Genomic DNA, 144,179 nt, shown 5'->3' with positions numbered 1-144,179 from the left:
TTAGCAGGTAAGGAATCCACCAGCAACGCAGAAGACACAGGAGACATAAGTTCAATCCCTGGGTCGAGATGATCCCCTGGAGCAGAAAATGGCAACTCACTCCAGTATTCTTGCCTGGAAAATCCCATTGACAAAGCAGCCTGGTGGGCTACAGTCCATAGGGTTGCAAAGAGCTGGACATGACTGAGAACACATATAACTCCGTCCTAACAGGGCCCTGGAGCACTGAGTGGGTTCTTATGCCACCACTGCCACCATCTCCCCTGCAGCGGTTTTTTTTTTTTTTTCCTTTCACTGATACCTTCATATCTGTATCTGGACTCAAAATCCTTAGGTCTTATCTCACTAGCCTAAAGGATCAGGAAAATATGTTTAGAGAAAATCTCTCAGGTCTGCCTCTCTACATGCTACTCTGGGAGTGATTCTTTTATAGCAGTATCAGAAGTGATTTAATATAGAAAGATACTTTCATGAACTGAGTTCCTGAATTGTTCGATTCTTTTCAGCAAAGTTATAAATGTATTGAAACAGTTGCTTTCATTGGAACAACGCAAGTATTTTAAAACAGCCATAATTTCACATTTATGTATATACTTATTCATTCATAAAAATGCATCTAGTGCCTGCTACAAGCATTAACCTAAGTACCGAGAATTCAGGGAAAACAAGATAGACTAGTTCTTTGCCTCCCAGTAGAATAAGAGAAAGGTGTGCCTATGATCAATATGAGTCGTGTGAGATTTGATTGGCCAAAGTGTGAATAAAGGATGAAATGAATAAAGAGGAGGATGAAATAGAATAAAATTGACTAAAACAGGAAAGAGCGAGCAGCTGAGGTTTTTCACTTTCGAATGCAGCAAACAGCTCAGAAAGTAAGCACCATTTATATAATTTTAAATATTTAAATATATTATAATTGAAATGAATTAATGACAGATGACTTCTTTGTACTTTCAGGGCTGAAACTTCCTGGAATCATTTTAAGAGGAGAAGAAACATTGACTTACCTTCCAAAAAAGGAGTTCAAAGAGATAAAGCACCATGGATCTAACGTATATTCCTGAAGATTTATCCAGTTGTCCAAAATTTGGAAATAAATCCTGTCCTCCCACCAACCGCCATTTTCATATTCGAGTAGTAATGTACTCAATTATGATCGGAGCCATGTTCATCACTATCTTTGGAAACTTGGTTATAATCATTTCCATATCGCATTTCAAGCAGCTTCACTCTCCCACAAATTTTCTGATCCTCTCCATGGCAACCACAGACTTTCTGCTGGGTTTGGTCATTATGCCATATAGCATGGTGCGATCAGTAGAGAGCTGCTGGTATTTTGGGGATGGCTTTTGTAAATTCCACACAAGCTTTGACATGATGCTAAGTCTGGCCTCCATTTTCCACCTCTGCTCCATTGCTATTGATAGATTTTATGCTGTGTGTTACCCTCTACACTACACAACCACAATGACCATCTCCATGATAAAGTGGCTGCTGGCATTTTGCTGGTCAGCCCCTGCTCTTTTTTCTTTTGGTTTAGTTCTATCCAAGGCCAATGTTTCCGGTATGCAGAACTATAAGATTCTTGTTGCTTGCTTCAATTTCTGTGCACTTGCTTTCAACAAATTTTGGGGGACAATATTGTTCACTACATGTTTTTTTACTCCTGGCTCCGTGATGGTTGGTATTTATGGAAAAATCTTTATTGTTTCCAAACGACATGCTCAAGTTATAGACAACATGCCTGAAAACACAAAGGGGGAAGCGAGAAAAAACTTATCCAAGAAAAAGGATCGCAAAGCAGCCAAGACCCTGGGCATAGTAATGGGAGTGTTTCTAGCTTGCTGGTTGCCTTGTTTCCTTGCTGTTTTGATTGACCCGTATCTAGGCTACTCCACTCCCATGACAGTACTTGATCTTTTAGTGTGGCTTGGGTACTTCAACTCCACTTGCAATCCTCTCATTCATGGCTTCTTTTATCCATGGTTTCGGAAAGCTCTTAAATATATAGTGTCAGGAAAAATATTTAGCTCCCATTCAGAAAGTGCAAATCTATTTCCTGAAGCACATTAATAAAAAGGCCATTACAAGTGAATGGAGTATTGAAAGTGAGATTATTATTATTTTGACCTGAAGCATGTATGTTACATCCCCAAGTCACGGCAAATATTATTTTATTAAATTTCAATAATTCTAGATCCAAGAATAGTTTAATAATATAATTCAAATATATAGGTTCAAATTGTGTCTTGAAGCATAATATGCAGTAAGGACTACTTCTTTCATTACAGTTTTTATTCCCTGTACTTATATGCACCATGAAATTAAGACAATTGCTCTTTGAAAGAAAGCTATGAGAAACCTAGGTAGCGTATTAAAAAGCAGAGACATCACTTTGCTGACAAAAATCCGTATAGTCAAATCTATGGTTTTTCCAGTAATCATGTATGGATGTGAGAGTTGGATCATAAAGAAAGCTGAATGCCGAAGAATTGATGCCTTTGAACTGTGGTGTTGGAGAAGACTCTTGAAAGTCTCTTAGATTGCAAGCAGATCAAACCAGTCAATCCTAAAAGAAATCAATCCTGAATATTCATCAGAAGGACTGGTGCTGAAACTGAAGCTCCAATACTTTGGCTACCTGATGGGAGGAGCTGACTCATTGCACTCATTAGAAAAGACCCTGATACTGGGAAAGATGGAGGGGGCAGGAGAAGGGTTGGCAGAGGATGAGATGGTTAGATAGCATCACTGACGCAATGGACATGAATTTGAGCAAACTCTGGGAGATAGTGGAGGACAGAGGAGCCTGGTGTGCTGCAGTCCATGGGGTCACAAGGAGGTGGACACAACTTAGTAACTGAACAACAACAATTTGTTGGTAGAAAAGAAAATGTGCATAATAAATATATAATTGGTAGCCAATGAATATTCTTATGTTTACCAAAGAGTATTTATTAACTCAATCTGACTGCTGGTCTTGAAGTGAATATTTTAGGCTCTGTCCAGGAAGAAACATATTAGGTTGTGAGAGCAAGGCCAGGATCCTTCTTCCTGAGAGTCTCAGAAGACCATGGACATGATCCTATTATGCCACTCCCTTCACAGATGAGGGCATTAAAATAGACTCAAACCCCTTCAGTAGCAGATACACTTCACATCCAGTGATTGGGCTGCTCTGTTTGGCTTCCTTCAACTTTTAAAATTCTCATCTGTTTCTCTATTTCTGAACAATTTCTTTACTCTTAAAAACTTCATGCTCTGTGTGTTAGAGATAAGAAATTATTCATGACATTTGTTAAAGACTGTAAGGCAGACTTTATTCAAGGAAAACTTCTACAATAGGGTTTTTGTAGTAAAGTAGAGAGATCGAATTCAACTCTAACGAGGTGCAGTGCAGTGGGGATTTGTTACCAGGAGACTGGGTTGTGAGTAGTGGATGGAAAATTATTAAGAGGAAACATCAAGGAGCATTCTTGCTAGACTGATTCATCAGAATTCTTGCTGAACGCAGGGCAGAGTGATAAGATAGTGAGGCTAGTCAGATACCAAGAGTAGGGGAGTTTTTGCTAAACTGACTTAGCAGGATTCTTGCTCAATCTAGAATCTGCCACGGCAAAGAGGAAGCCCAAGTTTGGCTTAGGCAAGCAAAGGAGTCATAGGAGCTTGATTAAAATTTGATCAAAAGAGAGAGTCTTTCTCCTCGGTTTGTGTGTGTGTGTGTGTCTGTATGTTTATGCCCATGTGCTTCTCATGGAAGCAGGATCAGGCGTTTTCAAAGTGGGAAGGGAGCAGTGTAGGGATGGCCAGCTTTAGTATGTGGAACATTAGCCTGCAACTATTAGACTGGACATATAAATCTATCTAAATATAAATGGGACAATCTATTAGAATGGACTTAGCTAGCTTCATGAAATAAATAGCCAAGAGGCTACAGGAAAATTGTCTACATTCACAGAGATAGATATTGGATACTCAGTAAAGGATAAGAATATTTACTTAGAATTGATTCTTAGCATACGTCTCTTCTCTCACCAGGTTAGCTAGTGTTCTTGCCTCCCATTTTACAGCTTTGCAATCTACTCTGCACAATTATCCCAAGTTGACACTTTCCTCTGAAATATCTCACGTGGCTTCCAAGCTAAATCCCTTCTGCCCGTCCAAGCCTTCTCCACGAACTCCGTGTAGAGAGCACAGGTTCGGATTAGGATGTACGAGGTCTCTTGCCTTGGAGTGTCTGATGGATGGCATTTTACCAACAGGAAACACCTGCAGGGGATGTGAGGATGGAAGGAGGGACAATCAGGGTGCTTAACCCAGGCCACCTCCCTGCCAAGTTACCCTGGGGCTGGCTGAATCCTTCAGGAAAGGCCATTCAGACTATTTTTCCATACAGCCATCCTCTAGTGTTCCTGGAACCATCCTCATCTTCTGTCAATTCCAGCCAAGGTAGTGCTCCTGCGCTCAGTCGTGTCTGCCTCTTTGTGACCTGATGGCCTATAGCCCACGAGGCTCCTCTGTCCACAGGATTTTCCTGCTATTGCTGTCCCTGGGTGCTAGAATTTTCTGGCTGGTTTCCTTAAAAGCTGCCCGCATCTTTGTAAACAGTTTCTTTCTTTCTTTTCTTTTCTTTTTTTTTTAATTAAACTCTCCTCAATCATACAGGCTGGTTGCACCATCTGTTTCCTACTGGACTAAGAACGAATGTAGCTTTTCATTGTTTTGAGATAAAATTTTGAAACTCCCCTCAAAGACATCAGGTCTGTTTAAGCCTGACTTGGCCTTTCTTTGTGTTTCTACACAAAGTCACTCTTTGTGTAGAAACTAAGTTTCTACACTTAGTTGCTCTTCTGAAGTCTACCCTCCTCTAAAGGAATCACTGGCCCCCTAAGAAGTCATTCCCCCTTTGTTGGCCCCACAAGAGGGTGATTCACCCTCCTCCACTTGACAAACTTTTTTCTCTTTTGAAGATCAGTTCAGTTGTCATCCTGAGATTTCTGGTGTCCTTTTGTGTATAAAAAAGAGTATTTAAGATAATTTTGGCTTTAAGAATTAATATTTTATTTATAAAACAATATTAAAGAAATTAGCTCTTCTTTTAAAATTTATTTAACATACTTTCTATTGAACTTTATTTAACTTAGAATATAAGTTATTCTATACTTAGTAAATTTTCACAACATCTTTTAAGAAGCAGTTAGAGACATAGGTAATTGAATTCCCTCAATATTTTTGTTTACATTTATCAAATTAAAATTTCAAGGTCACTTTTTGAAAATTTAATTGTCAAATATACATAAAACATTCCCCAGTACCTAGCTCTTGCAAATTTAATGACTTACAAATATGGTAAATTTAACAATCTTAACAATCATAATTACTTTAGTAAACTTAGCAAACTTTACTTCTTCCTCTCAACTTAAAAATCACGGCTAAATCAATGATTTAATGACGTATTTTTAAGTGGAAATCATAAAGCTTTTGTAGTAAGTGCTAAATTCCCTTAAACATTACAAATACTGAAAATGACAAATGTACAAAGATTACTTTTAAACTGAGCACAAACTATATTAATACTATGTGGTTGATTTGCTTCATCTACCTGGGAAGAAATTCCTAAAGAGAAGTTTCCTAAACCCAGATGAATGTGTAAAGAAAACAGCATTTTCCTATCATTCCTATTCATTTTATGATGAAAATCCTTAGAGGCTGTAAAAGTTAATTTTGACCAGTTAATTTAAAAGTAGATAATTTGATTCTATTTTTTATAAGTAAGCTTTGATACCCTCTAAGCATTGGGTATTTAAAATATAACAGTTCTGTGGTTTGATGGATAATAAAATATCATCATAAACTCCCTGAAGGTTAGTGCACCATTGGACCTATGGTGCACTAGAGGTTATACCTTCTCCCAGTGACTATGAAAATACCCACATGATGATGGAAGCTTCCCCTTTATACTTCGTTGGTTTGAAGCATGGTTCTTACTGCCTTTTGTTTGGGCTCAGGAAATTATAGACAAAGCACTGCAGTGTGAATGAGTATCACTGATTTGTACATGGCAGCAAAAGGAAAAGATGTATAAATTAGTCAAACTTTTACAAGAATTGAAAAACTCACTATTTGAAAACATCTAGCATTTGGTACACGACTGAGCGACTTCACTTTGACTTTTCACTTTCATGCATTGGAGAAGGAAATGGCAGCCCACTCCAGTGTTCTTGCCTGGAGAATCCCAGGGACGGGGGAGCCTGGTGGGCTGCCGTCTATGGGGTCGCACAGAGTCGGACACGACTGAAGCGACTTAGCAGCAGCAGCAGCAGCAGCATTTGGTAATAAGTATACTGAGCATTTGTTGGATTTTAACTCCTTCCTTCCTTCCTACTTCCCACCTTTCCTCTCGCCTTTTCAATCTTCTCCACTTTTGCCTTGTGTGAGGCTAGTTCTTTGAAATCATGGAGATGATAACACAAAACTTTTATTCTCCCAGAGCCAATTCTCTGGTGACTCGATATAGCATTTCTGCTGACAACATGCTGAAGTTGTTAAAGAACACTCCTGTTAATAGCAGAACCCAGGTAATGCAGCCACAGGAGGCATATTTTGTGAATAAATACTGATGACAACACAGATTGCCAGGAGCCTACCAATAAGATCTCAGGCCTAAGTGTCTTTTCTGGGGGAAAATCAGCAGGGAAGAGAATGGTGAAGCATATGGCTCATTTGCATGGTAAGACACCTTAGCACAGCAAATAAATCACTTTTCAACCATGTTAGCTCCAAACTACCAGCTTAGCCAAACAAATTCTGATAAGTGAAAGAAGAGTATCATTAAGAGAGAGAAAAAATCAGATATATGTATTTAGGTAGGTATGTATGTGTTTATTTATTTCAAGTTCAAAGAAAATATTAATCTATAAATTCTATAAAGCCTAAGATCTATAAAAATAAATTTGGATCATTTTTTAAAAATCACTGGAATTCTAAAGAGGTAATTCTAAAGATCCGCAACAGTCATTTCTCACATCTAATTCACAAGTAATCTCTCTTACCTAGGAAATTATTGTTACAGTGAGATAGAGCAAAGCAAGATAAAATCATTGTTTTCAGAAAAACAGTCTCAGAGGTGGGCTGTTTAGGTCTCACAACCAGTAAGAGGAGAAAAATCATTCTTGATAAAGCAAATATAAGTTCTCTCCTTATTTTTTCCATTTCATTTGCAATATATTATTGGATTTGTTGGATATTTTCCTTATTTGAGGAAAATACATATATATTAATAGAATTTTAAATATTTAATACTTGAGGAAAATTATTATATAATTTCTTTTTCATATTTTCCTTGAAATTCTGAGGAACTTTTACCTTTTTCAAAATTATCATTTCAGTGTCCTTGAGTCTGTTTATCCATTCTGTATTTTTTTCCCTGAAAGAATGAAATTTGAACTAAAAAGTAATACAGTTTTTACTTCTCTCCAGAACTGCTAGTAAATATTTCTTTTTACCTCCTGGTAAAATTAACAATTTTCTGTACTTTGCTTAGGCCATTCTTTGCAGTGTTGTCATTAATTTGATCCTTTTTTGAAATGTCAGTAATTTAAAAAAAATAGGTGTAACAACAATGTCCCATGATAAAAGTCAGATGCTATAGAGGATTTAACTTTAAATTGTTAAAAATTACTGTTATTAAAAAATTCTTTTCGGGAAGTGAATCTTCAACAAAAAGGAATTTTACTTTGTTAAGTTTTTAAATAAAATTCCATGCACTTAATAATTTCCTTTTTTTTTTTTTTTGGACTATTTTCTTTTTTAACAAAGCAGTAGACTAGTAGTTATGCTTGCATTTGCTTCCTTATTTTGCAACTTTTAACTAATAACTTAAGATAAAGGCTTAATTATCTTTGATAATATCTTAACAAATCTTTCATGTATTAACTTTTAAAATAAATGTGTATTATTCTATCCTTTTGTCTTAATATGATACTTAAATGTTGAAATACTTCTCTAGTATACACAACCATTCATCAAAAACATGAAATAATACTATTAATTTCTAGCAGCTGTTTCATAACTTGTCTTCCAAAATAAAACAAACAAAATTCACTTTACAAACCTAGGAGGTTAAATTATATCAATCCTTTGTTCCAGGCAAGAATACTGGAATAGGTTGCCATTCTTTACCAGAAGTCTACAAGTGACAAATGTATAGGTTATTTGTGGTAATTGTTAGATATCTTTCAAGATAATTTTTAAAATAATTAAAGAAAAAATTTTAATTCATGAGACTAAAAAGGATAAAAATAATTTTTAAAAGTTCATTTATTAAAGAAGTTGATTAGGTATTTAAGATTTTATTATGAATATCAGAGTTTAGGAACCAAAATGATAAGTAATCAAATAATTAGTGCTGGATACTCTTCAGCTTAAAAAAACAGTTGAATAAATCTTTGTCTCTCTTATTTTACTCTCTACATTTTGGTTTCTCAAGTTCAACTCTGTTGCATAATATTGGAATGGTTTAGTTAAAATATATCTTAAGAAAAATACTAGTCTGAGAAATTAATTCACTATACCCAGAGCAAATAAAATGTGCCATAATGTTAAGGTTTCAAATAATGCACATTGGAAAAAGTTGTTAAGCTATGGTTGCAAGTACTGTAAATATAAATATTATTTTCAAGGTTACAGGTATTCTCACTAGTATCTTTTCCAAGTAAATCTGGCAAGGACTTGCTGGGGGGTTCATTTTCCCAGTGGACCAGTGAGTCTTAATCTATTCTCAGGCTAAACTCCATTCTCCAACCTGACCTTAGATCTCATGAATGCTTGTCATTAAACCCTTGTCATACTCCAGATGAGTCAGTCCCATTATTTTCACATTTTAAGTACAACAGTGTAAATTACATAAAGTAAAATCAATGAGCACCCTATCTGTCAAATTCATTACCAATGTGAGACTTAAAGTCTGTGGACAAAATGACATCAACTTGAATGTGAGTTTATAAATGAATGTGGCTGCCAAATGGAAGGAGACAACCCAGAGAATTTCACAAGCTATCATTTGAGATATTTCCCACCCCTCTTTTGAGGCAATTTCTGTATAATCATGTAGGCTTTAGAGTATTTTTAATTACATATATTGTTCTAAACCCTGAAATCTATATTGACCCCATTGAAGAGAAAAATATTTTCTTAATTGAAGAGTATGTATTAAATGGCAGGATCCAAAACATTTGCAAATATTCACAAGAGAAATTAAAGAAAAAAGACGCATAATATTTAGATCACAATTATTGTTTAAACTCAGCATTAAAGAATAGTTCCCGAGGTCCTGGTAATTCTTGAGGGGAATTATCCACTAAATTAAATTGATTAATAAAAGTGGGGCAGGGAACATTCTTGATCTGCCCATGTTTTCAGAATCCTGAATAAGGACAACATATTGGTACAATCAGAACATGCATTTACCTGGATTACTTAGGTGGTTTTAATTGGGTTATTTAGGTGTTGGGTGACAATATTCATTTAGTTGTATTTAATCCCTTTCTAATCAAGGGATGGTCCTTAGACTAATAGCACTGGCATTTCCCAAGAGCTGGCGAGTAAAATAGATTATTAGTCCCCATCCCAGAACTAGAATCTGTGTTTTGAAAAGATCTCTAACTGATTCATATGCATATTAAAGTTGGGAAGCAGCACTCACAGTCAGTAGGGAGCTATCCCAGGATTGAAGTGCAGTTAGTTGGGCCTCTCTGAAAATCTGCACTATTTTTATTGTTTTTCCTCTTTCTTTCACAGGAAAGAGAGAAACACAGTATTTCTGCAAAAGACTCATAGTACCCACAAGACAGAGACAATGAATTCACTGGACCATTGGAACCCTTCAGAAGTCCAATTCTGCTTTGCTCTGGTGAACAATTCATGCCCAAGAAACCTGAGGTCTGGGCTGAGCGCCTGCGCCTTGTATGTTGTCATGATCGCTGCCATAGTAATGACCATGCTGGGCAACCTGGTTGTGATCATTTCCATTGCCCACTTCAAGCAGCTCCACTCCCCCACCAACTTCCTGATCCTCTCCCTGGCCACCACTGACTTCTTGCTGAGCTGTGTGGTCATGCCCTTCAGTATGATCCGGTCCATTGAGTCCTGCTGGTACTTTGGAGATCTCTTTTGCAAAGTCCACAGCTGCTGTGACATCATGCTCTGTACCACCTCCATTTTTCACCTCTGCTTCATCTCAGTGGACCGCTACTATGCTGTTTGTGACCCTTTACATTATGTCACCAAAATTACCATCTCCCTTGTAGGAGTCTTTCTATTCATCAGTTGGTCTATTCCCATCTTTTTTGCTTTTGGCCTGGTATTCTCAGAATTAAACATAATTGGTGCAGAAGACTTTGTTGCAGCCATTGACTGTACAGGTTTATGTGTGCTGATATTTAACAAGCTCTGGGGGGTGCTGGCCTCCTTTATAGCCTTCTTTCTCCCTGGGATGGTAATGGTGGGAATTTACATACATATTTTCACAGTAGCCAGGAAGCACGCTAAGCAAATGGGCACAGGTTCTATGATGAAACACGTTGGGTCAGAAAGCAAAATGAAGGCATCAACCAAAACAGAAAGCAAAGCCACCAAGACTTTGAGCATCGTCATGGGAGTATTTGTGTTGTGTTGGCTGCCCTTTTTTGTCTTGACAATCACAGACCCTTTCATTAATTTTACAACGCCTGAAGATTTGTACAATGTTTTTCTCTGGTTGGGCTATTTTAATTCCGCTTTCAATCCCATTATATATGGTATGTTTTATCCTTGGTTTCGCAAGGCATTGAGGACAATCGTCTCAGGAATGATCTTCCACCCTGACTCTTCCAACCTAAGCATATTTCCTGCATGTGCTTAGGCAATGCTCTCCATTTTCTACAATTCTTTCCTACTAGGGAAACTGGGTGTTCTTTCTCCCTAGAGGTAAGGGAGTGGATTGACTAGACAAGGATATTCTTCCAGTTGGTATAATAGACATCTGTGTATTAGTCACTCAGTTGTGTCAGACTCTTTGTGACACCATAGATTATAGCCTGCCAGGCTCCTCTGTCCATGGAATTCTCCAGGCAAGGATACTGGAGTGGGTTGCCATTCCCTTCTCCAGGAGATCTTCTTGACCCAGGAATCAAACCCTGCATTGCAAGTGGATTCTTTATCATCTGAGCCACCAGCTAGTGTAATAGACGCCTAGGTAGAAGCAATAGATCTAGCCTTCTGGTTATACCAGAGTTCCCAAGGTGGTCAGTTTCTGGAGTTCTGGGGGAGACACCTCCAGTAAAAAGACACTCTCTCCCAAGACTTGTTGATTCCTGAATTTCCAAAATTAGAGATTTAGATTTTCACTCCTTTGGCATGTCAGATGGGGATCTTCTTTTTATCCTCTAAACATCAAAAGAGGAGACAGTTGGATTTCACACTTTTAATAGCCATGTAGAGTTTATCTAAGTCTTTCCTGAGCTTATTACATTTTGGGAGAGTGGGGAGGGCTTGAGAACGCTGTGAGGCTGAAGTACAGAGCATGTGAGGACATGGAAAGGGAGAAGGAAGCAGCTGCAGTTGCTTCCAGTTTTACTGATTCTGATTTAATCTCTTAAAAAAGATTTCAAGTGACTTTTCCAATAGTTTGATAAAATTGGACTGTCTCATTAAATGAGCAGAATGGATAAAGAAGGATTTTAGGAATGTATTCTTTCTCTAACATATGTTTTTGATCTATATAGTCACATGGCCTACGTGTATACATACAAGTGCTGTGAACATCTCTTTGGCTATGTGTGTACATTTTATTCACCAAGATTAAACTTCATTCACAAAACTGAAGTTCTTTCCTTCCCACAGTGTTTTAGTTAATATTTACTGCCAATAATATTTACTGTAAATATTTAATATATTTTGTTATATATTTTTGGTTAATCATTTAGCTCAATGATTGTCTTTTCTCCATGTTGTTTTGCTTTTCTCCTCCTTCTCCTACCCTAGAAACCTATTTCATCAAATTGTGTCCTTTGTGATCTTTTCACCCTTCACACTATTACTCTGTGTCTCTCACCCAGTGGTCCTTAGCCTGGGACAGGTTTGCCACTTAAGTGCATTTGGCAAAGTCTAGAGACATTTTGGGTTGTTATAACCAGTGAGGGAGTTCTACTGACATTTCAAGGGTAGAGGTAAAGGATACTGACAAAAATCATACAATGCATGGAACAGCCTCCCTGACAACAAAGGATTATCTGGCCCCAAACTTCAATAGTGCCATGGTTGAGAAATTCTGCTCTAACGTTATTTAGCCTCACAGCTTCAATTACTACCTCTTCATGTGTTTCTCTCAAATATATTTATTTTCAATCTTATTATTTCCTTCAAATTTGAGTTTCTTATTTCTTGCTACCAGAGGAGGATCTTTTTGGGTGCCCCAATAAGATCTTTTTTTTTTTTTTTTTTCTCCAATAGGATCTTAAATTCAATGTAGCTGACATCTTCCTTCTATGTTCCCTGCCCCAGTCGTGTCTCTTCTGCCTCCTGCTTTGTATTGGAGTTGCATGCTTAGTCATTCAATTCAGTCCAGTTCAGTTAAGTCACTCAGTCGTGTCTAACTCTGCAACTCCATGGACTGCAGCATGCCAGGCCTCTCTGTCCATCACCAACTCTTGGAGTTTACCCAAACTCATTTCCATTGAGTCGGTGATGCCATCCAACCATCTCATCCTCTGTCATCCCCTTCTCCTCTTGCCTTTAATCTTTCCCAGCATCAGGGTCTTTTCAAATGAGTTAGCTTTTTGTGTCAGATGGCCAAAATATTGGAGTTTCAGCTTCAACATCAGTCTTATCAATGAACACTCAGGACTGATCTCCTTTAGGATGGACTGGTTGGATCTCCTTACAGTCCAAGGGACTCTCAAGAGTCTTCTCCAACACCGCAGTTCAAAAGCATCTATTCTTTGGCACTCAGCTTTCTTCACAGTCCAACTCTCACATCCATACGTGACTACTGGAAAAACCATAGCCTTGACAAGATGGATCTTTGTTGGCAAAATAATGTCTCTACTTTTTAATTCATTCAGTCGTGTCTAACTCTTTGTGACCCCAGGGACTGTAGCTTGCCATGCATCTCTGTCCACAGGGTTTTCCAGACAAGAGCACTGGACAGGGTAGCCTTTTCCTTCTCTTGGGGATCTTCTTGACTCAGGGATCAAACCTGGGTCCCTTGCACCAGAGGTGGATTTTTTACCATCTGAGCCACCAGTGCTGGAGTTAAATATGCACAAATGTGTTGGTTGTTCATGTAGATTATGAGCTTCTTGTGTGTAAGACTCTTTATATTATTCATCTTTGTATCCCACAGTGATTGGTATAGTTCCTTTCCAATAAATATCTCTGGATGCATTCATTAGATAACCAAAATGTAGAAACTTTGAGGAAAATGGGAGGGAGTTCCTCAAATGCATAGAAAGAAACAATGATAAATGATATTGGACAGTGGGGACTCCTTCTCCTGGCAAGGAAGATGGGGGAAAAGTCCACTTGTAAAGAAGGAATTGAACTGAATTTAAAACGTGTTCTAATGGGCTTTGGTCATATGTGTACAATGTTGTGCTGGGAAACTTGAGGACAAGGCCAGAAAAGGCACACATTGGAAAATGACTGAGCAGCTCAGAAACACTTGCAACATTCAGACCACAGTTTTCATGCTCATATAATGAACTTCCTGAGGATAGAAATTAAGTCTCTCCTTTCCTAATGCCTCAGTAGTACAAGTGCTATATAGAAAGGTGTGGTTGTACAGAAATATTGTTCACTATTCTATGTATTAACAGATTGAGGTTTCCAAATTTATTAATTTTTAATTGAAGAATAATTGCTCTGTTGGTTTCTACCATACATCAACTTGAATCAGCCACAGCAGACTGAGATTTGTTTTTAAAATGTAAATCATTAATAGGCTCATTCTTCCAGCCCAAATGGAATATAGTCACAAACTTAGAATTTGTTCACATGTAGCTAGAGCAACATATTCATCAACCTTAGGTTTTTGTTTTTTTTTTTTTTTTTTTGCAGAAAGTAAGGTTGTTTTTCATAACAATAACCAAAAGTCATTGGCAAATTGCAAAGAGAAAACTTGTTACCTTTAGCATGTATGTATTTGTTACAAACAAGTGTGTATTTGATTATAGTAATTCTTACAGTGATATCAGAATATTTGGTTAACCAATTCTCTCCCCCCAACCCCCCCGCCCATTCTCTGACCTGGTAAAATGACATCACACATCTATGTAGTACAGTTAATCTTAAGGTTTCTAATATTCATATAGGTAAATCCTAAGGCTTTCATGAAACTTTTAACTTTTTTTTAAATCTACCCTTGCTTCAGTGTATCTGTTGAGGAAACTACTCATTATTTTAAAACACCTTTAACAATATCTCTACTCCCCTATACCCTCTTGATCTATCTGTTCTATTGAACATTCATAGCTTCCCAAAGTTAGTACTTGTAATTCAGTAATTTGAATATAACATATTTAAGTACTGAGATGTTTCAGCAAATTACTGTTATCACAGTACAATATATGAAATCAAAACTGGACATTGCTTAATAGAGAATTAGTTTATTCTCTTCTTAGAACAGTTATGTAGTCCTTTAGGAGGAGATTTTCTCCACCCATAATCCTGAAGGCGGTATTTGGAGGGTAAGGCACTTCTTTTGGAAAATCAAAAGAACAGGAATAGTTCTTCAGACTTCAGGCCAAGTTAGACCTCCTTCCAGGGCCTGATGGGCAATAGACCACTTTATGATAACAGGAGCACTTTATAATCCACTTCCCATGATGAGCCTCTTTTCCTCTTTGGGAATTTAGCACAAATGTTTGGGTTGCTGATTCTGACGGGCTGAATAGGAAGGGCAGCCATTCATTCAGCACATACTTCTTTTCTCCTTAAGATCGCATAAAATGCGTTACTTAACATCAAGAAACTGGGGTCTGAGGCCATGGGGTGGTCCTTTTTGTAGACCACCTAGCCTTTTTTTTTTTTTTCCCACTAGGAGCCGAGTTACATAGAGAAGAAATGAAGGAGCAGGTAGAAGCGTCTACCACAGTCACAATCACGTCTTACCTCAATGGAGGACTTTTGTAATTTTGAAAGGGTGTCCCATGAATGTTAGTTCAGTTGCTTCACAAAACAGCTTCACATGCTCTTCTCAGGCCAGTCCATATAAAAAGTGAATCATCCCACCCTTATTCCTAATCCAAAATAGATCTTCTATCTAGGTATTATCTGGGATGAACAGAGTAGCTATTTTCTCAAGAGCATGGTGACTGCATGGACACTTTGTTCTCTTTATTAAAAACCACCAAGTTCATTAAACATTTATTAGCCATCTACTATGTGCCAAGTGCTGCTCTGAGTGCTTGTGGTTCCAAGATGAATAAAACAAATCCTGGCCTTATGAAGCTTATGATCCGTCACCACTCATTTATACTGCAGGAAGCTAGAGAAGTATGGAGAAGGAAATTTTAGCCAGGTTTGGGATTTAGAGAAGACTGCCTGCATTTTGGGAAAGGAAATGGCAACCCACTCCAGCATTCTTGCCTGGAGAATCTCATGGATAGAGGAGCCTTCTGGGCTACAGTCCATAGGTTCACAAAGAGTTGGACACGACTTAAGTGACTTCACAGCAGGAGCAGCAGCCTGCATTTTAGGCCAAAGGATTGTATCATCAGGCTCATTAAAGAACTCACTTCCAATCACTGACTGCTGCTGCTGCTGCTAAGTTGCTTCAGTCATGTCCTATTCTGTGCAACCCCATAGACGGCAGCCCACCAGGCTCCTCTGTCCCTGGGATTCTCCAGGCAAGAATACTGGAGTGGGCTACCATTTCCTTCTCCAATGCATGAATGCATGCTAAGTTGCTTCAGTGTCTAACTCTGTGCAACCCCATGGACTGCAGCCCACCAGGCTCCTCTGTCCATGAGATTCTCCAGGCAAGAATACTGGAGTGGACTGCCATTTCTTCTCCACCAATCACTGACACAGGACTGCAAAGTCAGCGCTTATAGAGAAGTCAATGGTTAGCTGTTGTCTCTGGCTGACTGCTGCCTCGGTGCATCCTTTCAGGAATTTGGTAGGAGACCTGAGGCTACCATTGGTCAGCAGTGCCAGCAGACAGGAGTGAGGCCAGGCTGGAACCTGTTACCTCTGTCTGTCCACCATTGTTGTTGTTTAGTCACTAAGTCATGTCTGACTTTTTGTGATACCATGAACTGCAGCACGCAAGGCTTCCCTGTCCTTCACCAGCTCCCGGAGTTTGCTCAGACTCATATCCATTGAGCCAGTGATGCCATCCAAACATCTCATCCTCTGTGTCTTCCAGGAAAAACCAGCAGAATAATGACTGCAGCTTCATTTCTGCTTTCCAAATCTCCCCAAAGTTCCTCTAACTTGGAATCATACACATAAAGAGATTCTGGGAAACATATTTCTCAGGCTGGCAGAGCATAATTCATCACAAGGAATAAAGCAAGCGAAAGGAAAAAGCAGCCAGATATTTGTGTGAGAATAGAACCAGTTTGGCCACGTGACAGGGAGATGAAACTGCAGAGATGTTGGGAGTGAATTGGGAGCATCTTCTGTGCCTGTTAAAGGCTGAATTTCACCCATTAGGTGAGGGGGAGGCATTGAAATAGATTGAAATTTCCAATACTAGATTTAAACTGTTTCCTCCCCATCATATTACACTATGGTTTTAATATACATAGAAATGAAAGGATGCAAATTAGAGACAATTCAGTATAAATATTATATATAATACCACCTTTCCAGGATTATTGCTGAGCTAGGAAGTGGTTACATATAAGCTGTGTTAGCTGCTCCTGTCTCTCTTTACACACTAGTCAAAATGATCCATGTGGACTCTTGAATGGCCTTTGGGATACCAGATGTGGCTTGTTTAGAAGGAGATGGAAGAAAAGATGTAAACTAGGAGCTGGTATTCCTGAACAGTCTGTTTTGTAGTCTTGGTTCAGGAGAAACTGTAGGATATACTTCATGGAAATACTTGTCCCTAAATTTGTATTGACTAGGAAAAGCTTATTTTTTTTTAATGTGCATTGTTTTAGAGGTGAGTTTATTCATATGATATTAATAGTTGAACCTCCAGTTCGCAAGACAAATGGATTGTGTATCTTCTCATGCTTGTCTTTTACGCTTTAGTCCGTCACCTTAAAATCATGCACAAGGCAAGTTTCTGACAGTCAACACTGGGTGTGTCCCTGACTTTGCAGAGAAGGAGGAGGTACATGCCAAATTCCTTTCTTTCTTTTTGGACTTCCCACCTTGTCCTGCAGGCCCTGCTGCTAGATATAATCTATTGTTTCTTTTAGAATTCTGTCATTTTTGTGACATCAGTTTAATTTGCACTGTGGAATGATTTCTCCAAGGCTGCAAAGAGACATTACATCCTCTGGAGGTTTGATACCAAAAAACAGAAATAGCAGAATATGATTGAACATGTTATTTTCCTTGATATTATCTCTGTGATATACAGACATATGAGTCGGGAGGGAGAGGATCAGTGGTGACCTAGAAAGTGGAAGATGGAGAAGGCGATGGCACCCCGCTCCAGTACTCTTGCCTGGAAAATCCCATGGACAGAGGAGTCTGGTGGGCTGCAGTCCATGGGGTCGCTGAGTCGGACACGACTGAGCGACTTCTCTTTCACTTTTCACTTTCATGCATTGGAGAGAGAAATGGCAACCCACTCCAGTGTTCTTGCCTGGAGAATCCCAGGGATGGGGAAGCCTGGTGGGCTTCCATCTATGGGGTCGCACAGAGTCAGACACGACTGAAGTGACTTAGCAGCAGAAAGTGGCAGAACAAGAATCTAACTTTGCTATGTCCAGGTAAACTGTATTACTGTCTTTGATTTCTTTAACCAGCACAAAATGGAGAGCTTACAAAGAATCCATGATGAATCCAATGTAAGAGTCACAAACCAAAGGGCTTATGATCAATTATTGTCAATTATTTCCCATGCTGGGAGAAAAATACATAATCTTAAAGCAGAAGGGATATATGAAACATACTTAAAGTAAAATTAAGCAAAATAAAATGTAAATCCAGTTTCTTTAAATTTCATCTCTAATTAATTAGCAGGATAAATGATCCTATATTGAGAAGGAGCCTTAAACTACTGAGACTTGCGAACCATGCCAACTAGGTCCCTGGATACTCCTTCAGTACTAATTTGTTTCACATGCCAAAATAAAGAGGCAGTTTCTATTTGGAGTATAAAATCATTACCTGCTTGTACATCTGCCATCTTTGCTAAAGGAAGTGAATGCTATGCACCTTATGTCACCTGCTAAAAGAACTCCTTTCCATGAAGTGATTCTGACTCTTCTGTAAGTCGCTTAAAAGCTCAGAATACAATTTTATTAGACTTTGTTTAAAATTTCACAGACTAGTGACTAGACTGGTTAGATAAAAATGCTTTTTTTATTTGTGACAGTTCCTCCAGGGTGTGTATCTTCAGAAATTGTATAGCACGCAAAACTAAAATAGGGCAATTCTATTCATTTAATTATTTGTATGCGAAATTCTTTTCCTGAGGAGAGTTGACATGTAATTCAAAAAGCTTACTCTTTGCAGGGAAGGAATGGAGACACAGATGTCAAGAACAGACTTGCATATGTAGCAGGGGATGGTGAGGATGGAATAAATTGAGAAAGTATCATTGACATGTATCCACTATCATAACCAGTGGGAAGTTGCTGTATACCACAGGGAGCCCAGCCTGGTGCTCTGTGATGACCTAGAGGGGCAGGAAGGTGGGAGGTATAAGGGAGGTTCAAGAGGGAAGGAGTTATAATTATGACTGATTTGTGGTGTTGTACAGTAGAAACCAATGCAAAATTGTAAAGTAATTACCCTCTAATTAAAAAATAGATAATAAATTAAATGGAATATATTTTAGTCATGAAAAATTCAATCTTGCAATCTGAGACAACATTGATGGACCTTGAGGGCATTATGCTAAGTGAAATAAATCAGAGAAAAAATAAATACTGTGTGATCTTATATGTAGAATTAAAAAAAACAAGCTCATAGATACAGAGAACAGATTGGAAGTTGCCAGACACTGGGATTGAGTGAATGGGTGAAGAGTGTCCAAACATTCAAACATCCATTTATAAAATAATTAAGTCATGGGGATGATGACTGAAATTAATATTACTGTACTGCATATTTGAAAGTTGCTAAGAGAGTAAATCTTGAAAGTTTTCATCATAAGAAAAATTCCGTAACTATGTGCAGTGTTGAATACTAACTAAACTTAGTGTGCAGATCATTTCATAATATAAATATATATAAATATCAAAACATTATGTTGTTCTCGAAACTAAGTCAAGGTTACAGGTCATTATATGTGTGTCAGCCGTTCAATCGTGCCCAACTCTTTGCAACTCCATGGACTGCAGCCCGCCAGGCTCCCCTGTCCATGGGATTTTCAGGCAAAGACACTAGAGTGGTTTGTCATTTCCTTTTCCAAGGGATCTTCCTGACCCACGGGGCTCGAACCTGGGTTCCCTGCAGCGCAGGCAGATTCTTTATTGACTGAGCAGGCAGGGAATTTGCATATGTCATTATACCTCAATATAAGTAAATAAATTAAAAACAGCTTACTCAGTTGATTTTACTGTCAGTTTCTTTCATTCTTAGAAGGAGACAGAAGTTACATCTTTCCAAATAATGATTTATTAATAAGAATTAATTCTTCCCTGGTTCAGACTCAAAAATAATTTTATTTTTTCCCCAGTTTTATTTAGATATAATTGACCTACAGTGCTGTATAAGTTGAAGTACTGTATAATTTTAAAATTTCTCCTTGTGAGGAGAACTCTTAGGATTTGCTCTCCTAAGAATTTCTATGTATAACATACAGCAGTGTTAATTACATTTACCATGTTGTATTTTATATCCCAGGTACTTATTCATCTTATAACTGAAAGTTTGTATCTTTTTGACTATTTTCATCCAACTCCCCCTCATCACTTTAATCTCACTTTACATTTGACAGCAGGTACGTTTTCAAAATGGAAGAGACACCTCTCAATAATTTTATACTCCCTACTGTGATATAAATAACTTTTTATTTGAGGAAATATGTACTTACATCCTTCTTTTCTTTCCTTAAGGATATTGTCTCTGGTAGTTTTAAAAGTGCTTAGTCAGACAAACCAGGGCTAACAGAAGGAACTCTTCTGGGACCTTGAGTCCCATGCTGTATTTGATTTTCAAGGCACAGTTGATTCAAATGTTCCTCTAGTTCTTCCTGTAGATCTCACTTTCTAGTTGTTTATCAGATAAATTTTGTTGTTGTTGCTGTTGTTGTTGGGGACAGGCAACTCTTCCCAGAAAGAGAAGAGGAGGAGAAACCATAAATGAGCGTGGTCCTCAACCAAGATGCTGAAGAACGCCCCGAGACTTTCTGCTACCAGGTGAATGGGTCTTGCCCCAGGACAGTCCATCCGCTGGGCATCCAGCTAGCCATCTACCTGTCCTGTGCAGCAGGCGTGCTGATTACAGTCCTAGGAAATTTGTTTGTGGTGTTCGCTGTGTCCTACTTCAAAGCGCTTCACACTCCCACCAACTTCTTGCTGCTTTCCCTGGCCCTGGCTGACATGTTTCTGGGTCTGCTGGTCCTGCCCCTCAGTACCATCCGCTCCGTGGAGAGCTGCTGGTTCTTTGGAGACTCTCTCTGCCGCCTGCATACCTATCTGGACACCCTCTTCTGCCTCACCTCCATCTTGCATCTCTGTTTCATTTCCATTGACCGCCACTGTGCTATCTGTGAGCCCCTGCTCTACCCCTCTAAGTTCACGGTCACGGTGGCCCTCAGATACATCCTGGCAGGCTGGGGGGTGCCAGCAGCTTACACTGCCTTCTTGCTCTACACAGACATGGCAGAGAGAGGGCTCCACCTGTGGCTGGAAGAGATGCCTTGTGTGGGTAGTTGCCAGCTGCTGTTCAATAAGTTTTGGGGCTGGCTAAACTTCCCTGTGTTCTTTTTCCCCTGCCTCATCATGATCAGCTTATATGTGAAGATCTTTGTGGTTGCAACCAAGCAGGCTAAGCAGATCAACAACTTAAGCAAAAGCCTGGCTGGACCTGCCAAACGTGAAAGAAAAGCTGCCAAGACCCTGGGCATCGCCGTGGGTGTGTACCTCTTGTGCTGGCTTCCCTTCACCATCGACACGATGGTCGACAGCCTCCTTAACTTCATCACGCCACCGCTAGTCTTCGACATGTTTATCTGGCTTGCTTACTTCAACTCGGCCTGCAACCCCATCATCTATGTCTTTTCCTACCGGTGGTTCAGGAAGGCACTGAGACTTCTCCTGAGTCGGGAGATCTTCTCACCACGGACTCCCACAATTGATTTATACCAAGATTGACTGAATGTAGGCTTGTGGTTTTTCAGCCACTAAGTCACTTCTGACTCTTTGTGACCCCATGAACTGCAGCACCCCAGCCTTCCCTGTCCTCTACTATCTCCCAGAGTTTGCTCAAACTCATGTCCATTGAGTTGGTGATGTTATCTAACCACTTAGGGATAGGGTTTTGCAAAAAGCACGAGTGGAATGGTGCAGGTGGGCTGTGTGGTGTTGGAAGTTTGTGGGCAGGCTTCCAGGGCAGCATAGTTTGAGCAGTGGGGAAAAAGACAAACTTCTTATTCTGAGAAGAGATACAGCGTTCTTCCCCTTCAATGTTTCTACAGAATGTAGGGAAAGGAGAGAGTGCCATCCTCTAAATGTTTATTGGATATTTCAAAACTTTGTGCAAATATTAATCTCCTTATTTATAACTTCCTTGGAGACAACCAAGATGCAGAAGTGAAGGGAAAGAAACACAGAGGGCAGTTTTCTGAGCTCCTGTCCTGGTCCTGTAACTTGGCAGCACCAGGTCAGTCTATTTTGACATCTTGCCCCTTCCCTCTTCAAAAAAAAAAAAAAAAAAAATCAAGGGTTTGTACTCTTTGCTGTCTAAAATGCCCTTAAGTTCAAATAATTGAGCTTTGTATAACTGAACTTTGGGAAAGATTGTTTGCATCCTAATTTTGCATCACTTTTCATCATCATGGTCAAGTGTTCAGACTGTCTCTTTTAAAAAACGGTCTCTTTAAAAATGCTGTCTCCTTGGAACCGAGTTGTTAAACAGGTTGATGATAAGCCAGGTTTGTTTCAATGGCTGTTTCAATGCTCATTGAGTAAATGTATTATATTCTTGAAGGAATGTTTTCTTTTTCTTTAATAATTGAAAAAGGAAAATGTGAGGCATATTTGTAAAGTGATGATGCTCCACATCTCACCATTTTAATATTTTCTCCTTTTAAAAAATCATACAAGCTAGACTTATTTTTCCAGAGACACTGGTATGTGGATTTTCTTCAGAAAAATAAGTTGTTTATGCCACATGCTTGCTCAGAATTGAGTCATTCTTTACAGGAGCTATTGCTAGGAAGCATGTGTCTTTTATGTACATATTGTTTTTGTTTTCTTCCTAAATCTTTCCCTACAGGTCTCTAGTCAGTCTAATTCCATGTTTCTTAGTGACTTTTTCAGATTAATACTTACTTGGAAAACTATTTGTAAATTAATTTTAAGTGTCTGGTGTACAGATATATGGATGATATTATGGCTGCAGATACAGACATAGACATAGCAACCAATAAATAAAGAAGTAAAAGTTATATTTTGGCAATGAAGTTAGCTAAAATGGATTTATTTCTTTTAATTTTTGATGGAAGGATAACTCTTATTGATCCCACTCTTTCATAATTAAAAAATACATTTGTTGTAAAAGTATTTTCCAATATATTTTCAATGTTTTTAATTTTATTTTTTAACAACAAAAACATTTTGTATTGTTGTATAGCCGATTATTGTATTAACAATATTAACAATAATGTATTAACAACATTGTATTAACAGGTGAACAGATGATAGTTTCAGGTGAACAGTGAAGGAACTCAACCATACATATACATGTATCCATTCTCCCCGAATCCCCTTCCCATCCAGGCTGGCAAATAACATTGAGCAGAGTTCCATGTGCTATACAATAGGTTTTTGTTGGTTAACCATTTAAACTATAGCAGTGTTCATGTACAAACTGCTATATTCAATGTATTTTTTTAACACTAAATACTTCTTTAAAGTAATTATTCTTTCTTTTGCATTTAACTCAAGCATTATGAGATAAATTACAAATGAATTATAATTCAAATTATCTTAGTACTACAGTTTTGAAACTTTAAGGAGCTTGGAACACTGTGTCTTAGATGTAGCAATAAATATAATTTGCAAAGTATGTCAGTCATTATTTTTAAAAACACTTTCCTCTTCCCTTCCTAGAATACATCCATACCCATTCCCAATCCATTAGGTATGGTGCTGTCTGTCCTGAAAGTAAGAATACTTAGCAGCTTCACAAGGTGGAACTCTGCAAGTCAATCACATCCACACAGCAGGAAATGATTCTGCTTTTGTACGAAACTGACCATTATTTTTCCTCTAAACGTCTGTCAATTTAATTACATTGTTTTCTTATAATTTAATCAAACCAGGTTATAGCTCATCCCAGCAGGTAGCATCTGAGAATATAGAAAACACATGAACGTATATGTGCTTAGTCGCTTCAGTCACGTCCATTTGCAGCCTCATGGACTGTAGCTTGCCAGGCTCTTCTATCCATGGAATTCTCCAGGTGAGAATACTGGAGTTGGTTGCTGGGCCCTCCTCCAGGGAATCTTCCCAACCCAGGGATCGAACCCAGATCTCCCTCATTGCAGTCAGATTCTTTTCTGCTGAGCCACCTGGGAAGCCCATGAATGTATATGTGTATGACTATAAACATGAAACTTATATGTCTGATATATGATCAAAGGTTTTGAGCAGGGAAATATCCATAGCAAGGTCCCCTTTGTATTGCTTCTGAATAGCTCTGTTCTGTAAAGTTAGTTCTGCAGAAGGCATTGGGAACCAAAAGGTCACACAAACAGTTGCCTACAAAGTGTGTGAAAGAAGCTGGTCCTTCCCCCACACAGACCTTTACAGTTTGCATGGATTTACTCTGCAACTCTGATGGCTGCAAATTTGGAATTGTAGGGAAAGGTTTTGAGAATCAAAGGGAAGGAATACATCATCCTCAGTCTTGGTCCTTGGCACCTATCACAGCATGGCACTGAGACTTTGTCTTCTCTACTTCCGCCTCTATTTCATGCTTCTTTCTCACTGCAGTCTGCCCTGCTTCCTAATCCCTGGGAAGTAGCAAATGTCCTGGGTCCACTGATGTTGGGCTTGGCCATACATGTTCTGATCATTAAAATATGGGTTAATGTGGCATTCAGTTCAGTTCAGACGCTCAGTCATGTCTGCCTATTTATGACCCTATGGACTGCAGCACGCCAGGTTTCCCTGTTTGTCACCAACTCCCAGAGCTTACTCAAACTCATGTCCATAGAGTCGGTGATGCCATCCAACCATCTCATCCTCTGTCATCCCCTTCTCTTCCTGCCTTCAATCTTTCCCAACATCAGGGTCTTTTCAAATGAATCAGTTCTTCACATCAGGTGGCCAAAGTATTGGAGTTTCAGCTTCAGCATCAGTCCTTCCAATGAATATTCAGGACTGATTTCCTTTCGGATGGACTGATTGGGTTCAAATTCTGATATATACACTTAAGAACATGAGAAAACAAGGTAAATAAAAGAACAAAAAAAGCAGTACCAATTGAGAACAGTACCAATTAGCTGAGACAGTGATTTTTTCTGAGGAAGTTATTTTAAAGCTGAGGCCTGAAGAATGAGAAAGAACCTGTGAAAATCTGAGGAAAGAGTGATGCAGGCAAGATGAGAGTCTGTGCTAAGGCCCTGAGGCATCCATCTGGGGTAATGAGGGCATAGGAGTAGAAGCTCAGAGCATGGCGGCTCAGAACATAGAATCTGGAGCTAAATGGCTTAGATACAAATGCCCAAGGTCATCATTTACTAGAAGTGTAACCTTAGGCAAGTTATTAGCTTCTCAGTTGATCAGTTTTTTCATTTATAAAATAAGGATAATAATACTTCTGACTTCATTTTTTTTGCACATAACCATTTTATGACTTAATACATGTAAACCAAACCACTTACATATACTGTTTGCTGCTTGCTACCATTATAAGGATGGTTGCATTAAAGTAACATGTCTTGCACATCTTAATCTATTCTCTGTGAGTCAGAGAAGATACTTGTGGGTGTGTCTGGAGTATCCATCATGTTTTAGGATGCACACATCTGGATGCCTACTGATTAAAAGTTGTAAGCCAAGGGCTGTGACTCAAATTCTAAGAAAACTGGTAGGAAGATAGATGTACAGTAGGCTTTCTGAAGTTATAGTCAGTTCAGAAATTACAAGTGACTGTGATGAGAGAATTTGAGAAAGAACTTCAGAATATTCCCAAATTTCTGGACATACACAGGGTAATGAGCAAGAAACTAGGAGAGAAGGAGAGATGGAAGAAGGAAGATTAAAAAAAAAAAACAGAAAACTGACCGAGTACTCTGACAAAACTAAAATCTTGGAGTCCTGGCTAAAGACACTAAAAAGGAAGGGGTTTCAAAAGGAGAACTACCCCCTGATAAGTCTATAATTTCTAAAAAGTGGAACATTTTCCCACAGATAGGGGGAAAACTGATTATGGAACATTAGCTCTGAAATCTAAAAAAACCAAAGCAGGATACTACGTCATGAGCCACATATGGAGGGTCTGAAGCACAGACCGTCAGAGAGGGTCACCAGACTCACAGATCTGGGGTGGATTATTGTTATTCAAGCTTAGGGTAATGTGGACTTCTTTTTTCCCATTATGAGAAATGTCAATCTCTTACAAGATGGAATATACAAAGACAATCCCAATGTGCTCCCATGGAAACCAGGTCATTTGCTTAGCATCCTGGAATGCTGATGCAATTATGCGAGAAAAAGAGCGAGGGAAAAAATGAGTGCTATTGTTGCATTTAATCAAATAATCACAAAATTCTAACTTGATAATGTGGTGAATTATATTAACTGATTAGATGGGGAAACAGTGGAAACAGTGTCAGTGTTTATTTTGGGGGGCTCCAAAATCACTGCAGATGGTGATTGCACCCATAAAATTAAAAGACGCTTACTCCTTGGAAGGAAAGTTATGACCAGCCTAGATAGCATATTAAAAAGCAGAGATATTATTTTGCCAACAAAGGTCCATCTAGTTGAGGTTATGGTTTTTCCAGTGGTCATGTAAGGATGTGAGAGTTGAACTGTGAGGAAAGCTGAGCGCCAAAGAATTGATGCTTTGAACTGTGGTGTTGGAGAAGACTCTTGAGAGTCCCTTGGACCACAAGGAGATCCAACCAGTCCATCCTAAAGGAGATCAGCCCTGGGTGTTCTTTGGAAGGACTGATGCTAAAGCTGAAACTCCAATACTTTGGCCACCTCATGGGAAGAGTTGACTCATTGGAAAAGACTCTGATGCTGGGAGGGATTTGGGGCAGGAGGAGAAGGGGACGACAGAGAATGAGATAGCTGGATGGCATCACCAACTCGATGGACATGAGTTTGAGTAAACTTCGGAAGTTGGTGATGGACAGGAAGTCCCGGCGTGCTGCGATTCATGGGGTCTCAAAGAGTCAAACACTACTGAGCGACTGAACTAAACTGAACTTAGGTGTTTCCTGGGGGTTTTGTCATTAACTCCTCAGACATTCCTGAGGGGGTAGGGGTAGTAAAGGTAACTAATAATAACAAATCACATATATCTTCACTAACTTTGGCAATAAGAAATAAATACAATATCCAGTCCAGGTAAAAAATTTTTTTCACGAATTACAAGGCAAGAAATTTATTGTGGCGAAAGCAAATTTGCCACAGATTTGCTTAAATTCTTATTGGATATGGAAAGCTGTTTTCAACTATATTCTAAAGAATAAAAATAAAACAGTAATTATTAATAGTAGTATTTATTGCGGAGAAGGCACACCACTCCAGTACTCTTGCCTGGAAAATCCCATGGATGGAGGAGCCTGGTGGGCTGCAGTCCATGGGGTTACTATGAGTCGACACGCTTGAGTGACTTTGCTTTAACTTTTCAGTTTCATGCATTGGAGTAGGAAATGGCAATCCATTCCAGTGTTCTTGCCTGGTTAATCCCAGGGACGGGGGAGCCTGGTGGGCTGCCGTCTATAGGGTTGCACAGAGTTGGACATGACTGAAGCGACTTAGCAGCAGCAGCAGCAGCAGTATTTATTGAGAACTTAACTTGCATATAATATTATTTTATATGTTCTGAGCTTAAAATAGATATACGACAGGGCATTATGATAATATCTGATAACTGTAACATGGGTATTTAGTTAAGAGGCTGTTCTCTCTCTTCAGAAGATAGAAAACAGCTCTATTTTATGTGATTGAAAAGGGCAGAACATCTCCAGGTGTTTACATGCTATTAACAGCAGCATCATTAATAGCAGTTCATCCATCCCTGCAGCTGTGCAGCTCTGCTACGAGCACCTGAACGGATCCTGTTTGAAAACCCCCTACTCACCCACATCCCGCGTGATTCTGTACATGGTGTTTGGCTTTGGGCTGTCCTAGCCGTGTTTGGAAACCTCCTGGTGATGACTGCCATCCTTCATTTCAAGCAGCTGCATTCTCTAGCCAACTTCTTGATTGCCTCTCTGGCCTGCGTGGACTTTCTGGTGGGAGTGACCGTGATGTCCTTCAGCATGGTCAGGTCCGTGGAGAGCTGCTGGTACTTTGGAGCCAGATTTTGTGCCCTTCACAGTTCCTGTGATGTGGCATTTTGTTACTCTTCTCTCTTCTACTTGTGCTTCATCTCCATCAACAGGGACATTGCTGTTACTGACCCCCTGGTCTGTCCCACCGAGTTCACGGTGTCTGTGTCAGGGGTATGCATCAGCATCTCCTGGATCCTGCCCCTTGTATGCAGTGGAGCTGTGTTCTTCACAGGGGTTCATGAGAACAGGATAAAGGAATCAGTAAGTGCCCTCAGCTGCACTGGAAGTTGTCAGCTTGTTATAAATCAATTTTGGATTTTGACAGAGTTTCTATTATATTTTGTACCTACTTTTGTTATGATAATTCTGTATAGTAATATATTTCTTGTGACTAGAAAACAGACTATAAAGATTGAACATATTCCTAGCAAAGTAGAAGGATTATTAGGCATACATAAAACCAGAGTGACAGAGAGAGAAAAGCTGCCAAAACTCCAAGTATAGCATTTTTCATCTCATAGTTACCGTATATGATTGATTCATTTATTGATTTTTTGGGGGTGATTTATAACACCTTCCTTGGTGGCTCAGATGGTAAAGCGTCTACCTACAATGTGGGAGACATGGGCTCAATCCCTGGATCGGGAAGATCTGGAGAAGGAAATGGCAACCCACTCCAGTATTCTTGCCTGGAAAATCCCATGGACGGAGAAGCCTGGTAGGCTACAGTTCATGGGGTCGCAAAGAGTGGGACACGACTGAGTGACTTCACTCACTTCATATGTTTATGAGCTATTTTGCTGGTTTGTTTATTATAGTTCTGCTCTAAATCCTTTGATTTATGCTTTATTTTACTTTTTGGTTTAGGAGAGCAATAAAATTATTATAACAGGCCAAGTGTTAACAGACAGCTCATCAACCATAAACTTATTTTTCAAAGAGAGCTAATTTTCAAACCAATGAATTTAATGATTTATTTGGAATTTCTCAGTAACTGTGGCATGCAGTACATTCCATAAAAGTGTTCCGTTCAGCTGGGGAGGAGAAACGATACTTCAGTTTCAGCAGCATCACCTTCATGCTCTTACTTTTTTGATGAGTGAACATTTTTAATCATTTGACAGAAATATATTCAATAAAAATGTTTGACACAAATTGATATTTTCTAGTTTCCTCAAATCTGCATGCTTCCTTGCTTTGTTGTTAATGATTTTCCTTTTCTGGGCCTCTCTTTCAGGCTGACCTTTCCTTCACTTTCAAAAGTTTCTTAGTTCCATGTCCCATGAAATTCTTTTTTTCCCTGTCTTTTTTTTTTGAATTCAGTTAACTTCGTTCTCATTTTCAGAGGCTTGTATCTTGGAGAAAGGTCTTTTGGTCCTTGAGTTAAGTCAGGGACCTTAACAGGTCCCTGAGTCATATGCATCAGCCATTTCGGACTCAGGGCTGGACTTATGTAATTTGGGGATTTCTGTAAATGTGGGAATAGCCATGAACAGGTGGTGTTATTTCCGCAACAGTAATTGTCTTTTTATGATTATTTTTCTCATCCCATCAAATGTGTTATTTTACCTTCCAGTTATGACAAGGCAATTTTTTTCTATAAACACTATCCAAAGTTTGTCCACTATTTTCTTTTTAACTTTTTTTAATATTGGAATACAGCCAATGTATTAACAACATTGTATTAACAGTGTTGTGACAGTTCCAGGTTCACAGCAAAGTAACTTAGTCATACATATACATGTATTCATTCACCCCTGAAGTTCCCTCCCATCCAGGGTGCCATATAACATTGAGCAGAGTTCTCTGCACTATACAATATGTTCTTATTGGTTATCCATTTAAAATAGAGCAATGTGTACGTGTCGACCTCAAAAGATGTTTGCTTCTTTCACTTTAATGAAAATACATTTTGTGTGCATGCTGGGGTCCAGCCCTGGTGGTTCCAGGGTAATTCAAAGGGGAGACAGCGTGGTGTCTTAGAATTATTTAATTAGAAATATAAGAGAGATTAGGAAAAATAGTATAGTAGGAAAATTTAGTGGAGAAAAGAGGCTGAATAACTTAGTTTACGCAGAGAACTAATAAAACCTCAGGACAAGAGGTTTGCACCATCTACGTTAGGCCACCAGCACCCTCTTGAATAGTGGAGGGTGCCCCGCCTTAGGCTCTCTCTCCTGTGGGTCTTAGAAGCCAGGGCAAGTAAGCAGACTTGGCGAGCCTCCGCTTTCCAGATGGGAATTCAGCCTGAAAAGGAGAGGGAGGGAGAGGGAAAAAGAGAGAGATTTGACACGGGGGAAACCAGTCTTCCCAGTGACTGGCCCATCTTCTATTGTCCCGAAAGGCCTTTTATACTTTTGATTGTACATAGAGATCAATGGATAATACAAAATTATGCAGCGTCAGCAGCCCTGACTCTTATCGAGACCAGGCTTTCTCTCTGCATACCTAGTGGTATACACAAGTCTTAGGTGATTTACATCATCTTCTGGCCACAGGGCCAATTAACATTTTACAGCCCTTTTCTGATAAGGGTCTGTCAACCAGAAAACCTTAAAAGTGTTGTTCTTCCCAAAGTATGGTACCACTCTCAGAAAGCACTAAATAAAGTTACATTCTTACATAGCAAGGATACAACAATTTATAACAATGAAAGAAGTACAGTAATTTATAACAAAGAGAAAATTCATTAACTTAAAAGTCTAGTATTGCTAACATCAAAACTACTATATTCCTTTTTCTATATCCCAATTACATTGATTAATATCCTTCAGGTGCCTAAAAGATAAAGAATATGGAGGCCTGGCAGCAAACATTAACTCAACAATGGAACCCTTCAAGCTAATTCTTAGCTCTAAAAGGCTCTATATCTTTAAGATGTTTTAAGCTTCATGCCTCTCACGGCTGGGGGGCTGTAAACAATTCACAAGTTGTAAAAGTCCGGGCAGACCGGTCAGGTAAGTTAGAAAGCCGTCAAAGGGGTTTAAACAGAGACATTCTTTTTATACGCAGGAAACTGTTAACTGGAGCTCTGAATTAACTCTTTCCAGAGAAAGGTGGTCGGGGATAGCCCCTGTTATGTAAGAAGAGTATAGTATAGCAGACAGTAAACAGACACATTTTGGTTTTGGGATAGATGCTCAGGCAGAGGACCCCTTGAGATCTGACTCGCCTTGCCCATCAGGTCTCTCCACATGACCTTGTCATGGGTGGGATCTCCCGTGCTGGCTCCCGGCAGTGCATATTCCTAGTATATATTTTTCTTACCTAATGAAAATAAACTGTAACAGTGTTGGTATATTTTAGGGGTTTTGTTGTTTAGTCTCTAAGTCGTGTCCAACTCTTTTGCGACCCCATAGACTGTAGCCTGACTGACTCCTCTATCAGTGGAATTTTCCAGGCAAGAATTCTGGAGCAGATTGCCATTTCCTTCTCTAGGGGACCTTGCTGAACCGGGGATCAAACTCACGCCCCCTCCTTGGCAGGTAGATTCTTTATCACTGAGCCACCTGGGAAGTCCAATATTTTGGGGACTACATCTTGTGATTAAAACATCTCAGGACTTATTATATCTTACTGCATTAAAGTAGTTTAATATTGTTTCACAGCATGTCTTTAAAGCTTCCAGGGTGGATCAGTGGTAAAGAATCCACCTGCCAAAGCAGGAGACTCAAGAGACGTGACTTTCATCCTTGGGTTGGGAAGATCCCCCACAGAAGGAAATGGCAACCCCCTCCAGTATTCTTGCCTGGAAAATCCTATGGACAGAGGAGCCTGGCAGGCTACGGTCCATGAGATTGCAAATAACTGGACATGACTGAGCAGAGCATGTCTTTAAGATTCTTCAACTCTTCCTTCACTAAAGATTATGTGCCGCATGGTGGGTCTTTATTAATACATTAAGCCTGATCCTGCTTTACTCAACTTCCACACTGATATCACACACTTGAGATCCATTCTCATATATATTCCTTGGGTTTCTGTCCATATAGATGGGCAGAATCCTACACGCTTCAGTTTGGAGATACATGTCTTCATGAGTCTCACTTTGTACCGTTCCCTTTGGGTCCTGCTAGGACTGGGTCCTGATGATAGGTGAGGAGATGAGGACAGGTGTGAGGGGATGCCCCGAGGAGGGTCCAGGTGTGTTCTTACAGCAACTACCTCAGAGGAGGACATTGCAGCTCCTTCAGAGAAAGGAAGACTGAATGCATCAGGCAGTGGGGGAAGGGCTGCTGCTTCTGCCAGAGAAGACTTGACAGAATTAGAGGTTGGAGGTAACCAGTTTCATTAGGACCTGCCTTTATGTCACCATCCTAGTTTCAAGAATCCCTTTCCTTGCTAATCAATGCCAGACTTTTAGTGAAAGAGGCTCTAGAAATTTGAGAATTCTGTTTGCCTTGTAATTCAGGGCCCTACAGATTTCAGCTTGGAGTTTGGTTTTCAGAAACTCAGTTCTGTGACTCTAGGATATTAAGAGTTCTTTCAGAGCTTTTATCAAAGCTTTGGAGTCTCTTATATGAACATTATGCTGGCACTTTAAAGCCTATAAGCTCATTCCCTCCCCCCTCCAAAGTTCTTTAGAGCAGTTAAAAGAAACTAATCAACACAAGATACTGCTTATTTTTACCAAAATGTTTAATGCAGCAAGAACCTTTGGCCACTCAGAGCCCTTTCTTCTGTAGGCACTCGATTACAGGTGTCTACAGATACTGAAGTGAAGTGAAGTGAAGCGAAGTCGCTCAGTCGTGTCCAACTCTTTGCAACCCCATGGACTGTAGCCCACCAAGCTCCTTGGTCCATGGGATTTTCCAGGCATGAATACTGGAGTGGGCACTAGTGTGGATAAATGTTTTTCCGTATTTGACCTGATTCTATTCTCTTGATACTTGTTTCCAGTTGTTCTCATATTTTGTTTCTCTATTGTTTCTTTCAGTTTTTTTTATTTTTTAATTTTGCTAAAATAATACTTTTAGTTTTGTTTTTTTCCCTCTTTTGGCTTCTTAACCATGGAAAGACAAAATATGCATTTGGCTAGGTAGGCTCAATATTATTAAGATGTACAATCCTTCAATGTTAGGAAACTATAGCAATTTAAAATTTAGACGCTTTGCAGCTATTTGCAAAGCATCTAAATTCATAAATCATTGTTGTGGTTATTGTTGTTCAGTCGCTAAGTCTCGTCCAACTCTTTGCAACCCCATGGACGACAGCACACCAGGCTTCCCTGTCCTTCACCATCTCCTGGAGTTTGCTCAAACCCATGACCCATGAAGTCAGTTGATGCCATCCAACCATATCATCCTCTGTCACCCCCTCTCATCCTGCCCTCAATCTTTTCCAGCATTAGGGTCTTTTCCAATGAGTCGGAAAACCAGACATGATGTAATTAAATGGGGAAATCCCGATCAAATATTCCAGTGCCCCTCTTCATAACTGTTTTAAAGACTCAATTTTATAACAATGAACACTGCTGGGTTTTGTTTTGTTTTTTGTTTTGCTTTTTTGACAAGGTAGTTTTAAAAGTTTTATAAAAATAAAGACATAAGATGGCCAAAACAGTTTTGGAAAAGACAAAAAAGTAAAAGGTTTACACAACTTGGCTTTAAGACTTAAGGTAAAGTTTCAGTCAAGACAAAAGGGTATTGACCTAAATATAGAAATAGAGATCAACAGAATAGAAGAGAATCCAGAAATAAATCCACACACATATGGTTGATTGATTTTTGACATGAACAAACATCATTCACTGGAGAAATATAGTCATTTCAAGAAATTCTGCTGGAATTACTGAATATCCTTATACTACTACTCATTCTCCTAATAAATCTCAGACCCCTCCTAACAACATATTTAAAATTAATATGATGTGAGTCATAAAACACTAGCAGTAAAATTATAAATATTCTAGAAGAAGCATAGAAGAAAATAGTTGTGACTGCGTTAGACAACTTTCTTAGACAAGGAAAAAAAAAACAATAGCTATTAGAAAAATAGTAAGTTGGACTTCATTAAAAATAAAACCTTTTATTCTTTAAAAGACATTCTCACAAAACTATTCAGGAAACTAAAGTCAAATATTCAGTCATATTCAGAAGATATATGCCAAAAGAACTCATACCCAGTAAACTCAATAATAAGAAATTTTAGAACTCAAGTAAAAATGGGCAAAATTTTTAATGGACATGTCACCAAAAGTGGATACATTAATGGCCAGTAATAACATGAACAGGTTCTCAATACCACCATTCATTAAATTAAAAACATGAGATGTGACTATACACCATCTAGAATGGTTAAATTTAAAAACATGCCAACAGCAAATGTTGAAGAAGACTTGAAGCATTTAGAACACTCATAAATTGCTGGTGGGAGTATAAAATGCTACAGTTACTTTAGAAGATAGTTTGTATTTTCTTGTACAGTTAAACGTATATTTTCCATTAGGGCCAGCAATTTACCCAAAAGAAATGAAACACATGTCTATACAGACAATTATATATGAGTGTTCTTAGCAACACCTAATAACAGCCCTAATGTGAACAAGAGTCCAAATGAATATCAAAATATATATGAATGTAATAACTGTGGTATGTTCCTACAATAGATCGCTCCTTAGCAAATAATTGGAAATGCATGCCTAACATACCAAATAAATGGATGACTATTGTACAGACACTGAACTGAGGTGTTGGAAACAGTCTATTCTATACCTTGATTGCAGGGGGACTTACATGGGTGGATACAGTTACCATAATTCCACAACCTGTTCACTTTAAAAGTGTGAAAATTTCAAATACAAACTACACCTCAGATTTAGAAAGCTGGTTTTGTAAAATGACCAGAAGTCACTTATCCGAAAAAAAATTTTTCAAGTCTAAGTTGAGTTCTGTTCTAGAGCTCTAAGAGAAGAATTTGTCAATGGTAAAATTCATAGTATAATATAGGAATATTCACATTCTGAAAATATATTTTTCATATTATTTCTTTAATATATTCCCAACAGTTCCCATTTAGAAAGAACAAAATTCCTCCCTCTCCAAAATAAAAACCTTAGCAGGAAGAGCTTTTAAGGTGTGCTTACTCTTCCTTCATGTATTTCTATGAGGAAATATTTTGGATTCTCCACGTTCAGTTTTCCAAATAAGAATTATTAAAACTAAACCTAAAACAGTCTAAATTTTAATATAATTCTGTATTTAATCTCTTTACCCAAACTAGAACTGTAAGAGCTTAAGAACTTCTTCGAAAGACTTCTAGTGACAAATGGGAATCAACAATCAGTGGTCCTTACAAAATGAAAATTGAGTCACCCATACTTAGTAAGAATAAACAATACGGCTTTCAAACCTTGAGTGAGTTTTTAAGGAGACTATTCCCATTTCTATTTCATGAAAAGGTCAAATGTCATCAGAAAATTAGTAGGGCATAAAATTATTTTTAGCATAAACACAATCATGGTTTAAAATTTCCTTTCTTTCTACACCTTCCACTATGGGGATACAATCTTAAGTGTTTTGGGTATTGGAATCATGTGGCTCCTCTCCTGAGGGGATAGAGTGTTTGGGGCATTATCCTTGCTCTGATAAATTAGGAAAAGGGTCCTATAAAGTGTAGCATTTGAACAAGCATCATATAACAGCTTCTTGAAGACCAGCACTTCTCAGACATGAAGGACCAGGTAATGCAAAGGAATACATTTTTTTAATTTAAATAATTTAATGATTTAAGTTAACTGTTAATGCATTTGTAAGTGAATTATTTTACAAGATATGAATCACCTTCTAAACATGAAAGTAAGGATTTGGGGACTTCCCTAGTGGTCCAGTGGTTAAAAATCTGCCTTGCAAGGGAGGCAATATGGGTTTGATCCCTGGTGGGAGAACTAAGATCCCACATGCTGCAGGGCAGCTAAACCCACACACTGCAAGTACTGAGTCCACAAGCCACAACTAGGGAGTCCATGCCATGCAACAAAAGATTCCACATGGTGCAACTAAGATGCGATACAGAAAATAAATAATTTTTTAAAAATAAAATAAAGATTGGCACTTACAAAGAAATGGAGACAGAATATGCTGGCAATTACTAACATATTGTATTTATCTTTTTTTTTTTTAAGGACTTTGAAAGCTGGCATGACATCCTGGGCCACAGAGGGTGACAGGTTTCCAGGTATCAAATCAGAGAATCATGAGCAGTGCGTCTCCTGCTGCAGCTGTGCAGCTCTGCTACGAGCACCTGAACGGATCCTGTGTGAAAACCCCCTACTCACCAGCTCCCCGCCTCATCCTGTACACAGTGTTCAGCTTTGGAGCTGTGCTGGCTGTATTTGGAAACCTCTTGGTAATGATTTCCATTCTCCACTTCAAGCAGCTGCATTCTCCAGCCAATTTCTTGATCACCTCCCTGGCCTGTGCAGACTTCTTGGTGGGAGTGACTGTGATGCCCTTCAGCACAGTGAGGTCCGTGGAGAGCTGCTGGTACTTTGGGGAGAGTTACTGTCAACTCCACTCTTGTTTTAATGGGTCATTCTGTTATGCTTCCATCTACCACTTGTGCTTTATCTCTCTGGACAGGTACATTGCCGTCACTGACCCCCTGGTCTATCCAACCAGGTTCACTGTGTTTGTTTCTGCCATGTGTATTGTCTTCTCTTGGCTCTTTCCCATTATTTATACTTTTTCCCTTCTTGGCACAGGAGCGAATGCAGCTGGGCTGGAGGATCTAGTAAGTGCTCTCACCTGTGTGGGAGGCTGTCAAATTGCAGTGAATCAGAGTTGGGTATTGGTGAATTTTCTATTATTTTTCATCCCCACCCTTGTGATGATAGTTCTTTACTCCAAGATTTTCCTCATTGCTAAACAGCAGGCTAGAAAAATTGAGAATCTGAGCAGTAAGACTGGGCGATGCTCAGACAGCTACCAAGACAGAGTGGCCAGGAGGGAGAGAAAGGCAGCAAGAACCCTGGGCGTCGCAGTACTGGCGTTTCTCATCTCCTGGCTGCCTTACTTCCTGGATTCCATCATTGATGCCTTCCTAGGTTTCATCACTCCCACATATGTTTATGAAATACTGGTTTGGATTGCTTATTATAACTCAGCTATGAACCCCTTGATTTATGCTTTCTTTTATCCTTGGTTTCGAAAAGCCATCAAACTCATTATCACTGGCAAAGTCTTGAGAGAGAATTCCTCAACAATAAATTTGTTTTCTGAATAGGTTTGGTCTTAGTTTGGGAAAACTGCAAATAGACTTACATTGGACAGATAATGAGAAGAAAAAAGTTGATTGTAAAAGTCCAATTTTTGTAATGTAAAATAACTAAATTGTAGTTCAACCGTGACCCAAATGCTTAAATTTAAGTTCATAATTCTTTGGTAAATATAACATCAAAACCTATTTGTAATGGGGACAGCACAGCTTTGGAACCAGAAATGCCTGGATGGCAATACCCATCCTGCTGTTGAACACTTGGATGATGTTATGTGATCTTGGGTTGCTTGGCTCTTTCTGAAATTCATGGTATTTCTCTGGTTAATAACCTCTCCCTTGTAGTAGTCATGACCAAATTGACGAGAATACAAGTGAAGGACCTTTATATTTGTTAATATAAATCCTTCTTTTAATTACCTTATATTAGTTCAATCTCTGCCTAAATCTTCTGTTTCTTCCTTTGTATTATTTTTCTATTAAAATGTGAATACAACCACTTAATGACGTGGTGCCTCGTTGCTCAGGGAGGGCAAAGCAGTGGGTCTGCACTGTTAGGTGTTGAGATTTGTGATTCCCACATTGTGGTTTCAGAGTCAGGTAATACCAATCAAGTGGTCACTCTGTTAACTATAATACCAATTCAGTTATGTACAATGGGAAAGATAATTTGCATCATAGCATTTATTTATTCAGTGAGCTTCTTCCTTATTAGTAAGTCTGCTCATAAAATTATATTAGAGTTTAGAACCAGTTAGCAGATGTTTAAAGCAGGGTTTTAAGACTGTCATTCATTATGTTACTCTATTTTCAGATTAATTTATTCCGTATTCATTTAGTTGTGCAGTGTTCTAAAAGTAATTTACAGTGGATTTTGAGGACACACTTGAAAGCGTAGCTTAAAAGTGTGCACAAAAGAGGAAAGAAAACTGAAGTGAAGGACACAGAATGAAGCCAAGACAGAGGCTGTGAAACGCATTTTCTTATGTCCCACAAACTCAGTTCTAAGGCAAAAAAAAAAAAGAATTAGTTCTGCAATTAACAGTGGATAAATAAAGCCAATTATTCCAGAGAATTATTCTTGATACTAAGACTGGAGGGTTCAAATAGACATCAAGATTTTAAAATCAGATTATGATATCTTTGGGGCAGGAGAGAATATACATCAAAGTATTCTTGCTATATTTTAAAAATTTCTAGCTTGATGTAAATCAATATTATCTATTAGCACATTATTTCTGACTACCATTACACAAATACTTTGAATTGGTAAACATTTCTAGAAATAGTGTATTATTTCTAATTATACTGTTTCTGGAGAAGGAGATGGCAACCCACTCCAGTATTCTTGCCTAGGAAATGCCATGGACAGAGGACCCTGGCGGGCTCCATGGGGTCACAAAGGGTCGGAAACGACTTAGTGACTGAGCATACTGTTTCCATCTGATTTTACAGATAATGAAAGGCACCCTAGCCTGCATGGTATCAGTTTATACACATTTTTTTCAGTTCTAACACAGTGTAATGAATTTATTTTGATTCATGTGGTTTCAATATGGTAATTTTCCTATATAATCTTGTTTTGCAAGCTACTGATGGAATGCAATTTATGTTTCATGGCAGGAGAAGAAAATTTAAGCATAACATACTCCCTGCCCGTTTTGTTGTTCAGTCACATTGGCAGGCAGATTCTTTACCACTGAGCCATCTGGGAAGTCCACTTTATATATAGAAATTGTGTGTATGTCAATCTCAGTCTTCCAGTTTATCCTTCCACCACTTATACCCTGGTATTATAAGTTGTTTTCTGTGTCTGTAACTTTATAAAATACCACTTTTACTATTAAAACGACTAATGTATCAGGATGGTGGTTCTTAGAAACATAGAGTTCAGAAATAATAAAGATGGTGAAAAATTCAAGGAACCCACAGATAATTTCTGAGTGTTAACTTTGCCAACCAAGGACATCACAAAAAGCAACAAGAGCAGCAAGGACAATCATATATACTTTGCAATACTTTCATAAAAGAAAAGTGTGCTTTACTTTGGGAGGAATCTAGCTCCTCATTATGGAGATCTAGGGGTCCGTCCAGGTTTTACACAGAAAAAGCTTCAGGTCTCCCACCCCATTCTGCTTCTAGACCACAGCTAGACTTCTCTCTCTCCCTCTTTTGCTCTTTCTATACTTTTGGTGTGATATTTCTTTCTCATTAAGTTTCTCTATGCTAAAAAAAGGTCTGAAAACCCCAACTATAGTTTCATTCATTTTCTATTTTCTTTCTCTGAGTATATATTCTATTTGCTGTTATTGTTTTTAGTTGTAAGTCTTGTCTGACACTTTTACAACCCCATGCTCTATAGCCCACCAGGCTCCTCTGTCTAAGGGATTTCTCAGGTAAGAACCCTGGAGCGGGTTGCCATTTCTTTCTCCAGGGATCTTCCTATCCCAGGGATAGAACCCGCATCTCCTGCATTAGCAGGCAGATTCTTTTCCACTGAGCAACCAAGGAAGCCCATGTATTACATTAAAAGTCTACAATATTGCAACAGCATTTTGGGTTTATTCTGTTGGTAGGAACTTTACTGTCCCCACCTGCCTGTCTAGGTGGTCACTACTCTCTCACACAAAGGTCTTTCACCTTTGTAATACTTCTCACAATTTTTATTCATACATCCATTTATCTGCTTACTTGTTGAAGGTTTGTTCTCCTTTCAAGATTGAAAGTTTCATGAAGAAAGGGGTCATATCTGTTTGTTCACTTCTTTGTATCCAGCTCCTGGCACTCAATAAATATGTCTTGGATTAAAGAATTAATTGTTGAATAAATTTAAAATAATGGAGGGAGATAAAGTTATTTCTGTACCCCAAATGACAAGTGATACTTGTAATACTTGTGATCATATGATACTTCTTTTTTGCCTAGAATCATGGTTCTAAGTAAGGCAGATCCACTGATATATTGGGTTCAGACAGTAAAGAATCCATCTGCAATGAGGGAGACCTGGGTTCAGTCCCAGGGTTGGAAAGATCCCCTGGAGAAGGAAATGGCTACCCACTCCAGGATTCTGGCCTGGAGAATTCCATGGACAGAGGAGCCTGGCATGGACAGAGGAGTCCATGGGTTTCCCAAGAGTCAGACACGACTGCGCTCATTTCACTCATTCCCTCTCTGATACATTTGCCCCTCAGAGGACACTTCTCAGTGTCTGGAGATATTTTTGGCTTTCACAATTAAGGAGATTTTACTGGCATCTAGTAGCAAGGATGCTGCTAGATGTCCTTCGATATACAGGACAGATCCCACATCAAAACTTATCAGGGCTCAAATGTCAATAGTGCTGAAGCTGAGAAAGCCTGCTGCTGCTGCTGCTTCTGCTGCTAAGTCACTTCAGTCGTGGCTGACTCTGTGCGACCCCACCAGGCTCCGCTGTCCCTGGGATTTTCCAGGCAAGAGAACTGGAGTGAGTTACCATTGCCTTCTCCAATGCATGAAGGTGAAAACTGAAAGTGAAGTCACTCAGTCGTGTCCGACTCTTCGCAGCCCCATGGACTGCAGCCTACCAGGCTCTTCCATCCATGGGATTTCCAGGCAAGAGTATTGGAGTGGGTTGCCATTGCCTTCTCTGTGAGAAAGCATAGCCTACACCTTTGTTGATTTAAGTAACTGATTATTTTACAAAATCAAACTCTCAGAATACATTAGGAAGAAGCTAAGAGATCATTAAGAATATTTTGTGTATGTGTGATTAGGAGTCAAATGGCCAGATGAATTAATAATAATTCCTATGGCACAATTCAAAAGAACAAGTCCAGATATATCTTCAAAATCAGTGGCCCTACAGTGGCCAGAGTCTGGAATCTTGCTTGAAGAAGGCTGGATAATACTTTCTTTTGCTCTGCTCTGTCCCGATATTCCAAGGGTGGGAAATTACCAAGAAATGCATTGCTATGTTTAAGTTTTCTGTTCATTATTCCTTAGTTGACATTTTTTAACACAAGGGACAGAAAGTTCTATCACTTGGGTTCACAAATGACTGAATCACTCGGAAGGTTTATGTGTGGACTTCTCAAGTGGATGAGGAGACATTATAGATCCACTTCCAATGATGTCTTTTTTTTTTCAAGAGATTCATGTTCATTTTATTTTTTTTCCTTTTTTAAATCTATTATTATTATTATTACTTTACAATATTGTATTGGTTTTGCCACACATCAACATGAATCTGCCATGGGTTTACATGTGTTCCCAATCCCGATCGCCCCTCCCACCTCCGCCCCCCACATCATCCCTCTGGGCCATCCCAGTGCACCAGCCCCAAGCATCCTGCACCCTGCATCGAACCTAGACTGGCAATTCGTTTCTTATATGATATTATACATGTTTCAATGCCATTCTCCCAAATCATCCCACCCTCCCCCTCTCCCACAGAGTCTAAAAGACTGTTCTATACATCTGTGTCTCTTTTGCTGTCTCACATACAGGGTTATCGTTACCATCTTTCTAAATTCCATATATATGCGTTAGTATACTGTATTGGTGTTTTTCTTTCTGGCTTACGTCACTCTGTATAATAGGCTCCAGTTTCATTCACCTCATTAGAACTGATTCACATGTATTCTTTTTAATGATGTCTTGAGAAGGGAACACATCTTTTCTCTAAGAGCACTGACAGTCGAGTAGTTCAGAAATGTGGACATGTCTAAATACCCTGGTGGTTTTTTTTTAATGTTTTCCTGAAGTGTAATTCATCCAAGTCAAGTTGCGCACCCTGTATGCTACCTTTTCTGTTTGTTAGTAGCCAGCGCACAGGCAAAAATCAGTTCTTATTGGGAGAGAAAGGCTAAGCATCGACTCACAGTGCCTGTACCTTGTGATACCTCTGTAACAAAAATCCAATAAGACGATCACAGCAGGACTAAAAATAGGGGGAAAGTCCAAGTGTTAGGAGAAAAAAAATCTTGAGCTCAAGAAACATAATGGCCTAATTAAAACAGTTGTTTGTGCAGTAGCTTTCTTAACACTCACTACTGAAAATAAACTTCCAAGTTCACACCTTGCACTACAGGGATTCCATCTAGGGATTTTCCTATTGATGGCATTTATATATCTGGAAGGGCTATATGCTTTAGGCGGTAAGGCACATAAACCTAACAGGAGTTGATGCTATAATTACTTCCCATATCAGTGCCTGTTGCAAAGAGGAACTCTGAAGGTAAAAATTTTTTAAAGATATTTAAGACCAAAAGGGAATTTTATCAATCTAAGCTTTAGTTAGTTGAAATTCACTCCCAGTGACTTTGTCCAATGTAAATTTTTTGCATTTTATTCTGTTACTGAACTTATCTAAGATTTATAATAAAAAGGAAAATTGAAAAAACAATAGTACTAATGTCTGATAATTTCCTCAGGCATCCTACTGTATGTATGATTTCCTCCAGAAGCATTGAAAGTCCATGGAAATCAAGAAGGACAGAGTTCTTTGAGTGTAAAGGGCAGATCATGAGCAGCAACTCATCCCCCAGTGCAGCTGTGCAGCTCTGCTATGAGCACTTGAACGGATCTTGTGTGAAAACCCCCTACTCACCCACGTCCCGCGTGATTCTATACATGGTGTATGGCTTTGGGGCTGTCCTGGCCGTGTTTGGAAACCTCCTGGTGATGACTACCATCCTTCATTTCAAGCAGCTACACTCACCAACCAATTTTCTCATCGCCTCTCTGGCCTGTACAGACTTTCTAGTGGGAGTGACTGTGATGCCCTTCAGCATGGTCAGGTCCGTGGAGAGCTGCTGGTACTTTGGGCAAAGTTTCTGTGCTTTGCACACATGCTGTGATGTGGCATTTTGTTACTCTTCTCTCTTCCACCTGTCCTTCATCTCCATCGACAGGTACATTGCTGTTACTGACCCTCTGGTCTATCCCACCAAGTTCACGGTGTCTGTGTCGGGGCTATGCATCAGCATCTCCTGGATCCTGCCCATTACTTACAGTGGTGCCGTGTTCTACACGGGTGCCAATGAGAATGGGCTAGAGGAATTGTCTAGTGCCCTCAACTGTGTAGGAGGCTGTCAGACAGTTATAAATCAAAACTGGGTGTTGGTACATTTTCTATCCTTCTTTATACCTACTTTTGTTATGCTAATTCTCTATTGTAATATTTTCCTTGTGGCCAGACAACAGGCTAAAAAGATTGAAAATACCGGTAGTAAAAGAGAGTCATCATCAGACAGTTACAAATCCAGAGTAGCCAAGAGAGAGAGGAAAGCAGCTAAAACCCTGGGTATCACGGTCATAGCATTTATGATTTCATGGTTACCATACAGTATTGACTCATTAATCGATGCCTTCATGGGCTTCATAACCCCGGCCTATATTTATGAGATTTGCTGTTGGTGTACTTATTATAACTCAGCCATGAACCCCTTGATCTATGCTTTATTTTACCCTTGGTTTAGGAAAGCCATCAAAGTCATTGTGAGTGGGCTGGTTTTCAAGAACGGTTCTGCAAGCATGAATTTGTCCTCTGAACAAATGTAAGCCATTGGGTTGAAGAAGTTGAAGGTATCTTCACATTTTACACATGAATGAATTTTTAAAAATCAAGTAAGATTGTTACTTCAGAGAAAACAAATTGCTTTTCCAGTTTAATTGGATAAATCAATGTGTCAGTCTGTTAGGATGTGCATTTCCCTTTTGCTTCTTCAAAAATATTTATTTGACTAATAAATGTTAAACCCATTATTGTTGACTGCTATAGAATGCGCCATTGCCCGCTCCCTGCAGTCATTCCCCACCTTTTTTCTCTTATTCCTTTGACTCTTCCCTTTGTAACCTGTAAACATATCTGTTGCCTTTTATTTCTTTTTTTCCTTACAAACTGATCTACCCATTTGCAATTTATCAAAAATTTCTGTGATGAACTTTCTCCAGTTTGCTGCCTTTCTTGCTTTGATTATTTTCCCAGGGAATTTTTTTGGGGTGCAGTTAAAAGTATTATGTTTAAGTCTGCGTGGTGTCTGTGTCAGGAACTGGCTTCAGCATCTTCTACATCCTGCCCCTGGCATACAATGGTGCCAAGCTTACACAGATGTCAGAGATGATGGGATGGAGGGATTAGTAAGTGCTGTCTGCTTAATAAGTGATTTTCAACCTGTTTAAATCAGTTTTGGGTATTGATAGAATTTCTATTATTTTTCACACCTGGCTTTGTTAAGATGCTACTGTACAGAAATATTATTCTTATGGTTAGAAAGCAGACTAAAAAGATGGAAAATATTACTAGAAAATAAATTTGTTACCAGAGACTCACAAGATCAGAGTGGCTAAGAGACAGAGAAAAGCAGTTAAAAGCCTGGGCTTCACAATGTAGCACTTTTGGTCTCACGATTACTCGATGTACCTGATCCATTCATTGATTCTTCTTTAAGTTTTATCACACTTCATATGCTTATGAGATACTTTGTTGGTTCAGTTATTGCAAATTGCCCTAAATCATTTGATTTATGCTTCATTTATCATTGGTTTGGGAGAGCAATAAAACTTATTAAACTGGCAATATTAAAAGACATTTTATGAATTATAAAACTAACTTCTAAAGCCTAAATTTCAGATCGATGATTTGAAAAATTTTAAGTTGATCTGGTGATATATTGGAAATTTCTATAGTGATTATTGCATGAAATATAGACTTGAAAATGATCATTTTGTTGAGGAGGAGACATGGTACCTCGACTTTAGCAGCTTCACTTTTATACGTTTACATATTTTGAAAAGTGAACATCCTTTGAGCGTTTGATAGAGCCATGTTATTTAGTAGTGGTCGACACAGTGGTCATAATTCTAGTTTCCTCAAATCTTCACACCACCCTGCTCTGTCAGTTGTTATTTCTTCTTTCAAGCCTGGTGCTGTTTTACCTTTCCTACCACTGAACTTTTTCTTCATTTTCATGTTTCTTCCTCCTCTGTTCCCTGTTAATGTCAGGTTGTTCTGTGGACTCAGTTCGCATTTATCTTGAGCAAATTGATTCTTGGTGTCCAGTTTTCTAGAGCTCCTAAAGGTCTCTGAGACATATCCATCAGCCATTTCAGACTCAGGATGAGATTCATGTTTTATTTTCTTAAGAGATATTTTGTAAATGTAGGAATAACCATCAGCCAAAGCGAAGCCCAGTTTCTATCATAGTTGCATCCCTTTATGTAACCGTTTTCTCATTTTATGAAGTTTGTTGTTTTACCTTCCAACTCATGATAGAGAGCAATTGTTGGTTATCTTTCCTTCTATAGGTACTATTTGGAGCTTATACACTGTTCATGATAAAAAAAATACTACTATTATCTATGTTATTGGAAAAATATGTAATTTAGAAATATTGTATAAAACTTTTTGAAAAATTCTTAAGGATCTTGCTTGATGTATTTCACAAAATCAAAACTGATTTCTTCCAGATGTTAAAAAACCAGAAGAAAACACATATATATTTTTAACTTTATTGGTAGAATCATGACAAAAAATCCATATGGATTCAGGCACTTAATTTTTAAACCTCAAAAAAAAAGAACACCATGTTAAGGAAAAACAGACAAAGTTTTGGTAGCATGCATGATGAAGAATTAGTAGATTTAAAAATGTAAAAGCAATTTACACAATAGAAAGATGGAGACAAATGTCCCACTAAACAAATAAACAGGAAATTTTACAGAGGCATGGCTAATAAATACATTAAAAATGTCCAATGTACAAATAATTTTAAAAGTTAGTTAAAATGTAATAAAGTTTCATGTCTTGAATTGGAAGGACAGCATTGAAATGATCATTAATATCAATTAATTAGATTCTGAGAAGTTGAGCACACTGCTGAGAGTTGGGCATGTTCATATAGGAAAAACACAATTTAATACCTCTTCTCTTAGAGGAAAATTACAACATTTATATAAAATTTCAAGTCACATGTCACTTGACTCTGTAGTTCCATTTCTGCCAAGCAAGCCTAAGAAGATAGAGTCAGGCAAGGAAGGAAACATGACAAGGATATTCATTGTATATCTCAATTATAGATTGAAATAAACTAGGATTGATATGGTGTAGATTAAATCAATTATGTTCTACTTTTGAAATGGAACATTATAAAACCATTAAAAAGAACAAATGCCCTGTAACAATTAACAAGGTTAAGACAACCACAATATATTTTTTTCACTAAAATCCAAAGAAAACAGAAGCAAAAAAATCTGACCTAGATTATAAAACAATATATGGACTAGGTCCCCATATTACACTTTTACAAAATGTAATTTTATGTATAACAGACAGTGCCTGTGTTTGGGGAGGGGGATTTACTTTGTAATTTAGCTTTATCATTTTAATGTTTGTGATTAAAATACATAGGTTAAAATTGATATTAATAATACCACCTTTATTTTTATCTAAGCATCATCAGCTTTATCTGTGTGCTTGCTTGTTTTATTTGGGAAGGGAATATCTTTTGAGAATATATCTTTGGTATATTTTTGTCTTATCTAATGAAACTATGACATAGGTACATTAGTATATTTTAGTAACTGCACCTTATATAAAGTATCTAAGGAATTATATCTTAATATTTTTAAGTACTTTTATGGTTTTCTTTCAGCAGATCTTTAATATGCTCCAACTCTTCTTGTCTATATTAATTACCTGCTGTCTTTAGGAGCGATGGAAGCTACCAAGAGTCAAGGTTCAACATTCCACTTGTGCTTTATTTCTACTTTTCAGATCATTTTGAAAAGTGATAAACAAGCACAGTAGATGTGTTGAGTAGAGGCACATATTTTGAGAAGCAACTTCACCTCCCAGCGAGGCTGGAAGGAGCATTTCCCCTCTAGAAGGGGAATGTTGCCCAGTCTGCCCCTTGCTGTTTAGTCACTAAGTCTTGTCTTTTCTTTTGTGACCCCGTGGACAGAGGAGCCTGGTGGGCTACAGTACCTGGGATTTCCCAGGCAAGAATACTGGCGTGGATTACCATTTCTTTCTTCAAGGAATCTTCCTGACCCAGGGATCAACCCGCATTCCCTGCACTGGCAGGCGAATTCTTTGGTAAAGCGTCTGCCTGCAATGAGGAAGACCTGGGTTCAATCCCTGGGTCAGGAAGATCCCCTGGAGAAGGAAATGGCAACCCACTCCAGTACTCTCACCTGGAAAATTCCATGGACAGAGCCACCAGGAAAGATTATAAATCTGCCCCTTAGGGTAGGAAAATGCATTCCTCAGAAGACAGACCTCAAAGAACACCCACAGATACTAATGTGAGACCAAGCTCTCTGAAGATGGATGACACTGTGGGGATAAAGGTCACAATCCCTATATTTACTGAGGTATTTCTCTTGTACCTGGTGCAATGTGAAACTCTAAGTAGATATAAGAGTATTGCAGAAAAATAAATCCTCCCTAGCATCCCTGAGCAGGTGAAGCGAAGATTTGTATCTGTTCCTACCGGTATTTCATGTCCTCTCCCCTCCTACCCACTGACCTCTGCAGAAATCCAAACAGCTTGGCAAAAAGAGGCGGGTGTGGTCAGCTTGTGTGCAGGTCTCCTTGAGTTCATGCCAGTCCCCACACTGCGCCTGCACTGCAGCTGCTCTCAGCCTTACTTGAATGCGTCCAGCCCCCATCTCGAAGCCTCAAAACACACTCCCCTCTCGCCGGGGGAAACCCTTCTCTGTTTTTACTTTAAATATCTCCTTGACCCTCTGAACCTATCTTTATAGTTACCTGCTTGGTAAAATTGCCTGTGGCTACAGTTCCCTTGCTTCATTGTGCTGACCTCCACTGCACTCTGTGTATCCGAGCCGTCACCACATTGAGTTGTCATTACTTGTTCACATGTTGGCCTCTCACATGGAGTTAGAGAAGTAAGATAAAGTATAATGGATAAGCTTTGATTTATTCCAAAATCTTTTAAGTGGATAGACAGTCCATCAGGAGGAAAGAAAGATTTGGAGCAAACTGGAACACTCATAGCCTGCTGGCGGGAGTATAAAATGGTCCAGTTACTTTATTTATTTATTTTTTGCTCTTTTTCTTTTTTTAAAAATTTATTTTACTTTACAATACTGTATTGGTTTTGCCATGCATTAACATGAATCTGCCATGAGTGTACACGTGTTCCCAATCCTGAACCCCCCTCCCACCTCCCTCCCCATACCATCTCTCTGGGTCATCCCAGTGCACAATGGAATATTACTCAGCCATTAAAAAGAATACATTTGAATCAGTTCTAATGAGGTGAATGAAACTGTAGCCGATTATACAGAGTGAAGTAAGCCAGGTCCAGTTACTTTAAAAGATATTGTATACTTTCTTGCAGAGTTGAACCTACACTTCCCAATATGACAACCCCAAGCTGAACAGTCTGAATATTTATTAACTGGTCAGACATGACTGAGCAACTGGACAACAACAAAATATGGATAAAATAATTGCGGTATATTCAGACAACAGAATTACATTTAGCAATAACAAGGAACGAGCTGAAAATGTACTCAGACATGGATGAAACTCACAGACATTGACCTGACTGAAATAAGCCAGACACCAAAGAGGACAAACTTTGTGCTTTTTTCATAAAAGATTTTTAGGCCTTGAAAATTAATCTCTAGCCATAGAATGGAGATCAACGTTTTCCCTAGGAGAGGGAAAAGGAAATGTGGGGTGAGATTAACTATAAAAGGGCCTGAGGAGAACTGCCAGGGTGTTGCTTTCTACCTTGGTTGTGGTGGTGAATATAAGGGTGGATATATTTATCATGTCATCAGTCCGTGCATGCTAAAAATGTAAACTTTTCAAATTTATGTTATGCCTTAATATGAAAAAGCTGGTTTTTAAACATAGAAGTCATCCCTCAGAAAACACTTTTTTAAAAAAAATAATTCTATTTGTGCAGTCTTTGGCTGTGCTGCGTCTTCGTTGCTGCGCAGGCTTTTCTCCAGTTGCAGCCAGCAGGGGCTATTCTCTAGCTGCCGTGCACAGTCCCCTCATCACCGTGGCTTCTCTTGTTGCAGAGCACGTGGTGCGTGAGCTTCAGTAGCTGCAGCACATGGCCTCAGTGGTTGCAGCTTCCGGCCTCTAGAGCCCAGGCTCAGTAATCCTGGTGCTGGGACTCAGGTGCTCCATGGCCTATGGGATCTTCCCCGATCAGGGATCTAACCTGTGTCTCCTGCGCTGGTAGGCAAATTCTTTACCACGGAACCATTAGGGAAGCGGCAAAAAAACACTTTTGGAAAAACTAAGGTGAGATCTGTTCTAGAATGCTGAGGGGAAAAGGAAATTTGTAAATGGTATAATCCAGAGTATAACATAGGAATATCCACATTCCAAAAGTCCTTTCAATATTTTGTTTTTAAAGTATCTTGCATGCTGCTCCCACTGCAACGCCAGCAACAACAGGAGCAGAAACAACGTTTTCTTTGTACCTACACTCTCTTTGCTGTTCCCTGAGGCAAACGCCTTGTATTCTGCTACCCAACTTTCCCAGGTCAGAATTTTTCAAAGTAAACCTGAAGCATTCAAGTATTTAACATATGATTATTTAACTTCTTCTTTGAGCTTTTCAGTGTGTGCTGTGGTAAATCCAACTGCCGATACAGGAGCCATAAAACACACATATTAGATCCCTGGGTTGGGAAGATCCCCCGGTGAAGGAAATGGCAACCCACTCCAGTGTTCTTGCCTGGAAAATTCCATGGACAGAGGAGTTTGGTGGGCTATAACCCATGTGGTCACAAAGAGACACGACTGAGTGACTGAGCAACTGAGCCCACATATTTAATTTTTTTAACACAAATCAACACTGGTAGGGATAAAGAGTTTATTTGAAAGAGTTTTAGTGACATTCAACACAGAAATCATATACATAAAATGTTCTAAAAAAAAGTGAAAAGGCAGTATTTAATAATAGCAAATAATATGACATTCAAATTCCACTCAAAGGTTTTAAAGGATAGGCACTATTCTGTTCCATGCAAAGCTAAAGTGTCATCAGGAAATTAGTAGAGCACAAACTTATTTTAGCATAAACATAATTGTTATTTAATTTTTTTCTTTCTAAGCACCTTGAACTTATGGGGATTCAATCTTAAGGGCTTTGGGGATTGAAATTGTTTAGTTACATTCCTGGGGGGAGAGAGTGTTTGGGGCATTATCATTGCTCTGATAAATTAGGAAAATAATACGAATAAAATGTAGCATTCGAACATGTATCCTGTAAAAGCTTCTTGAAGACAACCTCTCCTTTAATATGAAAAACTAGGGAAGATTTTTTTAAATTTAAATCAACAGCATTTATGCAATGTTGTAAATTAACTGCTTATTCATTTGGAAATTATCATTTTACAAGATGAGGATATGAATCACTTTCTAAACATGCATCTTTAGAAAGACAGAATACACTGGCAAGTGCTGACATTGTATTTATCTTTTCTTTAAGGATATTTTGAAAACTGGAATGACATCCTGGACCACAGAGGGTGACAGGTTTCCAGGTACCAAATTGGAGAATCATGAGCAGTGCGTCTCCTGCTGCAGCTGTGCAGCTCTGCTACGAGCACCTGAACGGATCCTGTGTGAAAACCCCCTACTCACCAGCTCCCCGCCTCATCCTGTACACAGTGTTCAGCTTTGGAGCTGTGCTGACTGTATTTGGAAATCTCCTGGTGATGATTTCCATTCTCCACTTCAAGCAGCTGCATTCTCCTACCAACTTCTTGATTGCTTCTCTGGCCTGTGCTGACTTCTTGGTGGGAGTGACTGTGATGCCCTTCAGCACAGTGAGGTCCGTGGAGAGCTGATGGTACTTTGGGCAGCGTTACTGTCAACTCCACTCTTGTTTTGAAGGCTCGTTCTGTTACGCTTCCATCTACCACTTGTGCTTTATCTCTCTGGACAGGTACATTGCCGTCACTGACCCCCTGGTCTATCCAACCAGGTTCACTGTGTCTGTTTCTGCCATGTGTATTGTCTTCTCTTGGCTCTTTCCCATTATTTTTACTTTTTCCCTTCTTGGCACAGGAGTGAATGCAGCTGGACTGGAGGATCTAGTAAGTGCTCTCACCTGTGTGGGAGGCTGTCAAATTGCAGTGAATCAGAGTTGGGTATTGGTGAATTTTCTATTATTTTTCATCCCCACTCTTGTGATGATAGTTCTGTACTCCAAGATTTTCCTCATTGCTAAACAGCAGGCTAGAAAAATTGAGAATCTGAGGAATAAGACTGGGCGATGCTCAGAGAGCTTCCAAGACAGAGTGGCCAAGAGGGAGAGAAAGGCAGCAAGAACCCTGGGCGTCGCAGTGCTGGCATTTCTCATCTCCTGGCTGCCTTACTTCCTGGATTCCATAATTGACGCCTTCCTAGGTTTCATCACTCCCACATATATTTATGAAATATTGGTTAGGATTGCTTATTATAACTCAGCTATGAACCCCTTGATTTATGCTTACTTTTATCCTTGGTTTCAAAAAGGCATCAAACTCATTGTCACTGGCAAAGTCTTGAGACAGAATTCCTCGACGGTAAATTTATTTTCTGGGTAAGCCCACATTTTAGATGGAGGAATTGAATATAGATTCACAGTGAATGCATCATTGGGTAGAAAACGTAATCATATACATGCAAGATCTTGTAAAAGAATAAATTATGCTTCCAATATGACCTGAAGACTTAAATTCAGTTTCATGATTCTTTGGTCAATATAACATAAAAACCTGGTTGTTATGGAAACAGCATGACCTTGGAGCCAGAAACGTAGCATTTTAACATTGAACTTGGGTTGCTACTTGTTTCTGATCTTCACTATACATCTCTAGTAATTAATCCCTTCCTTGTAGCAGTCTTGAGAAAATGTAAAAGAATGTATAGACAGAAACTGCAATGTTTTGTTATTCTAAATCCTCCCTTTTATTACTTTATAATAGTTTAATCCCTGGTTATAGCTTCTCTTTATTCCTTTGAAATATTTTTAAAATTACTATTACAGTGTAAATGTAGCTGGGGAATACTTAGAGATATTCTGGCTCAGGGAGGGCAAAGTAGTGACTCTGCCTTGTCAGGTGTTCAGATTTGTGAGACCAGAAATATGATCTCAGAGTTGGGTAAAATCAACCCAGAGATAAATATATTGACTATAATATTTGTCAAATTATTTGCTATGGGAAAGGTAATTGATGTCATTTGTTCAGTGGGCTACTTCCTGGTGATTGTCTGCTCATAAAATTTTGGCTGACTTTATACATTTTACCAGTTAACATATGTTTAAAGCATGCACGAGTTTTTAACATTGTCATTTTTTTGTACTTTATGTTAAATTAACTTTCTGTTTTGTTCACTTTTGCATTGTTCCAAAGATTATTTATAAGGATTTTCAATGATATACATGAAAGCTCAAATTACAGATATGTTCTAAAAATACAGAACTGAAATGAAGGATACAAAAAGATGACAGGGGCTGATAAATGCATTTTATATAACCCACAAATTTGAAACTGAACAAGTTAAGCAATTCACATTGTATAGAAGCCAGTCAACTTTTCAGACATGGAGACTTGTTTTTGATACCAAGACTAGAGAATGCAATATTTATGTATTTTTTAATAATTTTTTAAATAAATTACTTGATTCTATTCTAATTTTATTTTGCAGCAATCAGATATCAAGTTTGAAAAATCAGAGCATCATATCATTGGGACAGGGATGAATATATATAAAAATATCCTTGTTTATTTCTCTGATTTCTCATTTAATGTGAATCAATCATATATTAGGTATATCATTTCTGATTATTATTAAACAAATGCTTTCAGTTGGTAAACCCTTTCCTGAGATTGTGTATTATTTCTGAGTTAATGTACTTGTGAAAATCGCTCTCATCTTTACGTGATAGTTAAAGATGAAACAAATGATTTAAACGCACCCTAGACTGCTTAGTATTAGTTTACCCTCAACTCTTCAGTTCTGACAGTGAAAATTATCAATTCATTTTGATTTACCACTTTCAAAACTGCAATCTTTTTTGTTGCTCAGTCACTAAATCATGTTTGACTTGTTGCAACCCCATGGACTGCAGCATACCAGGCTTCTCTGTGCTTCACTATCTTTCCAGAGTTTGCTCAAATTCATGTTCAATGAGTCCATGATGCTATCTAACCTCTGTCTCTGTCACCCCCTTCTCCTCCTGCCCTTAATCTCTCCTAGCATCAGAGTCTTTTCCAATGAATTGGCTCTTCCCATCAGGTGTGGGTCAGCTGGATAAGAATCTGCCTGCAATGTGGGAGATCTGGGTTCAATCCCTGGATTGAGAAGATCCCCTGGAAAAGGGAAAGGCTACCCACTCCAGTATTCTGGTCTAGAGAATTCCTCGACTCTGTAGTCCATGAGGTTGCAAAGAGTCAGACACGACTGAGAGACTTTCACTTCACATCAAGTGGCCAGAGTATTGGTGCTTCAGCTTCAACATCAGTCCTTCAATGAATATTCAGGGTTGATCTCCTTTAGGATTGACTGGTTTAATCTCTTTGCTGTCCAGGGAACTCTCAAGAGTCTTCTCTAGCACCACAATTGGAAAGCATCAGTTCTTTGGTGCTCAACCTTCTTTATGGTCCAACTGTCACATCCATACATGACTACCGGAAAACCATAGCTTTGACTCTATGAACCTTTGTCAGCAAAATGATGTCTTTGCTTTTTATTATGCTGTCTAGGTTTATCATGGCTTTCCTTCCAAGGAGCCAGCGTCTTCTAATTTCATGGCTGCAGTTACTGTCAGCAGTGATTTTGGAGTTCCGCCCCCCCCCCCCCCCCCCAGAAATAAAATCTGTCACTGCTTCAGCTTTTTTCCTATTCTATTTGCCATGAAGTGATGGAACCAGATGCCATGATTTTAGTTTTCTGAATGTTGACTTGTAAGCCAGCTTTTCACTCTTCTCTTTCACCCTCATCCATAAGCTCTGTAGTTCCTCTTTACTTTCTGCCATTAGAGTGATATCATCTGCATATCTGAGGTTATTGACACTTTTCTTGGCAATCTTGATTTCATTTTGCAATTCATCCATTCTGGCATTTCACATGCCAGGTTTACACATGCCAGATGTACACATGCCAGTACATTGAGATGTACTCTGAATATAAGTTTAATAAGCAGAGTAACAATATATAGCTTTGTCTTTCTGCTTTCCCAATTTTGAACCAGTCCTTTGTTCCATGTCCGGTTCTAACTGTTGCTTCTTGTCCTGCACACAGGTTTTTCAGGAGACAGGTAAGGTGGTAAGGTATTCCCATCTCTTGAATAATTTCCCACAGTTTGCTGAACCATACAGTCAAAGGCTTTCATGAAATCAAAGAAGAAGTAGATATTTTTTTGGACTCTCCTTGCTTTCTCTGTGATCCAAAAAATTTTGGCAATTTGATCTCTGGTTCTTCTGCTTTTTCTAAACCCAGTTTTTATATCCAGAAGTTCTCGGTTCACTGTTGAAGCCTAGCTTGAAGGATTTTGAGCATAACTTTACTAGCATGTTAAATGAACACAATTGTATGGTAGTACAATTCTCTGGTGAACATTCTCTGGCATTGCCCTTTTTTGGAATTGGTTTGAAAATTGACCTTTTCCAGTCCTGTGGCCACTGCTAAGTTTTCCAAATTTGCTGGCATATTGAGTGCAGCACATTCACAGCATCATATTTAAGGATTTGAAATAGCTCAGCTGGAATTCCATCACCTCCACTAGCTTTGTTCATTGTAATACTTCCTAAGGCCCAGTTGACTTCTCACTGCAGGATGTCTGGCTGTAGGTGACTGACCACACCATCATGGTTAATCCCAGTCATTAAGGCCTTTTATATATAGTTCTTCTGTGTATTCTTGCCACCTCTTCTTAATATCTTCTGCTTCTGTTAGGCCCTTACCATTTCTGTCCGTTATTGTGCCCATCCTTGTGTGAAATGTTCCCTTGATATCTCCTGTTTTCTTGAAGAGATCTCTAGTCTTTCCCAGTGCATGGTTTTCCTCTATTTCTTTGCATTGTTCATTTTAAAAGGTCTTCTAATCTCTCTTTGCTATTCCTGGAACTCTGCATTCAGGTGGGTATATTTTTTCTTTCTCCTTTGCTTTTCGCTTCTCTTCTTTCCTTAGCTATTTGTGAAACCTCCTCAGACAACCACTTTGCCTTCTTTAGTGCGGTAACTTTCTCTAATCCTGTGCCACAAGATATAGAGAAATCATACTTCCTCGTTTTAAAAATGAAAAAGCTAAAATCAAAGTTTAAAAGTCTGCTGAATATCTTAAAGCTTCTGGATTCAAATAAGCACTCTAACATCTAGTTTAATGCATTTATACTTGTCTTTCTTTTGTTTTAGTAGACTTTCACATCTATTAGACAAAACATTCAGTTTTACCACTTCCTTTCCTAGGTCAACATTCAATTCTGTCTATAATTATAAATATTTTAGAACTTTCTTAATAAGAAAACAACAAGCACTTGCCCTCATTTATCTCTTTTCTAATTTACTCTGGCTGTATGTGGACTAGTCTATTGGCCTTTGCTTCAGCGAACACTTATTGAGTGTTTCTGGTGTGTAACACATGAGCTTTGGAACTGGCAGGGTATGACGATAAAAACAATCTAACCCTAAGAGTGCTTTGTCTAAGTCATGGATCTTTCATTGTGCTCCTGGGACCACCTTACCTCCCCCACTCAGTCTTCACAACAACTCTATGCACAAAGGAATATTATTACTATATTATTATTATTTTACATCATAAATGAGGAACCTGGGGTATAAAGAAGTCAGTCTCATGCCCAAGGTGGCATATTCATTAAAAAATAGAGCCAGTATTCTGGCTTTCCAGGTGGTGCCAGTGGTAAAAAAAATCTGCCTGCCAGTGCAGGAGGTGCAAGAGATGCAAGTTTGATCCCTGGGTCAGGAAGATTGCCTGGAGTAAGGACTGACAACCCAGTCAGGTATTCTGGAAAATTTCATGAACAGAGGAACCTGTCAGCCTACATTCCATGGGGCCACAAAGAGTGAGATGTGACTGAGTGTGTGAGTACACACATACTCACTCACACACATACACACACACACACACACACACACACACACACACACACACACACAGCCAGTATTCACATCCAGGGAGTCAGAAATTAAGTCAAATAACCATTATGTAAATTTTCTCCCCTGTTGTGGCCCTGCCACTGCCATCAAGTTTCTGGGAGCAATATGAAAACAAGCTTTGTACTAATTATTTCAAAGGAAAAATTTTGTCATCATAAAGGAAAGGTTAAATAAACTTCTTTGGAGATACGGGGACACTGGTGGGAATAATTGATTTCCTGTGCCGTATCATTTCAACCTACACATCTTCATTATATATTTTACTGTGTAAGGTTTCCCCCTCTAAGGGTGAAGGGAGGATAATTTAGATAAATTACATCTTAATTTCTATAACAGGATTGGTCCGCACATCAAGCAAACACAAACAATCTTGTTGTTTCCATTAATAACTATTTGGTTCCTTTGAGCCTCTTCTCCACAGCAAGACTTCTACTTTCAAAACATTTCAAAGCACCTGAGTGTTATGAATTTGCAAATTGCATACAATTTTTCATGGATATCGTATATTATTATGATAAGGAATGATTATATTTGCGAATCATGTGCTCCTGTAATAGCTCATATAGTAACAATACCTTATAATTTTATTATTTATTTTATTTTATTTGACTGTACCAGGTCTTAGTTACAGCATGTGGGATCTAGTTCCCCGACCAGGAACTGAAGCAGGCTCCCTGAATTGGGAATGGTGAGTCTTAGCCACTGGACAACTAGGGAAGTCCCAGCAGTACCTGGTAAAGGGTGTCTTCATTTTTTTCATGAATGAAAAGCTAGAACAATAGAGTTTGTAAATGTATATCTACATAGCCCCTGCCTTCTTAAGAACCACTTTGTTCATTTGTCTGTTACACTGCTTTCTGCTTTCTGATGATCTGTTTGGTATATTGTGTCCCCCTCTCTCCCCAAATGTGTGCTCCTCAGAGGAAGATAAAAGATGGACCTCCCACTATATGTGGAATATAGGAGAGAGTCAAACACCAGAGTAGCAAGTAGCATAGATTCTTCTAATAAGTTTTAATGAGTAGCAAAAACAATGTAGAAAGACTCAGCACAATTTTTTTCATAGTCAGAGTTAGATATTGCTTTTTTTATGTAGTTGATTTCTTGGATATCTGTTTCTACTGGAAGAGATTTCACTGTCTCAAAAGCTTGGAATTGACCAGAGGCTGCCCTGGTTTATTTTGGAGGGTTATTTTATGCAAAAATACAACCTTTGTTATTAAAAAGACTAATGTCTCAGGATAGTAGTTCTTAGAAACTTGGGTTTCAGAAATAAGAAAATTTGTAAAAAGAAAATTCAAGGAACCAACAAATACTTGCCAAATATAAACTTTGCCAACTCAGGACATCATAGACAGCAGCAGCAACAGTAGCAGGGACAGTTTATGTTTTGGCTGAATTTCACAGAAAAAAGGAGAAGGCAATGGCAACCCACTCCGGTACTCTTGCCTGGAAAATCCCATGGACGGAGGAGCCTAGTGGGCTGCTATCCATGGGGTCGATACTAGTTGGACACAACTGAGACTTCACTTTCACTTTTCACTTTCATGCACTGGAGAAGGAAATGGCAACCCACTCCAATATTCTTGCCTGGAGAATCCCAGGGACAGCAGAGCCTAGTGGGCTGCCATCTATGGGGTTGCACAGAGTCGGACACAACTGAAGCGGCTTAGCAGCAGCAGCAGCACAGAAGAAAAGTATGTTTTAATATCAATATATAAGAAATAGATTATTAAGAATAAAGTGCAGTTCTATAAATTGAACAAACAATATGAGACACGCATCTTATTGTTCTCATTCTCCTCTGACCCCCAGACTGGCACTGATCCCCAGACTGGCATTTCAACATAACTGAATTAAGATTGAAAGACATTACAAAGAATAAATATTGAGATTTAACTTTACAAACATGCTTTCTTCTGTGTCGGTTCTGTGCACCTCTTAGGAACCTGATCTTCATCTGAGGTCTCTGCTCTTTCACAGCAGAGCAACGAGGGGGCATCATTTGCATTCCTTCTCATGGTGGTGGAGCATTCACCCTCCAACCTGCCAGAAACCCCCAAAGGTCATCAGATTATACCAGTCTTGCCTCTCTCCAATATGGTCTACATGGGCACAGGGTCCTTCTTCCTTTTTGTATCCTAATGTTAATTCTGAGCACTTCATTCTCTCTACAACTATAATACATATATCTATACATATACATATATGTATATAAAGCATTTAAAGTTGTGAACACTTTCTCTGTTAAATACTGAATCATGTGCTTTAGCAATAGCAACCCTAATAATCATCGTACTAACTCTTTGTTGAAGATAAAATTATCTTCCCCATTTCACAGCTGAAAATACTGAGGCCTGGGCCAGTTATGAAGTTGGGGAAAGCCTGAATTCAATCCTAGGACAACTGGATCCAGAGTTTGTGCTCTTGACCGTGCACTAATCTGCCTCACAGTTTCTAGAAATTCTCTCCTTCTAGAATATCACCTCCATCCTGCCTCTGTCCTTACTTAGGACTTGTAATTTACTAGATACAATATTTTATCTGAAACGCATAGGACTTATAGAAATCAGACTCTTTTATTTTTTCATTTAAAAGTCCTATCCGTTAAATATTTGGAATATACCAGTGGAGTGTGTGAAACACTTGTCATCAATACATTATTTCCACATCAATACTCACATAGTCAAAACAATATTAATGTATCTGCATGAATATTCAGATAGACTGATAAGAAATTAACACTAGAAATACCCTCATGCAAGTGTTTGTCAACAAATTAATTAAACACAAACTTTCAATGTTATAGATTTTAGAATTTTAGAATATGGACCTGTACTAAAACTTGAACTCCCTCCAATTTGGGTATCTAATCACTGACACCAGTCTTTCCAGCTCACTTGCTCTAGGAAGCCCACTGCATTCTAGCTTTCACCTCTTGCTTGCAGGCATTCATTACTTACCCACCTTCAGTGTCAGCACCATCATTCTACTCAGTCCTTAGAAGTGAAATTATAAACTAGAAGGAAAGATCCTGTATTTGTTTTATTATTTTTACTAATGGTTATTATATCTCTAACTCTACTATGCTATACTAACCTGTATTATGCTATATTATTGGTAATGTAATGTAGTAATTAATTGGTAATGTAATGTAGTAATTAATTGGTCATGTATGGATGTGAGAGTTGGATTGTGAAGAAGGCTGAGCACCGAAGAATTGATGCTTTTGAACTGTGGTGTTGGAGAAGACTCTTGAGAGTCCCTTGGACTGCAAGGAGATCCAACCAGTCCATTCTGAAGATCAACCCTGGGATTTCTTTGGAAGGAATGATGCTAAAGCTGAAACTCCAGTACTTTGGACACCTCATGCGAAGAATTGACTCATTGGAAAAGACTCTGATACTGGGAGGGATTGGGGCAGGAGGAGAAGGGGATGACAGAGGATGAGATGGCTGGATGGCATCGCTGACACGATGGATGTGAGTCTGAGTGAACTCCGGGAGTTGGTGATGGACAGGGAGGCCTGGTGTGCTGCGATTCATGGGGTTGCAAAGAGTCGAACATGACTGAGCAACTGAACTGAACTGAACTGAACTGAACTGAAGCATAAATTAAGTCTTTTTCTACCTTACCTCTATTCAGACAGCTCTTTATGGTGGGTATTATGACTCCCAAATCAGAGCTGAGCAATCTGATGCCAGGAGAGTTCAGATAAGCTGTCCAAGATTACATATCCAGGATCTACCCTTGGTACTTTCTGATTCAAACCCCTGTACAATCATTCTCTAGGGACATTGTCTTCCCAGCTTAGAAGGTGGGCTCCCCCTATAGCTTATACCAAACTCATGTATTGTAGCTCATCACTTTTTCAGAAATGACATAAAGAGTAGAAATCAAACTCAATGACAGTTAGCAGAATAACAAAAGTTCTCTTCAAAATGATAGTGCAATTGATAATAAAGCTCTCCAAAGTACTGGAAGCTCTACTCACTGGTCTCATTCCAAACAGCTGTCCTCTCCAGCTCAGTTCCTCATCACCTCTCTGACCTTGGCTGACTTTTTGGTGGGTGGTGATTCTGACACTCAGCACAGTGAGGAGAATGAAAGGAGACCCTGGTGGTCCAATGGTTAATACTCCATGCTTCCAATGCCAGGACACGGAAGCAACATTACTGTCTATCTGTAGATGAATGGATAAGGAAGATATGGTACATACACACAACGCACTACTGCACAAATCCGCTCAGTTCACAAGCTAGCAAGGTAAAGCTCAAAAATCCTTCAAGCTAGGCTTCAACAGTACACTGGAAATTTGTGAAGGCCTCTTTTCCAAAGAAGATCTGATTTGGGGGGTTAGAAAATGGACATATCTTTTGCAAACGCTGGGGTGGGGATAGCATGGAACCACTGCAGAGGGGAATGGGAAGTCTTCTGTTTGTGAGTAACGCACAGAAGCAGGACTCAGGGGGTTTACACCCATTTCTCACATGGATGGAGAGACATTGCAATCTGCTTCCAGTGACAATACCCTAAGAAGACAATGATCTTTTCTCTGCCAGCGCTAACTGTAATAGAAGCTCAGAAAGCAAGGTGTGTCTAAATGCAAGGAATGGTGCTTTTAGTGCTTTCATTGCAAGTTGCTCACAGTGTGTGTTCCTTTTTCTGTTTGTTGGTATCCAGTGAAGATGCAAAAGTGATTCTTAACCAGAGAAAAAAGCCAAGTATTAACTGTCACTGCTCGTACCCTCTTTTATCTTTGTAATAAAAATGCAAGAAAGTGTCCACAGCAGAAGTGAGAATAGGAGAATAATATTTCAAGTCTAAGAAGAAAAAAAAAGTCTTTAGCTTTTTTTTTTGTAGAAATGTAATGGGTAACCTAACTTAATGCAAGGAGTCGTTTTGTAGAATAACCGTCTTAATAATCACTCTTGAAAATAATCTACCAATTTCACACGTTGCTCTACAGGGATTCCATCTAGGGATTTTCCTATAGATGGCATTTATTTATCTGGAAAGACTGTGTGCTTTAGGCAGTAATGCAGATAAACCTAACAGGAGATGATGCTTTCAGTCTACAATTACTTCTCATATCATACCCTGTTGAAAAGAGGAACTCTGGAGGTAAAACATCTAAAAATATTTAGGACTTTACCAAATTAAGGAAACTAAGCATTAGTCAAAACTAACTCCTTGTGATCTTGGCCATTGTAATTTTTTGTATTTTATTTTGCTATTGAACACAATGGAGATTTATAGTAAAAAAAATGGAAAATTGAAAAACAATAGTACTAATATGTGATAATTTCTTCAGGCATTGAAAGTCTGTGGAAATCAAGGACAGAATTCTTTGAATGTAAAGGGCAGATCATGAGCAACTCGTCTCCCACTGCAGCTGTGCAGCTCTGCTACGAGCACCTGAATGGATCCTGTGTGAAAACCCCCTACTCACCCGCATCCCGCGTGATTCTGTACATGGTGTATGGCTTTGGGGCTGTCCTGGCCGTGTTTGGAAACCTCCTGGTGATGACTGCCATCCTTCATTTCAAGCAGCTGCACTCACCAACCAATTTTCTCATCGCCTCTCTGGCCTGTGCAGACTTTCTGGTGGGAGTGACTGTGATGCCCTTCAGTATGGTCAGGTCTGTGGAGAGCTGCTGGTACTTTGGGCGAACTTTCTGCACTTTTCACACATGCTTTGACACAGCATTTTGTTACTCTTCTCTCTTCCACCTGTCCTTCATCTCCATCGACAGGTACATTGCTGTTACTGACCCTCTGGTCTATCCCACCAAGTTCACGGTGTCTGTGTCGGGGATATGCATCAGCATCTCCTGGATCCTGCCCATTACTTACAGTGGTGCCGTGTTCTACACGGGTGCCAATGAGAATGGGCTTGAGGAATTGTCTAGTGCACTCAACTGTGTAGGAGGTTGCCAGACAGTTGTAAATCAAAACTGGGTATTGATAGATTTTCTGTCCTTCTTTATACCTACCCTTGTCATGATAATTCTCTACAGTAATATTTTTCTTGTGGCCAGACATCAGGCTAAAAAGATTGAAAATACTGGTAGCAAAACAGAGTCATCATCAGACAGTTACAAATCCAGAGTAGCCAAGAGAGAGAGGAAAGCAGCTAAAACCCTGGGTATCACGGTCATAGCATTCATGATTTCGTGGTTACCATACAGTATTGACTCATTAATTGATGCCTTTATGGGCTTCATAACCCCAGCCTATATTTATGAGATTTGCTGTTGGTGTGCTTATTACAACTCAGCCATGAACCCCTTGATCTATGCTTTATTTTACCCTTGGTTTAGGAAAGCCATCAAAGTCATTGTGAGTGGTCGGGTTTTCAAGAATAGTTCTGCAAGCATGAATTTGTCCTCTGAATAAATGTAAGCCATTGGGTTGAGGAAGTTGAAGATATCTTTACCTTTTCCAAATGAAATGAATTTTTAAAAATCAAATAAGACTGTTACTGAAGAGAAAGCAAATTTGCTTTTCCAATTTAATTGGATAAGTCAATATGTTTCAGTCTTGCTGGGATGCTCACTTCCTGTTGCTTCTCCAAATATTCATTTGACTCATAAATGTTAAATCCCTATTTGTTATCTACAGTGGAGCTCACTCTGTGCCCCAATAATATAAAATAGTATAGGTTAGTATAGCCTATTACAGTTAGAGATATAATAACCATTAGCTAAAACAATAAAACAAGCACAGGGCCTTTCCTTCTAGTTTGTAACTTCACTTCTAAGGCTGAGTAGAATGATGGTACTGACACTGAAGGTGAGTGAGTAATGAATGCCTCAAGCAAGAGGTGAAAGCTAGAATGTAGTTGACACGTTTCTCCTTCTGTTTTCTTTTTATTCCATTGACTCTTCCCTTTGTAACCTGAAAATGTCTTTTTCTTGATTTCTTTTCCTCTTTTCCTTACAAAGAATTTCACTCATTTCCAACTTGTCAAAAACTTCTCTATGATGACTTTCACTGGGCTATTGTGGGTTTTTTTGCAATATAAACGATCAAATTGGCCAATATTAAAGAAGAGTTCATCAAACATAAATTTTGATATCTAAGTAATCATACATTTCGTATTGATAATTTGAAAATTTTGAAATTAATTTGGTGATATATTGGGAGTTTGCCAATAACTATGATATGAAATGTAGTGCTTGAAAGTGGCTTATTAAATTGGGGAAGAGAAACAGTACCTCAGTTTCAGTAGCATCACCTTTATACTTTACCTTCTTGGTGATGTGAACATCCTTGAGCATCTGATAGAAATATATTTCTTAACTAATGGTTGACACAGTGGTCATATTTTCTAGTTTCCTAAAATCTGAGTACCACCCTATTCTGTCAGTTAATTATTTCTCTCTTCAGGCCTTGATTACCTGTCATGCCCTTTCTAACAAGCTTAATTTACTTTCAAATTTTCCTTGTTCCATGTTCCCTGTTAATGCCGTGTACTCCTTGTCTTTCTTTGGACTCAGTTTACTTTCATTGTGAGCAGCCTTTTTCTGGAATTCTGGTATTTCTGGATGTCCTGAAGGCCTCTAGCCCCACACATCAGCCATTTCAATCTCAATGCAATGCTCATATTTTGCATTTAGTAGGATATTTTGTAACTGTGGGAAAAACTGTGGACAAATGGTGAAATTACTGTAATAGTAGTTATTATTTTATGTAATAGTTTTCTTATTCCGTGAGGTTTTTTGTTTTAACTTCCAGTGTTGACAGAGGGCAATTTCCTGTCATTTATTTTATTTCTTTCGAGTTTATACACTGTCCATGATAAAAATGACACTGTCATTCATGTTATTAGGAAAAATGGATAATTTAGAAATGTTGATGTGGTATAAAATTTCTTGAAAAAGTCTTAAGTAGTTTGCCTCATGTAGTTCACAAAACCAAAACTGTTTTCTTCCAGATGTTAGAAGGCTAGAAGATGGCATAGTTTTTATAGTTTGGATTGGTGGAATCAGAACAGAAAATATGTACTACATTTTTAAACTTCAAAAAAAAAATAGAGCCATGACAAAGAAAAAAAGACAAACTTAGAAGGTATTGGTGGCACACATGATGAAGAAAGTGTTAGTAACTTGAAAATGTAAAAGCTTGCATTTCTCTGGTGGTCCAGTGGTTAAAACTTCATGTTTCCAATGTAGGGGATCAATTTCTGGTCTGGGAAGTTTAAGAAAATGTAAAAGCCTTTCACAAAACAGACAGGGAGAGACAAACATCCCACTAAACAAATAAATATGCAGTTTTACAGAGATGGGGCTAATAAATACATTAAAAGGTCAAGTGTGCAAATAATCAAATAATGCTAAAAAATGTAATAGAGTTTCAGATTGCAAAATGACAAACTTTATATGACTCAATAATATCTATTAATAATTAGATTGTGGGAAACGAGCACTCTCATGAGAGCTGAGCATGCTTATATACATTTAAGGGAAATATAATTTAGTATTTTCTTTCTGAGAAGGATTAAGATATTTACATAAAATTTCAAATTATGTATGTCACTTGACTGAATAATTCTGTTTCTGGCCAGTAATCCTAAGGCAAGAGTCAGGCAAGTAACCAAACATGATAAGGATATTCATTGTATACCTCTCGATTACTAACTGGAGAAAAATGTAGATCGATGTGGGATAAATTAAATAAATATGGTCCACTATGCAATAGAATGTTACAAAGCCGATAAAAAGCACTTAGAAGTTCTGTATCAGTTCACATAAAAAGGCAACCACAATTTATTTTTTGACTCAAAACAAAACCAGAAAACTGTAACCCAAATTATAAAACAGCATATGCAATATGCCCCCCATATATATTTTATATATACCTCTGTGTGCTTATACAAGGTCTAACTTTATGTATAATGGAGAGTGTGTGTGTAAGGGAGATCTAATTTATAATTTGCCTCTAGAATTTCAATATTTGTGATGAAATAAATATATGAAAATTGACATTACCATATAATTCTCTATTCTTATCTATACATTTGGGTTAGGTTTATGTGTTTATTTCTTTCATTTTAGGTGACTATCTTTTCAGTATGAATCTCTGATATACTATCTTCTTACCAAATGAAATTAAATAGTAGCTGCATGGGAAGAGTTAAGAGACCATATTTTAAAGTGATGTAAATATTTTAGGAGTTATATCTCATTGTTGTTAAAGTGCTTAAAACTTTTTTTTTTTTGGTAGCAGTACTTTAAGATCCTACAACTCTTCCTCTTTAACATTAATCAGAAGCTGTATTCAGAAGCTGTGGAAGCTACCAAGAGTCATTCTTCTAACTTCTATTTGTGTTTCATTTCTGCTCTATATGTCAATTCTTGAAAAGTGATAAACAGTAATAGTAGATGTGTTGGGTATAAGATGAGGGAGATCTCATCTTCTAATACGGGAAGGCAGTCTCTAGAAAATCATTGCACAGGGGTATGAATCAGAAAGTGCTGAGGACAAATCCTGGCTTTGTGACCTTCCATAACCTCTTCCAGCTGCAGAGTTTTCACCCCTAATATGAGAATAATATTACCTCCATATAGAGCTGTATGAGTTGGATAAGGTGGGAAAAGGACTTAACTTATAGTTGGAGCTGAGTTACTATATAGTAACCAGTAACATAGTATGGTAAAGTACTTGATAGTTGATAAATAATCATTAACAAAATAAAACAAGTGCAGAATCTTTTCTTCCAACTTGAATGTTTAAGGAATGATTAGAAGGATGATTGCTGATATTTAAGGCGGGTGAGGAAGCAAGTGATGAACGTAAAGTGAGAGAAAGTGAGAGGTGACGTGACTAATAGCTGGCTTTCTAGAGCTAGTGAGACTGAAAGGCAGGTGTCAGGGATCATACACCCAAATTGGAGAGATTTCAGGTTTGGGCACAAGTCCACATCCTAAAATTCCAAAAGCAAAAATATTGGAAGTTAGTGTCTGATTAATTTGGTGACAAACACTGACATGAAGTTATTTCTAATGTTTATTTCTGACCAGCCCTTCTGAAGGTTCATGCTTTGGTGCGGAGATAATAGCGTTGATGACAAATGCTTCACATACTTCACTAGTACGTTCAAAATATTTGACAGATGTGCCTTTTTCAATTAAAAAAAATCCAATTTCCAGAAGTCCCAAGGGTTTCAAATAAAATTGTAGCTTGCAGATTATAAGTCCTAGGTTACAACTGAGGTAGCATGGTGCTGATATCCTGAAAGGAAAGGATTTTATGGAGGCAGCTTTAGCATGTGGACAGAACACAGAATCCGCTCAGTCTGCCTAGGACTGTCTCCAGACTCTCCCCAACTTTGTAACCTCCTAGGCTTTAGTATTCTCAACTGTGAAATGGGGATAATAATACTAGCTTCATTGGAGGCTTACTGTGATGATTATTGAGGTAAACATTTCTAAAGCACATGGTATAGTACTTAATATAGCAAGTGTTTATGTTTTAAACATGATAAATACTTAGGGTAGGACTAGAGAGAATGACAGAGTGCTGGGTATTAAAATTAAGGAGCAAAAATAGAAAGAAGGATGTGTTGACAGTATTGGAGAGAGGCAAGACTGGTACAGTGTAATGACCTTGGGGGGTTGGGGAGGATGGAGGGTGAATGCTCCACCACCATGAGGAATACAGAGGTTGCCACTTCATTTGCTCTGCCACCGAAAAGCAGAGTCCTCAGGTGAAGACAAAGTTCCTAAAAGTTACAGAGAACCTGCATAGAAGGAAATATGCAAACTGTACAGTTATATCTCAGTATTTACTCTTTGTAATACTGTCTTTTAATCTTAATTCAGTTATGTTGAAATGCCAGTCTGGGAATCAGTGCTGAACTATGGCAAACTTTTCATTGGTCAGAAGGAAAAAATGAGAAAAAAAAAAGAACAATGAGGCACGTGTCTCATAATGGAAAATTTATTCAATTTACAAGACTGTTGTTTCTTCTTAGATTATGTTGTTCCTAATTTTTAGTATTAAAACACTTTAATAAAATTATGGGAAAGGGCATGAACATTGTTCCCACAGTTATTATTGCTATTTATCTTTATTTGGCAAGTTAAAATTGGGTAATTATCTATTGGTTCCCCTAATTTTTTTCAATTTTTTAATTTCTGAAGACCAAGTTTCCAGGAACCAGTTTCCTAACATTAGTATGTTTAATAGCAAAGGTAGAGTTTTCAGCAGGTAAGCCTTTTATTATGCCCCTCAGACAAGCCAGGGCAACACTGGTCAATTCCAAACATTACACTCAGTGAAGTAACAATAAGTGGTAATAAACTTGACATGCTCCAAGGGAAGGAGAAGTCCAAGAAACCAGCTGCATAGAAAAAGCAATGTGAAACATCTACTATAAAAAGGGAAGAATTGTCCTGCATTTTTTGGCTTTTTTTTTTTTTTCGCTACAACTCTGAAGCCTCTTGATGAAAGTGAAAGAAGAGAGTGAAAAAGTTGGCTTAAAGCTCAACATTCAGAAAACTAAGATCATGTCATCCAGTTCCATTCCTTCATGGCAAATAGATGGGGAAACAGTGGACACAGTGGCTGACTTTATTTTGGGGGGCTCCAAAATCACTGCGGATGGTGATTGCAGCCATGAAATTAAAAGATGCTTACTCCTTGGAAGGAAAGTTATGACCAACCTAGACAGCATATTAAAAAGCAGACATTACTTTGCCCACAAAGGTTTGTCTAGTCAAGGCTATGGCTTTTCCAGTAGTCATGTATGGATGTGAAAGTTGGACTATAAAGAAAGCTGAGTGCAGAAGAATTGATGCTTTTGAATTGTGGTATTGGAGAAGACTCTTGAGAGTCCCTTGGACTGCAAGGAGATCCAACCAGTCCATCCTAAAGGAGATCAGTTCGGGGTGTTCATTGGAAGGACTGATGTTGAGCTGAAACTCCAATACTTTGGCCACCTGATGCAAAGAGCTGACTCATTTGAAAAGACCCTAATGCTGGAAAAGATTGAGGGCAGGAGGAGAAGGGGACAACAGAGGATGAGATGGTTGGCTGGCATCACCAACACAATGGACATGGGTTTGGGTGGACTCCTGGAGTTGGTGATGGACAGGGAGGCCTGGTGTGCTGCGGTTCATGGGGTCTCAAAGAGTTGGACACAACTGAGTGACTGAACTGAAATGAACTGAACTGAAGTGTATTACAGGAATCTAGGTTCTTTTACACGTTCATCTTTGGGGTTAGCCCCCAAAGAGAACTCGAGTCATGTTGAGATGAGAGGTAAATTGGAGGCTCTTCCTAAGGCCTTCATAAGACCATCTTAAGTAAATGCATTTGCATCAAATAAAGATCAAGATCAGGCAGCAGTCACGTTTCTCAAGGGGTTATAGACTAACACTAGGCAGCATTTGGAGTCAAACTTTGCTTGTCTTGCATCATCTACAGTTTTCAGTCTTATATCTACATGGGACCTTTGTTTACAGGCTTCCAACTTCTCTAAGACATTCTTCAAATTAAGGTCTGTTTAATAAACAAATTTCCCAATGGCTAAGAATGTGAGATATTCCTTAGTTATGATGAAAGTGGGAGAAAGATGCGTTAATGATGCTCTGTGGTCTTTCCAGTGCCCAAACTCGGAAGCTTGCTAATGAGAAGGAGAGAAACATATTTTGTACTCTTGTCTCTTTGGATTAGAGTCAAGAGGTAACCAAACACAAAGCAGGCTCAGAGTGTTAAACTATAAATAAACAGCCCTTGGCATGGCCACTTTGATCAATATATCTAATTTACAGTCTAAGCAATTCTTCAAGTTGGTGCCTAACTGAATCAGTTCTTACCTAGATTCACCATACAATCCATTTGTATCTAACAAGTATTTTCTTAGAAATGTGTACAACTGCTTATGGAATATTTTGGGGGTGAGAAACAGTACAAAATTATATTCTCTCCCATCACAGCCCAGTGTGCTCTAACATGTCTTCTTTTTTATCCCTTCATTAGATTTCAGGCAGACCCCAGAGCTGTCCAGTCACTCTGAGTGTTAAAAATTTCCATTTTGATCTACACTAATTTAAAACCATGATCTCTATCAAATCGAGTATCTGCATTCTCATTGAACCCAGACTAGCTAAGCCTAAGTTTAAAACTCTGGATTTTAGGGAAACAGCATGTCGGGTCATTTATTCCTTATCCCACCCTCCTTTTCTGCTCTAGCCCATAGAGAGAAGAAGAGAGTAGAAGAAAAAGAGCAGAATCATTCTGTGCCCAATTTGGTTCCTTGTAACCTTCATTTAGTGGTCACGACCTCTGTGTATGAGCCTTCTAACAGTGTCCCACTCCTGCATCGCATATCTGGGGACTGCAGGCGTCCCTGCAGGAGGCATTCCCACCCCAGGTGCCTCATCCTTGTTATCAGTGCTGGTTTGGCCTTTCTCAGCATCCTCCTCAAGTCCTGTGGGATGTGTCACAGATGCCTGACATACCCTGAAGTGGGAGGCCTGAGGAAGGGCCAAATCAGCCTGGCTTCCACTAGTCTCCAGACCTCATGAAACTGATGCATCTTTGGCACCTGAATCATTGACAGTATGGTCTTCTTTCCCCACTGGCCTGTTTCTCCTCCCGGCCATCTCTCTCCATTTCTACTTTCCTCTGCTTAACATGGCTTCCCAGGTGATGTTAGTGGAACCCACCTGCCAATGCAGGAGATGTAAGAGACTCAGGTTCAATCCCTGGGTGGGGAAAAACCCTTGTAGAAGGGCATGGCAACCCACTCCAATATTCTTTCCTGGAGAATCCCACAGACAGATGAGACTAGTGGGCTACAGTCTATAGGGTCGCAAAGAGTCAGGCACAACTGAGGCGATTTAGCATGCACGCACTGCTTTGCACAAACACAGAGTAGGTCAGTGCCAGGGTCCAGCCCCGGTGGATCCAGGGTAATTAGAAGTGGGGACAGCGTGGCGAAAGAGATATACAGATTTAGAGAGAGATAAGGAAAGAGTTTGCAGTTAAGAGAATAGAGGAGAGAAAGAGGATGTATTCCTTGGTTTACATAGAAAGCCAATAAAGCCCTGAGACAAGGGACTTGAACCGTCTACATAGGGCCACAGGTGCCTGCTTGAATAGCGGAGGGTGCCCCGCCTTGGGCTCCCTCTCGCGTGGGTCTTAGAAGCCCGAGAAAATAAGTAGATACGGCTAGCCTCTATGCCCCAGATGGGAATCAGCCAGCAAAAGAGTAAGAAAGAAAAAAAGACACAGGGGAACCAGTCTTTCCAGGAATTGGCCCGAGAAACTGGTCCATCCTTTATTGTCCAGAAAAGCTTTTTATACTTTTGGCTGTACATAGAGATCAATGGACAATACAAAGTTATGCAGCGTCAACAGCCCTGACTCTTATCGAGACCAGGCTTTCTTTCTGCATACCTAGCTGTATACACAAGTCTTAGGTGATTTACATCATCTTCTGGCCAGGAGGCCTATTAGCATTTTACCGCCCTTTACTGATAAGGGTCTGTCAACCAGAAAACTTATTTGCCTTAAAAGTGTTGTTCTTTCCAAAGTCTGGTGCCATTCTCAGAAAGCACTAAATAAAGTTACATTCTTATATAGCAAGGACACAACAACTTATAACAAGGAAAGAGGATTACAGTGATTTATAACAAAGAGAAAGTTCGTTAACTCAAAAGTCTAGTGTTGCTAACATCAAAACTACTATATTCCTTTTTCTATATCCCAATTACATTGATTAATATCCTCCAGGTGCCTAAAAGATAAAGAATATGGAGGCCTGGCAGCAGTCATTGACTCAACAGTGAAACCCATCACCAATATAATTTTTAGCTTTTTAGAAAAGGCTCTATATCTTAAAGATGCTTTAAGCTGCTTGCCTCTCATGGTTGAGGGGCTGTAAATGATCACAAGTTGTAAAAGTCTCTAATTGTCAGGCAAGTTAGAGAGCCATCAGAGGGGTTTGAGCTGAGACACTCCGTTTATATGCAGGAGACTGTTAACTGGAGCTCTAAGTTAACTCTTTCCAGAGAAAGGTGGTTGGGGATAGCCCCCTGTTATGTCAGAAGAGTGGAAAGCACAGTACAATAAAGCAGGCAGACTCTGGTTTTGGGGGTAGATGCTCAGAAAAATCCAGGGGTACCCCTGAGGCCTGATCTCAGCCTTTGCCTTTTGCCAGGCCCCCTTCCTCATGACCTTTGCCATGGGCGGGATTCCCCATGCTAGCTCCCAGCAGGTCAGCATGCAATTGAAGAAGTAGATTTAAAGAGGCAATCAAGATTGAATCATCTTGCCAGTACCTTCTTCACTGGAGTAGTTTCCTGAACAAAGGACCCCAGAAGAAAAGTCTGCCTGGAGAGATTCTAAGGAGAAGTCAAGAGAGGTCAGCTGGGGGGGTTCACCCCACATTAGGGAACTGAACAGTGGGTGGATTCCCCCAAAAGAAGTTACATGTATACCTCATCACTGAGCCTGCAGTTGGACTTCTGCCACAATCAAGACATAGGTCATTAATACCCTGACACTACAAGGCAAGAGAACACAGTTTTCATCTCTTTATTAATACTCTTTTTATTCTTGTTCCATCCTGGAGGGTGGTTGGGGCTCCAAGCAGAAACTGGGAGTGAGAGGAAGAGGCCTAGGCCTGGATGGCACTGACTGGGGTAGAAAAGATAAGATTACTTAACTGGATTTGATTTTAAAGCTTTAGTGTGAATTATAAAGACCTTATCATGACTTCATAAATTTTGGAAATTGAATGGAAAATAGTAATACCTTCCCAGAATGTTCTTAAAATGTGGGGAAGGGAGAATCAATAGAGTAGATTTGCCTGCTTTAGGAGATAAATGGTAAAGCTGTTTTATGTTTGAGATTCACCAAGTTCAGACTGTCCCAAATCTAGTGACATATTCGATGGGCCAGACTTCCTAATCAGATTAGAAGGAAGGATGAAGTTAATGACTAGAGTTCTGTTCTTTCATGCTTTTCCTGAATAATTTGAAAACTTCTTCCCATCATCTCATTATACATTTTCAGAAATCTCATTTATTTCTTAGAAAGTAAATAATAATTATTTAAATAATCACTTGGTACTTCTGAGTACATTCTTAATTTTCCCCTATTTAAGTTTTGATCATCAGAAGTAAATTTACTGTTGATGAAGTGCTCTTCAAAAAATGACCATTTGATTTCTGGGTCAGTATTTAGGGCTGACATTTCAAAACATGAAAAAATCAATCTGCTAAGACACGAGCACTGGCTGGTCAGAAAGGATGCTCTTTTGAGAGGTAGTTAATCTGTGGAGACACTCACTTTTTCTTTCCATTTGATCTTTCATTGTTGGATCATGTCAAGGCTTGAGAGGTGTAGGAGGCTCAGGTCAACAGATATTTACCAAGCAGTATTTAAGCGTTTCATTATTTTCACAATGGAATGGTTGAATTGGTACATACCATCTGAAGATTAGCCCTGTCAAGATAAGTGAGCCAATAATTTACTTACTTCTGAAATCCCAGTAAGATGCCCTAAAGTGTATCTCTGAAAGATAAAAATGAGATAGGGTCAAACAGATGGAAAACCCTAGGTACAGAAAATACAACCCACATTAAACACAGTGAAAATTTATAAGAAAGGTAAGATAAATATTCTTTCCATAGGACCTGGGAGAAATTCTTAATCCCAGAAAAAAGCAATTGAAGAATGAGCACAAGAAAATAATAAAACTGATCCTAGAGAAAGTTTTCTCTGGGCTAAAGAATCTAAACTCCAAATGTAAATGTCTACCAACTACAAAGAGACAAAACAAAACCAAAAATAGAGGCACTAAATATAAACAAATATAAGGAGAAGTTCTTAAAAGTTCCTAGGGATGAAGGCCAGAGAGAACTAGTCTATGAAAATGGAATGAATACCATACTGGGACCAAGCTTCTCCTCAGTACACTAGACCCAAGAAGACAATGGAGTTATGTTTCTGAAGTTGCAAGATAATTTATTTTTGGAAACATAACTCTTGTGAAAATTAAAACTATAATTGAAATCCTATAAAATTTTTAAAAACTTTTTGGAATTGTTGCTGTTCATTGCCAAGTCATGCCCAACACTTCATGACCCCAGGGACTGCAGCAAGCCAGACTTCTCTATCCCTCATTGTTTCCCAGAGTTTGCCCAAGTTCGTGTCCAATGAATCAGTGATGCCATCCAACCGTCTCATCTCTGTCACCCTCTTCTCCTTCTGGCTCAAATAAGAAGTAGTCTATAATGGATAATTATATATAGTAAGCATTTCTATATACTATAATATACAATATGGTGGCTCAGATGGTAAAGGAGGAGACCCAGGTTCAATCCCTGGGTCAGAAATATCACCTGGAGATGGAAATGGCTACCCACTGTATTCTTGCCTGGAGAATTGCATGGGCAGAGGAGCCTGGTGGGTTACAGTCCTTGGGGTTGCCAAGAGTCAGACACAACTGACTGACTAACATTTTCACTTTTCACAATATAACAAACATTTTATTATATTAATTTTTAATTAATATAACACATGATTATATAACATAAATTTATAAATAAAATTTGCATTAGTATAAAACAGAGCAAGAATCAGATGGTCATGGATCATTAGAACCAGGCAAACCACATCTAAGGGAGTAGAGGTGAGGCAATTCTTAGAAAGGAGACCTTGTGCCAAGACCAGGGGGAGGAGGGGATGAAAGTAGCAAGGCCCAATCCAGCCAGACACCTCCCGGAGGGTGGCCAAGCCCCCTTCTGTGAATTCACGAGACTCTGGCTATCTTGCTCAAGTACTTAAGTTGTGACCTGCATCTAGAAAGGGATGGTTCAAACCAAACTTCAGTCAACAGGTGAGATGAATAAACAAGTTGTGCTCAATTCACACAGTGAAATGCTACTCCATCACAAAGAAAAAAGACTAAAATACTGATTCATGCTTTGACATGGATTATTCTCCAAATTACTATACTGAGTAAAATAATTCAGACAAAAATGAGTATATATAATGTATAAATGTATTTATATAAAATGCTAGAAGTACAAACTAGTATAGAGTGACATAAAGCTGATCAGTGGCTGCCTGGGGATGGAAGAGGGTTGAGTGTGCAGGGATGAACAGGAAGGACATTACAAAGAACATGAAGAAACTTTGAGGAGATAGGTATGTTCAGTCTTGATTTTGGTGATGATTTTATAGATGTCTACAAATGTCAAAACTTATCAAATTGTGTAGCTTAAATATGTTCAATTTATATGTCCATTATGAAAAATATTAAATTATGAGCTTCTCTGTTAAAAAATTTAAATATGGGGAGTTCCCTGGTGGTTCAGTGGTTAGGATTCAATGCTTTCACTTCCATGGCCTGGGTTCAAAACTTGATGGGCTAACTGAGATTCTGTAAGCCATGCAGTGCAGCCAAGAAAATTTTTTAATTACTTAATTATTTTAAAGGGATGGTTCAGAATAGATCATCTCAAAGTCACCTTCAGTTTTATTATTTTGTACATTTATCATAGCAGACTAACAATTGAATGGCCAAGAAACTGATCAGCTTGATTTTCTTGGTGTGCGAATTTTTCTGTCTCTGATTTCGTCTCCAAATGTCTGACAGAGAGAGATGCTCTTTCCAGAGGTACATCCCAATAACCACAAAATAAGTGTGAAGTGTCTGTAATTTGCATATCACAATAACCACTATGATGCATAAAGAATTATTTCTTTTATATACTCACGCACATAAATGAGCAGAAGCTTGTGTTTTTAGAAAGAAAGATATGAAATATTTACCAAAATAGAATGATATGTTGATCTGGGAAAGAAAGGAATAAAATTAAATCATTTGTTAAATATATGTGAAAGTGACTTAAAAAATGGAAAGACAAGTATAAAAGTACTAAACTAGATGTTAGAAGTGCTTATTTGAATCCAGAAGCTTTAAGATATTCAGCAGATTTTGTAAGCACTTTGAAGCTTTTTCTATTTTTAAAATGGTCAATATGATTTCTCTATAGCTTGTGGCACAGGATTAGAGAAAGTTACTATATTGAAAGCACTAAATCAAAATAAATTGATGATTTTCAGTGTTGGAAGAGTTGTGTATAAACTAATACTAAGCAGTCTAGGGTGCTTTTAAATTATCTGAATCATCTTTAATCATAAAATGAAGATGAGAGCGTTTCATTCAAGCATAGTATATTCAGAAAAAATTCACTGTCTCAGGAAAGGCTTACCAGCTTAAAGCGTTTGTTTAACAATAGAAATGATGTGCTAATATACTTCTGATTTATATCAATCAAGAAATTGAAGAAAAATAACAAGAATATTTTTAATATGTATTCATGCTTGCCCCAAAGATATGATGCTCTGATTTTTAAATTTTGATGTCTGATTACAACAAACCAAAAGTTAGAAGAGAATCAAACAATTAACTCACTCAGTGCATGGGACACACAGCACCCTTCAATCTTAAGACCCAGAACAAGTCTTCATGTCTGAAAAGCTGGTGAATGTTATACGAAGTGAATAGCTTAACTTATCCAATGTGAGTTGCTTAAATTAATTCAGTTTCAAATCTGTGGGTCACACAAAATGTGTTTACCAGCCTCTCTGCTGCTGCTGCTAAGTCACTTCAGTTGTGTCCGACTCTGTGCAACCCCATAGATGGCAGCCCACTAGGCTCCTCTGTCTCTGGGATTCTCCAGGCAAGAATACTGGAGTGGGTTGCCATTTCTATCATTATTTATCTCCTTCATTTCACTTTTCTATTCTTTTGGGTGTTTTTTAATTTGGACATTTCATGGGAATCATTGAAAGCACTTATAAATAATTTTGGCACATTTAATCACTATACTTTAATAAAATAAATGTTTTAAAGATGATATTTTGGTACAATGCAAAAGTGAACAAGTATTAAATTAATTTAAGATAAAATACAGTAATGAGTGACAGTCTTAAAACCATGTTCTAAGCATATGTTAACTGGTAAAATTTCTGAACCGAAATGAAATTGTAGGAGTAGAGTTAATTAGTACAAAGAAGCTTACTGAATAATCAAATACTATTAATGACACTAATCACCTTTCCCATAGTAAAGAATTAAATGGATGTTATAGTCACTCTTTCTGGGTTGATTTTACCTGACTCTGAGATCATATTTCTGGATCACAAATCTGAACACCTGACAGTGCGGAGTCACTACTTTGCCCTCCCTGAGCCAGGATGTCTCTGAGTATTCCCCAGCTGCATGTACATTTTAATGGAAAAATATTGCAATCATGAAAATATAAAAAGAAGTAATAACCAAGGACTGAACTATTATAAAGCAATAAAAGGGGGGATTTAGAATAATGAAAACATAGTAGTTTTTTTCTTTTTTATTTATTTTTACATTTATTTATTTCAATTGGAGGTTAATTACTTTACAATATTGTATTGGTTTTGCCATACATCAACATGTACATTCTTTTTGGCTTCTCGGATAGCTCAGTTGGTAAAGAATCTGCAGGAGACCCTGGTTCGATTCCTGGGTAGGGAAGATCCACTGGAGAAGGGATAGGCTCCCCATTCCAGTATTCTTGGGCTTCCCTCATGGCTCAGTTGGTAAAGAATCCACCTGCAATGCTGGAGACCTGGGTTCAATCCCTGGGTTGGGAAGATCCCCTGGAGAAGGGAAAGGCTACCCACTTCAGTATTTTGACCTGAAGAGTTCGATGGACTGTATATAGTTCATGGGGTGGCAAAGAGTCAGACATGACCAAACAACTTTCATTTCTTTATACATTCTTTTAAATTTTCTCAAGAATGCTACAAAGGAGAGGTTATTAACTAGGGACATACAGTGAAGTTCAGAGAGCGGAAGCAGCCCAAGATCGGTGTTAAATTGCCATGTTTCTGGCTCCAAGGTCATGCTGTTTCCATTACATACAGGGTTTTATGTTATATCTACCAAAGAATGATGAAGCTGAATTTAAGTGTTTGGGTCAAATTTGAAGCATAATTTATTTTACATTAGAAACATATATGACTAAATTTTCTACCCAGCATGTGTTCACTGTGAATCTACTGTCAATTCCTCCATCTAAAATGTAGACTTACCCAGAAAATAAATTTACTGTTGAAGAATTCTCTCTCAAGACTTTGCCAGTGACAATGAGTTTGATGGCTTTTCGAAACCAAGGATAAAAGAACGCATAAATCAAGGGGTTCATAGCTGAGTTATAATAAGCAATCCAAACCAGTATTTCATAAACATATGTGGGAGTGATGAAACCTAGGAAGGCATCAATGATGGAATCCAGGAAGTAAGGCAGCCAGGAGATGAGAAACGCCAGCACTGCGACGCCCAGGGTTCTTGCTGCCTTTCTCTCCCTCTTGGCCACTCTGTCTTGGAAGCTCTCTGAGCATCGCCCAGTCTTACTGCTCAGATTCTCAATTTTTCTAGCCTGTTGTTTAGCGATGAGGAAAACATTGGAGTAAAGAACTATCATCACAAGGGTGGGAATGAAGAATAAAATGAAATTCACTAATACCCAACTCTGATTCACTGCAAATTGACAGCCTCCCACACAGGTGAGAGCACTTACTAGATCCTCCAGTCCAGCTGCATTTGCTCCTGTGCCAAGAAGGGAAAAAGAATAAATAATTGAAAAGAGCCAGGAGAAGGCAATACACATGCCAGAAACAGACACAGTGAACCTGGTTGGATAGACCAGGGGATCAGTGATCGCAATATACCTGTCCAGAGAGATAAAGCACAAGTGGTAGATGGAAGCATAACAGAATGACCCATCAAAACAAGTGTGAAATTTACAGTAAATTTCCCCAAAGTACCAGCAGCTCTCCACGGACCTCACTGTGCTGAAGGGCATCACAGTCACTCCCACCAAGAAGTCTGCACAGGCCAGGGAGGCGATCAAGAAATTGGTTGGAGAATGCAGCTGCTTGAAGTGGAGAATGGAAATCATTACCAAGAGGTTTCCAAATACAGCCAGCACAGCTCCAAAGCCGAACACTGTGTATAGGATGAGGCGGGGAGCTGGTGAGTAGGGGATTTTCACACAGGATCCGTTCAGGTGCTCATAGCAGAGCTGCATGGCTGCAGCAGTGGATGAGCTGCTGTTCATGGTGCTGCTGTAGATAGCACGTAAACATCCAGAGAAGTTCCTCCCTTTTTCAATCAAATAAAATAGAACAAAAGATCTTTGAACCAATTATTTCTGTTATAATTACCAAACATTATCATGTGACCTGTCATGTATCTATGTTAGTTTTAATCTCTGAACATATTAAATAACTGTATGTTGAATTTGAATTTATTTTAATTTTAGAATATAAAGTATAATTTTTATACTTAAAATGTACTATGAAACAATATTCTAAATTGAATAATAATTTAATTTCAAATAAATCTGTTGCAAATTTTCTTTTCCCACAAAAGATGTCTTACCTTACAATTTAACAACAATCTTTTATTACCTACCTGATGTTTGGGTGGGTATTTCTCTTTGTCAAAGTTAGCGTGGTGCGTATTGATTTGTTATTCATTCATTACGTTTTAGGGAAGCCCATATAATGCCAGTGGTAAAACTCCTGCCTGCCAATGCAGGAGATGCAAAAGACGCAGGTTACCTTTTACTACTCACCTCCAAACTATCTAAAAAGTTAATGCCAAATCCCCTCAGGAAGCACAGACAAATCCCATATCCAAAATCATCTACAGTGGAGTCCCTATGGTGCAAGGTGTGAAGAAGAAGAAATTTACACTTTTAATCTCCAATTAAAATTTATTGTTTGATATAGAATAGCATGGATACAAAACTCAAGGAAAAAGAATGAACACTCACTCATAATGAAGCAGAAACTCTAAACAAAATAAACTTAACAGCATATAAAGAGATGATACATCTTGATTAGAGTCTATGCCAATGGAAGTTTGCTTTAACAATTGAAAATCTATTACTATAATTCACCATTTTAACAGATTAAAATTGTATGATCATCCAATGAAATACAAAATTCCATCTGATATATTTCAAAATTTATTCATTGCTAAAAGGAAAAAGTCTTAGCTAACTAAAAATATGAGATCTTATTTATCTGAAGAGATCTACACAAAAAGGACCTATTGCACAGGATATACTGCAGGGAGATATTTCAGAAAATTCTCTTTAAGATGAATAAAAAGTCAGAGACACTTTAGTAGGAGAAAATTTATGAGCTATAAGGCATGCAAGATGTAAATTCAAATGCATTCCAGTCATTCATGTATATTACATTTATATTTGCTTATTTATTGTATAGACCTTGTCAAGAAAATGAGAGTTATCAAGGGAATAGTTCATGCAAAGATGGACACAATAAAGGACAGAAATGGTAATGACCTAATAGAAGCAGAAGCGATTAAGAAGAGGTGGCAAGAATACACAGAAGAACTGTACAAAAAAGGTCTTAGAGACTCAGATAACCATGATGGTGCAGTCATTCATCTAGAGCCAGACATCCTGGAGTGTGAAGTCAGATGGGCCTTAGGAAGCATTGCTATGAACAAAGCTAGTGTAGGTGATGGAATTCCAGCTGAGCTATTTCATATCTTAAAAGATGATACTGTGAAAGTGCTATACTCAGTAGGCCAGGAAATTTGGAAAACTCAACAGTGGCCACAGGACTGGAAAAGGTCAGTTTTCATTCCAGTCCCAAAGAAGGACAATGCCAAAAATGTTCAAACTACTGCACAGTTGTGTTTATTTCACATGCTAGTAAGGTAATGCTCAAAGCTCTCCAAGCTAAGCTTCAACAGTGAACTGAGAACTTCCAGAGGTACAAGTGGGATTTAGAAAAGGCAGAGCAACCAGAAATCAAATTGCCATCATCCGCTGGATCAGAGAAAAAAAAGAATTCCAGAAAAATACCTGCTTCATTGATTTTGCTAAAGCATTTGATTGTGTGGATCACAAGAAACTGCGGGAAATTGTTCAAGAGATGGGAATACCAGACCACCTTACCTGCCTCCTGAGAAGCGCTGTTTGAGACCTCCTTCAAGAAGCAACAATTAAAATTAGACATGAAACAATGGACTGGTTCAAAACTGGGAAAACAGTACATTAAGGCTGTATATTGTCACCCTGCTTACTTATGCAGGGTATATCATGCAAAATGCTGGGCTGGATAAAGCACAAGCTGGAATCAAGATTGCCAGGAGAAATACCAATAACTTCAGATATGCAGATGACACCACCCTAGGGGCAGAAAGTGAAGAGGAGGTGAAAGGTGAAAGAGGAGAGTAAAATATCTGGCTTAAAACTCAACATTCAAAAGACTAAGTTCATGGCCTCCAGTCCCATCACTTCATGGCAAATAGAGGGGAAAAAATGGAAACAGTGACAAACTTGATTTTCTTTGGCTTCAGAATCACTATGGATGGTGTCTGCAGCCATGAAATTTAAAAATGCTTATTCCTGGGTCATCCCAGTGCATCAGCCCCAAGCATCCTATATCCTGTATTGAACCTAGACTGGTAATATGTTTCTATAAATAAATAAATAAATAATGAAAAAATGCTTATTCCTGGGAAGAAAAGCTATGACAAACTTAGCATATTAAAAGCAGAGATATTACGTTGCCAACAAAGGTCCATATAGTCAAAGCTATGGTTTCCCCAGTAGTCATGTATGGATGTGAGAGTTGGACCATAAAGAAGGCTGAGCCTGAAGAATTTATGTTTTCAAATTGTGGTGCTGGAGAAGAATCTTGAGAATCCCTTCGACACCAAGAAGATCAAACCAGTCAATCCTAAAGCAAATCAATCCTGAATATTCATTGAAAGAACTCATGCTAAAGCTCCAATACTTTGACCTCCTGATGCAAAGAGCTGACTCATTGGAAAAGATCCTGATGCCGGGAAAGATTGAGGGCAGGAGGAGAAGGGGGTGATAAGAGGATGAGATGGTTAGATAACACCACCAACTCAATGGACAAAAGTTTGAGCAAACTCAGGGAGACAGTGAGGGACAGGGAAGCCTGGTGTACCGCTCTCCATGGAGGTCACAAAGAGTTGGACATGACTTAGCAACTGAACAACAATAGCAATAAAACAATGTTTATAAAATGTGATAATATTGGACCATTTTGTCTTTTATTGGACTCCAAAGAGATTGCTTCTAAATTTTCATCTCTCAGTGTGTGCTGAATTTCAGTGACAGATATATGTTTATCATTTTAAAGAAGGAAACAATGAGCAATCAAAACTTTGAATTGAACTCAGGCAAGATCAAAGAACTTCATTCTCATACTTAGTATTAACATGATCTGGTGTCTTTTTACTTTTCTCTTGAGTAATAATATGATAGATTCACTCCTACCCACTAATGAGTTTTCCTGGAATCATTTTGCCAACTCTAATTCAGTCATCTAAGGCTAAGGAGATTATAATATGGTACCAACAAAAGCATTACATGCTTGTGTAATTAGAAAGCCTTGATCAGCCAACCTGGGTAATCATATTTAGGAAAGACTATTCTGAAGTGATCTTCCCTGTAGCTCAGATGGTAAAGAATCTGCCTACAATGCAGGAGACTGGGTTCGATCCCCGGGTCAGGAAGATGCTCTGGAGAAGGGAATGGCAATCCACTCCAGTGTTCTTGCCTGGAGAATCCCATGGACAGAGGAGCCTGGCAGGCTACAGTTCATGGGGTTGCAAAGAGTCAGACACGACTGAGTGACCAACACTGCTACTGCTATCCTGGGTTGAATGCAAGAATCTGCTCTTTTGTTTTCTTTATCTTTTGTTGAGTTCCCATACTCACTACATGCTCAAAAGAAATTTCATATTCAGAATTGTACTAGAGATTTTGGATTCATACATAACAACAGAATATTTTTCAATCTTTTTTTCCTTTGGTCTGACTATCTATAATTTAATTTAGTAACAGTGTAATTCTGTGTGACATTTATTGAATGGAACTATTATCTGACTCTTTCACTTAATTTTTTCTATGTTATCTATGCTCTAAAAATAGGAAGATGTCCTTTTTAAAAATCTTCTGCAGTTAATCTGATATATTGAGGATAGTAAGTGATAACATGAAAATGTACTTATTTTTATCATGCTACTGCTGTACTTGTCTTCCTCTTTTTCCAAGCCCAGCCTTCCACTTATGGAAATTAATCCTACAGTCCCAAACTAATCTACCTTCTATTTGCTTACACAAGTCCAAACATGCTTGGGGATTCCTCAAAAGTCCTTTCTACTGAAAAATAAGGTTGTTTTAACAACTTTTAAACCTGCAGGCCATGGGACCATATGTGGGTGAGATGACAATATTATAGGAATGACCAAATACCATGTGCCAGCCTTGTGATGGCAACTCATCCTCTGCTCACAGGAGTTAGGTCTGCGATATTCTTCTGAGTCTCCAAAAATATATTTTAAAATGAATTGTCCATACTACCTACAAAATTATTTTCCTTGAGGAAAATACTAGATAAAATACATTTTTTTAATCCTTAGCTATCCTTGCACAGGTACTTAGTGAAGTGAAGTCGCTCAGTCATGTCCGACTCTTTGCAAACCCTGGACTGTACCCCACCAGACTCCTCTGTCCATGGGATTCTCCAGGCAAGAATACTGGAGTGGACTGCCATTTCCTTCTCCAGAGGATCTTCCCAACCCAGGGATTGAACCCGGGTCTCCCGCATAGTAGACTGACACTTTACCTTCTGAGCCACTTACTTGTATATAATGTTCAGTATTTGTTTGAAAACAATGAAAAGACTCAATGAAAACCAATGAGAAAAAATTACCTCAACTGAATGACAAGACAGAAAAATCCAAAAGAAAAAGACTTACATACCACTCCTTATACTACAATGGTTTCATTATACAAAATACATTGGACTTCCGCAATGGCTCAGCAGATGAAGAATCAGGAGACACAGGAGACATGGGTCGGAGATTTATACATCGTTTATGCTTTTTCTAATATTAGGGTTTTTTGCAGCAAAAGCAAAGAATTTTTGATCCTACAACATCCTGGAGAAGTAAATACAGACTACACTTAGGTGAGAAAATTGCTGAGAAAAAAATGAGAATGTGAATTACACATTGTTTTCAAGTGAGAGAAATTGATGCAGAAATGGTCCCTGCTAGTGATAATAGATAATTTTTTCAAATGCCAATTTTATATTATCTAACAAGCATTGTATCAGATTTTTTGGTAAATTTTTTTCACAATTTTTACTTCTTTATAATCTCTATAACTAATACCTGATTCCAAAGCAGAATTACTGTTTCCAAAATACTACAAGTGAACATTCTAAGATTCTTACCAGCCGTTAAGCAGGAGGGGCTTACCGGCTGCTCCAAAAGCTCCAGGAAGATACAGAGAAGATAGGGTCACAGAAGAAGAGTAAATAAACAGACCCTTAGATAATGTCCTCAAGCCTCAGTTCAGTTCAGTTCAGTTCAGTCACTCAGTCGTTTCCGAATCTTTGCGACCCCATGAATCGCAGCACACCAGGCATCCCTATCCATCACCAACTCCCAGAGTTCACTCAGACTCGCTTCCATCAAGTCAGTGATGTCATCCAACCATCTCATCCTTGGTCGTCCCCTTCTTCTCCTGCCCCCAATCCCTCCCAGCATCAAAGTCTTTTCCAATGAGTCAACTCTTCCCTTGAGGTGGCCAAAGTACTGGAGTTTCAGCTTTAGCATCATTCTTTCCAAAGAAATCTCAGGGTTGATCTCCTTCAGAATGGACTGGTTGGATCTCCTTGCAGTCCAAGGGACACTCAAGAGTCTTCTCCAACACCACAGTTCAAAAGCATCAATTCTTCGGTGCTCAGCCTTCTTCACAGTCCAACTCTCACATCCATACATGACCACAGGAAAAACCATAGCCTTGACTAGATGGACCTTAGTCGGCAAAGTAATGTCTCTGCTTTTGAATATGCTATCTAGGTTGGTCATAACTTTCCTTCCAAGGAGTAAGCGTCTTTCAATTTCATGGCTGCAATCACCATCAGCAGTGATTTTGGACAGCCCAAAAATAAAGTCTGACACTGTTTCCACTGTTTCCCCATCTATTTCCCATGGAGTGATGGGACCAGTTGCCATGATCTTTGTTTTCTGAATGTTGAGCTTTAAGCCAACTTTTTCACTCTCCTCTTTTACTTTCATCAAGAGGCTTTTTAGTTCATCTTCACTTTCTGCCATAAAGGTGGTATCATCTGCGTATTTGAGGTTATTGAGATTTCTCCCAGCAGTCTTGATTCCAATTGTGTTTCTTCCAGTCCAGCATTTCTCATGATGTACTCTGCAGAGAAGTTAAATAAGCAGGGTGACAATATACAGCCTTGACGTACTCCTTTTCCCATTTGGAACCAGTCTGTTGTTCCATGTCCACTTCTAACTGTTGCTTCTTGGCCTGCATACAGATTTCTCAAGAGGCAGGTCAGGTGGTCTGGTATTCCCATGTCTCTCAGAATTTTCCACAGTTTATTGTGACCCACACAGTCAAAGGCTTTGGCATAGTCAATAAAGCAGAAATAGATGTTTTTCTGGAACTCTCTTGCTTTTTCCATGATCCAGCAGATGTTGGCAATTTCATCTCTGGTTCCTCTGCCTTTTCTAAAACCAGCTTGAAGTTCAGGGTTCACATATTGCTGAAGCCTGGCTTGGAGAATTTTGAGCATTACTTTACTAGCGTGTGAGATGAGTGCATTGTGCGGTAGTTTGAACATTCTTTGGCATTGCCTTTCTTTAGGATTGGAATGAAAACTGACCTTTTCCAGTCCTGTGGCCACTGTTAAGTTTTACAAATTTGCTGGCATGTTGAATGCAGCACTTTCACAGCATCATCTTTCAGGATTTGAAATAGCTCAACTGGAATTCCATCACCTCCATTAGCTTTGTTTGTAGTGATGCTTTCTAAGGCCCACTTGACTTCACTTTCCAAGATGTCTGTTTCTAGATGAGTGATCACACCATCGTGATTATCCAGGTTGTGAAGATCCTTTTTGTACGGTTCTTCTGTGTATTCTTGCCATCTCTTCTTAATATCTTCTGCTTCTATTAGGTCCATACCATTTCTGTCCTTTACGAGCCCATCGTTGCATGAAATGTTCCCTTGATATCTCTAATTTTCTTGAAAAGATCTCTAGTCTTTCCCATTCTGTTGTTTTCCTCTATTTCTTTGCATTGATTGCTGAAGAAGGCTTTCTTATCTCTTCTTGCTATTCTTTGGAACTCTGCATTCAGAAGCATATATCTTTGCTTTTCTCCTTTGCTTTTCACTTCTCTTCTTTTCACAGCTATTTGTAAGGCTTCCCCAAACAGCCATTTTGCTTTTTTGCATTTCTTTTCCATGGGGATGGTCTTGATCCCTGTCTCCTGTACAATGTCACGAACCTCATTCCATAGTTCATCAGGCACTCTATCTATCGGATCTAGGCCCTTAAATCTATTTCTCACTTCCACTGTAAAATCATAAGGGATTTGATTTAGGTCATACCTGAATGGTCTAGAAGTTTTCCCTGCTTTCTTCAATTCGAGTCTGAATTTGGTAATAAGGAGTTCATGATCTGAGCCACAGTCAGCTTCTGGTCTTGTTTTTGTTGACTGTATAGAGCTTCTCCATCTTTGGCTGCAAAGAATATAATCAATCTGATTTTGGTGTTGACCATCTGGTGATGTCCATGTGTTCTCTTGTGTTGTTGCAAGAGGGTGTTTGCTATGACCAGTGCATTTCCTTGGCAAAACTCTATTAGTCTTTGCCCTGCTTCATTCCACATTCCAAGGCCAAATTTGCCTGTTACTCCAGGTGTTTCTTGAATTCCTACTTTTGCATTCCAGTCCCCTATAATGAAAAGGACATCTTTTTTGGGTGTTAGTTCTGAAAGGTCTTGTAGGTTTTCACAGAACCATTCAACTTCAGCTTCTTCAGCATTACTGGTTGGGGCCTAGACTTGGATTACTGTGATATTGAATGGTTTGCCTTGGAAACGAACAGAGATCATTCTGTCGTTTTTGAGATTGCATCCAAGTACTGCATTTCGGACTCTTTTGTTGACCATGATGGCTACTCCATTTCTTCTGAGGGATTCCTGCCTGCAGTAGTAGATATAATGGTCATCTGAGTTAAATTCACCCATTCCAGTCCATTTTAGTTTGCTGATTCCTAGAATATCAACGTTCACTCTTGCCATCTCTTGTTTGACCACTTCCAATTTGCCTTGATTCATGGACCTGACATTCCAGGTTCCTATGCAATATTGCTCTTTACAGCATCAGACCTTGCTTCTATCACCAGTCGCATCCACAGCTGGGTATTGTTTTTGCTTTGGCCCCATCCCTTCATTCTTTCTGGATTTGTTTCTCCACTGACCTGCAGTAGCATATTGGGCACCTACTGACCTGGGGAGTTCCTCTTTCAGTATCCTATCATTTTGCCTTTTCATACTGTTCATGGGGTTGTCAAGGCAAGAATACTGAAGTGGTTTGCCGTTCCCTTCTCCAGTGGACCACATTCTGTCAGGCCTCTCCCCCATGACCTGCCGGTCTTGGGTTGCCCCGCAGGCATGGCTTAGTTTCATTGAGTTAGACAAGGCTGTGGTCCTAGTGTGATTAGATTGACTAGATTTCTGTGAGTATGGTTTCAGTGTGTCTGCCCTCTGATGCCCTCTTGCAACACCTACCATCTTACTTGGGTTTCTCTTACCTTGGGTTTGGGGTATCTCTTCACGGCTGCTCCAGCAAAGCACAGCCGCTGCTCCTTACCTTGGATGAGGGGTATCTCCTCCCACTGCCCTTCATGACCTTCAGTGTGGGATGGCTCCTCTAGGCCCTCCTGCACCCGGGCAGCCATCACTCCTTGGACTTGGGGTTGCTCCTCCCAGCCACCGCCCCTGGCCTTGGGCGTGGGGTTGCTCCTCCCGGTCGCTGCCCTGGCCTCGGCCATGGGGTTGCTCCTTCTGGCTGCCTCCCCTGGCCTCGGGCGCCGTCCCTGGCCTCAGGCGCGGACTGTCTGATATGGGCTAAATTAGGTCCTCTCACCCCCAATTCATATGTTGAATTCCTAACTCTCAGTATTTTGCAATATAACTATATTTGGAGACAAGATCTTTAAAAAGTTAATTAAGCTAAAATGAGTTTTTAGTCCTATATGACTGGTATTCTTAGAAGAGTAGATTAGGATGCAGACTCACATGTAGCAAGGACCATAAGAGGACACAGAGAGAAGACAGGCATTTGCAATCCAAGGAGAGGGGTCCTCTGAGCAAACGAACTCTTGCTGACACATTGATCTTGGAATTCTAACCTCTACATTTCTAAGTGGGAGAAATAATTTCCTTCAATTGAGCCACCCTACCTGTGGTACTTTGCTATGACAGCCCTAGAAAATGAAATAATGTTGCAAAAGACTGAGAAAGAAGGACCATTGAAAGATGAATGAAAGTTGAGCCTAAATAAGAAAATGATTACAGATTTGAGAATGAAAAATGAGATTCAGGATTCACAGAATTGGATATATAGTACATATAGTATATATATACATATAGTATAACAAGTACATACAGTAAGGATGTGTACAAAGCATCAAGACAGATGATACAAGTAAACCACTTTACCATTTATTACTTTGTTAAATCACTTCAGTTGTGTTCAACTCTTGCTGAGCCTATGAACTATAGCCCCCCAGGCTCCTCTGTCCATGGAATTCTCCAGGCAAGAATACTGGAGTGGGCTGCCAGGCCCTCCTCAAGGCCAAGCCTTTATTACTTAGAGAAAAAAATAGTATATGATGAAGCACCTGTCTGTGACTTTGCTCCTGGCTAATTTGAAAAATATATACATTTCCCCAATTTTGAAAGGCTTTATTCATTTTTTGTATCTAATTTCATCATAAATTCATAATTTTAAAAATAACCCTAAATTTTTCAACTTAGTGCTTTCATTTACTCTGAAAATAAGCTAGTGGTTGATGAACTATCCTTAAAAAGTCCCCCACTTAAAATAGCTTTCAAAGTTTTCCTAAACCAAGGGTAAAATAAAGCATAAATCAAAGTTTCATGGCTGAGTTATAATAGGAACCCCAACAGCAAATCTCATAAATATAGGCAGGGGTTATGAAACCCATAAAGGCATCAATCAATATATCAATTGTATATGGTAACCATGAAATCATAAATGCTACTACTGTGACCCCCAGGGTTTTAGCTGCTTTTCTCTCTCTCTTGGCCACTCTGGATCTGTAACTCTCTGATTCTGCTTTGCTACCAGTATTTTCCATTTTTAGAGCTTGTTGTTTAGCTATTTAAAAAATCTTGTCATAAAGAATTATCATAACAATGGTAGATATAAAAAATAACAAAACATTTACCAAAACCCATATACAGTTGAGAGCTCTTACTAATTCCTCCATCCCATCGTCACTGACACCTGTGTAGAACACAGCTCCGCTGTACACAATGGGCAGAATCCAGGAGATGCTGATGCATACCCCTGACACAGACACTGTGAACTTGGTGGGATAGACCAGGGGGTCAGTAACAGCAATGTACCTGTCGATGGAGATGAAGCACAAGTGGAAGAGAGAAGAGTAACAAAATGCCACATCACAGGAACTGTGAAGGGCACAAAATCTGGCTCCAAAGTACCAGCAGCTCTCCACGGACCTGACCATACTGAAGGGCATCACAGTCACTCCCACCAGAAAGTCCACGCAGGCCAGAGAGGCAATCAAGAAATTGGCCGGCGAATGCAGCTGCTTAAAGTGAAGAACTGAAATCATCACCAAGAAGTTTCCAAAGATAGCCAATAAAGACCTGAGGCCAAACAGTGTGTACAGAATCACCCACGATGCAGGCAAGTAAGGAGATTTAATACAAGATCTGTTCACACTCTCAGAGCAGAGCTGCACGGTTTCAGATTGGCAAAGATTGCTGGCCATGGTTCTGCAGTTGGATGCTTGCTGTGTTTCTGCATTTCAGAAAAATGGTCTTCAATTCTGAAAATTTAAAAAAATAAAACAAAACTGCATACTTGAGTACTACTTTTAAAAACTGTCTCATATTTCATCCTTTTCCCATTTTGTTATGAATAGAAACTAAGAAAATTTTTTAAACTCAGAAATACATTCTTTATGTGTTTACCTAATATTTCTATAACTATATCTAAATTTCCTAGATAGTTAACGCTAAGCAAATCTACTATGATTTTTCATCAGTGCAGAAAACACATTGCCTAATAATTGAAGAAATTTAATTTAATTACTTGGCCCTTTATACCTGTTAATTTCTTCCTTACAAAGGATATGTGTGCATGCTTAGTTGCTCAGTCACTCAATTGTCTCAACTCTTAATGATCCCAGGTCCTTTAGCCCACCGCTCCTCTGACCATGGCATTTTTTCAGGCAAAAATACTGGAGTGAGTTGCAATTTCCTACTCCAGGGGATCTTCCCAACTCAGGGAAAGAACTCATGTCTCCTTCATCTCCAGCACTGGCAGGCAGATTCTTTACCACTGAGCCACCTGGGGAGCCCCCTTATAAAGGATAATCACATGCAAAAATTGCATGTTTAAAAAGTCACATTTTAATAGACTTCCACCTTCACAACTGAGAAGTTAACACCCAGGATGCTTTAAGTAGCCAGCCAATAAACTTTGTCCATGATAAATTTCTCACAAGCAACATCTGTAGGGTGACTCACGAAAGGAAACTTACTTTATGTCATTACAATTAAAAAGTTCTACAGAAGATATTTCTCTGAGCCCTGCTACCTTATCAAAATCCTTATGATTTTCCAACGGAGAAATTTCTTTTAATTCAACTGTTCTGAACTAGCGTTATTCTGTATATGACAATAATGTTATCTGTTCACTATTTATAAGACTGGCTGCATAATTTGCAGGGTTGGGCAAAATAAAAATGTGGAGATCTTTATTCAAAAATATGAAAAATAGTGTCCTCAAAGTATCAAGCTTTTCCCCTTCTCTGCAGTTTCTCTCACCTGCCAAGATGTTTGATTTTTGCTATGGAGTGCCTCTCTCTCAGACATGGAGATATTAGCAGGGCAAGTGCAGGTCCTCAAAGGTGCCTAGAGACCCTGTCCTGTGACTCAGTGATCCAACCACTATCAGGCACCCCCTCCCACCAACCGCTGAAAAAATAGTTCAGGCTCAGGTTGGAGTGAGGAACCTGAGCCAGGTATCTGCCCTTCTCCTGGGCCTGCCACCTCAACCAAAGGCAGATAGACAACCCCCTGAGATGGCAGCCTCCACGTCAGGAACCACACAGTACCTGAACTGGTGAAGGAGGGGCTTGGACTCCCTGAATCTCTTAAGTAACATGCTGTGCCCTACCAGTCTGAGATGGGGTGACACTTGCCGTGCTTGCCCTGAGACTGCTCAGTGCACACCTGACCACAACCTTCCCGGCATCATACCCAGTGCTCAGATAGAGTGGAGGGGGTGGGGTGCCAGTGCTAGTAAGTCTGGGTGAGGAAGGAGAAGCTGAACTGGGCCCAACAAGCCAGGGGTTGGGGATCCAGGTGGATGAGAATCCCTCCCATGAAAACAATTATTCAATTAATCATCTACCAAATTCTTCTGGGGAGTACTATCATTTCTTTTCTTTCAGTTCTCAAATATAACGTGATTTCTTCCCACTCTATTTAGTAACATTGCCTCCCCCTTTTTTGATAACATAACATACAGAATTTCCAGACTGAGAGGGTGGAGAGGTTTGGGGTGCATTATGGAAGCAGGAATCAAGGGTGAGTCCAGGCCTTTAGCCTGCCCACAAGAAAGCGTAGGAGAAAGAGTACACTTGGGGGAAAGATGATGGGTTAAGTTGGGATTGGTCAGAGGGACGTAACACTGAGATTCTTTAGTGAGTGGTTTAGTCTGTAAATGTTTAGCTCAGAAAAGAAACTTTGCCTGATATGATCACATGAAATTCTTCAGCATACTTGTGTTTTGAGAACACAAGTTTTGAGAACATTTTGAGAAGTAAATGCGATTTCCTGCTGTACACCTGCCATAAAGCCTAGGATATATATCTGATACTCAATAAATATTTGTTGACCAGTTTAGAAGATATATAGTGAAAATAGAAGGAACTGGATGTGCACCAACTTCAAAGTTATGCTTACAGACAAACATAGATGGGAAAAGATGAAAAAGTGGTCCCACAGACTCCCATGGGATGAAAATGGTTTGTGAAGGGGACAAGTGGTTTGACACTCCTTGACCAAGAGTGTCAAACGTTAGTGATGGGTCAGGTTAAATAAAAACTACGAATTGTTTGTGGTCATTAAAAACTGGATCACTGATGAACATGATTCTACCTCTTCTGGTGGAATATTGGAGATAAACTCCAAATTGCAGCAGATTGAGAATTAATGGGAATGAGCAGGGAAGACAAGGAAACCATGAGCAATGGCTGATGTTTTCATGTTAATTATAAAGAGGAAAAGAGACATGAATTTCTATCGGGAAACAGGTTCAGAAAATGCCATGTTGCCATTTAGATTCTGTCTTGATTTGATTCATGTTTATTTTGTTTGGGGATGGTACAGTAGCTAATGAGGAATACAAGATCAAAGACTGAGCTCTGATCAGAGAAGTTTTTTTTAATATAAATTTATTTATTTTAATTGGAGGTTTATTACTTTACGATATTGTATTTGATCAAAGAAGTTTTACTGCCAAGCAGGGACGCAAATAAGCACACATCTAGGCCCTGGGAGACTAGAGTCAAGGGAGTAGAAATAGAGTTTTCTTAAAGCCAAGGGGCCATGAACTACCAATAATTCAGAAAGCAAAGTTTCTGAGTGCTGCTGATAGGGTAATGGAACTTGGGTTCACTTGTTAGATAAGCACCAGCCTGGTTGGAAATGCCTGCAAACCTACAAGGAGTGCCTGGCTCAGGATTTGGGCATTGTACTAGATTCCTATTGTTGCTATGACAAATTACCACAAATTTAGTGGTTTACAGCAACACAAATTTATTATCTTATAGTTTCAGAGGCTAGAAATTTAATGGGTCTCATTGGACTGAAACCAGGCATTGAAGGTGCTATTATCCAACTGGAAGTTCTACAGGAGAATCTGGCTCTTGTCTTTATTGACTCTCCCTGGTAGCTCAGAGGTTAAAGCATCTGCCTGCAATGCGGGAGACCCGGGTTCGATCCCTGGGTTGGGAAGATTCCCCTGGAGAAGGAAATGGCAACCCACTCCAGTATTCTTGCCTGGAGAATCCCATGGACGGAGGAGCCTGGTGGGCTACAGTCCACAGGGTCGCAAAGAGTCAGACAACTGAGCGACTTCACTTTCACTTTCAGGGGTCAGTTGAGGAGCTTCCATGGTGACTCAGATGGTAAAGAATCTGCCTGCAATGTAGGAAGCCTGGGTTCAATCCCTGGTTCAAGAAGATCCTCTGGAGAAGGGAATGGCAACCCACTCTAGTATTCTTGCCTTGAGAATTCCATGGATAGAGGAACCTTGTGAGCTACAGTCCAGTCCATGGGCTCAAAAAGAGTTGGACACGACTAACTGGCATGGGCTCTAGAGGTCACCTGCATTCCTTAGCTTGTAGTCCCTTTCTCCAAACAGGATGCTGCTGCTGCTGCTAAGTCACCTCAGTCGTGTCCGACTCTGTGCGACCCCAAAGATGGCAGCGCACCAGGCTTCCCCACCCCTGGAATTCTCCAGGCAAGAACACTGGAGTGGGTTGCCATTTCTTTCTCCAATGCATGAAAGTGAAAAGTGAAAGTGAAGTCACTCAGTCATGTCCGACTCTTCACAACCCCATGGACTGCAACTTACCAGGCTCCTCCGTCCATGGGATTTTCCAGGCAAGAGTACTGGAGTGGGTTGCCATTGCCTTCTCCACCAAACAGGATAGCATCTTCAAATCTTTGACTCTGACTCTCCCCTCATGTCCCTTTTTCATTTTTAATGACCCTTGTGATTACATTGAGCTCACCTGGATAGTCAAAAATAATCTTGCCATCTCAAAATCCTTAATCACATCTACAAAGTCCACTTAGCCACGTAAGGGCCTTGTCCAGTTCACTTCAGAGATTAAGCTATCTCTTTGCAACAGCAAATAAGTGATGAAGTAAAGTCAAGTGGAGGCAACTGCAAAAGCCAACGTCCACAAGTTCTGAGGATTAGTATTAATACATTAAAAATCCCTTGATGGAATCCCTGTAGTACAAGGTGTGAACTTGGAAGGTTATTTTCAAGAGTGATTATTAAGAGAGTTATTCTACAAAACAGTCTTCACATTAAGTTAGATTATCATTATGTTTATTTGGCCAAAGACTTTTTTCTTCTTAGACTTGAGCTTTTTCTCTGTTCACAGTTCTGCTGTGGCCACATTACTGTGTTTTTGTTACAAAGATATGACAGGTTACAAGCAGTGAGAATCAATCCTTGGCTTTTTTTTCTCCAGCTAAGAATCATTTTTGTATCTGAACTGGATACCAACAAACAGAAAATAAAACACACATTGGGAGCAACTTGAGAAGGATGAATTACATTACAGCAAAGCATTAAAAATGCCATTGTATTTAGACACACCCTTCTTTCTGAACTTCTACAATCAGTGCTGGTAGAGAAAAGATCATTCTCTTCTCAGGATGTTGTCACTGGGAGAAGATTGCAGTGTCTCTCCACCCACATGAGAAATGGGTGTAAATCCTCTGAATACTGCTGCTGTGAGATTCTCACAGACAGAAGACTTCACATTCCCATCTGTAGTGGGCTCAATGCTGTACCCCACCGCCACAAAGAATATGCCCACATTCTAACCCTCAGAGCCAGATCTTCTTTGGAAAAGATGCTTTCATGGGTTTAATAAGATGAAATCATCCTGTACTACATGGATGGGCACTAAATCCAAGAGCAGTGTCCTTAGACACAAGTTGAGAAAGAGAAGAGAGAAGATGGCCTTGTGGAGATGGAGCCAGAGATTGGAATGATGCTGCTACCAGCAAAAGAGTGCTTGGAGTCATCAGAAGCCGAAAGAGACAGAGAGTGACTCTGCCCAGAGCCACGGGAGGGGAGCATGGCCCTGCTGTCAAGACCTCTAAAATCAGAGGGTTTTATTTCAGGCCTCTGGTCTACAGGACTATGAGAGAATACATTTCTGTGAGAGAATAAAGCCAGCAAGGTTGTGGTCATTTGTTACAGCAGTCCTAGAAAAGAAAACACTCTCCTGGATACTTTCCATTTCAGTGGTAGAATGCTCAGTGAAAAAGGAATTTCAGCAAAAAATCAAGGAATGAAAATCAACACATTTGTTCAAAAAACCAGATTTCAGAGCTTTGAAAGAAAATTGTAAATAATGTGAGCTTCTATCATCATCCATTTAGCAGCTGTCAACCTTATATTGTAGATATAGTTTAACTCATTTAAAAAATAAAGTTCATTTTAGAGGAGTTCTAGGTTCAACACATGGGGCTTCCCTGGTAGCTCAGCTGCTAAAGAACCTGCCTGCAGTGCAGGAGACCATGATTCTTTCCCTGGATCACGAAGACCTCTTGGAGAAACGATAGGCTTACTCCAGTATTCTTGCGGTTTCCCTGGTGGCTCAGATGGTAAAGAATCTGCCTTCAATGTAGGAGACCTGGGTTTGATCCCTGGGTTGGGAAGATCCCCTGGAGAATGGAACGGCTACCCACGCCAGTATTCTTGCTTGGAGAATTCCATGGACAGAGGAGCCTGGCGGGCTACAGTCTGTGGGGATGCAAGGAGTCTGACACAACTGAGCGAATTTCCCTTTCACTTCAGTTTCAGGTTCAAAACAAAATTGTGCGGAAGGTTCAGAAATTTCCCACGTGCAGCCTCCCCCGTGGAAGCACATCCTCCCCCACTTCAATATCCAGCCTATTTTGAAACTAGACAAGTTAATTTCACTGACAGAGAGGAAAGAGGAATTCGGGTTCAGTCCAAACCCCATGCTCGTTTCATTCTCCTCACTATGCTGAATGTCAGAACCACCTCCAACAATGTCAGTCAAGGCCTGAGAGGTGAGGAGCAACTTAGAGTGGACAACTGTTTGAAATGAGACCAGTGAGTACAGCTCCTTATACTGTGGAGAGCTTTATTATCAATTGCATTATTATTTGAAAACTTCTGTAATTCTTCTCTCATTGTGTTTGATTTCTATTCTTTTTGTCATTTCTAAAAAGTAAGAGCTACAATGCATGTGTTTGGTATAAGCTATATGGGGAAACCATCTAAGCTAGGAAGACAGTGTCCCTAGGGAATGATTGTAGAGGGCTTTGAATCAGAAAATGCCTGGGTATTCGATCTTGGAACACTTACCTGAACTCTCTGGCATCAGATTGCTCAGCTCTGACTTGGGAGTAATAATACCCACCATAAAGAGTTGTGTGACTAGAGGTAAGGCAGGAAAGTATTTAACTTATGCTTAAACTGAATTACTATGTTATGTTACCAATAACATAGAATAGTACAGGTTAGCATAGTATATAAGAGTTAGAAATATAATAAGCATTAACAAAAATAATAAAAGAAGTGTGGGATCTTTACTTTCAATTTACAACTTCACTTCTAAGGACTAAGTAGAATGATAGTGCTGACATTTAAGATGGGTGAGGAGAATAGCAATGAATTCCAGCAAGCAAGAGCTGAAAGGTGACTTGCATTTGGCATTCTAGAGCAAGTGAGCCTGAAAGGCTGGTGTTGGTGATGATATACCTAAACTGGAGGGATTTCAGGTTTTAGTACAAGCCCACATTCTAAAACTAAAATCGATAACATTGTAAGTTTATGTCTAATTAATTTGGTGACAAACACTGACATAAGGCTATTTCTAATGTTTACTTTTTAATCAGTCTATCTGAATATTCATGCAGATATTGTGTTGAATATCTGATTATTGGTACAGAAATAATAATGTGTTGATGACAAATGCTTCACACACTTCATTGGTTTATTCCAAACATTTAATGGATGTGCCTTTTAAATGAAACAGAAAAAAAATTTGATAACTAGAAGTCCTGGGAGTTTTAGATAAAAGATTGTAGCTGGTAAATGACAAGTCCTAAGTAAGGACAGAGGCAGATTGGAGGTGATATCCTAGAAGAAGAGAATATCTAGAAACTGTTAGAGGCAGATTAGCACTTGGTCAAGAGCATGGACTCTGGGGTCTTCCAGTGATTGGTCAGTGTGAGGAATTTGCCTGCCAGGGCAGGGGACGCAGTTTCGATCCCTGATCTAGGAAGATCCCACAAACCTAGGAGCCAGTGAGCCCGTGTGCTGCAACTATTGAGCCTGTACCCTAGATCATGGGAACTACACCTGCTGAGCTCCTGTGATGCAACTACTGAAGCTCCTGAGTCTAAAGCCCATGTTCCTTAACAGCAGAAGACACCGCAATGAGAAGCCCTTGAACCGCAAGAGAGTAGCCCCCGCTTGCTACAGGTAGAGAAAAGCCCACATAGCCGTGAAGATCCAACAGAGCCTAAAATAAATACATAAAATTATGCTTTTAAGAAGGCATGGACTCTGGACCCAGTTGCCTAGGGTTGAATCCAGGCTCTCCCCAACTTTGTAACTGACCGAGGACTCAGTTTTTCAGCTGTGAAATGGGGATAATAATATTCCCTTCAACAGAAGGTTATTATGACAACTATTGGGGTTACTGTTTCTAAAGCACATGATATAGTACTTAACTAGCACATGTTCATACTTTAAGTGTTTAAGATCTATATATATTGAGAGTAGTTCTGGAGAGAATGACAGAGAGCTGGGTATTAACATTAAGATGCAAGAAGGAAGAAGGACCCTGTGCCAGTTGACAGTATTGGAGAGAGGCAAGACTGGTACAATCTGATGACCTTGAGGGTTTGAGGGAAGATGGAGTGTGAATGCTCTGCCACCACGAGGAACATCGAGGATGCCCCCTCTTTGCTCTGCTACTGGAAAACAAAGTCCTCAGGTGACAACCAGGTTCCTAAATGGTGCAGAGAACCTACATAGAAGAAAACATGTTTGTGAAGTTATTTCTCAGTATTTATTCATTTCAATGTTGTCTTTTAATCTTAATTCAGTTATATTGAAAAGCCAGTCTGGGAATCAGTGCTGATTAACGGCCAACTCCTCATCGATCAGAGGAAGAGGAGAAAAACAAGAGCAAAGAGATAAACGATGTGTTTCCTATAGTATTAATATCAAAGCATGGTAAAGAATTCACCTACAATGCAGGAGACCCAGGTTTGATCTCTGGGTCGGGAAGATCCCCTGGAGAAGAAAATGGCAACCCACTCCAGTATTCTTGCCTGGAGAATCCCATGGACAGAGTAACCTAGTACGCTATAGTCTATGGAGTCAAAAAGAGTCATTCATGACTGAGCAAAAAAAACATACTTCTCTTTAATGAAATTTTGCCAAAACATAAAATTGTCCCTGCAGCTGCTGCTGCTGTTTGTGAAGTCCTTAGCTGGCAAAGTTATTATTTGGCAAGCATTTGAGGTTTCCTTGGATTTTTTTCACCAATTTTATTGTTTCTGAAACCCAAGTTTCCAGGAACCATTAGTTTTCTCAATAACAAAGGTGGTATTTTAGCAGGTAAGCCTTTTAGAGCCTTAAAATAGACCAGGGCATCCTCTGATCAATTCCAAATATTCAAAATAGTAAAATTTCTTCCAATAGACGTATATGTCCAAGAAATCAACCTCATAGAAAAAGCAATATCTAATGTCTGCTGAGAAAAGAAAAGAGTCTCCTTGCATTTTTTTTACGTTTTCTCTTTTGCTACCTTCAAAACTTATTAGAGGAACCTAGGTTATTTGCTGCTCTCATGTTTGGCCAATGAAGGACACCTAGCCTTGTGCTGCGGAGAAGGCAATGGCATCCCACTCCAGTACTCTTGCCTGGAAAATCCCATGGACGGAGGAGCCTGGAAGGCTGCAGTCCATGGGGTCGCTGAGGGTCGGACATGACTGAGCGACTTCACTTTCACTTTTCACTTTCATGCATTGGAGAAGGAAATGGCAACCCACTCCAGTGTTCTTGCCTGAAGAATCCCAGGGATGGGGGAGCCTGATGGGCTGCCATCTATGGGGTCTCACAGCGTTGGACACGACTGAAGCGACTTAGCAGCAGCAGCAGCAGCCTTGTGCTGAGATGAGATAAAAATTGGAGGCTCTTCCTAAACCCTCTAAAATTCTTTCAGTATCTGACTCTTCCTTTTATGCTCATACATCTTGAGAAAATGATCTGCCTCAAATAAAGATAAGGTTAGACAATAATCATATTTCTCAGAGGCAGTAATCATATTTCTCATTCTATCCTTCTAATACCCAGGACAGAATTTGGAGGCAAATTTTGGTTATCTTGCATTATCGAAAGTTTCCAGTCCCTATTTGCAGATTTTGAAACTCTCAGGCATTCTTAAAATAAAAACCCATTCAATAAACTCTCTCCCCAATGAGTGATAGTGTGAGACTTTCCTCATTAAAACAAAACAAGAGAAAGGTGCATTAAAGTTGTGATTTTTCCAGCACACAAACTCAGAAGCTTGTTAATGGGAGGGGTGAGAGTGAAATGCTTTGTACTCTTGTCTCTTTGGATTAGAGGCTGGATGTAACCAAACACAAAGTAGGGTAGAAGTATTGAACTATGAATCAATAGCAATTGGAACTGATAACACATAATAAGTACACACACATTAATTATATGTAATAATAATATTTAAAGCATTTTTACAAGTGAGTGTGAAACTGAATCATACTTGATTCTTTATGAATCGTTATGAACTTGATTCTTTACATAATCTATTTGTGTTTAATGGATATTTCTCAGAAATATATGTTAACCTCTTATGGAATAAATTGAGTGACATGGGAAATGATATGTCATTGTATTTTCTCCAACCACAGACTCCCAATGTCCTCTACATATCTTCCTTCCTCAGCTCGCATTAAATCTCAGAGCTGTCTAGTCATTGTGTGTGATAATAACTCAGTTTGGATGACTTCAGGTTGAAACACAACCCAAATGTCATGCAATATCCCTGTCTTCCCTGTGCCCAAGCTAGCCAGGTCTGAACTTAAACATTTCATCGTTTTCACAATGGACTGGCTGAACTGGCACATGCCCTCTGAAGATAAGCCCTATTAACTGATCACAGTGTTTACTTCCTCCTAAAATTCCATTGAAATGTCCCTGAAATATTTCTGAAAGATAAAAATTCATTGGAGCAAACTAATGGAAAGAGCAGGGTAGAGAAAATACAATCCACACTATACACAATAAAAGTTTACCATTAAGATGAAAAAAAAAATGTTCTTTCTAATAAAGCATGGCAGAGATTCTTAATCCCAGAAAAAGTAAATAAAAAATGAGGGCAAGGGAACTTTCCAGGTGATCCCGTGGTTAAGAATCCACGTTGCAATGTAGGGGACATGAATTTGATCCCTGGTCAGGAAACTAAGATCCCACGTGCTGCACAGCAATTAAGCCAGCACACCCTAACTACTGACCCTGTGTGCTCTGGATTCTGTGCACTGCAATAAAAGATCCCACGTGATGGAACAAAGATCCTGCCTGCCTCAGCTAAGACTGCATGCAGCCAAATAAACACAATTTTTTTTTAATGAATGAGGACAAGAAAATCATAAAACAATGCTTGAGACATTTTATTCTGAGCTAACGGGTCTAAACTTGAAATGCAAGTGCCTATCAAGTTTAAAGAAGGAAAACAGAATAAACACAGGCACTAAATATGGACAAGTCGAAAGAGAAATTCTCAAAAGTTCCTGGGAACAGAGACCAGAGGGAACAGGTCTATGAAAATGATGTGAATATCATACTGGGGTCAAAATCCTCATCAGTACACAATAAAAATCCATTCAATAAACTCTCTCCCCAGTGACTGATAGTGTGAGACTTTCCTCATTAAAACAAAGGTCCAAGAAGGCAGTGGAGTCATGTTTTTTAAGTTATCAGATAATTTATTTTTGAAACCATCATTCTAGTTAAAATTAAAATAATGATTGAAATCCTATAAAGTTCTTTAAAGCTAGTTTGAAATTAAGAACATTCATGCTAGTTACATGTATTTATAGTAGGCATTTCTATGTATTATACAATATATCAATATACTATAACAAATATTTTATTAAACTGAATTATAATTAATATACTATATGCTTGTATAATTCAAATATGTAATTTGCATAAATATAAAACAGAGCTACAAATAGATGGTCATGGATCATTAAAAGCAGGCAAGCCACAAATAAGCGAGCAGAGGTGGGGCAATTCTTAGCAAGAGGAGGTTGTGCCAAGACCTAAGGAAGGAGCAGATGAAAGTGGACCACTGGGCTGTTCCAGCAGGACCCAATCCAGCCTGACATTCCCTGGGTGGTGGCAAGCCCCACTCTGCAAATTTATGAGACTCTGGGTATCCAGCCTTGTTCAGGTCACTTAAACTTCAGCCTGCATTTTAAAAATGATGGTTCAAACCCAAATTCGATCAACAAATAAGAAGAATAAACAAATTGTGGCCAACCCACACAGTGCAACACTACTCAATAAGTCACAAAGTCACAAAGTCACAAAGAAAAAGGAATCAGATACTGACTCATCCTTTGACATGGCTTATTCTCCAAATCACTAAGCACAGTGAAATGATTCAGACAAAAATAAGTGTATATAATGTATGCTTGCATTTATATAAAATGCTAGAAAGTACAAACTAGTGTAGAGTAACATGAAGTTCATTGGTGGCTACCTGGGGACAGAAGGGGGCTAAGTTTGTAGGGATAAACAAGAAAGACATTACTAAAGACATGAAGAAACTTTTGGAGTAAAAAATAAGTTTAGTCTTGATTTTGGTGATGAATTTGCAGGTGTCTACAAATGTCAAAACTCATCAAATTGTATATCATTTGTATGTGTAGTTTATGTCTACTATGCATATGTGTATTATGAAAATATTAAAATTTGAGTTTCTCTGTTAAAAAGTAAAAGGTAATGGTTCAGAATTGATCATCTCAAAGTTACCTTCAGTTTTAGTGTTTTGTACATTTGTTGCAGAGGGCCAATGATTAGATGGTCAAGAAAATCTAGCTAATGTGATATTCTTGGCCCGGGAATTTTTCTGGCCCTGAATTCACCTACCAAAATCTGACAGAGAGGGATGTTCTGTCCAAGGGATGATCCCAAGAACCACAAAATAAACATGTATAGAGTCTGCAGTACTATAAGCACTATGATATATGAGAAATTTATGTGGCTGTGGATGGCAGGTATTCTTTCCTTCTTGAGTTCCCTCAAGGTTACCAGTTCGCTCTCCGTGGTGGCTGCAATTGCTGATGATCATAACCTCCTCTGTTAACTGATATGGCCAAAAATATTCCATTTCTTGCTTTCAATAATTTGATTTCAGCGACTGGGCCACATGAGGGGAGGAAGAGTTACTACTTACTTCACTTTCTGACTCCCTGGACATGAACACTGACCCTATTGTTTAACAAATATGCCACCTTGGGCATAAGACTCATCTCTCTTTGCTTCAGGTCCCTCATTTGTGATCTAGAAGTAATAATAATTTAATATAAGGTTAATATTTCCTCTCACATAGTGTTGTTGTAAAGACTGAATAGGGCAGGTAAGATGGTCCCAAGCAAAGAATGAGTAGTCTATAACAAAGCATTCTTAGGTTTGCATACCAGAAGCACTCAAGAAGTGTTCACTGAAGCAAAGGCGAGTGGACAAGTCCCACATGAATAGAGTAATTCACAGAAGAGAGAAATGAGGCCTAGAGTGTATTCTTTTATAAAGAAAGTTCAGAAATATTTTTAAAAATAGAATAATATGTAGTTCTAGGAAACAAAGTGGTAAAATTGAAAGATTTGTCTAGCATGTGTAAAAGGTTACTGAAAAAGGAAAAACAAGTGTAAATGTATTAAACTAGATGTTAGAACTGCTTATTTGAATCCAGAAGCTTTATGGTATTCAACAGACTTTTAAACACTTTGATTTTAGCTTTTTCACTTTTAAAATGAAGAAGTATGACTCCCTATAGCTTGTGGCATAGGATTAAGGATTAAAGAAAGTTACTATATTGAAAGCACTAAATCAAAATAAACTGATGATTTTCAGTGTCAGAACTGAAGAACTGTGAGTAAACTAAATACTAAGCAGGTAAAAGTACCTTTAAATCATCTTTAATAACCAAATGAAGATGAGAGAACTTCAATCAAGTATAGTATAAGGTAATGAGAAATAATTCACTATCTCAGGAAAGGTTTATTGATTTAAAGCATACATCTAATAATAGTCAGAAATGATGTGCTAGTATATGACTAATTTCTATCAAGCAAGAAAGTAGAAAAAAATCAGAATATATTGATGTGAATTCACTCCTGCTCAGGAGACATGATGCTCTAATTTTTAAATCTTGATGTCTGATTACAACAAAAGTTAAAATGTTTTGTTGTCGTTTTAGTTGCTAAATCAAATCTGATTCTTTTTTTTTTAACTCCATTGGACTGTAACTCACCAGGCTCCTCTGTCCATGGGATTTCCCAGGCAAGACTATTGGAGTGGGTTGCCATTTCTTTCTTCAGGGTAACTTCCCAACCCAGGGATCGAACCCACGTCACCTGCACTGGCAAGCAGATCTTTTACCGCTGAACCACAAGGGAAAGTTAAAATAGAATCAAACAATTTATGTAAAAAATTTTTTAATTTATTTTTAAAAACCCAGACGTATAGCATCCTCCAATCTTTGTACCAAAAACAGGGCTTCATTTCTGAAAAGCTGGCTGGCTTTTATCTAATGTGAAAATTTGTGAGTCATATAAAATGTATTTATCAGCCTCTGTCTGTCATACTTTTATGCCCCCTTCACTTCAGTGTTCTATTTTTTTTAATACATTTTTAATTGGGGCTTTCTTGTGTATCAATTAAAACCCTTATACATAATTTCTGGAACAATGAAAAAGTGAACAAAATTGTAAGTTAATTTCAGATAAAGTACAATATGAGTGACAATCTTAAAAACTCATGCATGGTCTAAACATATGTTGACTAGTAAAATTTCTAAACTCAAGTGAAATTTTATGAGCAGAGGATCACCAGGAAGAAGCCCACTCAACAAATGAATGTTATTTATGACATCAATTATCTTTCCCATAGTACATAATTCAACTGATATATGTCTGCATGTTAGTCACTCAGTTATGTCTGACTCTTTGTGACCCCACAGATTGTAGCCCATCAGGCTTCTCTGTCCATGGAATTCTCCAGGCAAGAATACTGGAGTGGATTGCCATGCCTTTCTCATATACATATATATATATCAGTCAATGAATCTATTTCAGGATTGATTTTACCTGACACTGAGATCATATTTCTGAACGCATAAATCTGACCACCTGACAGTGCAGACTTACTACTTTGCTCTCCTTCAACCAGGACCTCTCTAAGTATTCCACAGATGCATTTACTTTGTAATAGAAAATATTACCAGGGATTAAACTATTATAAAATGATAAAAGAAGATTTTGAATAAAATTATACTACATCCTTCCCCATATATTCTCTTACATTTTCTCAAGAATGCTGCAAGGAGGGGTTTAATAACTAGAGATTGTACAGTGAAGTTCAGAGACAAGTAGTAGCCCAAGATCAATGGTAAAATGCCACGTTTCTGGCTCCAAGGTCATGTTGTTTCCATAACAACCAGGTTTTTACGTTATATTGACCAAAGAATGATGAAACTGAATTTAAGTCTTCAGGTCATATTGGAAGCATAATTTATTCTTTTACTTTACAAGTTTTTGCATGTATATGATGAAGTTTTCTACCCAATGCTGTGTTCACTGTAAATCTATATTCAATTCCTCCATCTAAAATGTGGACTTACCCAGAATATAAATTTACTGTTGAGGAATTCTCTCTCAAGACTTTGCCAGTGATAATGAGTTTGATGGCTTTTCGAAACCAAGGATAAAAGAAAGCATAAATCAAGGGGTTCATAGCTGAGTTATAATAAGCAATCCAAACCAGTATTTCATAAATATATGTGGGAGTGATGAAACCTAGGAAGGCATCAATTATGGAATCCAGGAAGTAAGGTAGCCAGGAGATGAGAAACGCCAGCACTGCGATGCCCAGGGTTCTTGCTGCCTTTCTCTCCCTCTTGGCCACTCTGTCTTGGAAGCTCTCTGAGCATCGCCCAGTCTTGTTGTTCAGATTCTCAATTTTTCTAGCCTGCTGTTTAGCAATGAGGAAAATCTTGGAGTAAACAGTTATCATGACAAGGGTGGGGATGAAAAATAATAGAAAATTCACCAATACCCAACTCTGATTCACTGCAATTTGACAGCCTCCCACACAGGTGAGAGCACTTACTAGATCCTCCAGTCCAGCTGCATTCGCTCCTGTGCCAAGAAGGGAAAAAGAAAAAATAATAGAAAAGAGCCAAGAGGTGGCAATACACATACCAGAAACAGACACAGTGAACCTGGTTGGATAGACCAGGGGGTCAGTGACGGCAATGTACCTGTCCAGAGAGATAAAGCACAAGTGGTAGATGGAAGCGTAACAGAATGAGCCTTCAAAACAAGAGTGGAGTTGACAGTAACGCTCCCCAAAGTACCAGCAGCTCTCCACGGACCTCACTGTGCTGAAAGGCATCACAGTCACTCCCACCAAGAAGTCAGCACAGGCCAGAGAAGCAATCAGGAAGTTGGTAGGAGAATGCAGCTGCTTGAAGTGGAGAATGGAAATCATCACCAGGAGATTTCCAAATACAGTCAGCACAGCTCCAAAGCTGAACACTGTGTACAGGATGAGGCGGGGAGCTGGTGAGTAGGGGGTTTTCACACAGGATCCGTTCAGGTGCTCATAGCAGAGCTGCACAGCTGCAGCGGGAGACGCACTGCTCATGATTCTCCGATTTGATACCTGGAAACCTGTCACCCTCTGTGGCCCAGGATGTCATTCCAGTTTTCAAAATGTCCTTAAAGAAAAGATAAATACAATGTCAGTGATTGCCAGCGCATTCTGTCTTTGCTTCCTTGTGAGTGCAATTATTTACTTACATGTTTAGAAAGTGATTCATATCCTCATCTTGTAAATGATTCACTTCTAAATGAATAAGCAGTTAATTTTCTTTGTTACATAAAATGCTGTCTATTTAAATTTTTAAAAAAACTTCCTGCATTACCTTGTTCTTCACTTCAGAGGAGAGTTTGTCTTCGAGAAACTATTACATGATGCATGTCCGAATGCCACATTTTATTAGCATTATTTTCCTAATTTATCAGAGCAATGATAATGCCCCAAACACCCTCTCCCCTCAGGAACATAGTTTCATAATTTCAATCCCCAAAGCTCTTAAGATTGAATCCCCACAAGTACAAGGTGTTTAGAAAGAAAGAATTAAATAACAATTATGTTTATGCTAAACTAAGTTTATGTCCTATAATTTACTGATGTCATTTGACCTTTGCATGAAATATAATAATGCCTAGTCTTTGAAACCTTTGAGCAGAAATTGAAAGTCATACTATTTATTGTTATTAGTTACTGCCTTTTCATTCTTGTTAGAATCATTTATTATTTCTGTGTTGAGTGTCACTAGAACTCTTCCAAATAAATCCTTTCTCTCTTCCAGTATCAGTTTGTGTTAAAGAAAAAAAAAAGAATCATATATTAAACAGTTGAATGCTTCAGGTTTAACTTTAATAATTCAGATTTAGAAAAGAGGAGGAGTAGAAATGTTTGCCTCAAGAAACAACCAAGGAAGTCCAAGTACAAATAAAAGATTGTTGCTGCTAATGTTTTTCTTGTAATGGGAACTATATGGAAGATATTTTAAAAAATAAATTGTTGAAAGAACTCTTGGAATGTGAGCATTCCTATATTATACTCCATATTTTACCATTGACAAATTTCCATTTCCTCTTAATGTTCTAGAATAGATCAGCTTGTGTTTCAAAAAAATGTTTTCTGATGAATGACTTCTATGCGGTGTGCTCAGTTGCTCAGTCATGTTCAACTCTTTGCAATCCCATGGACTGCAGTCTACCAGGCTTCTCTGTCCATGAAATTTTACAGGCAATAATACTGGAGCAGATTACTATTTCCTACTCCAGAGGATTTTCCCAACCCAGGGATCAAACCCATCTCTCTTGCCTATCCTGCATTGGCAGGCAGATTCTTTACCACTGTGCCACCTGGGAAGCACTCAATGACTTCTACTTATGTTGAAAAATCAGCTTTTTAATATTGAGGCATAAAATACATTTGAAAAGTTTACATTTTTAGTATGTACAGACTGATGACATGATAAATGTATCCTCTCTTGTATTCACAACCAAGAAAGGAAGCAACACCCTGTATTTCTCCTCAGGCCCTTTTATACTTAATCTCACCCCACATATCCCTTCTCCTATCCTGGGGAACCACTGATCACCCTTCTATGGCTAGGGATTAATTTCTGAGGCCCAAAAATCTTGTGTCAAAAAGGTCACACAGTTTGTGTTCTTCTCTGTCTGGCTTATTTTACTCAGCTCAGTGTCTGCGAGTTTCACCCATGTCTGAGAACATTTGCAGCTCATTCCAAGTTATTGCTAAATGGAATTCCACTGTCTGAATTCAATTGCCTTCCAGTTATTTTATCCACATACCAGTTGATAAATATTTAGACTGTTCATCTTGGGACTGTCATATTGGGAAGTGTATGTTTAACTCTGCAAGGAAGCACACATTTTCTAAGGTAGTTGGACCATTTTATGCTCTCACCAGCAAGCTATGAGTGTTTCAATTTGCTTGAAATCTTTCTTTCCTCCTGGTGGATTGCCTATCATCTTACAGGATTTTTAAATAAATTAAAGCTTATCCATTATACTTTATTTTACTTCTCTTAACTCTATGTGAGAGGCTAACATGTGGACAAGTAATGACAACTCGATGTGGTGATGGCTCTGATAAACAGAGTTTAGTGGAGGTCACCACAATGAAGCAAGGGAATTGTATTCACAGGGAATTTTACCAAGAAGGTAACTTTAAATATAGGTGGAGAGGATCCAGGAGATATTTAAGGTAAAAACAGACAGGGTTTTTCCAGGCCGAGAGGGCAGTGTGTTTTGAGGCTCCGAGATGGGGGCTGGACGCATTCGCAAGCCTGAGAGCGGCTGTAGCGCAGGCGCAGTGTGGGGAGTGGCATGAACTCAAGGAGACCTGCGCACAACCTGACCCCACCCCCTTCATTTTGCCAAGCTGTTTGGATTTCTGCAGAGGTGAAGGGTTAGGAAGGGAGAGGGCATGAAATACCCGTGGTGACAGATACAAATCTTCGCTTCACCTGCTCAGGGATGCTAGATAAGATTTATATTTTTCTGCAATACTCTTAAATCTACTTAGAGCCTCACGCTGCACCTGGTACAAGAAAAAAAATCTCAATAAATACAGGGATTCTGCTCCTTTATCCCCAGAGTGGCATCCATGTTCAGAAAGCTCAGTCTCACAGTATCTGCGGGTGTTTTTTGAAGTCTGTCTATTGAAGAATGCGTTTTCCTACCTCTAAGGAGCTGACTTGGCAGCATCTTCGCCTTCCCTGAGGCCTCCTTCCAGCCACGCTGGGAGGTTATGTCGTCTCTCAAAAGCATGTGCATCTACTCAACATATCTACTGTGCATGTTTATCACTTTTCAGAAATGACCTAAAGAGTAGAAATAAAGCACAAGTGGAACATGGAAACATAACTCTTGGTAGCTTCCATCACTCTTGAGTACAGCACATAATTAATATAGAGAAGAAGAGTCTGAGCATTAAAGACCTACTGAAAGAAACAATTAAAAATACTTTTTAAATATTAAGATATAAATCCTGAGATACTTAAATCTCTTTAAGATGCAGTTTCTAAAATATACCAATGTACCTACAATTTAGTTTCATTAGATAAGACAAAAATATACCAAAGATATATGCTCAAATGTTAGTCCACCAAAATAAAACAAGCAAGCACACAGATAAAACTAACTTCAATGCTTAGAGAAAAATAGAGATGTGCATTGTTAACATCAATTTTAATATATTTATTTTATCACAAACATTAACATTTTAAAGATAAATTACAAAGTAAATCCCCCCATACACAGACACTGTCTATTATACACAAAGGTACATTTTGTAAAAGTGTAATATGGGGGCTTATTATACGTTGCTTTATAATTTAAGTCAGATTTTTCACTTTTGTTTTCTTTTGATTTTAGTCAAAAAAGTATATTGAGGTTTTCTTTCCTTGTCAATTGCTATTTTTAATGGTCAGTTGTGCTTTTTAATGGTTTCATAACATCTCATTTCACAGGTAGAGCATACTTTATTTAATTTAAACCGTGTGAATCCTAGTTTATTGTAATTAGCAATGGGGAGATATACAATGAATGTCCTTGTCACATTTCCTTCCTTGCCTGACTCTCTTCATATGCTTGTTTGCCAGAAACAGAACTACAGTCATGTGACATGTGTGATTTGAAATTTTACATAAATATCTTAATTCCCCTCTAAAAGAAAATGCTAAATTATGTTTTTCCTAGTTGTTCATGAAAATGCTCAACTTTCAGCAGAGTACTCAACTTCTCATACTCTGATTAATCTGATATTAATGATCCAGTGTTGTCAAATATGAGACACAAAACTGTAAGATTTTAATTAATTTTAAAATTATGTATACATTTGACATTTTAATGTATTTATTAACCATACCTCTGTAAAATTTTGTATTTATGTTTAGTGGGATATTCATCTCCATCTTAATGTTTTGTAAATCCTTTTTATATTTTTAAATCTACTAATTCTTCATCCTGTTTGCTGCTAATAGCTTTTCCAAGTTTGTTTATTTTTCTTTAACGTGTCTTTCTTTCACGTTGAAGTTGAAAAATTTAAGTTTAGTGCATGAATCTATATTCTGTCATGATTCCACCAATAAATTATAAAAATTATGTTTTCCTCTAGTTTTTTAATATCTCAGATAAATCAGTTTTGATTTTGTAAAATACATGAAGCAAGATCATTAAGAGTTTTTCAAAAAGTTTTATACCACATTAACATTTCTAAATTATCCATTTTTCAATAACATAAATAGTAGTGTTATTTTTATCATGAATAACTATAAACTCCAAATAGTACTTATAGGGGGGAAAATAAAAGACAATTGCCCTCTATCATGAGCTGGAAGGTAAAAGCAACAAACTTCATGAAATGAGAAAATTGTTACATAAAAGAAACTACTATTGCAGTACACACACATATTGCTCAAGGGTGTTCCTACCTTTACAAACTATCTCCTAAAATATAAAATATGAATCTCATCCTGGGTCTGTAATAGCTGATGGATATGGCTCAGAGATCTTTAGGAGCTCCAGAAAGACTGGACCCCAAGAATCAATTCGCTAAAAATGAAAACAAACTAAACTGAGTCCTGGGGTTGCAAAGAGTCAGACACAACTGAGCGACTGAACTGAACTGAAACTGAGTTCACAGAAAGACATTCACAGAGCACTTGGAAGAAACATTTGAAAATGAAAAAAGAAAAAGTTAACCTTGGTAGGAAAGGTAAAAGAATAACAGGGACTTGAAAGAAAAAAATAACAACTGATAGAGCAGGACAGTGTAAAGATGTGAGGAAACTAGAAACTATGACCACTCTGTCAACCACTAGTAAGTAATATGTTTTTATCAAATGCTCAAAGGATGTTCACTTCTCAAAAAATAACAGTATAAAACTGATGCTGCTGAAATTGAGGTACTGTTTTTCCTCCCCAATTTAGTGGATCATTTTCAAGCACTATATTTCATATAACAATTATTCAGAAATTTTCAATATATCACTAGATCACTGTTAAATTTTTTAAATCATCACTATGAAATTTGTTTTAGAATTTAGTTTCGATTGATGAAATGTCCTTTAATATTTCCAGTTTAATAAGTCCTATTACTCTTTTAAACCAAAGGAAAATGAGGCATAAATCAAAGGATTTAGAGCCAGTTATAGTAACTGAATGAGCAAAATATCTCAAAAGCATATTAAATGCTATAAAACTCAAAAAAGAATCAATGACTGAATCGACTACATTGAGAAATCATGAGACCAAAAGTACTAAGCTGTGATGTCCAGGGTTTTAGATGCTTTTCTCTGTGCCTTAGCCACTCTGTTCTTGCAATTCTCTGGTAACAATTTTACTTTCTAGTAATGTTTTAATCTTTTTAATCTGTTTTCCAATCACAAGAATAGTATTTCTGTACCGAAGAATCTTAACAAAGCCAGGTGTGAAAAACAATAGAAATCCTACCAATATGCAGAACTGATTTAAACAAGTTGACAATCACTTATCAAGCAGAGGGCAGTTACTTATCCCTCCATCCTATCATCTTGGGCATCTGTGTACAATTTGGCGTCACTGTAGGCCAGAGACAGGATGCAGAAGATGCTGGAGACAATTTCTCAGACAGACACCAGTGCAGACCTTAAGCATAATAGATTTAACTGAAACCCAAAAGTTTCCTGGGAATATGAGCTAAGCAGAAAAGGGGGGAAAAAAGGCAACAACCTTGAGAAAGTTAATCACAGAGAAATTTCTGAGGAGTTGGAAATAAGTAGACCACTTTGTAAAAGAAAGACAAAGGAAATCAGAGACGACTGAAATGTTTACAGGATACAAAAGGAATGGTTAATGGGATAAAAAGGTGTGTGGCGGGGGAGTGGACTGTCTGCAGAGAGTGGGCAGGCTACGGTGAGTTCTGCAGTAGTTAACAAATAAGAGAGTTAACATTTATTAGTCAAATAAATATTTTTGGAGAAGCAAAGAGTAGTGCACATCCTAACAAGGCTGAAGTACAAGGGCTTCTCCAGTTAAATTGAAAAAGCCATTTGTTTTCTTTCATGAAAAATCTTACTTGATTTTCTAAAACTCATTTCATTTGGAAAAGGTAAAGATATCTTCAACCTCCTTAACCCAATGGCTTACATTTGTTCAGAGGACAAATTCATGCTCCCAGAACTATTCTTGAAAACCCGACCACTCACAATGACTTTGATGGCTTTCCTAAACCAAGGGTAAAATAAAGCATAGATTAAGGGGTTCATGGCTGAGTTGTAATAAGCACACCAACAGCAAATCTCATAAATATAGGCCGGAGTTATGAAGCCCATAAAGGCATCAATTAATGAGTCAATACTGTATGGTAACCACGAAATCATGAATGCTATGACCGTGATACCCAGGGTTTTAGCTGCTTTCCTCTCTCTCTTGGCTACTCTGGATTTGTAACTGTCTGATGATGACTCTGTTTTGCTACCAGTATTTTCAATCTTTTTAGCCTGTTGTCTGGCCACAAGGAAAATATTACTGTAGAGAATTATCATGACAAGGGTAGGTATAAAGAAGGACAGAAAATCTATCAATACCCAGTTTTGATTTACAACCATCTGACAGCCTCCTACACAGTTGAGGGCACTAGACAATTCCTCAAGCCCATTCTCATTGGCACCCGTGTAGAACACGGCACCACTGTAAGTAAGGGGCAGGATCCAGGAGATGCTGATGCATATCCCCGACACAGACACCGTGAACTTGGTGGGATAGACCAGAGGGTCAGTAACAGCAATGTACCTGTCGATGGAGATGAAGGACAGGTGGAAGAGAGAAGAGTAACAGAATGCTGCGTCAAAGCATGTGTGAAAAGTGCAGAAAGTTCGCCCAAAGTACCAGCAGCTCTCCACAGACCTGACCATACTGAAGGGCATCACAGTCACTCCCACCAGAAAGTCTGCACAGGCCAGAGAGGCGATGAGAAAATTGGTTGGTGAGTGCAGCTGCTTGAAATGAAGGATGGCAGTCATCACCAGGAGGTTTCCAAACACAGCCAAGACAGCCCCAAAGCCATACACCATGTACAGAATCACGCGGGATGCGGGTGAGTAGGGGGTTTTCACACAGGATCCATTCAGGTGCTCGTAGCAGAGCTGCACAGCTGCAGTGGGAGATGAGTTGCTCATGATCTGTCCTTTACATTCAAAGAATTCTGTCCTTGATTTTCATAAAGAATATAGGATTCTGATTTTCAATACACCTAGGGGAAAAACATACATCCACTAGGATATCTGAGGAAATTATCAGATATTATTACAATTATTTTTTAAATTTTCCTTATTTCATAAATCACAAATGTGTTTAATAACAAAGCACAAAAATTATACTGAACAATAACATTGGGAGTAATTTCAACTAATGCTTTATTCCCTGAATTTGATAAAATTTTCTTTTAGTCATAAATATTTTTCTATTTTTTTACCTCCAGAGTTCCTCTTTGCAACAGGCAGTGATAGGGGAAGTAATTACAGAGTGAAAGAATCATCTCCTACCAGGTTTATCTGCATTACTGCCTAAAGCACACAATCCTTCCTGATATATAAAAGCTATCTATAAGAGAATCCCTAGATGGAATCCCTGTAGAGCAAGGTGTGAACTTGGAAGATTATTTTCAAGAGTGATTATTAAGAAAGTTATTCTCCAAAAGAGTTCCTCGAATTAAGCTACCCATTATGTTTTTTTGGCCAAAGGCTTTTTATATCCTTAGACTTGAACATTTTGCCAATTCTTAATCCTGTTGTGGCCACTTTACTGGATTTTAGCTAAGAAGATGTAACTGGGTACACACAGTGAGAGCAAATACTTGGCTTTTTTCCTCCAGTCAAGAATCGTTTTTATATCTTCAGTGGGCACCAACAAACAGACAAGGGAACATACACCATGAGCAGCTTGTAATGGACAAATTACATTACAGGAAAGCATTAAAAACACCACGATATTTAGGCACACCCACAATTGTGAGCATCTGCAAAAGTCAGTGCTGGTTGAGAAAAGATCGCTCTCTTCTCGGGATGTTGTCACTGGAAGCAGATTGCAATGTCTCTCCATCCACCTGAGAAATGGGTGTAATCCCTCTGAATACTGCTGCTGTGAGATCCTCACAGATAGAAGACCTCACATTCCCCTCTGTAGTGCACTCAATACTGCCCCCCTCCACAAATGATATTTTCATATTCTAACCCCCCAAATCAAATATTCTTTGGAAAAGATGTCTTGCAGTTTTGATAACACATAGTTAAGTGTATTAATTATATGCAAGTTTTAAGCATTTTTGCAAGTCAGTGTAAAACTGAGTTGGTTATGAACTTGATTCTTTACATAATTTATTTCTGTTTAATAGATATTTCTGAATATATGTTAACCTCTTATGGAATAATTTACTTGAAATGGCAAATGATACAACATTGTATTTTCTCCAATCAGAGACTCCCAGTGTCCTCTGCAAATCTTCCTTCCTCATCCCTCATTAGATCTCAGGCACACCCCAGAGCTTTCTAGTCACTCTGTGTGTTAATAATTTAGTTTGGACAACTCCAGTTTGAAACTACAGTCTAAATGTAAAAAGAGTATCCCTGTCTTTCCTGTGCCCAGGCTAGCCAGGTCTAAACTTAAGCACTTCATTTTCACAAGGGAATGTTTGAATTGGTACATAACATCTGAAGATAAGCCCTGTTAACTAATCACAGAGTTCATTTCCTCCTAAAATCCTATTGAGATGCCCCAAAAAGTATTTCTGAAAGAGGAAAATCTGATGGAGCAAACTAATGGAAAAACCGGGGTAGAGAAATACACTCACAATATACACAATAAAGTTTACCAGAAAGGTGAAAGAAATGTTTTTTCTAATAGATCCTGAAAGAAATTCTTAATCCCAGAAAAAGCAACTAAAGAATAAGGACAAGAAAATAATACAAACAATGCTATAAAAAGTTTCTTCTCAGCTAAACTTCATGTTTCTACCAAGTGCAAAGAGGAAAAATAATGCAAATGCAGATGCTAACTACAGACACATATAAAGAGAAACTTTTAAAAGTTCCTAGGAAGAGAAGCCAGAGGGTACCAGCTTATGAAAAAGACGTGAATATCATATTATGATCAAGCTCCTCATCAGTACACTATGTCCAAGAGGGCAATGGAGTCGTGCTTTCAAAGTTATCAGACAATTTATTTTTGGAAACATAACTCTAGTTAAAGTCAAAATTTTAAGTGAAATCTTATAAAATTCTTTAAAACTCATATGGAACTAAGAAGAAATATATAATGCATAATTGTATACATATAGCATATATTTCTATATACCATACAATATATCATTGTATTATACCAAATTTTTATTCTACTGAATTATAATTAATATAATAAAGTACATGCTTATATCATGTAAATAATATATAATATTTGCATTAGTATAAAATAGAGAAGAAATAGATGGTTGTGGGTCATTAAAAGCGGGCAAGTCACATATAATGGAGCAGAAGTGAAGCAATTCTTAGAAAAGAGAGCTTGTGCAGGACCAGAGGAGGGGCAGATGAAGGTGGACCACAGGGCTGTCCCAGCAGGACCAGATGCAGCCAGACACCCTCTGGAGAGTGGTTGGCCCCACTCTGTGAATTCATAAGACTCTGGCTGTATGACCTTGTTCAGGTCACTTAAGCTAGGGCCTGCACCTGAAAATGGATGATTCAAACTCAACTAAAAAAGAAGAAACAAATGTGGTCAATTCACACAGTGAAGTACTACTCAATCAAAAAGAAAAAGAATCAAATGCTCATTCATGTTTTGACATGGCTTATTCTCTATATTATTCATCAGAGTGAAATAATTCAAACAAAAATGAGCACATAATATAATGTATGGGTGCATTTATATAAAATGCTAGGAAGTACGTTCCATAAAATTCTAGGACATCCCACTTGCTGGACATGAGTTTGAGCAAGCTCCAGAAGTTGATGCTGGACAGGGAGGCCTGGCTTGCTGCAGTCTATGGGGTGACAAAGAGTCAGACATGACTGAGCAACTGAACTGATTGAGGAAGTGCAAATTAGTATAGAGTGACGTAAAGCTGAGCAGTGGCTGCCTGGGGATGGAAGAGGGTTGAGTGTGTAGGGATGAGCAGGAAGAACATTACAAAGGACATGATGAAATCTGGGAAGTGATATATAACAAAGCTAATGGAGGTGATGGAATTCCACTTGAGCTCTTTCAAATCCTGAAAGATGATGCTGTGAAAGTCCTGCACTCAATATGCCAGAAAATTTGGAAAACTCAGCAGTGGCCACAGGACTGGAAAAGGTCAGTTTTCATTCCAATCCCAAAGAAAGGCAATGCCAAAGAATGTTCAAACTACCACACAATTGCACTTTCCTCACATGCTAGCAAAGTAATGCTCAAAATTCTCCAAGCCAGGCTTCAACAGTACATGAACCACCAACTTCCGGATGTTCAAGCTCGATTTAGAAAAGGCAGAGGAATCAGAGATCCAATTGCCAACATCTGTTGGATCATAGAAAAAGCAAGAGAGTTCCAGAAAGAAACCTACATCTGCTTTCTTGACTACGCCAAAGACTTGACTGTGTGGATCACAACAAACTGGAAAATTCTTAAAGAAATGGGAATACCAGACCACCTTACCTGCATCCTGAGAAATCTGTATGCAGGTCAAGAAGCAAAAGTTAGAACTGGACAAGGAACAACAGACTGATTCCAAATTGGGAAAGGAGTATGTCAAGGCTGTATACTGTCACCCTGCATATTTAACTTATATGCAGAGTATCATGCAAAATGTCAGACTAGATGAAGCACAAGCTAGAATCAAGATTGATGGGAGAAATATCAATACTCAGATATGCAGATGACACCACCCTTATGGCAGAAAGCGAAGAAGAACTGAAGGGCCTCTTGATGAAAGTGAAAAAGGAGCATGAAAAAGTTGGCTTAAATCTCAACATTCAAAAAACTAAGGTCATGGCATCCACTCCCATCAATTCATGGCAAATAGATGGGTAAACAATTGAAACATTGAGTCTTTTTTTAGTTCCAAAATCACTGCAGATGGTGACTGCAGCTATCAAATTAAAAAAAGATGCTTGCTCTTTGGAAGAAAAGCTATGACCAACCTGCTGCCGCTGCTGCTGCCAAGTCGCTTCAGTCGTGTTCAACTCTGCGCAGCCCCATAGACGACAGCATTAAAAAGCAGAGATATTACTTTGCCAGCAAAGGTCCATCTAGTCAAAGCTATGGTTTTTCCAGTAGTCATGTATGGATGTGAGAGTTGGACTATAAAGAAAGCTGAGCACTGAAGAATTGATGCTTTTGAACTGTGGTGCTGGAGAAGACTCTTGAGAGTCCCTTGGACTGCAAGGAGATCCAACCAGTCAATCCTAAAGAAAATCAGTCCTGATTATTTGTTGGAAGGACTGATGCTGAAGCTGAAGCTCCAATACTTTTATGACCTGATGTGTAGAGGTGATCCATTAGAAAAGACCCTGATGCTGGGAAAGATTGAAGGCAGAATCGAAGGGAAAGACAGAGGCTGAGATGGTTGGATAGCATCACCGACTCAATGGACATAAGTGTGAGCAAGCTCCAGGAGATGGTGAAGGAGAGGGAAGCCTGGTGTGCTGCAGTCCATGGCGTTGCAAAGAGTCAGACACAACTGAGTGACTGAACAAAAAGTTTATTCTTATATAATCTATGAGAAATAGAATATGTCCTGCCATGTCAGTAAACAAGAATGTTACAGTCATCAGCAACTACAGTCCTCCAATATGAGCCTCTGAGTCCTAACGAGTCAGAAAAGAATACCTATCATCTAATAACCATCACACTGTACCACTCCCTACAGTGAGACCTGAGAATACTCAGAATGTGAAAATACAGGATACTGACCCCAGGCAGCTGAGGTGCATATCAAAGAAATGGTTTCAGTGAGCCCAGACTCTTACTTCTTCCCACATATAGAAAAGCACTAAATTTCTCAACTTGACACATCTGGTTTCTTTAATTAACAGTAATTTTTTGATATTCACAACTACCCACCCTTTGTTGCAAAATTCCTATATATCTAGTTCCTCCCCTTGCCGCTTCAGAAAGTTCTTCAAAACTCTCTGAAATGCCATCTCCTGGGCTGCGGTCCTTGTTTTGCCCTAAATGAAACTTAATTCTCAACTTTCATGCTGTGCAATTTTTCTCCAATGTCTATGAAGTATTTCTATATTTAAAGGAAACATGCATTTATTTATTCAGCAAATAGGTGTTGAGTTTCCCCTATATTCCAAGCAAAGTGGAAGGATCATCTTGAAGCTACTCATATGAACAAGTAGGTCATTTTCTTCTGAGGCATGCACTGTGGGGGAGAGATATGCTTAGTCGATCAATCATGTCCGATTCTTTGCGACCCTATGGACTGTAGCCCGCCAGGCTCCTTTGTCCATGGGGATTCCCCAGGCAAAATACTAGAGTGGGATGCCATGCCATCCTCCAGCGGATCTTCCCAACCCAGGGATCAAACCGAAGTCTCCTGCATTGCAGACACATTGTGGGCCACAGTGCAGGAGGAGAGATAGGGCACTATAAATATATATATATATGTATATATATATATATACATGTATAAATATAATATAAATATGTCCAACATATGATCAGAAAGCAGCAAGTAGTGTGATGGGCAAATGAACAAAGTGGTTCCTAAGAAGGTAGGAGCTATTTAGATATGTATTCAGTTGCTACTGTTTTAATTTCTCATCCACACAAAAAAAATGAAGACAAACTTTACAACATATTCTTAATACATGAGCTATTGAAGGAGTATAAAAGGTGCAAATATAATCATTTGCTATCATAATAATATACTATATCCATTAAAAAAAAGTTAAATGCAATTTGGAGACCCACAACACAAAGATGGCATGAGGTGTTTTGAATGTACAAGACTTGCTATGGAGAAGAGGCTATGAGTGAAGTCGCTCAGTCGTGTCCGACTCTTGGCAACCCGTGGACTACAGCCCACAAAGCTCCTCCATCCATGGGATTCTCCAAGCAAGAATACTGGAGTGGACTGCCATTTCCTTCTCCAGGGGATCTTCCCAACCCAGGGATAGAACCCAGGTCTCCCACATCGCAGGCAGAAGCTTTTTTTTAACCTCTGCACCACCAGGGAAGCCCTTTGAAAGTGAAAGTGTCCAACTCTCTGTGACCCCACGGACTGAATGCTCCAGGCCAGAATACTGGAGTGGGTAGCCTTTCCCTTCTCCAGGGGATCTTCCCAACCCAGGGATCGAACCCAGGTCTCCTGCATTGCAGGCAAATTCTTTACCAGCTGAGCCACAAGGGAAGCCCCACTATATCCATGAAAAAAGTTAAATGCAATTTGGAAACCCACAACACAAAGATGGCATGAGGTGTTTTGAATGTACAAGACTTGCTATGGAGAAGAGGCTCAAAGGAACCAAGTAATTAGTAATAGAAAAAACAAGAGCCTGTATTTGCTTGATGTGCAGACCAATCCTGCTGTAGAAATTAAGATGTAATTTATTTAAATGAACCTCTCTTCACCCTCAGGGGGAAAACTTTATACAGTAAAATACATAATGAAGAATTGTAGGTTAAATGATACATCACTAAATCAATTACTCCCATCAATGTACTGGTATCTCCAAAGAGTTGTGTTTAGTCTTTTCTCTGTGATGACTGATTTTTTTCCTTTAAAAAATTGGTACCAAGTCTTGTGTTCATATTGCTCTCAATAACTTGACTGCAGTGACTGGGCCACAACAGAGGAGAAAGAATTATTGGTTACTTTACTTATTCTTTGATTCTTTGGATGTGAGTATCAGCTCTATTGTTTAACAAATACACTGCCGTGGCAATGAGACTCACCTCATTATGCCTCGTGTCCCTCATTTATGACCCAGAAGTAATAATATAGCAATAGTATTCTCTCTCACATAGTATTGTGAAGACTAAGTAGGGCAGGTAAGTCAGTCCCAAGCACAGAATGAGTGGCCTATAACTCAAACAAAGCATTCTTAGGTTTGCATATCAGAAGCACTCAATAAATGTTCATTGAAACAAAGGCCAATGGATTAGTTCCCACACCAACCAGAGTAATTCATAGTAGAGAAAAATGAGAGCAGGAGCTTAATTTTTTTAAAGAAGAAAGTTCTGACATAGTTATATAAACTGAAGAAATGTAGATCTAGGAAAGTGGAAAAATTAATGATTTGTCTAGTACATGTGAAGCTCTACTGAAAAAAGATAAGTGAAAATATATTAAACAAGATGTTAGAAGCGCTTGTTTGAATCTGGAAGCTTTATGATATTCAGCAGAGTTTGTAAACACTTTAATTTTAGCTTTCTTATATTTAAAATGAGGAAATATAATTTCTCTATAGCTGTGAAATAGAATTAAAGTTACTGCATTGAAAACCCTAAATGAAAATAGCTGATAATTTCCAGTTCAGAACTGAAGAATTGTGGCTAAACTAATACTAAGCAGTCTAGAGTGCCTTTAAATCATGTCTATCATCTTTAATCATCAGATTGAGAGTTTCACACAAGTAGAATATAATCAGAAATAATTCACTATCTCAGGAAAATTTTACCAATTTGAAGCATTTGTTTAATAATAGAAATGATGCGCTAATGTAAGACTGATTTACAACAAGCAAGAAATTACAGAAAAATAACAAGAATATATTGATGTGTATTTACTCCTGCTACAAAGATGTGACACTCTGAATTTTAAATCTTGATGTCTGATGACAACAAAGCTAAAGTTAGAATAGAATTAAGCAATTTATTTAAAAATTTTTTAATTTATTTAAAATATATATATACAACATCCTCCAATCTTAGTACCAAGAACAAGTCTGCATGTCTAAAAAGCTGGCTAAGTTGTACCCAATGTGAGTTGCTTAACTTATTCAGTTTCAGATTTGTGGATTACACAAAATGCACTTATCGGCCTCTGTCTGCCATCCTTTACACTCTTCACTTCAGTTTTCTGTTCTTCTGGACACATTTTAAATTTGGGCTTTCGTTTGAATCCATGAAAACTCTTATAAGTAATTTTTGGAATAATGCAGAAGTGAGGAAATAGTAAGTTAATTTAAGATGAAGTATGATAATGAGTGACAATCTTAGAAACTGATGCATGCACTGAACATAAGTTAACTGGTAAAATTTCTAAACACAGCTGAAATGTTATGAGCAGACAATCAACAAGAAGAAGCTCATTCAACAAATGAAAGGTATTTATGGCACCAATTACCTTTCCCATAGTGAATAATTCAATTGATAGGGTAGTAAAGAACTCTGTCTCTAGATTGATTTTACCTGACTCTGATTATCATATCCTTGACTCAGAAATCTGAAAACCCGACAGTGCAGATTCAATATTTGCCCTCCCTAGACCAGGACCTCTGTATCTTCCAGAAGGAATAAAGAAAAGTCTTAACCAGGGATTGAACTACCATAAAGTAATAAAAGGGAGGATTTAGAATAACAAAAATATACTAGATCCTTGTCATGCATTCTTTTAAATGTTTTAAGGATGCTACAAAGGGGAGATTATTAACTAGAGAAACACAGTGAGGTTCAGAGAGAAGTAGCAAGCCCAGATCAGTGTTAAATGTTTCTGGCTCCAAGGTCATGCTGTTTCCATAACAACCAGGTTTTTATGTTATATTGATTAAAGAATGATGAAACTGAATTTAAGTGTTTGGTCATATCAGAAGCTTTTTGCATTAGAAGATCTTGCAGATATATGATTAAATTTTCTACCCAATGGTGTGTTCACTGTGAATCTATTTTCAATTCCTCCATCTTAAAAGTGAACTTACCCAGAAAATAAATTTACTGTCGAGGAATTCGCTCTCAAGACTTTGCCAGTGACAATGAGTTTGATTGCTTTTCGAAACCAAGGATAAAAGAAAGCATAAATCAAGGGGTTCATAGCTGAGTTATAATAAGCAATCCAAACCAGTATTTCATAAATATATGTGGGAGTGATGAAACCTAGGAAGGCATCAGTGATGGCATCCAGGAAGTAAGGCAGCCAGGAGATGAGAAACGCTAGCACTGTGACGCCCAGGGTTCTTGCTGCCTTTCTCTCCCTCTTGGCCACTCTGTCTTGGTAGCTCTCTGAGCATTGCCCAGTCTTGTTGTTCAGACTCTCCATTTTTCTAGCCTGTTGTTCAGCAATGAGGAAAATCTTGGAGTAAAGAACTATCATCACAAGAGTGGGGATGAAAAATAATAGAAAATTCACCAATACCCAACTTTGATTCATTGCAATTTGACAGCCTCCCACACAGGTGAGAGCACTTACTAGATCCTCCAGTCCAGCAGCATTTGCTCCTGTGCCAAGAAGAGAAAAAGAATAAATAATCAAAAAGAGCCAGGAGAAGGCAATACACATGCCAGAAACAGACACAGTGAACCTGGTTGGATAGACCGGGGATCAGAGATCGCAATGTATCTGTCCAGAGAGATAAAGCACAAGCGGTAGATGGAAGCTAGACAGAATGACACATCAAAACAGGAATGAAATTGACAGTAACTCTCCCCAAAATACCAGCAGCTCTCCACAGACCTCACTATGCTGAAGGGCATCACAGTCACTCCCACCATGAAGTCCACACAAGCCAGGGAAGCGATCAAAAAATTGGTTGGAGAATGCAGCTGCTTGAAGTGGAGAATGGAAATCATTACCAAGAGATTTCCAAATACAGCCAGCACAGCTCCAAAACCAAACATTGTGTACAGGATGAGGCGGGGAGCTGGTGAGTAGGGGGTTTTCACACAGGATCCGTTCAGGTGCTCATAGCAGAGCTGCACGGCTGCAATGCTGGGTGAGCCTCTGTTCATGATGCTGCTGTCAGTAGCTTGTAAACATTTGGAGAAGTTCTGTCCCTTTTCAGTCACACAAAATAGAGCAGTTTTCTATTTCCTGGTGGGAGAAAAAAGATCTCGTTGCACTGATTACCTTTGTTATAGTTAACAAACATTATCCCCATCACCTGTCACGCTGCTGCTGCTAAGTCACTTCAGTCGTCTCCAACTCTGTGCAACCCCCTAGATGGCAGCCCACCAGGCTCCCCTGTCCCTGGGATTCTCCAGACAAGAACACTGGAGTGGGTTGCCATTTCCTTCCTCAATCCACAAAAGTGAAAAGTCGAAGTGAAGTCTCTCAGTCGTGTCCGACCCTCAGCGACACCATGGACTGCAGCCTACCAGGCTTCTCCATCCATGGGATTTTCCAGGCAAGAGTGCTGAAGTGGGGTGCCATTGTCTTCTCCGATCACCTGTCATATATCCGTATCAATCTGTGAATGTATGAAATAATAATATATTCCATTCAAATGTCCATAAATCTTAGCTATTATTTTTCTTATAATTTAGAATGTAATTTAAAACAATATTCTAAATCAAATAAGAATTTAACAGAAAATAAATATTTCAAACATTCTTTGCCACAAAAGATTTCTTGTCTTACAATTTATCAACAATCGTTTATTACCTGATCTATATATGGGGAATATTCCTCTTTGCCAAAGGTAGTAAATGTGTGTGATTTTTTACTCATTGGTTACCTTTTACTACCCAACCACCCTCCCCAGACTGTCTAAAAAGTTAATGACAAAACCACCCAGGAAGCACAGCCAAATCCCATGTCCAAAATTATCCACAGTGGAGTCCCTATACTGCAAGGTGTGAAGAAGAAGAAACTTACACTTAATAATCCCTGATTAAAATATATTGTTTCATGCATGGGTACAAGAACAACTCAAGAAAAACAAAGGAACACACTCACTCAAATACAAAGATGCAAACTAAACAAACAAGTCAAATACATATTAAAAGATGATACATATTGATTAGAGTGTATGCAAAGAATGGAAGTTTGCTTTAACAATTCAATAATTCACCATTTTAACAGATTAGAATTCTATGACTATCCAATGAAATGCAAAAATGCATTTGATAACTTTTATTCACTGCTAAAAGAAAAAATTCTTAGCTAACTAAAAATACAAGAGATCTTTTATATCTGAAGAGGTCTGTACTAAAAGGATCTATCACATATGATATACCCAGCAGTGAAATTTGAGAGAATTCTCTTTAATATGAGTCAAAAAGCAAAGATGCTTCAGTGGGAGAAGATTTATAGGGTATAAGCCATTGCAAGACATCCATGAATCCACTTGCATTCCATTCATTTTTATATATGTTTATTCATTTAAAATTTACTCGGATCAAGAGTCTCAAAGACAGGAGAGTACAAAAGAAACATCCCCTGCCCTTAAAGGGAGTCTTCATGTAATATGAGAGACTGACAGAAAATAGCAAGAATAATATGCTCCAAGCTAAAATTAACACATATGAAAGATGTAAAGTGATGAGAAAAAGAACAAAGCTGGAAGTATCATGTCCCTTGACTTCAAATGATACTACGAAGATGCTGCTGCTGCTGCTGCTGCTAAGTCGCTTCAGTCGTGTCCGACTCTGTGTGACCCCATAGACGGCAGCCCACCAGGCTTCCCCCATCTCTGGGATTCTCCAGGCAAGAACACTGATTTGAGTGGGTTGCCATTTCCTTCTCCAATGCATGAAAGTGAAAAGTGAAAGTGAAGTCGCTCAGTCATGCCCTACTCTTAGCGACCGCATGGGCTGCAGCCCACCAGGCTCCTCCATCCATGGGATTTTCCAGGCAAGAGGACTGGAGTGGGTTGCTACGAGGCTAAAGTGACACAAAAACAGATACACAGATCAATGGCCTCTGAGTAGAGAGCCCCAAGATAAACTCACACTTACGGTCAGCTCATCTGTGGCAGAACAGGCAATCTATGACACAAATGGGGAAAGGACCGTCTCTTCAGTAAGTGGTGTTGTGAAAACTTTCACTTCTCAGAGAAATGGATTCTTCAGCTATGCTTGTACACATGGGACCATGGGACACTTGGGGATTTCTAGGACCTGTCATGACTAAATGCTACTCTGAGTAGCTCAGGAATCTTTTACTGTCCCTGTGCTGTGGCAGAGTGGTGAGATGATCTGTCAGGCTACATTCGTAGACAGCCTAGGTGACCATTTCCGCCCTATGGTCTCCATTCTTATTGACTTCTGTCCAGAAAATGGGGAATGGGCGTCCCCTACTCTTGGATCTTCTCCCTTCAAACACACTTGACTCTATCAGATTTCTGTCACTGCTACAAGAAATCACCACAAACTTGGTAGCTTGAAACAACAGAAAGGCATTCCCTGATAGTTCTAGAGGCCAAAATTATAGAATCCCAAACCAAGGTGTTACCAGGACCGTGCTTCTTCTGGGGGGATCTAGGAAAGAATCCACCCCAGCCTCCTTTAGTTTCTGCTGACTTCCAGCATTCTTTGGCTTGTGGCCTCGTCACTCTCATCTCTGCTCCTGTTATCACATCACCTTTTTCTCTCTGTGGGTAATCTCCTAGTGCCTCTTCCTTATATGAACATGCAAGGCGATGCCTTTAGTACTCACTCAAATAATCCAGGATAATTTTCCCAACTAAAGGTTCTTAATCACATCTTCAAGAGCTTTCTTTTTTCAAATAATATTAGCATTGATGGGTTTAGGGTTTAGGATGTGGATCTCCATATAGGGCTTCTATAACCAATTTTATGAGCTTATCATTTATTATTACTCTCAACTCAGACCATATTCAGAGAGATGGGATACCCTTCCCAATAGACCTTCACTATTCTCTTACTAATTTTTGTTCTCCAGTTATCCTTCCTACTCTTATTCCTGGATGCAAGGAAGCTTTGCTATTGTCCAGAACTGCCTCAAATCTATTGAACATCATTTCTTCCTGTCCCAACAGAGTCTGGCCTTGAAAGTCTGAAGTGTTAGGAAAATAATCCTACTTATTCCTCATTTCAACCAAAACAATCAAAATAGAATAGATGTTCTAAAGAGGTATTTCAAGTTTCTCTTATTTACAACTTGATTTTTTATTATATGGAAATTTTAAATTTTGAAACATGATGATAAGAGAAAAATAGGAAGAAGACAATGAACATTGAAAATAATAGGGAGGTGGGCATGAAGGGTGAAAATACCAAAAAATGTATTCACCAGAAGACTGGGAAATGGAAAAGTAAAAAATCTTAGCAGTAAGGAAAGATGACCAATGTGCTTTTGAAAACACATTTCTAGGAGATGGTTGAAGACACTCACTTTAAACAATGTTTGTTTCATTGAATTTGAGGAACAGCTTTCCCCAAATTTGGAATTATACCCAACACTATATTCTATGCCATTAAAAATGGAAATTTTTTAACTAAATTTCCTCATTTTAATTTCTTATCCAGAAAACAAATTTATATTGATAAATTTTCAATCTTGACCAGTTATATTAAGTTTTAATTCTCCCCAAACCAAGGGTAAAGAAAGGAATTTAAAGCTGAATTTTTAAAATCCAATCCAATATGTTTATTGTAAATTAGAATGATTACTGTGTATATATTTAATATGATTGTTGATGTGTTTGCATTTAAATGGATTGTATTGCTGTTTCTTCTAATCATCAAATTCTTTTCTTTGTTCTTTTAAGCCTTCTTGACTTATTTTAATTAATTTTTGTTATTATTCAATCATTCCCTGCTTTGAAATGATAAATATCACTTTTATCATTCTGTTGGCAGGTACCCAAGAGTTTCAATACATATTGTTGATTAATTAAATTTTATGAATTCCAAGCAGTGCAAAAAGTTGCCAGGAATCACAGCTAAATATTTAAACTTATTATCTCCCCCACCTCTTTTGATAACTGCTGTCATTTATTTTATTTAAATAATTTAATTTAAATTGAATTAAATCCCAAAAGATTTAATTTAAATCCCAAAAGACATTTATTTTAGTTTAGCATGTATTAAGTTTTCTCTTCTTTATACTTTGTGATATTCTTCATTATTTCCTACCTTTCAGTGTTTCCTCTGGGATCGGTTTTCTTCTCCATGGAGAACTTGCTTTAATTTCTTTGTGTGTGATGGTGTGCTGGCAATGAACACTCACTTTCTTCAACTAAAATATATTTTTATTTTATGTTGCCTTCAGCTTTGAAAGGTGTGTCTGATACTACCTCCAGAATTCAAAGTTGTCAGTCATTTTATATGACGTGAGCTGGAAGCAGACGTCTTTCTTATAGAATTTTTTTTTTTTGGCTGTGCCACTCCCCATCAAAGATTTCCCCCTATCAGGGATCAGACCCAGCGGAAACTCAGAACCTTAACCACTGGACTGCCAGTGAAGCCCTTGTGTAGGATTTTTAAAAAACATAACAGGAAAGTTTTCTTAGGGGACATATATGGTATAATTCAAAGTCACAGAGTGCTTTTCCAACTCAAGTAAATAAAACAATTGTGGGAAATGTATGTCTATAATCTCTATTTGTACGGCAGGTGAAGGCATTTGGTGTCCAGAACTTGCTTCTCAATAATATCAAGGCAAACTTAATTTTTTTTTTTTAGTCACATCATCTGCAAATGATGATACACTAATTTTTCATTTTTGAATTTCCATGTCTATTTATATAGCTTGTCTAATTGTATTAACTAGTACTTATAGCATTTATAAAATGTGATAACATTGGACCATTTTGCCTTTATCTGAACCTTAAAAAAAGTGCTCCTAAAACTTTACCTCTGAGTATGTGTTGAATTTCAGTGATTGATTTATTTTTACCATGTTAACATGGAAACAATGAGCAATCAAAACTTTGCATAGAACTTAGGGAAGATCCAGGAACTCCATTCAAATGCTCAGTATTAACATGGCCTGTGTCTTTGTTCTTTCTCTCTTGGGTATAATATAATAGACGATATAATAGATTCATCCCTACCTACTGATGAATTTTTCTGGAATCATGTTGCCAACTCTAATTTAGTCATCTAAGACCAAGGAGGTTATAATGTGGTGTCAATACCATCAAGGCATTGTAAGTTTTTATTAGAAAGCCATGATAGGCATATCTGGGATAGTCATATTGAGAAAAGACTATCACGAAGCATATGACAGAATCTGATCTCTTATTTTCTTTTGTTGTATTCCACATACTCACTTCATGATCAAGTGAATTTCATATTTAGAATTACATTGAGATTTTGGTGTCATTTGTAACAAAATATTTTGCTTACCCATGGGATAAACTTTAAAAAGTTTAATTTTCCTTTGGCCTTGTCATACATTATCTATAATTTAATTTAGTAACAGTGCAATTCTCTGTGACATTTATTGAATGGAACTATCAGTTCAGTTCAGTTGCTCAGTCGCGTCCAACTCTGTGACCCCATGAACCACAGCACGTCAGGCCTCCCTGTCCATTATCAACTCCCGGAGTTCACCCAAACCCATGTCCATCAAGTCGGTGATGCCATCCAACCATCTCATCCTCTGTCGTCCCCTTCTCCTCTGAACTATAATATGATCCAACTCTTTCACTTAATTGTTTCTATTGTCTTCTATACTCTAAAAATAAGGAACATTATGTCTTTTCTTAAAAATCTGCTACAGCTAATCTAATTTATTAAAGATAGGAAGTGATAGCATGAAAATGTATTTATTGTTACCAGGCCACTCATCTATTCTTTGTAGATTGTCTTTCTCTTTTCCCAAGCCCAATCTTCCACTTAAGGAAATTAATCCCACAATCCAAAATACCTTTCACACTCATCTGCCTATACAAGTTGAAACATGCTTGAAGACACCTCAAAAGTTCTTTCTACTAAAAAATAAGGCCTCTTTAACAATATTTTAAGTCCTCATTAATAATTTTTAACAAAGCCATGGGACCATATGTGGGTGAGAAGACAATGTTATAGGAAAGACCAATACCGAGTACCAGTCTGGTAATGGCAACTAGTCCTCTGCTTACAGGATTTAACATCAGTGGTACTCTTCTAAGCCTCAAAAATATAATTGAAAATGCATTGTCCATATTACCTACAAAAATTGTTTCCCTTGAGGAAAATACTAGACAAAGTACATTTTTTAAAAAATCTTTAGCCATCCTTGACACAGGTATTTGATTATAATTAATCTTCAGTATTTGTTTGATAACAATGAAAAGACTTGGTGAAAACCAATGAGAAAAATTACTTCAACCATTTTAACTGAAATGACAGCACAGAACAATCCAAAAGAAAAAGGCTTACTTACCAGTGCTTTATTACAGCTTAGTTTCATTATACAAAATATTCCAGAAATGTATTCCAAAAACTCTTATTGAATCAATAGTATAAAATATTCCAGAGATCAACATGTAAACTTACAGCTCACATTGTTTGTACTCTCATTAATATAAAAATTTTTGTAAAAAGCATAAAATTCTTGACCCTACAATATCCCAGAGAAGTAAATAGAGACTACATTTAGGTGAGAAAACTGCTGAGAGTAAATGGGGACGTGAATTACACTTTACCTTCAAGCGAGAAAAATTGGTGCAGAAATGATTACTGTCAGTGATAATTGCTTTCACGTGCAGATTTTACATTAGCTAATGATCATTATGCCAGTCTTTTTGTGGTACAATTTTTCCACAATTTTCTACTTCTGAGTAATGTCTGTAACTTATATCTGATTCCAAAGCAGAATTACTGCTTCCACAATACTGCGAGTGAACATTCCAAGATTCTGCCCAGCCATTAAGCAGGAGAGGCTTACCTGCTGCTCCAAAAGCTCCAGGAAGGTACAGAGGAGATAGAGGTACAGACCCTTGTGTGTGTGTGTTAAGTCCCTTCAGTTGTGTCCGACTCTTTGATACCCTATGAATTGTAGCCCCCCTGCGGGATTTTCCATGGGATTTTCCAGCAAGAATCCTGGACTGAGTTGCCATGCCCTTCTCCAGGGGATCTTCCAAACCAAGGAACTGAACCTGCATCTTACATCTCCTGCACTGGCAGATGGATTCTTTATCACTAGCGCCATCTAGGAAGCCTTATGTAATGTTATTGAGTCTGATATGGGCTGAATCAGGTCCCCTCACCCCTAATTCACATGTTGAAGTCCTAATTCCCAGTATTAAACAGTATAACTGTATTTGGGACAAGATCTTTGAAAAGGTAATTAAGTTAAAATGAGTTCTTAAGGATGAGCCCTAATCCAACATGACTGGTATTCTTAGAAAAGGAGATTAGGACGCAGACTCTCATGTCGCAAGGACCATGAGAGAACACAGAGAGACAGCCATCTGCAATCCAAGGAGGGGGTCCTCAGAAGAAACAAACTGCTGACACATTGATCTTGGAATTCTACCCTCTAAAACTAGGAGAAGATAATTTCTGTTGATGAAACCACTCCATCTGTTGATACTTTGTCACAACAACCCTAGTAGCATAATACAATGTTGCAAAAGACTGAGAAAAAAGAACCATTGAAAGCTATATGAAAGTTGAGCATGAATGAGAAAATTATGACAGATATGACAATGAAAAATGAGATTCAGGATTCAATGAAATGGAAAGAGACAAGTGCATGTGGTAAGAACATGTGCAGAGCGTTGAGACAGGCGACACAGGTAAGGCACTTTATCATCCATTATTTAGTGCAATAAACATCTTCACAATGTAAATACCTTTACATCTTATGATTAAAACACCTGCCTGCAAATTTGTTCCTGCTGCTGCTACTAAGTCACTTCCGTCGTGTCCGACTCTGTGCGACCCCATAGACGGCAGCCCACCAGGCTCCCCCGTCCCTGGGATTCTTCAGGCAAGAACACTGGAGTGGGTTGCCATTTCCTTCTCCAATGCATGAAAGTGAAAAGTGAAGTGAAGTCGCTCAGTCGTGTCTGACCCTCAGCGATCCCATGGACTGCAGCCCACCAGGCTCCTCTGTCCATGGGCTTTTCCAGGTAAGAGTACTGGAGTGGGGTGCCATTGCCTTCTCCAACAAATTTGTTCCTGGCTAACTTGAAAAAATATAAATATTTCCCCAATTTTGAAAGGCTTTATTCATTTCTTGTATCTAATTTCATCATAAATTCATAATTTTAAAAACAGCCCTAAATATTCAACTTAGTGCTCTCATTCATTCTGAAAATAAACTAATAGTTGATGAACTATCATTAAAAAGTCCCCCAGTTAAAATGACTTTCATGGCTTTCCTAAACCAAGGGTAAAATAAAGCATAAATCAAAGGGTTCATGGCTGAGTTATAATAGGCACCCCAACAGCAAATCTCATAAATATAGGCAGGGGTTATGAAACCCATAAAGGCATCAATTAATATATCAATTGTATATGGTAACCATGAAATCATAAATGCTATTACTGTGACCCCCAGTGTTTTAGCTGCTTTTCTCTCTCTCTTGGCCACTCTGGATTTGTAGCTCTCTGATTCTGCTTTGCTGCCAGTATTTTCAATTTTTAGAGCTTGTTGTTTAGCTACAATAAAAATCTTACCATAAAGAATTACCATAATGAGGGAAGGTATAAAAAATATCAGAACACTTATCAAAACCCATTCTTGATTTACAACAATTTGACAGCCGCCTATACAATTGAGAGCACTTACTAATTCCTCCATCCCATCATCACTGACACCTGTGTAGAACACAGCTCCGCTGTACACAATGGGCAGAATCCAGGAGATGCTGATGCATATCCCTGACACAGACACTGTGAACTTGGTGGGATAGACCAGGGGGTCAGTAACAGCAATGTACCTGTCGATGGAGATGAAGCACAAGTGGAAGAGAGAAGAGTAACAAAATGCCACATCACAGGAACTGTGAAGGGCACAAAATCTGGCTCCAAAGTACCAGCAGCTCTCCACGGACCTGACCATACTGAAGGGCATCACGGTCACTCCCACCAGAAAGTCCGCGCAGGCCAGAGAGGCGATCAAGAAATTGGCTGGCGAATGCAGCTGCTTGAAGTGAAGAACTGAAATCATCACCAAGAAGTTTCCAAAGATAGCCAATAAAGACACAAAGCCAAACACTGTGTACAGAATTACCCGAGATGCAGGTGAGTAGGAAGATTTAATACAAGATCTGTTCACACTCTCATAGCAGAACTGCACGGTATCAGGTTGAGAAAGATTGCTGGTCATGGTTCTGCAGTTGGATGCTTGCTTTTTTTTTCTGCCCTTTGGGAAAAATGGTTCAATTCTGAAAATTAAATGAATAAAATAAAACTGTATACTTGAATAGTGCTTCTTAAAACTTCCTCATATTACATGTATTTTCCATTTTGTTATGTAAAGAAATTAAAAGAATTTTTAAAATTCTGAAATTTATTCCTTCTGTGTTTATATAATTATTTCTCTGTATCTGAATCTCATAGGCAGTTAACTTTAAGCAAATCTACTATGATTATTATGATTATTCAGAAATCACATTATCTGAATAATTGAAGAAATTTCATTTAAATACCTGGCCCTTCACACCTGTGAACTTCTTCCTTACAAAGGATAATCACATGCCACAATAGCACATTTAAAAAGTCACCTCTTAAATGACCTCAGCTTTCATGTTGTCCAAAAAGTTAACACCTAGGGTGCTTTAGAAAGCCAGCCAATAAACTTTGCCCATTATAAATTCCTTAGAAGCAATCCCTGTAGTGTAAGGTGTGACTGATGAATTTTGTTGATGATAATTAAAAAGTTTTTCTGCAAAACATGTTTCTCTGTGCCCTTTTACTTTATCAAAACACGATTTTCACATCCAAGAAATCTATTTTAATTCAACTGTTCCAAAGTAGCCTCATTCTGTATTCGGAATGATGTTACCTATTCCCTATTTATAAGACTGGCTGCACAATTTGCAGGATCTAGGACAAAATAACAATCTGGAGATCTTTGCTCAAAAATATGAAAAATAGTGCCCTCACATTGACAAGTTTTTTCCCCTTCTCTGCAGTTTCTCTCGACTTGCCAAGATATTTGATTTTTGCTGTGGAATGCCTCTCTCCCTTGGACATGGAGATACTAGCAGGTCAAGTGCAGGTCCTCGTAGGTGCCTGGAGACCCTGTTCTGCAACTCAGTCGCCCACCCACTGCCAGGCTCCTCCTCCCCCAACCACTGAAACAATAGTCCAGGCGCTGTTTGGGGTGAGGAAGCTGAGCCAGGCATCTGCCCTTCTCCTGGGCCTGCTGCCTGAACCACAGACAGATAGACAACCCCTGGGACTGTGGCCTCCACATCAGGACCCACACAGTGCATGAAGCGGGGGTAGGTGAGGGGCTTGGCCCGCTGAGTCTCTACTGGAACGTGCTGTGGCCCTCCCAACCTGAGACGGGATGACACCTGCCATGCCGACAGTGAGGCTGCTGGCGTGCACACCTGACCACAGCCTTCCCGACGCCACGTCCAGTCCTCGCACAGGGTGGAGAAGGAATGGCTGTGCTAGGAGGTCAGAGTAAGGAAGGAGACACTGGACTGGGCCCAAAGAGCCAGGGGCTGAGGAGCAGGTGGATGAAAACCCCTCCCAGGGAGAAAGGGATATAATGGGAGACAGTCATAGGTAATGTGATTCCAGATTCCAAGACCCCGCACATGCTCCACGGTCCCTTCCAAATTCACATACAATATATAATTCAAAGATAAAATTATTACAAATTCCCAAACTGCAGCCACACACCTCAAAGCCTGATAGCAGGGTTCAGTGCTGCTGGACTAGTGGCAACCCATGGAAGGGCCCTGTCTGATTCGCTTCTGAAACTAAAATATCTCTTTGTAACAGCAACTAAATGAAGCAAAGAATGTCAAGCAGAGGCAGCTACCAAACTATCTGATGGGACAATTGGGAGCTGAGGGCCAGGCAGTTCTGATGGTAATATCCTTTCTGGAAACAGAATTTTGCCCTTTGGGTATCAACAGGAAATCAGAGAATTACAGAGGCACACTAAAGACTGTAAAGTGTTAATCACTCAGTCTTGTTCAACTTTTTGGGACCCCATGGACTATAGCCTATCAGGCTTCTCTGTCCTTGGAATTCTCCAGGCAAGAATACTGGAGTGGCTGTGGTACTGTATTAATGTACTTTTCAAGGTACAGTATTGTAAGATTAAAAATGTTTTCTTTATTTTTTGTGCTTGTATTTGTTTGCCTTTTATGTATTATTTCTGTGGAAAGTATTATAAACCTATTACATTACAGTACTATATAACCGATTGTGTTAGTTGGGTACCTAGGCTAACTTCATTAGACTTAAACAGATTGGACTTAACGAATATGCTCTTAGAACAGAACTTGTTTCTATGTAGGAGATTCATTGTAATTGTATCCCTCATCTAATATAAAAAGGAAAAATGATGTGTTTGTCTACAGAAAGAAAAAACAAGAATACTGGAGTGGGTAGCCATTCTCTTTTCTAGGGGATCTTTTTCTAGGGGATCTTCCTGACCCAGGAATTGAACCCCAGTCTCTTGCATTGCAGGCAGATTCTTTACCACCTGACTGGTATCATTCTGAGTACCATTCTGAGCCACCCCATTAAAGTATTTCAAGTCTGAGGAAAAAAGTTACCTTTGATCCTTTAAAGCATATAGGAAGCAACCCTACAAAACAAACAAGTGATGAAGAATTTTTTCCTTTACATTATGTTTAATACTTAAAAATTAAAACATAATCTGTCATTAAGGATAAAAATAGTGAAAATAGCTTGATATAAAAATGAAACAGATATTAAACATGTGCACGAAAACAATTACTCAGCTAATTGTCAACCAAATTCTTCTGGGCTGTGCTACGTTTTCTTCACTCTCAATTCTCAAACCTAACTTGTTTTCAGCCCACTCTTATTCAGTAACCTTGCCTCCCTATTTTCTGACAATATAACATATATAATTTAAAGAGGATGCAAAGATTTGGGGTGCATAATGGAAGCAGGAATCAAGGATGATTCCCAGGTTTTTAGCTGCCAAAAGAAAGATACAGTATGTAGGACAAAAAGTACATTTGAGAGGAATGATGATGGATTAAGTTGGGATTGGGTGGAAGAACACAAAACTGAGGTTCTTCAGTGAGTAGGTTAGCCTGCATACTTTTAGCTCAGGAAAAAAATTGTGCCTGATATGATCGTGTGGGTTTCCTCAGCATACTGGTGTCTTTATGGGCATAGGAGTATATGTGATTGCCCGCTCTACACCTGCCATAAAGCTTAGGATATATCTGATATTCAGTAAGTATACAAAAAAGATCTTCATGACCCAGATAATCATGATGGTGTGGTCATTCACCTAGAGCCAGACATCCTGCAATGCAAAGTCAAGTGGGCCTTATAAAGCATCACTATGAACAAAGCTAGTGGGGGTGGTGGAATTCCAGTTGAGCTACTTCAAATCCTAAAAGATGATGCTGTTCAAGTGCTGTACTCAATATGCCAGCAAATTTGGAAAACTCAGCAGTGGCCACAGGACTGGAAAAGGTCAGTTTTCATTCCAGTCCCAAAGAAAAGCAATGCCGAAGAATGCCCAAACTATCACACAATTGCACTCATCTCACACACTAGTAAACTAATGCTTAAAATTCTCCAAGCCAGTTTTCAACAGTAAGTGAACTGAACTTCCTGATGTTCAAGCTGGTTTTAGAAAAGGCAGAGGAACCAGAGATCAAATTGCCAACATCTGTTAGAAATAATTGAAAAAACAAAGAGTTCCAGAAAAACATCTAATTCTTCTTTATTGACTACACCAAAGCCTTGGACTATGTGGATCAAAACAAATTGTGGAAAATTCTTCAAGAGATGGGAATACCAGATCACCTGACCTGCCTCATGAGAAACCTGTATGCAGGTCAAGAAACAACAGTTAGAACTGGACATGGAACAACAGACTGGTTCCAAATAGGAAAAGGAGTGTGTCAAGGCTGTATATTGTCACCCTGCTTATTTAACTTATATGCAGAGTACATCATGAGAAACACTGGGCTGGAAGAAGCACAAGCCAGAATCAAGATTGCTGGGAGAAATATCAATAACCTCAGATATGCAGATGACACTACTCTTATGCCAGAAAATGAAGAAGAACTAAAGAGCCTCTTGATAAAAATGAAAGAGAAGAGTGAAAAAGTTGGCTTAAAGCTCAACATTCAGAAAACGAAGATCATGTCATCTGGTCCCATCCCTTCATGGGAAATAGATGGGGAAACAGTGTCACACTTTATTTTGGGAGGCTCCAAAATCACTGCAGATGGTGACTGCAGCCATGAAATTAAAAAACGTTTGTTCCTTGGAAGAAAAATTATGACCAACCTAGACAGCATATGAAAAAGCAGACATTACTTTTCCAACAAAGCTTTGTCTAGTCAAAGCTACGGTTTTTCCAGTAGTCATGTACAGATGTGGGAGTTGGACTATAAAGAAAGTTGAACGCCAAAGAATTGATGCTTCTGAACTGTGATGTTGGAGAAGACTCTTGAGAGTCCCTTGGATTGCAAGGAGATCCAACCAGTTCATCCTAAAGGAAATCAGTCCTGAATCTTCATTGGAAGGACTGATGCTGAAGTTTAAACTCCAATACTTTGGCCACCTGATGCAAAGAACTGACTCATTGGAAAAGACCCTGATGCTGGGAAGATTGAAGGCGGGAGGAGAAGGGGACGACAGAGGATGATGGTTGGATGGCATCACCGACTCTATTGACACGAGTTTGAGTAAACTCTGGGAGTTAGTGATGGACAGGGAGGCCTGGCCTGCTGCAGTCCAAGGGGTCACAAAGTATTGGACACAACTGAGCCACAGAAGTGAACTCAACTTACCTCTGCTATTGTAAATTCTTCCTCCGCTCCTTTGAGACGCAAATCTTTTTAATAGCCTCTTGTCTATTTTCCCACCCACAACTGTCCTTCTTAAGTACCTGACAACCATCCCTTTGAAATGTTAGCATCAGTTCCCCATTTGCCATTTCAGTTCACTTCAGTTCAGTCGCTTAGTCCTATCTGACTCTTTGCAACCCCATGGACTGCAGCACACCAGGCCTCCCTGTCCATCACCAACTCTGGGAGTTTGTTCAAACTCATGTCCATCGAGTCAGTGATGCCATTCAACCATCTCATCCTCTGTCGTCCCCTTCTCCTCTTGCCTTCAATCTTTCCCAGCATCAGGGTCTTTTCCAAGACCCTGTGAGTCAGTTCTTCACATCAGGTGGCCAAAGTTTTGGTGCTCCAGCTTCAGCACCAGTCCTTCCAATAAACATTCATGACTGATTTCTTTTAGGATTTCTTTTAGGATTCTTTTAGGATTGATTTCTTGCAGTTCAAGTGACTCTCAAGAGTCTTCTCCAACATCACAGTTCATGTTGAGGTTTGACAGAAAACAGCAAAATTCTGTAAAGCAATTATCCTTCAATAAAAGATAAATTAATTTTTTAACAAAGCATTAATTTTTCGACACTCAGCTTTCTTTATGGTCCAACTCTCACATCCATACATGACTACTGGAAAAACCACTTAATACTGGGAAAATCAATCCAGGGCCACGTGGGCAACAATATTTAGCCAGCAGACTCAGGCTAGTATGTGGATAGAAACAAAAGCTGGACAGCAGGTTCATTATAAGACTTACTCAACATTGATTTTGCATGGGAATGGAGAAGGAACTCTTCTCAATAAGAGGACCTTTAATTTGGACTAACTGAGGGACACCAGGAAGTTTTCCCAACTGAATAAATCTTCTCTTCTTGAAATATCACTCCTAGCACTTTATCCTTTTTACAAAGTACTTGTCTCTGGATGCCCCCTAAAACTTCTCTTGTGCCTTCAACCACTGCCAACTCAAAGGGGAAGCTGTGTGAGAATGGTATGTTTCACTGTTCATAGTTTCATTCAGTCAGTAGTTACTGTTTAGCAGCTAGAGACAGGGTTCCTAGGAGATGGTAGAAGTAAAAACAGGGCAAATGGGAGACTCTAAAGTAGATTTTACCTGCCTCATAAATTTAACAAAGATGAGCCATAGCAGAAACCTTACCTATTCTTCTCTTTAAAATTGTCTATTCTGCTTAGCTTTGTATTGTCCTTAGAATTCGATGAAAGATCACCCTTTGCCATTAGATATAATTGAGTATATACCTTTAAACTGCTGTGTCTGTGGACAGAATAAAATATAAATGTCAGTTGCTATGTAATACCTGGGAATATAGTCTACACTTTTTTATTTCTAAGAAATGCTATTGGTTTTTTGAAATTTATTATAAGACATTATGTTATTTCCCATCACTGCGTATGATAGCCAAGAAGTCTTTTTGGTTAAAATGCTTGATTGTATGACTTTAGCTAATCAATCTTATAAAGGCATGTTCTGAAAGTGTCTCAAATAAAACATCCTAATAAAATTCTTTCCACTGATAAAATTTATAGAATTGAAACAAGCAATTCCAATGCAATAATAGTTTGTTTATTGGCTTTTTGAACTCCAAAACCTATAGATTTGTTTAAATCATCCTAATTTTTACACAAGACCTCAATGAGAACACCTATTATCATTTTTATTTTATAGGTAAGCAACTAAGATATACAAAAGGGTAATGACTTAACCAAGGTTGAAGTTAGAAAATGGTAGGGATGGGTTTCAAACCCAGAGAACCTGGCTTTAAAATCTCACTCTGGACTCTGTAGTGTATGTAGATTTTACAGATAAAAGAAGGCACATGTTTCCAAAAATAACTAGACATTCATAATCCAGATAATAAATCTGAGGCATCACCCCATGAGTTTCCATTTCCACTCTGTATTATGGAAGTTTATGTGTTCTAGCATTTTTCTCATTAAATATAAAATTTGGGGATTAGACAAACACTATCAATACCCAAATCTGGATTTTTCCTAACTACTGATTAGTAAAAATTTTCTACTTTAGAAAACCAAATTTAAAATGAGACAGATTTTTTTAATTTATTTTTTTATTGAAGTATAATTGCTTTACAGAATTTTGTTTTCTGACAAACTGCAACATGAATCAGCCATAGCTATACCCTTTTGAACCTCCCTCCCTTCTCCAGCCCCATACCACCCCTCTAGATTGATATAGAGCCCCTGTTTAAGTTTCCTGAGCCATACAGCAATTTCCCATTGGCTATCTATTTTGCATATGGTAATATAAGTTTCCATGTTACTCTTTCCATACATCTTACCCTCTCATCCCCTCTCCCCATATCCATAAGTTTATTCTCTATGTCTGTTTCAAAAGGATGTAGATTTTTAATGCAGAAAAGCAGTATACAATTATTTAATGGATGAAAATAAAGTCATTATTTGCTTAAAAATAGCCTTAGGTGCTTAGAAAGAGCAAGGAACTGTACCAGGTATTGAAATAAGGTGAAAAAATAACAAGTAAAAAGTACACAGCTATTTAGTATTGTTAGTAAACATCAGATTACTTGATATACAAAGTATAATAAATCTGTCTAAAGCCTGAAAATATCTAAAAATTATTGCTAAGGTTCTGAGATAAACTTCGTTTAAAATATAGTAATCAAAATAAATTTCTTGCATGTCAAAGGACAGTTGTTTTTAAAACTCATTTTTGACTTTTTAATTACTATTACTAGTGTGTTTCTGCTTTTTTTCCAAGTGAGATGTAATACTGAAGAGTCATTCTTCAAGACTGATATTTAAATAGATTGGAATGTGTCAAAAATGAAGAGTGAAAACATAAATGAAGAGCATTAGAGCTAAAGAAAAATAAACAGCAGCTTCAAAGGTTGTAAACATGGGGATCTGTGAAATTCAGGTAAGCATCAATTACGTCAGTAACAAAAGAAGAAATGTTCCAGCAACGACCAATGAGTGACACTGACAGTTCTCCAAGAGAACCTGTCTATTAATGACGGCCTGTTTTGTCTTTGCAATGTGTTATTGATGGATTATTCACAGCCTTGATGCCAGTTGATATATTTGCTCTAATTCCAACCAACACTGAGGCAAATGACAGCAATTGTTCTATAACTTTCTTTCTTTTTTAAATGTATTTATTTTAATTGGAGGCTAATTACAATGTTGTAATGGTTTTTTGTTCTATAACTTTCTATTTCTGAACACCCCATTTCAATATTTTTTAATATCAGTTCAGTTCAGTTCAGTCACTCAGTCGTGTCCCACTCTTTGAGACCCCATGAATTGCAGCATGCCAGGCCTCCCTGTCCATCACCAACTCCCAGAGTTCACCCAAACTCATGTCCATCGAGTTGGTGATGCCATCCAGCCATCTTATCCTCTGTTGTCCCCTTTTCAATATACAATTTTTTAAAAAGTAGCCCTGTACTTTTAGTATCAACCGATTAAGAAAAATACATGTTGGACAAAAACAATGAATTAAATAATGCTTTTACATAAATAATTAATAAAAATAAACATCCCAACCCAGGGATCAAACCCAAGTCTCCTGCATTGCAGACGCATTGTGGGCCACAGTGCAGGAGGAGAGATAGGGCACTATAAATATATATATGTATAAGTATAATATAAGTATGCAATATAAATATAAATAAACATGCATTTTAATACTAGTACGTATATGTGAGACACATAGTATTTATGAAATTTACAACCTGAGGCCTAAGTGGATTAATTACATCTTTGCAATAACTGTCTACTTCCATCTTCAGGGTGTCTTGTTCCAAATACATGCAAGGCTCTGCAGCAATTTTGTATGCAGCTAGCCAAGAAGTTAATCTATTACTTGTATAAATAAATTAGATGTAGAAGAAAGGAGTGGTGCTGAGGTCATCACTGAGATAGTTCGGGGGTAAATAACCAAGTGTTGTGTTCTTTTCAATCAAAAGACTTTTATGAAGAACTTCTAGGAGAGTAGAAAAATAAACAATAAAGAGTGCATTTGAAGTGTATTCTTCATTCATAAATGTGAATAAGAGCTTAGAAACATCACTGGACACTATTTATTTTTGCAATCCGTTCATCCAATGATCACACCCTACAAAGTGCAAGTGAACACAACAGTATATTTATATATATATTTTTAAGTCCCCCAGATCGTTTTCCTCATTATATACGAGTGTCACTGTCAGTTTACACTGGCAATTAACACACATTTCTATGAGGACAACATTATTGATTCACTATTGAAGGGACACAGCTGTGAGCTCTTCTCCAGAGAGAGTGTGAGGGACCTTAATTATGATCATTTGAAAGGTGACCAGTAGACCTGTTTGGTGACATCATGTCTGAACCAGATAGGTGTTCTGCATGAAGACTCCGTATTCTCTTCATCCTCCTTTATCTTTATTTTTTTTCTCTGAAATACTGTCAGCTCTATTTGAAAGGTATTAATTCATAAATGTGAACTAGCTTAACCTTGTATAAAGTATTTCACAAAGCTTTTTTTTAATAAAACGTATAACATACAAAGTTTATGTAACTCTGTTTAGCTATCTCTTCTTTTCATCTCATTAAACAAGTTTGTTATAGAATAGTCTGCGAAAATGAGTTACCTAAATAAAGATTTAAGGCTGTGATTCAAAGATTCAAGAAGGCAAATCACCTTATTCTTGGTTTTTTCAAATTTTTCTCCATCTTAAACACTTGACATACATGTTTAATTAAAATGAATTAAAATTCATGTGAATAAGAAATGTTATCAGATGAGAAAACTAACGATCTTCCTAGAGTCTATAATACCAACTTGGGTACTTGCTATTTTGAAATAATCCATGTTTATATTTGGGTAATTCAGCTGTTATTATAATTCAGGTAATGTATACCTCCAAATATAGTGTCTAATACAAACAATGAACTCAAAAGTAGAACAAAATGTTCATTTGAATTAGCATTTGGTGGCTCAAACAGTCAAGAATCTGCCTGCAATGTGGGAGACCTGGGTTCAATCCCCAGGTTGGGAAGATCCCCTGGAGAAAGGCATGGCAACCCACTCCAATGTTCTTGCCCGGAGAATCCCCACAGACAGAGGAGCCTGGCGAGCCATAGGGTAGCAAAGAGTCAGACATGACTGAGTAACTAAGCACATCACAGCTTATCCAGATTGTTAAAAAAGCAGTCCATCTCTTTGTCTACATGCTCATTTGACTGTAATAAATTATGTTCTCCAACAGTAAAATGTTCTGTAATCATGTAATTACTGTACATGTTTTCTGTGAACCCAGTGTCCATAAAATGAAGAGAAAGTATGACTAGGATTTAGAAAACACAGAAATTCAATCTTTAATTCACTAGAAAATTTCCATTGCACCTTTTGCTTTTCCCCTTTTTCTAAAGTCCTTTTTAGATTGACACATTTCAAGAGTTTGTAATCTTACATTAACTTTTAAATAAAATATACTTTAAAGAAGATTTTTTTTGTTCCCCCAAATCTAATTTCAAGTTAGGTAGGATTTTTTTAGCCTCTATATATTTTGGACAACTTAACATTGGTAACAAGTATAAAAGAATCGACAAAATTCAAATTATTTGAAGAAACAATGAGACATTTCAGAGGAAAAGGTAGAGAATCAGAAAAGCATAAAAGAATATGAAATGAGAGGCAACATTACTCATTTATCATTAAATTCTAAAATAAATGCCAAAATTCAACACATGAACACAGCAAAATTTTGGAACAACTAACTTTTAAACATTAATGTCCTCCTGGTTGGCAAATGATTACACTTGCCTCTCTAGATCCAAGTACTTAATGTTGCCCTTGACCTTACTTCCATGTTAGTTTTTAAGTTCCTGAAGTAATCTTGTTAATCTATGTCTGCTTCCTCAGAACATAAATTAATTGTAGATGAATCAACTCTTAAGACTTGGCCACTTATGATAAGCTTTATTGCCTTCCGAAACCATGGATAAAAGAAAGCATAAATCAAGGGATTCATAGCCGAATTATAATAAACACACCACACTAAAATCTCATAAACATAAGGAGGAGTTATAAAATTCATATAAGCATCGATCACAGCATCAATAACGTATGGAAGCCAAGAGACCAGAAAAGCTGCCACGGCAATACCCAGTGTTTTCGCGGCTTTTCTCTCTCTCTTTGCTACTCTTTCCTTGTAACTCTCTGAGGAGCACTGAGCTTGGCTGGCTGTACTTTCTATCTTCCTGGCCTGATATTTAGCCACCAAAAATATCTTACCGTATATAAACACCATGACAACAGTGGGTATAAAGAATAGGAGAAAACAGAGTAGAACCCAATTTTGATTCAGCGGAGCCTGGCAGCCTCCTACACAGGTGAGAGCAACTACTAGGTCCTCAATCCCTTCCTCATTGGCCCCCGTGTAAAAGATAGAAAAACTGTATGTGACAGAAAAGAACCAAGAGAGAACAATGCATATTCCTGAAACAGAGACCGTAAACTTGGTAGGATAGGTCAGAGGGTCAGTAACAGCAATGTATCTATCGATCGAGATACAGCATAAATGAAATAAAGAAGCAAAACAGAAGGAAGTATCAAAACAAGTATGAAATTTACAGTAGCTCTCCCCAAAGTACCAGCAGCTCTCCACCGACCTCACTGTGCTGAAGGGCATCACAGTCACTCCCACCAAGAAGTCCGCACAGGCCAGAGATGCGATCAGAAAGTTAGTGGGAGTGTGCAGCTGTTTGAAGTGAAGAATAGCAATAATGACCAGTAAGTTTCCAAACATGGCCAGCACAGCCCCCAAACCGAGGACTGCATATAGAATTGCCCGAGGACCTGCTGAGTAAGGAGTCTTAACACAGGACCCATTCACGTTCTGGTAGCAGAGTTCCACAGCTTCAGCTTGGGAGAAATTGTTCACCATTGCCTTCTTTGAAAGAGTTTAGGGTTCTCCAATTCCCTATTTCAGCAATGGAAAACAAGAAGGACATGGCAATTTTAAAAGCTTCTGGAAGAAGGAAAATTTTCTGGTTAAAATAAATGAAAGTTAGTAACTTTTCTCCTATTTGGGGGAGAATAGGAAGTCTAACCTCTTGGTCTTTTCAAAAACTATTCCCAAGTTTTTAATATAATTAGATTGGGAATTTGTTGCAGAGTCATTAAAATACAGTCAGCATTCTTAGTCCAGTGATACATTTTATATAATGTAATTAGTTAATGGTTAGAAAGTCCCTTTTTTTGTGCGTTACTTTACCTTTTGAAATCTTGCCTGTAACCTCCTGAGCTGAGAACTGATTAGGCTAACAAGAGCTGAATTTTATCTAATAAGTCATCTCCCCTGAGTAGTCCACCAGTAGTGATAAACTGTACTTCATTTTTTCAAGAAGGAAGAAGTAAATTACGTCTCCTTCAAATTACAGCCTCAAAAATCCCTATAGTATAGAGTGTAAAGACTAAGGAAATATTTACTCATAACTTGCTAAACTTATTTGGAGAGTGTATTTCCTCCACTGGTTATATTTTCAGAGTTTGCAGGGTTTTTTATTTTGTTTTTGTTTGTTTGTTTGTTTTTTTAATTCCTCCATGGTTTGGACTGCTTGAGATGATTTGGAGAACTATTCTTCCCAAATTGATACTAATATATAAGCAGTATATAAGTATTTTATGGCTAACAATCAGTTTTCAGTTCAGTTCAGTTCAGTCGCTCAGTCGTGTCCGACTCTTTGCGATCCCATGAACTGCAGTACGACAGGCCTCCCTGTCCATCACCAACTCCCAGAGTTCACTCAAACTCACATTCATCGAGTCAATGATGCCATCCAGCCATCTTGTCTTCTGTCGTCCCCTTCTCCTCCTGCCCTCAATCTTTCCCAGCATCAGTGTCTTTTCCAATGAGTCAGCTCTTCGCATCAGGTGGCCAAAGTATTGGAGTTTCAGCTTCAGCATCAATCCTTCCAATGAACACCCAGGAGTGATCTCCTTTAGGATGGACTGGGTGGATCTCCTTGCAGTCCAAGGCACTCTCAAGAGTCTTCTCCAACACCACAGTTCAAAAGCATCAATTCTACACTCAGCTTTCTTTATAGTCCAACTCTCAAACCATACATGACCACTGGGAAAACCATAGCCTTGACTAGACGGACCTTTGTTGACAAAGTAATGGTTCTGATTTTTAATATGCTGTCTAAGTTGCTCATAACTTTCCTTCCAAGGAGTAAGTGTCTTTTAATTTCATGGCTGCAAT

General features: G+C 38.6%; 11 protein-coding genes and 4 pseudogenes across 11 annotated transcripts; 8 read left to right on the top strand and 7 right to left on the bottom strand.

The window, feature by feature from the left end:
* Window positions 1–1,041: 1,041 nt before the first annotated feature.
* LOC138445112 (trace amine-associated receptor 3) lies at window positions 1,042–2,073 on the top strand. Its single transcript, XM_069598911.1, has one exon. It carries the CDS (start codon window positions 1,042–1,044, stop codon window positions 2,071–2,073), a length of 1,032 nt encoding a protein of 343 aa, XP_069455012.1.
* Window positions 2,074–9,856: 7,783 nt separating this feature from the next.
* LOC138445111 (trace amine-associated receptor 4-like) lies at window positions 9,857–10,900 on the top strand. The gene has a single exon (XM_069598910.1). The coding sequence runs from the start codon at window positions 9,857–9,859 to the stop codon at window positions 10,898–10,900; it is 1,044 nt and encodes a 347-aa protein (XP_069455011.1).
* A 9,574-nt stretch (window positions 10,901–20,474) lies between these two features.
* On the top strand, window positions 20,475–21,488 carry TAAR5 (trace amine associated receptor 5). Its single transcript, XM_069598909.1, has one exon. The coding sequence runs from the start codon at window positions 20,475–20,477 to the stop codon at window positions 21,486–21,488; it is 1,014 nt and encodes a 337-aa protein (XP_069455010.1).
* A 3,526-nt stretch (window positions 21,489–25,014) lies between these two features.
* Window positions 25,015–28,801, top strand: LOC138444645 (trace amine-associated receptor 6-like; annotated as a pseudogene).
* A 3,175-nt stretch (window positions 28,802–31,976) lies between these two features.
* LOC138444644 (trace amine-associated receptor 7a-like) lies at window positions 31,977–37,075 on the top strand. The gene is made up of 2 exons (XM_069597987.1): window positions 31,977–32,123; window positions 36,011–37,075. The coding sequence occupies exons 1-2, from the start codon at window positions 31,977–31,979 to the stop codon at window positions 37,073–37,075; spliced, it is 1,212 nt and encodes a 403-aa protein (XP_069454088.1).
* Window positions 37,076–42,562: 5,487 nt separating this feature from the next.
* LOC138445109 (trace amine-associated receptor 6-like) lies at window positions 42,563–43,606 on the top strand. The gene has a single exon (XM_069598908.1). It carries the CDS (start codon window positions 42,569–42,571, stop codon window positions 43,604–43,606), a length of 1,038 nt encoding a protein of 345 aa, XP_069455009.1. The 5' UTR covers window positions 42,563–42,568.
* A 6,996-nt stretch (window positions 43,607–50,602) lies between these two features.
* On the top strand, window positions 50,603–51,631 carry LOC138444643 (trace amine-associated receptor 7a-like; annotated as a pseudogene).
* Window positions 51,632–61,570: 9,939 nt separating this feature from the next.
* On the top strand, window positions 61,571–62,605 carry LOC138445108 (trace amine-associated receptor 6). Its single transcript, XM_069598907.1, has one exon. It carries the CDS (start codon window positions 61,577–61,579, stop codon window positions 62,603–62,605), a length of 1,029 nt encoding a protein of 342 aa, XP_069455008.1. The 5' UTR covers window positions 61,571–61,576.
* A 14,699-nt stretch (window positions 62,606–77,304) lies between these two features.
* Window positions 77,305–78,336, bottom strand: LOC138444642 (trace amine-associated receptor 7a-like). Its single transcript, XM_069597985.1, has one exon. It carries the CDS (start codon window positions 78,334–78,336, stop codon window positions 77,305–77,307), a length of 1,032 nt encoding a protein of 343 aa, XP_069454086.1.
* A 9,826-nt stretch (window positions 78,337–88,162) lies between these two features.
* On the bottom strand, window positions 88,163–89,157 carry LOC138445107 (trace amine-associated receptor 8-like; annotated as a pseudogene).
* A 14,960-nt stretch (window positions 89,158–104,117) lies between these two features.
* On the bottom strand, window positions 104,118–106,918 carry LOC138444641 (trace amine-associated receptor 7a-like). The gene is made up of 2 exons (XM_069597984.1): window positions 106,892–106,918; window positions 104,118–105,182 (listed from the first exon to the last, which is right to left on the bottom strand). Exons 1-2 carry the CDS (start codon window positions 106,916–106,918, stop codon window positions 104,118–104,120), a joined length of 1,092 nt encoding a protein of 363 aa, XP_069454085.1.
* A 4,310-nt stretch (window positions 106,919–111,228) lies between these two features.
* On the bottom strand, window positions 111,229–112,263 carry LOC138445106 (trace amine-associated receptor 6). The gene has a single exon (XM_069598906.1). The coding sequence runs from the start codon at window positions 112,261–112,263 to the stop codon at window positions 111,229–111,231; it is 1,035 nt and encodes a 344-aa protein (XP_069455007.1).
* Window positions 112,264–120,977: 8,714 nt separating this feature from the next.
* On the bottom strand, window positions 120,978–122,148 carry LOC138444640 (trace amine-associated receptor 7a-like; annotated as a pseudogene).
* Window positions 122,149–130,202: 8,054 nt separating this feature from the next.
* Window positions 130,203–131,228, bottom strand: TAAR8 (trace amine associated receptor 8). Its single transcript, XM_069598904.1, has one exon. The coding sequence runs from the start codon at window positions 131,226–131,228 to the stop codon at window positions 130,203–130,205; it is 1,026 nt and encodes a 341-aa protein (XP_069455005.1).
* A 10,584-nt stretch (window positions 131,229–141,812) lies between these two features.
* On the bottom strand, window positions 141,813–142,859 carry TAAR9 (trace amine associated receptor 9). Its single transcript, XM_069598903.1, has one exon. It carries the CDS (start codon window positions 142,857–142,859, stop codon window positions 141,813–141,815), a length of 1,047 nt encoding a protein of 348 aa, XP_069455004.1.
* Window positions 142,860–144,179: the final 1,320 nt, after the last annotated feature.

Source organism: Ovis canadensis, chromosome 8 (genome assembly GCF_042477335.2).
Source record: "Ovis canadensis isolate MfBH-ARS-UI-01 breed Bighorn chromosome 8, ARS-UI_OviCan_v2, whole genome shotgun sequence".
Lineage (NCBI taxonomy): Eukaryota > Metazoa > Chordata > Mammalia > Artiodactyla > Bovidae > Ovis > Ovis canadensis.
This window is presented reverse-complemented; position numbering and strand designations above follow the sequence as displayed.

Bases quoted from the DNA above. Each gene is read 5' to 3' on its own strand.
- LOC138445112 (XM_069598911.1), top strand. From the start codon at position 1,042: ATGGATCTAACGTATATTCCTGAAGATTTATCCAGTTGTCCAAAATTT.
- LOC138445111 (XM_069598910.1), top strand. From the start codon at position 9,857: ATGAATTCACTGGACCATTGGAACCCTTCAGAAGTCCAATTCTGCTTT.
- TAAR5 (XM_069598909.1), top strand. From the start codon at position 20,475: ATGAGCGTGGTCCTCAACCAAGATGCTGAAGAACGCCCCGAGACTTTC.
- LOC138444644 (XM_069597987.1), top strand. From the start codon at position 31,977: ATGCCCCGAGGAGGGTCCAGGTGTGTTCTTACAGCAACTACCTCAGAG. The intron at 32,124-36,010 runs GTTGGAGGTAAC...CCTGGGCCACAG, and splicing joins AAGACTTGACAGAATTAGAG to AGGGTGACAGGTTTCCAGGT.
- LOC138445109 (XM_069598908.1), top strand. From the start codon at position 42,569: ATGAGCAGCAACTCATCCCCCAGTGCAGCTGTGCAGCTCTGCTATGAG.
- LOC138445108 (XM_069598907.1), top strand. From the start codon at position 61,577: ATGAGCAACTCGTCTCCCACTGCAGCTGTGCAGCTCTGCTACGAGCAC.
- LOC138444642 (XM_069597985.1), bottom strand. From the start codon at position 78,336: ATGAACAGCAGCTCATCCACTGCTGCAGCCATGCAGCTCTGCTATGAG.
- LOC138444641 (XM_069597984.1), bottom strand. From the start codon at position 106,918: ATGAACAGTCTAAATATTTATCAACTG. The intron at 105,183-106,891 runs GTATGTGGATAA...CCTGGGCCACAG, and splicing joins GTCTAAATATTTATCAACTG to AGGGTGACAGGTTTCCAGGT.
- LOC138445106 (XM_069598906.1), bottom strand. From the start codon at position 112,263: ATGAGCAACTCATCTCCCACTGCAGCTGTGCAGCTCTGCTACGAGCAC.
- TAAR8 (XM_069598904.1), bottom strand. From the start codon at position 131,228: ATGACCAGCAATCTTTCTCAACCTGATACCGTGCAGTTCTGCTATGAG.
- TAAR9 (XM_069598903.1), bottom strand. From the start codon at position 142,859: ATGGTGAACAATTTCTCCCAAGCTGAAGCTGTGGAACTCTGCTACCAG.